The following is a 144,179-nucleotide window of genomic DNA, read 5'->3' on the forward strand; positions in this document are numbered from 1 at the left end:
AAGAAAGCTCTATTTGTGGGGAAAAAAAAGGACGTCAATTTTGTTTGGGTGCAACATCCCACGACCGCACAATTGTCAGTTAAAGCAACGCAGTGCTGAATCGCAAAAGAGGTTAAATAGGGAGCATATTGAGGTGAACACATTGCAGCATTAGCATTGCCTTGCATTGCAACTACCCCCATTCACTTCTACTAAAATGCATCACAACTGTGCCATAAACGCACCGTAATTGGTCCCTTTGGCATTTGCAGCATGATTAAGGTTTGGTTGCAAAGCTACAGAAGTGATCATCTCCAATTTAAAAAAAAACAACACATCTCACGCGTTGTTTGAGGAGTGTCACCTGTCGCGACTTGAACACCCGTGGAGCACATCCCAAATGCTCATTAACACTATAAATGTGTTAATGCATGTTAAAGACTGCTTAAGAAATCATCATCTGTGTGAAAGATGCTTTTATTAAAAATGATGTGAGCAGACTGCAGTTCCTCTTTTAAAGCAGTTGTATACCTGCTGACGTTTTTTTTTTTCCTGACCTGCAAAGGAAAAGGTATAATGAGCTAGTATGCACCGCATACTAGCTCATTATGAAATACTTACCTTAGAACGAGGCCCCGACATCTGGCCTGATCCACGCTGAGGGAGCTGGCATGTTCCCTCTGCATTTCTTCCGGGTATCGTGGCTCCGGCGCTGTGAGTGGCCGGAGCCGCAATATTGTCACTCCCGCGCATGCGCGCAGGAGATTTCTTTCCGGCAGGGTCTGGCGTCTGCCGGACTTTCAGCCAAGAATCCCCTGTGCGCATTGCGAGGGGAATATCTTCTAAACTGTACAGGTTTAGGAGATATTTTTTGTACCTACAGGTAAGCCTTATTATAGGCTTTCCTGTAGGTAAAAGTCATAAAAATGACTATACAACCACTTTAAGGTGGCCACACATGGATCCAAATTTAGCAGGGGATTGGCCAAATTTCGATAAATTTATGGGCAGGCTGATTGTACTGATTGAATGCTTTACAGCCAGCCTGTCAAGTTTTTCCCAAACCATCAGTGTTGCCAGCTATAGCCAGCAACACCGATCAATGTGCTCTGACGGCAGGGAGGGCCTGGGCCCCCCACCCTCAGAATGCCCCCCACCCTCCCCACCCTCAGAATACAATAGCTCAGCAAGAGGAATTCCCCCATCCACCTCGAATGTGTGGATGGGGGAATTGGATCCTTTTTTTTCTTTTTTCACCTCGCTGGTTGAGCAGAAAAAAAGCACTTTGTATATGGACAGCTTTAAAATGGATTTCCAATTATACTGTTTGCATCCATTTCAGTGATTCCATAGAAGGCAACTGCCTTATGCCTTGTACACACGGTCAGACATTCCGACAACAAAATCCATCTGATTTTTTCCGACGGATTTTGTGCCAAACTTGTCTTGCATACACACGGACAAAGTTGTCGGAAAATCCAATCGTTCTTAACGAGGTGATGTACAACACATACGTCGGGACTATAAACAGGCTAGTAGCCAATAGCTGTGGTCTCTTCATTTATTCTGAGCATGCGTGCCACTTTGTCCGTCGGAATTGTCTACACGCGATCGGAATTTAAACGATCGGATTTTGTTGTCGGAAAATGTTAGATCCAGCTCTCACTTTGTGTTTCGGAAATTCCAATCAAAAAGCCCAATGGAGCCCACACACGATTGGATTTTCCGACAACACGATCCTATCGCAGATTTTCCGTCGGAAATTCCGACCGTGTGTACAGGGCGTTATTGTTTTTTTTTCCTTCCAAGGATGTCTAACAATGATCAATTGGCCCAGCAGTTAGAGATTTGTGTACTGCTTGTTGCTTGTTCACATAGTCTTTGTTACTTTAGGTTTAATGGTCTTTTACATATGTAAATGTCCTTCTTTCTGCCTCTTGAATCGTACCAGTTATAAAAGAAACAGGGAGGTTCAGGAAGCTGAGGGTACCAGGGCCAAGCGAGAGCTCGGCAGTATTTACAATCCGTGGCATTCAGGAAATGCTGTGAAACGTCTGGCATGCTCTGGGTGTGGTCATAGAGAATAATGGGCATCTCCATCTGGGACATGTGCCAAGCTAAAGACAGAGATGATGATCATTATTCTTTATAGCCAGCCTTGGCATTAGTGTGACACATCAGATCACCGCCAGAACACCTCCAAAACTCTGCTTGGGCCTGGGCATACCATAATAGTAAAAAAACAGGGCATCTGATGCCGCAGCTTGTAGTTTGCCAGCCTTTGAGCAGGCTGTAATTTTTTTCCCCTCCATAATACATTTACCCTTTAATGTAACGTCAAAGAGCTATAACATAGTCGTTTTATTGTATTTAGGCCCCTTTCACACAGGGCTGTCCGTTTTTACTCCTCCGTTTTCTCAGTGGGGATCGATCTGTTGCTCCCTGTTGAGCCGGTGGATGACAAGTCAGTCTCTGCACTCTGTGGGGGGATCAGATGATTACAGACCGCCTGTCTGTTTTCATCCGATCTGATCCGCCAGACGGATGGAAGATAGGGTTTGCATCCGTCTGGATTTTGCGGAGCGGACCGTATCGGAACGGATTTTAGCGGACATGTCACCGCTGACATCCGACGCTCCATAGAGCTATATGGAGCGACCGTTAAGATCCACCTGAAAAAAATGACAGGCGGATCTGGACGGTCTGTGAAAGGGGCCTAAGATGCATTCTGAATTAGTAAACTATTTAAAGTGATTGTAAAGGTAAATAAAATAAAAAATAACAAACATGTTATAGTTACCTCCACTGTGCAGCTGGTTTTGCACAGAGTGGCCCCGATCATCCTCTTCTGGGGTCCCCCGGCAACTCTCACGGCTCCTCTCCGCATCAGATAACCCCCCGGGAGAAGCGCTCTCCCATGGGATTATCTTGCAGGTACGCTCCTGAGTCCAGCATTCGGCGTCCATAGAGGCTGAATGCAGGACTCAGCAGCGCCCTCCCCCGGCACCAGCAGATTGACAGCAGAGGGAGCCAATGGCTGCGCTGCTATCAATCTGTCCAATCAAGAGCCAAGAAACCCGGGCAGAGAGACAGCGTGTCCCCACTGGTTCAAGTTCAAGTTCCAGGGCTCATGTAAGTAAAACGGGGGGGCTGGGGGGCCGGTTGCTTTAAGGTGAAAAAACACAAAGGTTTACAACCCTTTTAAAACTGACCTCTAAGCAGATATAAAAAATGCAAATTAATGCAACTTTGTAATCATTTAATACACCATTGAATGCACTTCAAGCAGTGCAAGTATCCAAACTGAACCTGGTATCAGACTCTTGAAGTTCCTGTACAGCAGGGCTCGGGTGTAAGACGAAGAAGCAGTACAAGCAGCCAATCGGTTCATGTGCTGACAAGGAGCATGCCAAGAGGAAGCAGACTTCGCTCATCGCTGTTCTACTTTTCCTTTCACTGTCAAGTCAGAGGCTGGGGTGTGTCCAGGACAACCTGGGCTCAGAGGAAGAGGGTTTTGCTGGTCATCAGACTGAGGACATCAAAGGGCAGTCAAAAAGTACTCTGGGGAAAATCTCTTCATTGAAAGTCAATATTACAACAATATTTTTTATTTTTTTATCTTTTAATGGGTTACGGTATTTATTTATATCTTATTTTTGGCTGTAGTTCAGCTTTAAAGCACAAACGGTTTAATTTAAATGTATTCCTCAATAGCCACAAGAAATATAAATCCACTTTATGTGCAGTAAATGCCTTTGCAAATCCAGGTATTGCCTTATAAAAGTAGCTGTTACATTATCACTGTGATGCACATAGCCTGTGCAAAGAGCAGTACCATGGGAGGGACCCAGTAGGCTCCACCTACTATAGGCTACCGGCAGAAAACTACAGGAAGAGGCGGAGACAAGACCAGTTACCCTGCACAAGGACAGAGAGAGCAGCAGTGAGCAGTCTTTATTAGGAAGCTTCTGCACAGAGGTAAAGTTTCACACTGAATTACTGCACAGATCTGGAATGCACAAAGCACTAGACATGTGCAGTTCATTTAGCTCCGAATTTTAAATTTTCATTTTTGGAAATTCAAATGTATCCGAATTTCCCAATAGTAACAAATTTAAAAGGAATCCGAAAAACAAATCAAAATTTTGGACAAAATTTGAATTCAAATAGTTTTCAAATCAAAATCGAATAATTTTCTAATCGAATTCAAATTGTTTTCAAATCGAATTCGGATTTCCAAAGAGAATAAAATTGTATAGAAAACAAAGAAATAGAATAGAAAAAGAATAGAATAGAATAAAACATAAAATAATTTAATATAATGGAGTTAAAAAGAACAGAATAGAAAATCAAGGAATAGAAAAAAAAAAAAAAAAAAAAAAGGAATAGCATAGAAAATAAAAGAATAAAGTAAAACAGAACAAAATATAATCAAATATAAAAGCGCAAAATAGAATAGAAAAATAAAGGAATAAAATAAAATAAAAATAGAATAGAAAAAAATTGAATATAACCATCTTCTAAAGTAGAATTTCAAATAGAATAGATTCAAATTAGAATAGAATAGAAAATAAAATAATGTAACCATTTCACTAAATTTGAATTAAATAAACTTGAATTTGAATAGAATAGAGAAAATGGATTAGAATAGAATATAAAATAAAAGAATAGTGCAAAACAGAACAAAATAGAATAGAAAATAAAATAAAACAAAATAAAATAGAATAGAAAATAAAGGGGAAAAGGGATAGAATAGAATAAAAAATTGAATAGAATGAAATAGAATATAACTACCTTCTGAAATCGGGATTTCAAACAGAATGAATTAAAATACGAATAGAGTAGAAAAATAAGGAATGTAACCATTTCACTAAATAAATCTGAATTTGAATAGAACAGAAAAGAATACATTAGAATAGAATAGACAAATAAAAGAAAATAATTAAATAAACTTGAATTTTAATAGAATAGAGAAAAATGGATTAGAATAGAATATAAAAGAATAGTGTAAAACAGAACAAAATAGAATAGAAAATAAAAGAACAAAATGAAATAGAATAAAAAATAAAGGGAAAAAAAGGATAGAATAGAATAAAAAATAGAATAGAATGAAATAGAAAGACTATAACCACTTTCTGAAATTCGAATTTCAAACGGAATGAATTAAAATATGAATAGAATAAAAAAATAAGGAATATAACCCTTTCACTAAATTTGAATTAAATAAATCTGAATTTGAATAGAACAGAAAAGAATAAATTAGAATAGAACAGACAAATAAAATAATAGAATTGACTAGAATAGAAAAGAAAAGAATAGAATATAAAAAAATAGAATAGAGAGAATATAGCCATTTTAAATTGGAATTTGAATAGAATAGAAAATAATAGAATAGAATAGAAAGAAAATAATAGAATATAAAAAAATAGAATAAACAACAGAATAGAATAAAAAGAATATAACAATATAAACAATTTCCAGTAAATTTGAATTTGCACAGAATAGAAAAGAATATAATATAATAGAAAAGAAAATAATCAAATAGAAAGTAAAAGAATAGAATAGAAAAAACAGGATAGAAGGAGATAAAAAAAATATAACCATCTTCCTAAATTCGTATTTCGAATAGAATAAATTTGATTTCAAATGGAATTCGATTCGAATTTGAATACAATTCGAATGGAATTCTAAAAATTTGAATCGATTTTGAATAAACAAAACGAATTAAACAAATTAAACGAAACAAATTTACGAAAGATACGAAAACCCAATTTTTTCGTTCTACAAAGCACAGCAAGATTGAAATAACAATGCACACGCCTCTTGTATTAAGACAATATTTGCTTATCCCAGAGTTCATTTTAAAACAAATGACATATTCATTTCAGCCTATAGGAACTTTGTGTCACTGCAGATTAATAAACAGGCTGTACAGTAGAAGAACTCGGATATAAGCTGTACTATTTCTGCTGACTTCCATGTCTTTATCTGCATCCTTAAATTTTCATGATATCCTCAAACGACTTATATTACCAAGCTTGTCTTATCATAACCGTACACACTCTGACATTGCCACCCAGTCATACTCAGGAAAATCCCCTTAATGTAATATAGCTTTGAAGTGGCATTAGCACTTCATTACTGTTTATCATATTATATCCATTCTGGAGAGAAAATGTGATGTGAATGTGTGATAGCTGTACATTCTCCCATCAACCTTTCCACATGAAAAGTTAGAAATAACCTCTAGCGCAGAACATAGGGCCATGATCCGTTCACAAATATAATGAGAATCCAAAAACCAAATTTACTTTCGTCAGATCATGTCAGTGTGCAAGATGGCCATATCCAGGCCAAACTGTCTGCGTCTGGAGAAAGAACAACTGCAAGACGGATATGGCTGTCACAAGGAACTTTTTGGATTGAAAGTTTTTAGTATTTCTGTAAAGCAGAGATGAATAGAGATAACCAGACATGCAATAAGCAAGGTACTGTATGTATTCTTCTGTTGCTGCTTTATGCATTTACATACTTCCTTAGACCCCGTCTGTCTGGACAGTATGCTCTCCTGCTGACTTTGCACCATCCACAGGCAGCTTAAAGTGGAGGGACACTCCAAAAAAAAAAAAAAAGAAAAAAATTGGCTAAAAACAATTGGAGGAAATTTTTTTATTTATTTTTTAACTTACCAGAAATGCCTGTTGCTAGGCAGATCGTCCTAACCTGCCTCTTCCTATTCCACAGTGATCTTCGGTCTTCTCCCCCTCACGTCGTCTTCTAGTGAATGGGCCGCAGTGTGTTCTGGGAACTGTGTGTGTCCCAGAACACAGCACGCCCCATTCACAAAACGCTGCGCGACTCGCGCATGCGCAGTAGGAGATGGGCAGTGAAGCCGCAAGGCTCCACTGCCTGTTTCCCTTAGTTGGAATGCCGAGGAATAGTCAGCCTCGAGGCGGCCGACATTACGGGCACCCAGGACAGGTAAGTGTGCTTAATAAGTGAGAAGCTACAGTGTTTGTAGCTGCTGACTTTTACATTTTTTTTTCCCGGATGGGCCTCCACTTTAACTCTTCAATAAGACACAGAAGTTTAATCCAATGCAAATTGTCTTCAGCTAATGAGAATGTTTTTTCAGGTCTTTTGAAGTGTAAGAAGACAATGACTTTCCTGAGCCCTGACTCTGTGAATAACTAAAGCCTAGTACACATGTGCCGAATGCCGGACATCTGGTTCAATAAAAAGGATGGCTGGGAGCGCTGCTGGAGGTGACTATCCCCCTGCCAGAACACAATAGCTCAGCGGGGGGTGGGGGAGATTGCTGTACTAACATTGTATTGCTAGTACAGTGGCTGCGACCTGTACTATCAGTTTTTTTTCTCATTTAATCTGCTGTGTACCAGGCTTAACACTGACTGAGGGAACATGGAAGAAGTGGAGAGTCTAGCTAGGACTAAACTAACTAACTAACTAACTAACTAACTAACTAACTATCTAACACTAAATGGGGGAAGACAGCAGTGTTCATTTCATCAACAAAAATATTTTGACAAAATTTAACACTATTTTAGTTGACTAAAATATGATTAAAATGACAATTCAGATGACTAAAATATGACTAAAACAATTCAGATGACTAAAATAAGACTAAAACAATTCAGATGAATAAAATATGACTAAAACAATTCAGATGAATAAAATATGACTAAAACTAAAATGGCATTTTAGTCCAAAGACTACAACTTAAACTGAATTGAAATTTGATGTCAAAATGATCACTTGACTACCACATAAGAATAAGTATCTACTAAGCTGCTGAAAGAAAAAAAGAAAAGGGCTTTTCTTTTTTTTTTTCCTTAATATTTGATGCTAGTAATATATTCAGAGATAATATGTGCATTGGTATTACAGACAATAGAGTTTACAGTTTTTTTTTAAATATTTTAAAGTTGCACTTCTGTTTATCAAAAGCAATATTTTTGTTTGTTTATGAAACTTGGTTTTATTTATAAAGACGTTCTATATCACAACGGCTAAATCTGTGTCTGTAATACATGTTCAAACCTTAATAGGGTTGTAAAGATTTGTGTTTTTCCACCTTATGCATGAAAAAACACCTGGCAGTCACCGTCCCCCCAGCCCCCCCGTTTTACTTACCTGAACCCCTTCATTCAATCGACGGGGACACACTGTCTCTCTCTCTCTCCACGGACTCCTAGCTCTTGATTGGATAGATTGATAGTAGCGCAGCCATTGGCTCCCGCTGCTGTCAATCAAATCCAATGATGTGGGCGCTGGGGGGCATTCAGCCTCTATTGACGCCGAATGCTGGACTCGGAAGCCTGCTCGGAAGGTAGTCCCCCAGGAGAGCGCTTCTCCCAGGGGGTTGTCTAATGCGGGGAGGAACAGAGAGAGCCGCCGAGGGACCCCAGAAGAGGAGGCTCGGGCCACTCTATCCAAAATGAGCTGCACAGTGGAGATAAGTATATGTTAGTTATTTAAAAAATAAATAAAATGACCCTTATTACAATCACTTTCATACCATAAAAAAGAACATCTTATTAGATTTTTACTCCAGCATGTATTTAATGAACTTGACTAAATTACGACTAAAGCTAAAACAATTCCGATGACTAAAACGACTAAAACGGAAACAATTCAGGTGCTTAAAATACAACTAAAATTAAAACAATTCAGATGACTAACATATGACTAAAACTACAATGGCATTTTAGTTAAAAGATTATGACTAAAACTAAATAGAAATTTGATGCCAAAGTTAAAGAGGAGCTCCAGGCTCCTTCAGAAAAAATTCTGAATTCTGAGTCAGCAGTCAGCAGAGCACTTACCTGTCCAGGCATCCAGCGGTGTCCTCACCCGAGCCGACTATTCATTTGGTTAGCGGCTGCTGGCACCGCCATCTTGATTAAGGTAAAGTGGTAGTGAAGCCTTGCAGTATCACAGCCAGTTTCCTACTGCACATGTGCGAAGCACGCTGCTCCTTGTGATTGGCCGCAGACTTCTGGGACCCTGCTGCAGGAGAAAAAAGCTCAGTTCGCCACTGTCAAGACCAGGTAATAAGCCCCCCCCCCCCCCCCTCTGGCAAAAGATGGCAAATTGGCAGCGGAGGGGTGTGGGGTGGCGCAAAAGAACGAAGCTTCCCCTTTTGGGAGGAGCTCTGCTTTAACAATGGAAAGAGGAAGATACCAAATCGCATTAGTAAACAAATGACAGTGACCCAAGACTGCCACTAGACATCAGCATATCACAGAAAAATGATAAGCGCTTATTAGTGGACATAATAAAATACATGAATGTGGGGCAGAACACGTATGTTGATTAAAGAGAGGCCGTGGGCATTTCCATTTTAGGGTGAAAAGGGCACAATTAGGGGCCATGCATATATACAATACATATAAAAGACAACCTATTGTGTATGTCTAGCCAAAGCTGTTTTTCCTAGTTTAGGCTTGAGTGAGGAAGTGTTTGGATCGTCACTGGGTTTCTACTGCTATCCAGGACTTTATCAGATAAATTTACCTTTATTTCCTGTCCTACTGACAATGTTTGCCAAACTTTTGCCAAAAATTCTTAAATAGCAACACAGATATGGAAATACATTTTTTTTAGTAGGCAAAGGTTGGAACCCCCTGTCAGGTTTTTATTTATGTCTGTGTCCCTATTGCAGATTTTCCCTTAATTCCAGCCTGGTAAAATGTTGTCAGCCGGACAGGGAGTCAATGTAAATCTCTTTAATTGAGCCATGGATAGAATTTATTATCCTTCCCAATTCTATCCAAAGTTACAAAATAATTTTGACTTTACATACACCTTAAAGTATGTAAATTTTTAAGCCTAAACATAATTAGCCTTAAAAATGTCCCCTCTCACCGTCCTAACACCCAGCTTGCCAACCAGTGTAAAAAAAAAGATGTATACACTTACGTATTATCAGCCCCCTCCGGTCTGGTCACATGATCTGGCTCCCCTGCGACAGCCAGGAGCAGCTGCAGGGGAGAGGAGGGAACGCCAAGAATGGCTGGGACATGGAAGCCTATGGGTGACATCGCCACTCCCAGATATTCCCAACCTCTGACGAGTGCTCTCTCCTCTCCCCTGCAGCTGCCGCTGGCTGACACAGTGGATCACATGACCGTGCTGAAAAAGGTAAGTATACAGATCTTTCATTCACAGATTAGTCAGAATATGAGTTATAAGGGGAGGGACATTATTTTAGCCTAGTTAGGCTGAGGCTGGAATTCTACTTTCAGCAACTGGATATAAACCATGCTTGTGTTTTTATTACATTATTTTCTCATGTATTAAAACCCATTACATTATTAAAAAGCTCTAAACCCACACAAGGTCCTGTGCATTTACATACACTTTATAACCAGAAATCAATTTTTCCTGTGATTTCTCTCGAACAAAAAACTGTCTCTCATATAATAACCTGATATAACACCCATCTCCCTTTGCAGAGACACTGTCATTTTGCCCTGCGTGATCATGGTAACAGTGTCTTTTTAGGAGTCAAGTCATATAATATGCACTTTGAAGCCATGAAATGGTGATGTTCCCTATATATGCCTATAATAATTATAAATAATAATATTATTAAAATGATTTTTAATGATATAATCAATAATGTCATATTAATTAGTTAACATCATATATAACAGTAACTAATACAAATGAATATTTATTGAATTAAAAATTGAATGGAATCATATTTGAATAATATAATATTCAATAATAATAATAAAAGTTAGCAAGATTACTATATGAGAGGGCGTGTAAAGATGGCGATGTGAGCGGCTGCTTTAGAGCTCCGCTGGGCTTCTGGCTATTACCCAGATTCTGAGGGCGTATCATCATAATTATCGACCCTGCAACACCTGGATGAGGCGCAGATCATCCTGCACATCTGGCGGTAGGGGAAAAAAGATTTGTTTCCCAATGATTGCGGAGGAGCCGCTGTCTCCCTCCTCTGCCCACGTGGAGACACGTGCCCCCACAAGGCCTCCCAAATGGCTCAGATGGAGTCGGCCGAACAGCAGCCACCTTGGCTGGTGGAGGAAATGGCGACTATAGCCACATGTCAGTCCAAGCTAACGGCTAAAATCGAGGCTGTCCAACTCGATGTAGGCCTCCTGCGACAGGATATGGACAAACTACGGTCAAGAGTGACAGAGAAAGAGGGTTAGTACCACAGAGGATGAAGTGCTGGAACACTCTGCTGCACTCCACACCCTCCAGACCAAAGTCAAGGCCCTGGAATACAGGGCGGAAGATGCCGAAAACAGGAATAGGAGGAATAACCTACGCATCATGGGTCTGGCTGATGGAGCAGAGGGGAACCATCCAACTAACTTTGTGGAAGACATGCTGCGTTCCCTTCTACCCAATGCATACCTATCACCTCCACTACACGGTGGAAAGAGCGCAACTCATCCCACCTAAACCAGGGACCCCGGGAAACCCGCCGAGGACCTTCATACTTTGAGTACTGACTTTCCGGGATAGAGATGAAATCCTCCGTGCCTCCCGAGCTCTTGGCGACCTCAGCTACCAGAACAACAAATTACTCATATTCCCCGATTACTCCGTGGAGACACAGAAGCTCTGTAAATCTTTCGACCAGGTAAAGGCTGCGGTAAAGGCTGCGCTGAGAGCTCGAAGCATCCGCTATAGCGTGTTGTTTCCAGCACGCCTTAGGGTTCAAGATGGGGAATCAACCCAGTTCTTTAACACGAGAAGCTTCTGTTTGGCTGGAATCCCTGCCAAATATTGCCTGGGGCATTTCGGATGATGCACCCTGTTTTTGAGCCTGGACCTCTCTGTTGCCCCAACGGACAGGTTGTGGAGACTCCAGATTCTGGGCCTCAGACACAGTGGTGGACACTCAATTTACGGTTGAGTTGGCGGGCTACTGGGCAGTTAACCCTGGATCGGCGGATGCTATGACTGTGTGAGATGCCTTCAAGGCCAACACAAGTGGGCAGTACCAGACCATCATCGCCATGATTCGTAGGGAATGCAGGGCAGACTTGACAAGGGCCAAGAGGAAGGTGACTACCCAGGAGGCATTGTATGTTAGATCTCGCCACCCTCTCCACTATGCCCAGTTGCAGCTCCTGAGTCCTGACTAAAGAGGTTCTCCATCTTCGCACCTCTCTCACTCAGAAAAAACTACTTTCTCAATCCCAAAGGATTTTTAAGCAGAGAGAGAGAGGTCAGGAAGATTGTTGACCTGGCTCTCCAAGGAACAGTCGGGGGGTATTAGTGTACCTCATCCTTGGCCCTACTGGCAACCTTATTCACTCCCCTGATGGGATAAAATGGTGCTTTGTATCTTTTTACCAAACCCTTTATAGCTTTAGGGCAGATTACAGGGAGGAAGACCTGACGGCATACTTAGCAGACATTGACATACCGGTTTTCACGTCGACTTATCCTAATAGACTTGACACTCCCATCTCACTTGGAAGAAATCCTGAAGGCACTTAAAACCTTGCAATCTGGTAAGACTCCTGGGCCTTATGGCATTCCTGTCGAGTTATACAAACGGTACGCTGATGAACTTGCCACCAGAGTGCACACCCTGTTTGCTGAATCAGCAAAGATGGAGCCACTCCCCAACACTGTGAGAGAAGCAGTTATAGTGGTGATCCCCAAGACAGGGAAGGACCCCTCATTATGCTCTTTGTACCACCCATGTTGGCTAAAATTCTGGCCAACAGATTGAACACAGTTATAACCGCACTGATACACCCAGACCAGGTGGGATTCATGCCAGGTGGGAACAGATATCAATATCAGATGACACTTCACCCACATGGACAGGGCACAGGCTGGTACGGCAGGAGTGGTGGCCTCACTGGACGCAGAGAAGGCTTTCGACTTTAGGGTTGAAATGGCGGACTACAGGGCCTATTACACCCCACAGAAACTGGCCTATATTTACCCTCAACAGGACCCCACTTGTCAAAGATGCAACCAAGAGACAGGCACGTTCTGGCATATGGTCTGGTCCTGTCCCAAACTTTGCCCGTATTGGACAGCTGTTGTCTCCACACTGAGTGAGATATGTGGGACAAGGGTGCAGATGGATCCCCAGGTTCTACTACTAAGGCCGCGTACACACGGGCGGATTGTCTGCCCAACTAAGTTCGTCAGACAATCCGACAGACAGTCCGTCCAACATTTGAATGAACGGACTTGACCACACACGATGAACAGACAGTCCGCTGAAAGCTTGCGCGATGACGTGTACAGCACGTACGACGGGACTAGAAAAACGACGTCCAATACACTGCAATGCAACCTTCGGCCGTGTAAATCCTTTCTGAGCATGCGCCATACTTAGTCCATCCAACTTGCCTACACACGAGCGGACTGTCCGTTGAAACCAAGTTTGGATGGACAAAACCAAGTTTGGACGGACAAAATTACGGAAATTCCGAAAGACTTAGTCCGTCAGACTGTCCGCTGAAAAAGTCCGCTGAAGCCCACACACGAGCGGATTGTCCGCTGAAACATGGTTCAGCGGACTAAGTTGGGCAGACAATCCGCCCGCGTGTACGCGGCCTTAGACATATGGAAGATATAGAAGGGGATAGATATTGCAAACTGTGTTTGACCTTCTCCCTATACTATGCTAGATGGGAATACTGCTAAAATGGAAGTTGGTGGAACCCCCCCACTCATGCCTCCTGGCAGAGCTTGATTAACTCGGTGTTGCCCCTGTACAGACTCACATATGAAAGCAGACAATGCCCGGCGAAATTTGATAAGGTATGGTCCACAGGGATAGATACATGTGGCTAACTTCTTAGGTCCTCTCTTGTGCACTGATGGATAGCCCGTTCTCCGCTACCCCCCTTTCCCTTCCCTTCCATTACCCCTCCCCCATCCCCTACACCATCCGTTCTTATCTGTTAGTCTAAGAGTATGTGAAGTGACACAGTGATGCTGGATGGGACTGCTTACAAAAGATAAGTAGGGATTTGTCACTCCTGGGCTAGATGACGTGGGATGGGAGGAACACTCCCTTTAGGAAATTGCTTTATTGTTGCCTCTGACCTGTATGCTGCTGTACTCCTAAAAGTTAAATGTATTGTGATGCTGAATTGTCTAATAAACTTTTCTGTTAAAAAAAAAAGATTACTATATGAGAGACTATTTGACAGAAAATGTGAAGATTTAAATGTATATTTCTGGTTTTAAGGTAATTGTATGTAGATACATAGGGGTCTGTTTTTGTTTTTCAAATATATTAATCATACAATAGGTTTTTAAATATTAGAGAATAAAGTTAAATATATATTTTTTAACTATTGTGTTCTCTGTACCCAGGGTATATATATATATATATATATATATATATATATATATATATATATATTTTTTTTTTTAAGATGCAATTCTATGTATGTTGGCCTACACATTATATACGGTACTTACTCAATATGCACCCTTTACAGTTGCCTAGCAACAGGTACATGAAGGAACAAAGCAAAATGCACTGACATTTCTGATGTACAGTGGTGCCCCAGTGATTCTCCTGCCTCTCCTGCCTCGTAATACGCAGGAGAAAATTACTGGCTGAACCTTGACTGCGTCCTATCAGACTCAGTCACTGTCATTGTATTCAGGCTGCCATGGATGCCTGAATACACTAGCTGGCCTTGGAGATCCAGGATGTTAGTGTGAATCAGTACTGTGTATGGCAGCCCTACATTTTCCCCACTCCTGACAGCTTGGTCCTCTATGGCTGGTTTGAACCCACCCCCCCAATTGTAAATTGTAATGGAGCACAATGAAATGCTTAAAGCTTAGAGCAGGCCACACATTGTACAATTGCTTGAGTTCCCCCCCCGCTGCACTGTTATGTTCTGACAGTGGGAGGTTTCTCAACCCGTCAGAATACAATGATCACTGCTGTTGGCTATAGTCGTTGGCAGTGATTAAATGAAAAAAATAATCCGACAGGCTGCTTTTAATGAAGAAGGTCAATAGATCGACTTCAAGACCACCAACCTGCCTGTAGATAGATCAAATTTGTCTGGTCCCTGCTGAACCAGATACATTTTTAATCCATCTATGGCTGGCTTAACCCCTTAAGCCCCGGACCAATTGTCAGCCTAAGGACCAGAGGTCTTTTTACAATTTCGCACTGCACTGCGTTAACTGGTAATTGCGCGGTCATGCAATGTTGTACCCTAACGAAATTTGCGTCCTTTTCTTCCCACAAATAGAGCTTTCTTTTGATGGTATTTGATTGCCTCTGCGATTTTTATTTTTTAAGATATAAAAGGAAAAAGACTGAAAATTTTGAGAAAAAAAGTATTTTCTACTTTTTGTTATAAGAAAAATCGAATAAACTCAATTTTAGTCATACATTTAGGCCAAAATGTATTCAGCCACATGTCTTTAGTAAAAAAAATGTCAATAAGCGTATATTCATTGGTTTGCGCAAAAGTTATAGTCTACAAATTAGAGTACATTTTCTGGAAGTTATAAAGCTTTTAATTTATGACTGCCTATCTCATTTCTTGAGGTGCTAAAATGGCAGGGCAGTACAAACCCCCCCCAAATGACCGCATTTTGGAAAGTAGACACACCAAGGAAATTGCTGAGGGGCATGTTGAGCCCATTGAATATTTTTTTTTGTCCCAAGTGATTGAATAATGACCAAAAAAAAAAAGGTCCGCCCCAGGTCCATAACAGACCCTTATCCGAGCAGAAAAGGGGGTGGGGTCGAGCGAGCCCCCCCCCTTCTGAGCTGTACCAGGCCACGTGCCCTCAACATGGGGGGGTGCCTTGGGGAAGGGGGGGCCATGCGGCCTCCCCACCCCAAAGCACCTTGTCTTCATGTTGATGAGGACAAGGGCCTCTTCCCGACAACCCTGGCCGTTGGTTGTCGGGGTCTGCGGGCGGGGGGCTTATCGGAATCCGTGAGCCCCCTTTAATAAGGGGGCCCCCGGATCCCAGCCCCTCACCCTATGTGAATGAGTATGGGGTACAATGTACCCCTACCCATTCACCTGTGAAAAAAAGTAAAAAAAAAAACACAATACACAAGGGTTAAAATAGTTTATTGCACAGCTCCGGGGGTCTTCCGTCTTCAGAGGTCTTCTCGCCAGACTCCTCCACTATCTTCTGCTCTTTTGCTAGCTCTTTCACTAGCGGAGGAGCCCGGCTTTCTTCTTCGCCGCCCTCTTCTTCCGACTTCGGGGGTCTTGTCCCCCTCTTTGGGGGTCTTGTCCCCCTCTTCGGTTCTTCTTGCCAGGCCACCGCGCCTTCTTCTAGCTCTTTTACAAACGGGGGCCCGGGCTTCTGTCGCCACTGTCGCCGTTGCCGTCTTTTGTTCTTCTGTTGTTCTCTTCTGGAGATGTTGCCTCGTCGCTGTCTCCGATCACAATGACAGGCACGCCGCGTGCGGCGACTTATATAGGGACATCACCGGATGATGTCCTCGCCCATTATGATGTCACAGTCCCAGAGGACAGAGGACAAGGCACCCCTCCATGTTGAGGGCACCCCCCTTTTCCTGGCCGGCCGGGTAGCGTGCTCGGATAAGGGTCTGTTATGGACCTAGGGGGGACCCCCACGCCGATTTTTCGGCGTAGGGATTGCCCTTTAAATCCATACCAGGTGACGGGGCCAGCGACGCCTCCTTCGCTGGCCTCGGCTACCTGGAGACGTGCTCAAAATTAGCAGACTTTTCTCCGGGCGGGAAAAGTCAATTTATTTCAAAAGTACGGTGGACTGGCACAACACGGCCATACTGTCCGCTGAAATGCGAGTCCGGCGGACAGATTGGAGTGCTATTTTATTAGTCTGCCGGGCTTTTGGGTAAAAAAAAGTCCACCAGAGCCTACACACGGGCTGACTTTTCCACCAGATTGTTTGATCGTGTGTATGAGGCATAAGGGTGCACATTTTTGATTTCACTCCTCACTACCTATCAAAGTTTCGAAGGCCATAAAATGCCAAAATAGCACAACCCCCCCAGCAAATGACCCCATTTTGGAAAGTAGACACCCCAAGCTATTTACTGAGAGGCATGTTGAGTCCATGGAATATTTTATATTTTGCCACAAGTTGCGGGAATATTACAAACTTTTTTCTTTTTTGCACAAAGTTGTCACTAAATGATATATTGCTCACACGTGCTATGGGCATATGTGAAATTATACCCCAAAATACATTCTGCTGCTTCTCCTGAGTACTGGGGATACCACATGTGGGGGACTTTTTGGGAGCCTAGCCGCGTACGGGACCCCAAAAACCAAGCACCGCCTTCAGGATTTAAATATAAAACGCTACCAAAAAAAATTGTTAGAGATCACAGGGATCAGGCCTGACTCTGCGAACGCTGCAGTTATGTGTTTAGTGTTTTGTAAGTGACAGTGATCGATCGATACTGCACTTGGGTGGGCTGGGCGGAGGGGCAAAATGCAGGTGCTAGCAGGTATCTGGGCTGATCCCGCTAACAATGCGTTTTTTTGGAACCCTAAACTGCTGGGGACGCTAGTATAGATCTGATCAGATCAAATATTGATCTGTTCAGATACTATACCACTACGGGAGGTGTATGCTTTGCGCATGGGTGTTAGTGGTACTGGCACTAACCTAGCGCTGCCTGGGGCGACGTAGACCCTATCTGACCCTAAAACCTAATTGATATCACCTGCCGGGTGATCAGGGGTTTAAACCTTTATTGGGTAATAAATGGTGGGTGCCCTAATGCTATAAAAAGCAAACTAACTAACCAGCGTCACCCGTAACACTTATACGGTGATCACTGGTGAAAGGGTTAAATAGCGGCAATCAGGGGGTTAAAACCTTTATTAGGTAGTATATGGGTGTCCCTGACGCTATATACAAACCTGACGGGGGACCTAAATAACTAAATAACTAACTGGCTATCCAGCGTCACCAGTGACACTTATACGGTGATCACTGGTGAAAGGGTTAACTTTAGGGGCAATCAGGGGGTTAAAATCTTTATTAGGTAGTATATGGGGGTACCTAACACTATAAAAACCTGGCGGTGAACCTAAAAAATAACTAGCTACCTAGCGGCACCAGTGACACTAATGCAGAGATCAGAAAAACGATCGCTTAGTGACACTGGCAAAAGGGGGTGAAAGGGTTACCTGGGGGCAATCAGGGGGTTAAAACCTTTATTGGGTAGTATATGGGGGTCCCTGACACTATATAAAAACCTGACGGGAACCTAAATAACTAAATAACTAACTGGCTAACCAGCGTCACCAGTGACACTTATATGGTGATCACTGGTGAAAGGGTTAACTCTAGGGGCAATCAGGGGATTAAAACCTTTATTAGGTAGTATATGGGGGTATCTAACACTATAAAAACCCTTGCGGTGAACCTAAAAAATAACTTGCTACTTAGCGGCACCAATGACACTAATGCAGCGATCAGAAAAACAATTGCTTAGTGACACTGGCAAAAAGGGGTGAAAGGGTTAACTCTAGGGGCAATCAGGGGTTAAAACCTTTATTAGGGGGGTAGGGGGCTACTCTGGACCTAACACTAACTGCCCTGACACTTTTTACAGTCACAACTGACACTAAATGCAGTGATCAGTAAATAAATGATCACTGCAATCAGTGACACTGTGACTGAGAGGGGAGGTTGATCGGGGGGGGGGGGGGTGATCAGGGGGTGACTGGGGGTGATTTGTGTGCCTATGTGTACCTACATGTCCGTGTAGTGTTGGTGCACTTACTATGTCTTCTCTCCTCGCCTTCCAGTCAAAAAGACCGCCCCGAGGAGAGTGACATCACTTCCTCCTGCCTGTGTTTACACTACACAAGCAGGGGAAGATTCTCATTCGCCAGAAGTGATCGAGAGGGGATGGCCAGAAACCAACGGCCATCCCCTCATCCCGGATCGCTCCTGAAGCGAAACGGACCACCACAGCCAGTGGGAGGGGGTCAGATCGGACCCCCCACCCGCTGGAAGGCAGGCACGTACGGCTACGTGCTTGTGCCTGTACATGCCATTCTGCCGACGTATAATTACATGCGGCAGTCCTTAAGTGGTTAAAGTGGTTCTAAAGGCTCAAGGTTTTTTTTTAGCTTGTCTGTTTTTTTTTAACCTTCTCTGTGCAGCAGTCCCCCCTAATACTTACCTGATCCCCATCTTGAACTAGTGATGTGCATGAAGGCCAAGAGAAGAGAGAGGAGGCAGGGTCGAGCCGCTCCTCTGTGTGTGAATGGACACTCAGAGCCGCAGCTTGGAGGTGAGCCTGCTTTTGTGACCCCAAAGCAAGCTGCTTGCTCTGGGGGTACTCAGCATGAGGGAGGGGCCAGAAGCACCGGTGAGGGACCTGAGAAAAGGAGGATTGGGGCTGCTCTGTGCAAAACCACTAAAACATGTTTGTTATTTTTTTTTATCTTATTTTTTTAAAGAAAGCCTTTAATATCACTTAGTTTATTTATTTATTTATTTTTTAGTTCAGCACAAGGGATGATACTTACATTCTATGATAATTGTCCTTTGTGCTGGTAGGTGTCTTATGCCACGTACACACGATCGGACATTCCAACAACAAAATCCATGGGATTTGTTCTGACAGATGTTGGCTCAAACTTGTCTTGCATACACACTGTCACACAATGTTGTCGGAAATTCCAAACGTCAAGAACGCGGTGACGTACGATGAGCCGAGTAAATGGAAGTTCAATAGCCAGTGTGGCTCTTCTGCTTGATTCCAAGCATGTGCAGAACTTTGTGCGTCGTAATTGTGTACACACGATCATAAATCCAGATGTCAAATTTTGTGTGTCGGAAAATGTCTGATGGGGCCTACACAAGGTCAGAATTTCTGACAAAAAGCTCCCATTGAACATTTTCCGTCAGAAAATCTGACCGCGTGTGTGCGGCATAAATTGCAGAGGTAATCTTCAAGTGATTTAGAGTTAATTAAACCAGTGGATCTGCCATAAGCACCCATCAACAGTGCTGACTATGCTGCCCTTTCCATCCTGTCCTCCATTCATAGAAGCTATACTATAACTTTCATCAATGGAAAATGATCTATGAATGGAGGTGGCAGATCTTGCATTCATCTGCCTGTACTCCATTCATAGATCACTTTTTGGGGAATTTATAGTACAGCTGTGGGGCTATTGTAGGGTTGCCACCTGTCCGGGATTCACTCGGACAGTCCGGGTTTTGAATTGTGTTTTGAATCGTGTGTCCAGGTTTCAGATTGCCTGAAATCCAGACACTATATTCATAATGGACTGTGGCTCCCCAAGTAACCAAGTACCACAACCGCTGAGTGAATAGGGGTGCGCACAGTCCCCATCCCCATACACAGACAGGAGAGGAGAAAGGGCTTGATCTGCTCCTCCTTCTCCCAAACCTACCACTCTGTCTACACACCCACACTTCAATCTCCGGCATTCTGTGCCTCAGTAAATGGATGTGTGGGCTGGAAATTTGAAGCTCAGGAACCGGCAGATACATCATGGATGAAAGGTGTTGACACCTTTCATCCATGACGGGGGCCCCCGACACCTTAGCCTCCATCAACGGGTGACTGAGCTCACCATCCAATGTCTGTGACTGAAGTCTGCCTCACTTCTCTCTTCTGCCTTTGAGAAAGTGAGTACACTAACTTAAGAGGGACTTAAATGTTAGGGGTGCCCTGTGGACTCTGATGTAAGGGGGGCTTTGGGAATCCGAATTTAAGGGGGAATGCTGGGAACTCTGATGTAAGTGGGGGGGATTTGGTGAACAGAAACTACCTTCCATCAGAGTTTTCCTTCACATAAGAGCCGACAGCGTTCCCTCTTAAAAGAATATTTGCCGTACGCCACTAAAGTGTTCAGGTTTGGCCTGAAGAAAAGGTAGCGATCCCTAGGCTATGGGGGAAATTTCAACTAAGACAGCAGCGACAGGCACAAAGGACACTTCTCATTGAATGTAAGTACAATCCCTTGTGCTGATTTGTAAGAAAAAAAAAGTTCAACCAAACTTTCAAGTGCTACTTTAAAAGTTGAAAAGGAAAATGTGCTGAATGTATGTTCTACTGTAGATGTTATTGTTAAATAATTCAGCAGCCAACTCTGTTTTTCTCTTTTTTTCTTTATACATTTATTTAGCGAGCTGCTTGGTCTGGTATCAGCAGCACAATGTATTAGTGTTACCATTCAATAATTCAACAGAAAACTTGATTTTTATCTTTTATTTTAATATTCTACATAAATTTAGTGAGCTTGAAGGCCTGTTACCTGTCATTATTTAAGCAGTGAAAAATCAAATCCTCCTGGGATGTTTCACAGAGGCTTTATAAAAGTTTATCACTGGTCCCCCCGGAGGACCCAGTGGTGCCACACAAGGTTAACCCCTATAAAAAAAAAGTCAGACAACCCTAATCTATATTGTCAGAGGGCGATTCTCAGCACTTATGCCGCGTACACACGAGCGGAAATGTCCGACAGAAAAAGTCAGATGGAAGCTTTTCATCATATATTCCGATTGTGTGGAGGCCTCATCTGATTTTTTTTTAACGAAAATTCTGATGGAGCTAGAAATAGATCATGTTTTTAATATTTCCGACTGAACCAATTCCTATTGGGAAAACCGCTCATCTGTATGCTGTTCCGACGAACCAAAAACTACACATGCTCTGAAGCAAGTACAAGGCGGAGGCTATTGGCTACTGGCTATTGAACTTCCATTTTCTAGTCCCGTTGTATGTGTTGTACGTCACTGCATTCTTAACTATCGTATTTTGGTGTGATCATGTGTACGCAAGACAGTTTCAGTGGAACTCTGTCGGAAAAACCTTCAGAGTTTATTCCGAAGGGGAAAACCGGTCGTATGTACGCGGCATTAGTTGCAGATGTTGCCTGTGTTGTCTGTCAACAGTGTGGGGAGAATAGGCTTCTCTGAAGAGAAAAGTTTTCAGGGATTGTCTAAAAGTAGTTAGAGTTGGAGATAGTCAGACAGATTGGGGTAGGAAACTTCAAAGGATGGTAGAGGAATGAATTAATGATTTATATAGCGCTACAACTGCAAACTGAATCGCCTCAAGGCACTTGATCCGTCCTGTGCTTCCTGTTCCTTAGAAGAGGTGGGTCTTAATTTTTTTGTCTGAAGGCCTGATGCTTTTCTTCCATGCAGATATTAGTGGGTAGGGCGTTCCATAGCCATGGTCCTTGGACTGCGAATCTTCATTCTCCCTTTGCTTTGTAGTGGGATTTGGGGATGAGGAGGAGGTTTTGGTTAGTTGATCGGAGGTTACGATTTGGTGTGTAGTGTTTTATTTTGTCGCATAGGTATTGAGGAGCGTTTCCTTGTGTGCATTTGTGGGTGAGGCAGAGGGTCTTGAAAGTGATCCGATCCTTTACGGTTAGCCAGTGTAGGGTCCTAATGGATGGGGAGATGGATTCTGAGTTTTTTTCCTGTGACTAGTCTTGCTGCCATGTTTTGGACGACTTGTAGGCGTGCAATCTGGTATTTGGGTAGACCTATGTAGAGGGAGTTTGCGTAGTCGAGTCGGGAATTGATGATTGTTCCAACTACTACTGCTTTCTCTTTTTCTGGAATGAAGGGGATAAGTCTACACAGCAGGCAGAGAAGATGGTGAGATCCACTGCCTACTGATCCTATTTGTGCATCCATTGACATTTCTGAGTCAAAGATGAAACACCTATTTTTCTTTAGCCCCTTCCCGACCAGCCGCCGCAGTTTTACTGCGGCAGGCTGGCTCCCCTGGGCGAAACGACGTTACCTCCCGTCGGTTCGCCTTTTGACCACTAGGGGGTGTGGCGCCGGAGCCGATGTGCATGCCAGGCACTCACGATCGCTCCACACGGAGACAGAATGGAGATCTGTCAATGTAAACAGACAGATCTCTGTGCTGTCAGGGGTGAGAAGAGTGATCTGTTGTTCATACTAAGCATGAACAACGATCGCTCTCCTCACTCAGGCAGTCCCATCCCCCCCACAGTTAGAATCACTCCCTAGGACACACAATTAACCTCTTGATCACCCCCTACTGTTAACCCCTTCCCTGCCAGTGACATTTATGCAGTAATCAGTGCATTTTTATAGCACTGATTCGTGTATAAATGCCAGTGGTCCCAAAAATGTGCCAAAAGTGTCCGATCTGTCCACCATAATGTCACAGTCCCGATAAAAATCACTGATCACCGCCATTACTAGTAAAAAAAAAATGAATAATAAAAATACCATAAATCTTTCCCCTATTTTGTAGATGCTACCTTTGCATAAACCAATCAATATACCCTTATTGCGAATACATATCGATATAAACTGACGAAAAAATTTGCTTTTTAAAAAAAATTATTGGGGATACTTATTATAGCAAAAAGTACAAAATATTGTGTTTTTTTCAAAATTGTCACTCTTTTTTTGTCTATAGCGCAAAAATTAAAAACCGCAGAGGTGATCAAATACCACCAAAAGAAAGCTCTATTTGTGGGAAAAAAAGGACGTCAATTTTGTTTGGGTGCAACGTCCGTTAAATCGACGCAGTGCCGTATCGCAAAAAAAGGCCAGGTCATTGAGCAGCCAAATTTTTCCCAGGGCTGAAGTGGCTAACCGGGCAATTTTGCAATTAACTCACCTCCTGTTCTAGGGTGACAACTGTACTAAGCAGCATTATCACCCTAGAACACATAATACCCCCCTCCCCCAATCTCTGTAGCAGAGGGAGGTGTTTTGTAGTCCATGGAGCTAACATGGAACAATGTTAACTGATAACAGTTTAGAGGCAGAGCATATCAGAAATTATCAGCTCACAGGATTTTTGACTGGATGAACAGCTGTTTTTTTTGCACTTGTATAGTTTTAATAAAACCCAATGGTATATTTAATAAAAGAAAAAGAAGCAAGTATGAGAAATGTATTCATAGAGTTCACCTACACATTAAAGTGATTCTAAAGGCTCAAGGTTTTCTACCTTCATGCATTCTACCTTCATGCAATGTGTGCAGCAGCCCCCCAAGGCCCGGATTTACTCCCTTTGCCACCCCAAGGCCTGGTCCTTCAATGCCGCCCCCCCCCCCCCCCCCACACACCACCATTCTCGTCCTTTATCGATGACTGCTACAATAGATCAATTAAAAACATATCTCCACACATGAGAACGCTGAAAATAACTGGCTTTAATTGACTCTCGTGACTTGTCTCTTCTCCTCGCGTCACTGGTCACGTTACTGGTCACAGTCTCAGAGACCCCCGCTCCCGGCCACGCAGTCGGCGCAGAGGAGGGTAATGCTCCACTGCCACTGTACCCTCAAACGCTGTCACTATGCCCATCAAACGCTGCCACTATGCCCATCAAACGCTGCCACTGTGCCATCAAACGCTGCCACTGTGCCCATCAAACGCTGCCACTGCGCCCTCAAACGCTGCCACTGTGTGATCAAACGCTGCTACTGTGCCCTCAAATGCTGCCACTGTGCCAAACGCTGCCACTGTGACCTTTGAAAGCTGCCACTGTGCTCTCAAACGATGCCACTGTGCCATTAAATGCTGCCACTGTGCCCTCAAACGCTGCCACTGTGCCATCAAAAGCTGCCACTGTGATATCAAATGCTGCCACTGTACCCATTAAATGCTGCCACTGTGCCCATCAAATGCTGCCATACTGCCATAAAACGCTGCCAGTGTGCCCATCATATGCTGCCAGTGTGCCCATCAAATGCAGCCAGTGTGCCCATTAAATTGTAAAACTTTCTACTTTTCCAGTTCTACACATGGGGTGCAGGAGCCAGGGAAGGAGAAAGAATACCTACCTTGTCCTCTTCTCACCACTATTTTCAACACTTCGGTAGATGCTTTCTCCTTGGCACTGATTTAACTATACTATCATTACCCAGCATTTGAATGTGTCCCATTATTCCATCCAGACACTGGCCTGCTGTTATATACGCTCTCCCCAGTTGCCGCGGGAGACTCTGACCGGGTACCTGTGGGGCCCTGTTCTTGTGCCAGGGTATGTTTAAGCAGTTTTGATCTGCAATGCTTTATCTTCCTCACTACTAATTGATAATTTATATGTCTTATTGTTATGGAATTTTTATACATATATCTTTTTTCAGATGCATTTCCTGATGAAGCGGTTAATCCACAAAACTAGTAGAAATACCACACCATCTGTAAATTTTATGGAATTATCCTGATGTTGTTGTATTAATAAAATGCTGTTAAAATTTAAATCTGTTTATTAAAATCCTTCTGTAATTGTTTAAACTGTACCGAGATAGTCCGCTTTCTCCCCCTTTTTTTGATGGGTCTTGGTTGGGGTCCAGACTCTCAAACCTCTAGTGCATCCAATCAGATTCAGTCACTGTTTGGGTAATCTGACAGCTACAGGTGCTAGCTGTTGGAATACAGTAGCAGGCAGGGGAGATTCCTTTATCCAAGGTGTTAGCATGGAAGGGTAAATTGATCTAGGTATGGCTGCCTTCAAATATCCCCACTCCTGACAGCTGGGCCCACTGGTTTGTTATGTCTAGGGCTGCATTTCTTTTTTTCCAGTCATGACACCCTTTAAAAATGATTTATTATGGTGTAAACACATACAGTTCTGTAGCCAGTTCTTCGCCCCAAAGTTTTGGGAGTCCTTATCAAATCTTTTGCAGCCTCCAAAACAGCAACACAGCTCATCAGACAGGTGTAAACCACCTACTCCTCCTCACCACCACCTCTTCACTACTTCCTGTCTTTTATGAGCTGTTTTCCTGGAGGTCTTTAACCCCCTGTGTGCTGAATCCCTGTGGTCAGGGAGAGAGACTCTTTCCCACATGAATATCACTTCAGAGCCCCCCAAATTCCGGGTCCCAACTAACTCTCTCAGTATAGAGAGGACCATGAGTCAGTCCTCTCCTGATGACTACACACGGAATTCCTCACCCATTCTGGGTGACCCCCTGAAGTCTACCGTGACTCCCTTAAAGGGACCACAATCCGAATACTGGGGCTATATGGCACACGTCCAGGACCCAACCTTGGCGTCCTGTACAATGGAGAACTACATTGGATTTCTCTTGTTAGCCTAATGCCCCGTACACACGATCGGACTTTCCGACAACAAAACCGTGGAATTTTGTTTGAAGGTTGTTGGCTCTAACTTGTCTTGCATACACACGGTCACACAAATGTTGGCCAACAATTGTGAATGTGGGAACGTGGTGACATCCAAGACGCATGACGAGCCGAGAAAAGGAAGTTCAATAGCCAGAGCGGCTCCTTCTGCTTGATTCCGAGCATGCGTGAACTTTTGTGCATCGGACTTGTGTACACACGATTGGAAATTCCGAGAACAACGTTTTTTGTTGGGGGGGAAAATTTGAGAACCTGCTAGCCAACATTTGTTGGCAGAAAGTCCAACAACAAATGTTCGATGGAGCATATACACGGTCGAACTTTCAGCTAATAAATTCACATCCAACATTTGTTGTCGGAAAATCCGATTGCGTATACGGGGCATTAGTCACAATGGTCACTGAGACAAATAGAAGGCATGAGGCTAGGCACCAACTTTCTAGATTAAAATTCTATGTGTATAATTGGGCACCCTCGTTTTTGGGGCTCCTAAGGCACTCTAGAAGAAAAGGTAACCAATATATATTTATATGAAGGTGCCTGTTCACAAATGTTAGTTGTGGTTTTATAAGACTAATTATAGCAGCTGGTAGGTTAAAACATACAATATTTTTTATATATGACAAAAATGTTGAAACCATAAAACCATAAAACAGAGAATTTCAGTTAATTGGTGCTGATTAACAAGTAAAAACTGATTCAACTTTTTTTGGCTCTGATAAAGTGATGGGCACCTAAACACAGAGAAACAGGTATTTAGCCATTCCAAACCAGTAAAGGAAATCTCTACCTTTTAACCATATTTTCTGTAATCCCTATAGAGTTCCAAATTGTTTTATTATAATGAAAAAAATATATATAACTATTATCTATCCCATGTGAAGCTTCAAAGGCCTGTGCTGTCTCTGCCTATCTAGAAATGTTAATATCTGGCCTTCCCATAAGTAGGCTTCAAAACGATTCAAGTCTGCATATATTCTCATAGAATAAAACTGTTTCATGGTAGAGAAAAAAGAGAGAAGGTGGGAAAGGTGATGTGGTTTATGGCCTCCGGAAATAAGTTCTTTGTTAGAAGCTTGACTGAGATGAATTAATAAAAAATGGAATCAGAATAGCAACTACTATTGAAATTAAATCAATCATTCTATCAGAGAGGGCACTCTATCAAAAAAGAAGTAAGTCATACAATGGTAATACACACTGGGCACACGAAAAGCTGTGTGTGGCGGCCATGTTGTTTAGGTCTCAGGTCACCCATGCCATTTTGTCAGAATATGACACAGAGCAACAGTGACCCCCATTCAGTTTATACAATCAACAAACTTTTAGCTGAATGCCAAAAACCCTTATTGGTACTTTGACAGGATTAGCAGAATCTGACCCCAATACACGTCTCGCAAGCTTTACTAATTGGAAAAGCAAGCAGATATCATTTCCACTAATTCCTAGTGGTAAATACTGTAGCTGGAGCCATTAGAGAATACACATTTCTGTCTATCTCATTCTGACCCATTCAAACCTCAGTGTATTTCATAACTCCTAAGATAATAAGAGTATGTCCAGGATAAGGACATATTTACCAATTTAAAATAATCAGCAGCATTTTAATGCAGAGTTCCACCAAAAAGTGGAACTTCCGCTTTAAGGCCTCCTCCCCGGCTCCTGTTTGTGAAACTGGGCTTTTGGGGAGGTACCCAATTTTGGCAGGTACCTGCTCCCACTTCCATTCCGATCACCTTTGGGGATCAGAAGCTTAAGTTCTCCTTCCCGAAGTGTTCTTGGACACATGACAGATCCTAGAAGACTTTGAGACCAGTCACAGAGCGCAGTGCCACTCATGCATGCACAGTGGGCACCTGGCTGTGAAGCCGCAAGCTGTCACAGCCAGATGCCCATAGTAGAGATGCCAGCGCAGTTGAAGGAGGACACGGGGAGAACATGGCTGCAGTGAGTGCACCGCTGGATCATGGGACAGGTGAGTCTGTGTTTATTAAAAGTCAGCAGCTACAGTTTTTGTAGCTGCTGACTTTTAATATACAAATAACTGGAACTCCGCTTTAAGCTCAAACGGCACTATATGTAGAACACATAACCACTCCTAAGTGAACTAGACATCCAACACCCCTCATATTTATGTTAATTCAAAAGGTAGTTTAATGCTGGACATTAATATACAAGTTAGCAGATTGTAACCTGTAGGTATGCAAAGATATTAGCGCACCTATAGAAAACTGGATCTATGGCATGATCATAAACATGGTGACATCCCATTGGCCACACCTCCAACCTGGTGATTGGCCAAATCATTTCTGTTAACACCCCCCTCAAGGTCCAGAAACGAGGGACTGCAACCACACTTAAATGCTCTCCTTTACCATTAAAGCAAGGAACACCTGTACCATCTTGCTTCAGGACTTGATAAGTATTTCTCATTCTTCAACCGGTTTTGGTTTTGCATTGTTGTCTCTATTTCCTTTGTAATACTTTTTTCTGTAAATATTTTGTTTGCACCATTTTTTTTTGTTTAACTGTCAAATTAAATTAAACAATATTTCAAAATCGTTAATATTGTCTCTAATGCACTAATGCAGAACTTAAAGAGGCTGTCAGCCCAAAAATAAAAACCAGCAGCTACACATACTGCAGCTGCTGGCTATTAATATTATGAGGCTTACCTGTCCTGGAGTCCAGCGATGTCGGCACCGCTGCTGCCGCCACCATTGCAGGTAAGACTGCCCAGCAGTGTAGCCTTTCAGCTTCCCATCAGGAATCCTACTGCGCATGCGCGTGGCCTGCTCCTCTCTCCTACAGGGGGAGGAGGAGGGAGCAACCAGCTGTGACGTCAATACCTGCGGCTGAGGCTCCCGGAAGTGGAAAAGGATATCTGTCAGGTATTCCTCCCCCCCCCCCCCCCCCCGAAAGCTGCCAATTGTGGCACCGGAGGGGGGGAGGAATCAGATGAGTGGAAGTTCCACTTTTGCGTGGAACTCCGCTTTAAAGAAACCCTGTCTCTTGAAAAGTACTACTTTAGTGTAAGTCTCTCAACATACCTGTCTGTGGTGATTTATTTAAAGTCATACTTGTCATTTCTGTTATTCTGAAGCCATCTGGTAGAAGCTTGTTGTTTAAAGGGTTAACTGTGTAGTTAACCATACCCAGTGACAATCACTCTCAGTCACTTGGATTATGATTCTGCGAGCTGGAAAATCTTTGTGCAAGGAGAGGATGAGATTGTCATTGTGGTGTATAAGTGACAGCACGTGGTGAGTTTGGCCAGCAATTTGATGGTGAAGGTGACAGTGATCTGATACTGCGTCCGTCACAAGCCATGAGTGTCTTTATACTGCCTTTGTATTGAAAATCTTAGATAAAAGTTGTGATAGTTATGATATGTACATTGCCATTGTTGACATCCTTCTGAAAATGCTAACTCTCTGGCTGGCCCTGACATGAAAAATGAACAAAGCATATCCTTCTATACTGTGTAATTTGTTCAAAGCACTAAATGTCATTTCTGTCTGCAGTCTTGTTCCTCTGCTATGTGTATGAGTTATTTCTGACAGATTGTGCCAACTCCAAGGGATGGAGTGGGTGGGGGAGCCTGTGATTGACAGCCTCAGCTGTTTCTGTTTTTCCATGAGATTGTGTAGAAGAGGGTGTATCCCTTCCCTACACTCAGGTCTCAGATTACACTTAGCTCTCTGAGCTTTACAGTATGTGACATTATTTCAACGCCCCTGCCTCTGGATTCTCAGAAAAGTTGTGTAAATTCTAGACTTAGTATAAATTCTGGACTTTGCATGGTGTATCACCTAAAGCTAGTCATTTCATTGGGTATATGTAAGGGTTTAATCACCCTATGATTGCAAAATTATATTCAGGGCAGAGCCAGCCCTCCTGTACCGGGGTGAGCTCCATCAGTTCAGCAGGGGGCTGGGGTGCGGAGAAGGGACTCTTTAAATACTTTTGGATGCATGCACAATAATCCCACCAGCCATGGTGCCATGGTTCACAGTAAATACATAAAAGTTACCCAGGTCCCGTTAGATCAGCAGCAGGGGCCAGGAAGAGGGAGGAGGCTATTTAATCATTTTTGGATGCAAGAGGAATAATTATCTGTGCTGTGGCTCCCGAGAATTAAATGAAAGTTCGGTCCTCTTCTTCTATATCAATCTGATGCATCAGGCCAGAAATTTAATTTAATTGTCTGAGCCACAGCATAGAGGATTGCGTTGCCTGATCCTGAAAATAAGTAAACAGTCCCCTCTCTATCCCTAGCCTCTGCTGCTTAACTGATGAGGCCCCAAGAACTTTTATTTAATTTCAGGGAGCTGCAGCTGATGCGATTACTATGCATGCACAATAAGCCATTTCATGTCCCTTTCCTGTGTGGGGGGTCAGCCCTGATAGGAAGGGCTGTATGGGGGGGTGCCCTGCCAGGCAGGCTGTATGGAACCCCACAATTTCTAATAGTGGCCTTGGTCACATTGGTAAAACTTTGACCAAAGTAAGTATGCATTTAGTGCCCATCAATGTCACCTATCAGTGCTAATCAGTGCCACCAATAGTGCCCATCAGTACTGCATATTAGTGCCTTCTTAACAGTGCCAGTTAATCAGTGCTGCCCCATCAGTCCTGCCTATCAGTGCCCATCAGTGCAGCCTCATCAGCATACATCAGTGAAGGAAAAAAATAAGTTATTTACAAAAAATGTTGGTCTTTTTTAAATTCTTTTAGGAAAAAAATAAAAAACCCAGTGGTGAATAAATATCACAACTTATATCTAAGATTTAAAGCTCTATCTGTCTCAAAAAAAAAAATATATATATATATTTTTATGGTACAGCGTTGCATGACTGTGCAATTGTCATTTAAAGTGTGACAGCGCTGAAAGCTGGTAAAGGGGTAAAAGTACCCAGTAGACAAGAGGTAAAGTACACTAATTTAAAAACATGTTGTGTAGCACTAAATTGCAATTGCATTTGTTGATTCTGCTCATGTATTTCTCATGCAGCTTCCTGTGATGTGACAACCCTGCTCCCCAAACAGAGCAGCGTTGTCACCTCCATGTAGGCTGTGCCTGCTTGATCTACAGTGAATTGAAGAGATGTTGCTGGGGGTGTGACTATCAGCATTGTCAGTCAATCAGCACCTGGCCACTCCTAATCCTCCCCCTTGCTTTCTGGAGTGACAGCATGGTCTCTGCTGATGAAACCCTCCCATTGAAAGCTGCAGTGTCTGGAAGGTGAGTGCATGAGGCCCAGAGAAGCATTTGGCTCAGGGGAGGGAAAGAAAGTTTTATTTTTTTTACTTTCTGAGGCTTGTACATCATACAGGATTTGGGACCTATTTAGATTGTCACATGTATATAAGGCATATGTGTACTTGAATTACTTTCTAGGCCACTAACCTGTAACAAATATTAAGCTAACAAGTTCCCACTCCACTTTTATGTTTGGATCCTAAATATTATTGCAGCAAGATACAGCCAGCTAATAAGCATTTTTAGACAGCGGTCAATCGCAGACACGTATTTCTCTAGTAAGTTTGGTAATTGTTCAACTGAAAAAGCGTCCCTAATAAGCTTAGACTGTGTGGCTCAATCTTTTCACCCTTATAACTGGAAATTAAATGTTTGCGTAAATAAATTCCCCAGTGTTTATGGGAATCTACTGCAGAAATCACAAAAGACGTCAATGGCACTTGGGAAATGTTTTTTTTTCTTCGTTCTGTTGGAAAAGGCTTGAATTTACTGTGTGCAGATATGTTTAATGGGAGTGATTTTCCCATAGAACCTCATCTGCTGTCAATCTTTGTGTCTGCCACGGACCCAGTCACGATTACATAGCAGTGCCCCTGTCACCAGCATCCTCCCTGCTTGAGGCACATACGCCTGTGCAGGGGGCCCAGCAGCTGCAGTATCTCTTCCTTGTTGTCTGTAAACTTAAACTTTTCTTTAGCATGAGTTAAACTGGGTTAGAAGGGAGTCCAAACATTGCTTTCATTTTGAGTCACATACATATAATTATATGTAATATATCAATTTCACCAAAAACCGCACTGCAGCCTAGAAAAGTACTGCAGCAAGTATTGCTTGATAAAAAATGTATAACATACTCTCTTAACCCATTGCTGGTATCACTACGGACCGTGTTGCAATTCTAAAAGCTTTGGAGATTTACAAAACACATTGAACAGCATCCCATCCCTACAAATTCGACATAAAGAGAACCCAAACTTCACCTTTCTAGAAGCACAATGATTCATATTATTATCCTACAGGATTTATATAACGCCAACAGATAACGCAGCATTTTACAAAATAAAAGGAGATAGTAGAGTTACAATACAATTTAAGACAAAAAGGGTAAAGAGGGCAGTTTTACAAACTTCTGTTATCTCCCCCAATGGAACATGTACCACTTGACATACAAAAATGGGAAAGAGCTGAGGACAGCACAGTGGCTAAGTGGTTAGCACATCTGGCCATTGGTTTAAATCTCAACCATGACACTACCTGCCTGGAGTTTGCATGTTCTCTCTGTGCTTGCATGGGTTTCCTCCCACACTTCAAAGACATGCTAGTAGGTTAATTGGATCCTGTCTAAATTGTCCTTATTATATGTGAATTAGGGACCTCAGATTGTAAGCTCCTTGAGGACAGGGAGTTGTGTTATGGTTGCCACCTTATCCCTTTAAACCCAAACACATATTAATTACACAGGTTCTGTGGCTGATTAAGGTGGTAATTAAACTCACTTGGTGCCTTATCTGCATTTAATTAGCCTCAGAACCTGTGTAATGCATATGTCTTTAGGTTTAAAAGGATGAGGTGGCAACTCTAACTTGTGTGAATGTACAATATACGTAAAGAACTGTTTAAATTGACAGTGCTTTTAAGCACCTGAAATAAATAAGTGACCGTCATCTGGAGGTCCAGATGTAGAGCTAGCCAGCATTGAGCAAGGCTCAGCAGGTAATATTGGTGGTGGTGGGGTGACTAGATTATAAAAACCCAAGGTAAGTAAAAGTAAGCTGGCAAATCCAAATTGAAATACACATTAAAAGTTCTCTTATAAGTGCTTAGGACATATAGTTGCTTATAGTGGCACAATTGGTAAAATTAATTGTAGAACAACTAGCTTGCATGAAAGTGGAAAAAAAACATTTACTGGATCACAAGTTGAAAGATAAACAACCTTACAAGTGGGATGGATGGGAACTCTTTGTTCCCTTCAGGTGGGATGAATGGAAAATTCTTTCAGAAATGCAATATACGTGTAGCTGTGAGATCCTCTCATAGAAAAAAATGCCCCTGGCTGGAAGAGCCTACTTGCCGCTAGATGGAGATGCACCGGAGATCATGTGGCTGGTGGAGAAGAGTGCTGAAGTTAGTGGCTGGGGTGTCTGCTCTGAAGTACAAGAAGGCTGTAACGATGCTGCTCGTGGCACAGATGGGGATTGGGTACAGGAAGAAGACATTGCCCAGAACACAGCCACTGAAGAACCAGCTGAAGTGACGTCTCAACCTCACGCCAGGACTAGCTGCACGCAGGGTTTACCGGAACTTGGACAAGCTGAACTCACTGGTAATGTACGAGGAGGATTTTAATTTTGTGGGAATTTCAGAGACTTAGTTTGACAGTTTATACGATTGGCTGTCAACCGTTCAGGGGTATTCCCTATATCGTAGGGACAGGGAGGGTAGGAAAGGGGGAGGGGTATGTCTATATATCAAAAAGGATTTGCAAGTGAAGGCGAGGGATGACATCCTCACTAATGGTACATCTTCTACATGCAGCTCAGGCATGTATCCCAGCCCTATGGAAGCAATCTCTTATTTCCCTAATTTCACTCTAATATCCCTAAACGGTTTTTATATGCTCCTCAAACTATATAGGTATATTGCATCCAATGATGGTTGACCTCTTGGTTGGTCATACTTGATCTGGTCTTTGGCAGGATGGCAACGGCTTTTTACAAAACATCCTTGATTGGCATTTACTGATCACCACCACCTCCTTTTGGACCTTTCTTCATTTATCTTCTCCCTCTTCATCTTTCTCTAGGTTTTCAGGGGCTTATCCCACTATCCTGTGTATTTCTTGTTCCTTTTCTTCTGCCCCCTTTATCCACTTGACCCATTTAGGTTGAATTAAGAAAATTTAAAAGGCAATGGGATGCAGTCCTTGGTTTAAAATATGTGCTGGTGTCAGGAAGTCTTCTGGCAGTTGTGGGACTTTTTCATTAGCACTATGATATGTGTACTTATTTTCTTACTTATCTATAAAGTTGAGTTATATTGACCAAGTTTCAATGCAGAGTAGACCTTTTACTAAGCTGTGCCTGAGTGGCTATGATGTGGGTGTTTACAATCTAAATGGTATTTTAAATAAAAGGTAAAGTAGCTGTAAGCGTATATTTTTTATTATGCTAAACTGCAGATAATTCAACATATAATTTGAGGGACATGTCTGAATTACAAAGGGGCCCTATATCAGCTAGCATGATATGATGTGGCCATAAATACACAAGGCTTCTGATTATTTTTATAGGACCGATTGTTATATTATTATTTTTATAGGACCAATCTGACCCATCTCTTTCTCATCTGAGGTACATATCCAGTTTTTTTTTTTTTTTAATACACAGGGCTTTTCTTTGTATGTAATTTGTCCTCTTCTACCCACAGAGAAAATGTACAATTTTCCAAATGGGTGTTTCTATGCTCATGTGATTTGAATGTAAACGGAATCAGGTAATACAGCCTATGTACTAATATCTCTGATTTTTTACTTCGGCTTTCATCTTTTGCACAGCTATTCCACTACCTAAACACTAAAGGTTGCTAGTGTCCTTACTTTATGAATAGCATATGGGGACATGAAAATAAATACAGGCCAAGGATATTCCCTGATTCTAAGAACCACACTATGTAGTTCTTCGAGGAGGGGTGGCTGTCACAGTATCACGTAACAAGATCTTGTGGCCACTCCAGGAAAATTCAAAGGGAAAGGTTGATGAATATGACTGCAACAGATTAAAGCCCAAATCTAGGCATCTTGTTTTTTTTGGTGCCCCTGGAAAGTATAGCGACTCCCTGCCACGTCAGTGTCTATGACAGGCATCAGTTTTGGTGTTGTGTCTCCATTCGCCTCTCTGTGCTTTGCCAAGCAGGACTTACAGCTGACAGTCAAGATTTGCCTTTGTAAATCTGTACAGCTACACTTACTATCAATAATGTGAACCAGTTCTCTGTGTGTACAAGACACATTTGCTTTCATTGGCATTCTCAGTTCTACCAGTACAACAGACACCCAAGTGTCAAGCAGGTCAAGCAACAACAGCCTCCATATTTCGGCCACTATGATTTACTTTCTCTGTTGTCACTGTTACTCTGGCTAACTTTTTCTTCTGTCACTGCCACAAGTCTTGTTTACTTTTTGTTGTGTCACTTACCTTACACTGATATTCAATGCGCAGTACCTTTAAAAATAATGAAGTACCGACAACTGGTTGTGACTTATGCCGCGTACACACGGTCGAACTGTTTGACGTACTTAGTCCGTCATACAATCCGACGGACAATCCGGCGTACTTTCCACTGAACGGACTTGACCACACACGGATACACAAACAGTCCGACGAAAGCTTGCGCGATGACGTACAGCACGTACGACGGGACTAGAAATAGGAAGTCCAAGACACAGCAAAGCCCTGTAAATCCTTTCTGGGCATGCGCCATTCTTAGTCCGTCGGACTAGCATACTGACGACCGTATTGTCCGCTGAAACCAAAGTACGACGGACAGATTTTTGGAAAAACCGAAATTCTTAGTACTCCAGACTGCACGCTGAAAAAGTCCGCTGAAGCCCACACACGAGCGGATTGTCCGCTGAAATGTGTTTCAACGGACTAAGTACGTCAAACAGTTCGACCGTGTGTACGCAGCTTTAGCAAACCATTTTCCTTTAGCAATGGAGGCACACAGCAGTCTACTGAAATTCTTGTACAAATCCAGAAGGATTATTGTTTCTGTTGTACTGCAATCATTATGAGACATTTTGGAGGTGATATCTGTTCTGAGATTCCTGGTGTTCAGAACTTCCAGCAGAAAGACTATGCTCTCAGCAGTTCCCTTTGTCGATGACATACATGCTTCATTGTTGACGACTGTCGGAATTAAAGTGGCTATACATGGGTAGGCTATGCCCACAAAAGACCGATGAGAGTTTTTCGTCCGAAAATGCGACCGTGTGTATGCTCCATCGGTCTTTTGCTGGAGGAATTCCAACCAGCAAAGGATTGAGAGCATGCTCTAAATTTTTCGGTCGGGAAAAGTTCCTATCCGAAAATGTGACCGTCTGTGGCAATTCCGACGTGCAAAATTCCTACGCATGCTCGGAAGCATTGAACTTCGTTTTCTCGGCTCGTCGTAGTGTTGTATGTCACCGCGTTCTTGGCGGTCGTAATTTCAGCAAACTTTTGCATGACCGTGTGTATGCAAGGCAAACTTTCATATCTTTTTCTGACGAGAAATCCGATTGTGTGTACGTGGCATAACACTTTATATTATTTGTCAAAGTTTATTCATTGTGATAGCCCAATCTGACCAACTGGCTATTCGATATTGGTTCCAAATGTCTATTGCTTTTAGCAGTCTTGCCAAAACATTATACAATAGGTATATTGTTGCTGCTCTTGTTCATCTTTCTGCTGTTTGACATTGAAGGAGATATTTATAGGTCTTGGTGGTCCATGTGGGCTTATGGTTAGCCAAGAAATTGTATTGATGGGCTTTGGGCTTGTGTTGATTGGCAATTGTAGCTGGTCCATTCTTGTTGAAATTGAGATCGGTTTGAAACACTTCCTAGAATATTCAAAATTTATTGACAATTAATCTACCTGCATTAGGCTCTTTTTGCATTCCCCAAACTTATTTTTGTGCCGAGAGCACTTTGCCTTCTAATTCCACAATCACTAGTGTTGATGACCCTGGTGACACATTTGGTTTCTACACAGTTTTGCATTAAAGATACATTAAACTTTTGAGGCCAGGTTCACACCTATGCGTATTAGATGTGGGTTTCCAATTCGCATAGCAGGAGAATGTGACTGGCTCCCTATGGAGCCGGTTCACATATGTCCGTTGCGGCTGTGGAGCACACTGCATAAAAACGCTGTGCATCTTTGGCTCCTTTTCAGGGCCGAATTCAGGCATAGATTCGGCCCTGATTCGTCCCTGAAACGGGGGGGGGGAACAGGAACGCACAGCGATCTTGTACAATCTGCAGCGGGTTATAGTGTGAACCCGGCCTCAGAGACATGAGATGGTGGTCAGAAGATGCACCTACTCCATGAATAAGCATGCACACTTGTTTTATCTGAACAAGCATGTTTATATATTTAGCATAGACCACTAGTACTATCCTTATCTCTGGAGGACAACATTTTCAGTCCTGCATGGATTGTCTCCAGTGGCCACATACTGCTGATACGCATACAATCATTCAACAATAGTCTGGCAATAATCATCTAATGTCAATAAGTAGCCTTGTTCAGTAAAATTTTAGCAATGGTCTCCCAAAACATGTTCAGATAAATAGCAGTTTCAACTTAAAATTGAACTGTAGGCAGAAGTAAAAGGCACAAAATAATGCACCTCTGTAAAATCATTAAATGTATTTTAAATGCCATCGGTGTAAGTAATTTTGTCCTGGTATCAGTCTTCTTCTTTCTGCTGTCCCTGTAGAGTGGGCAAGAGGAAAAATCACAAGTGGCTAATCAGTTAACATGCTGGCAAGAGGCATGCTGGTAGGATGAGAAAGCAGAGTAACAAATAGATGAGCCCAACACTGTGCTGCTTCTCCTTTCACTGGGATGGGACTAGGACCACCTTGTTAGGGGACTTGTGATTCAGCAAATATTGGCGCCAGGATGTACCAGAACTTATCCTGCCTCTTTTTGTATAGAGCACCCATTTCCCTGCCTTTGTAACCACCATTTTGGACATACATCTCCTGGCCAGAGGCCCGCTCACACATTCGTGGCCTGAACCCTACACTTGTAATAAAGGAATGTCCACACATTAATGTGTTTTCTGCACTTTACTGCAACTTCACATCTTTACATTACTTCCCCTGACATATCACATTTGACCACCTTGCAGATGTTTCTGCATGTAGAGCAACTAGCATGAATATACATCTCCCAGCAGTCATTTCAGTGCAGAGCACAAGTACACGTCTTTTAACCATCTTCCCTCCTGACTCTCCTCTTTGGGAGTATCAGAATTGGGACCAATTCCCCATGTATGCTAAATCTACCTCCTGAGGCTATCCATTACTGAGTCACAGGACCTGTAGATGAAAGTCAAGGGAACAAGGTGCTCTCATTAGTATACTGCTCTCTTCCAAATGTCAAGTCTATAGCTCCCTGATGACTTGCAGAAGAAGGTTAGGGGTAGAGAGGGTGACTCCAGTTTTTCCTCACATGATATGTACCGCCTTGCCTGGGAAAATAGCCCTGCACAGGGCTCTTTAGATTAGCTCAGTACAGGATTATATATTGACAGCTCTGTGGTGTCCTTTTCCCATACCCCGGTCTCTCTGAACCCTACCCACAGCTGGCACTTGTTTAGGCACTAACTTCACCCATTACATCACTAGAGGGAGTTCTCTAAAAGGGGAGCTAACACCTACTTACAACCTTCCTCTTACTATGCCATAATGGCAAAAGAGCCATCTAGCAGCAGGCAAGCTAACTGCACCTGCCAACAACTTGGACTCACACAGGAAGTGGGTTGAATAATACTGGATATCAGACTAAGGACATGGCAGAATAAATTACTGTGCTGGAAATCTCTTCATTGAAGGTAAATATTGCAGAAAAAGCGAGTTCTGTCATTTTTTTTTTTTTGGTCTATATTCATATTTAGCATGTTATTTTTGGCGGTAGTTCTGCTTTAAAGTGCCAAAAGTAGCAAGTACAGTTTTTAAAAATGATACCAATGACATAATGTGTGGAAGTTAATAAGCTTTTGTTTGAAAGACTAAATAAACTGGCACCAATGTCTGTTAACCCTATCACTGGCTAATTCCCATTTGCCCCATCATGGGTTTCCATACAGAGACAGTATAGGGTAATATATTCAGAGATAGGTGTCAAACTGTCTGAGGGCAATGTTGATCAGAGCAGTCTGCTGAGAGCCAACCCTGCCAGTGATCGGCTTATGTGTAGGGGACCACCTGCCATGTACACTGACAACTCCAACACCACCGAGACATGATACAAAGGAGCTGCTAAATGAGAGCAAAACAAATTAATGGAAATAGGCTAATTAGCGTTATTAATTAAACAGCGAGCGGTCTCTTGCTTTTCTGCAGTAATCATTAGTGTGGTGGCTCACAGACTGTTTTTGACTCTTCAGTTTTCATGTACAGCTACAGCAAGACCTTCTGCTATGTGAGCGAGGAGATGTATTCCAAGACAACCCAGTAAGCACTGACAGGTATGCTTATACATTAACTTTCCATTACGTCTGTGCATTGCAGTTCCAAAGAAATGTGTCATTTTCATCTTATTCAAATACTGATAACATTACTGGAGTGGGAGAATCGAAGTTAAAATTGCATTGTAATGACACCTGGTTCAGCAGGTACAGGACAATTTTTGTGAGTGTTTGGCCGTCCCTGCTCAACAGAGTTTGATCATTTGACATAATCTGACATGTTGCAGAATATGAGAATAGTTTATGACACAGTTCAAACCAAAGATGGCCATACACTGTTATTTTTTCTTTTTCTTTTTTTTTTTTTGCCAAAACCCAAATTCCTCTACACAAATGAGATGAATGGAGGGGTACCATCAGAATACATTGATGAGTGGATGTAGCTGATTGGCTGCAGCCACAGATCCAGAAACATTTTGCAACATGTCCCATCGACAGAAGTCGGTCAAATGTTCAACTTCTGTTGATCAGGGACAGCCAAACACTCATCAAATATTGGCTGGTACCTGCTGAACTGGTTGAATTTCAATCAATGCATGACCAGCTCAAGGCTGACAGTTGACCTACTATTGTGGTGGGGCATTAAGGAGCCACTGACTGACTCACATCCAAGCTTGTAGCTTCAGGGACTTAGTATGGTGACTACATTTTTATTTTTTAGGGCTCATTCACACAGCCCTAAAAAAGAAAAATGTAGTCACCATACTAAGACTCTGAAGCTACAAGCTTGGATGTGTGTCAGTCAGTGGCTCCTGAGCCATAAAAAACAAAAAATGTAGTCGCCATACTAAGACTCTAAATCTACAAGCTTGTATGTGTGTCAGCCAGTGGCTCCTTAATGCCCCACCGCAATAGTAGGTCAATGGTCAGCCTTAAACCATCACATCACATTCTTTCATTTTGCACATAACTTTATTGAAATGTCTTGGGTGATATTTCAAGTTCTACTCACTATAGCAGATTGCAATGCAGTGGCTTGCATTGCAAAATTATGCACTAAAAATAAAAAAATAAATATTGAATGCATCATGAACTGACGCCATAGGAAACAAAGCATTTTGCCTTGTCAGTACATAGAGGTTTATCTGGAAATAGCTGCCAACGTAGCCCCAGTTCATCTGGTGTAAACAAGCCCGTAAAGTATATTTAAAGGCAATTTTTTTTTTTAAGTTGTGGATGGAGTGGAGAAGGGCTAGAACACCTGTCAGTTTTTATTGCTGTCTGTGCCCCCGTTGGGCAGATTAATCCTCTCTATAGCCTCATAGACACTATTAGATTTTCTGCAGATTTTTGTCCATGTAGTAGAAGGGCCTGCCTGATTGCATACAAATTGAAACTCTTAAGGTTTGACCTCATATTATATGGTTTTGGTAAATCTGCAGACAAAAATCTGAAGAAAATCTAATAGTGTGTATGAGGTCTACGAGCCCTTTCACACCGCCCATAGCGTGGGCGGTAAAACGCTGCTATTTTTAGTGGCGTTTTACCGCCAGATTTGCGGTGCATTTCGGCCGCTAGCGGGGCGCTTTTACCCCCCGCTAGCGGCCGAGAAATAGCAAATAGCATATAAATATATCTTTGATGATTATTTTTTACATAAATAGAGCTTTCTTTTAATGGTATTTTATCACCACTGGGTTTTTTTATTTTTTATTATATAAACGAAAAAAAGACAGTAAAATGTTAAAAAAACAAAACAATATTTTTTACTCTCGCTATAAAACATATCCAATAAAAAAAATGAAAACACAAAAATTCTTGATAAATGTAGGCCAACATGTTTTCTTCTACATGTTTTTGTTAAAAAAATCCAAATAAGTATATACTAATTGGGTTGCGTGGAAATTATAGCATCTAGAAACAATGGTATATATACTGGAATTTGTTTCTATAGTATTAATGGTGTCAATCAGTGACTTGGGACTGTTATAGTGTGGCGGACAATCTGACACTAACTGATGCTGGTTGGGAACTGACTTAAACTACATTCACAGATTTGCTACAATTCTGCCCACGATTCCAAAGCGCCAAGGTGTGAATGACAAATCGCAGAATGCACATATGAGATGGCATTCATTTGAATAGCACCTAAGCACCGCTCTGCAGCGATAATTCATGCTGCAATCGCGGTAACCTGCACCGTGTGAAGCTTGTCGCCCAAAAAACGTTCAGGAGCTACTTTTGGGCGACATGCATCACATGATGGGGGCAAATGAATGGCATCTCAAATGTGATTTCTGCAATTTGTCATTCACATATCAGCAATTTGAAATCACAGGCTGAATCGCGGCAAATCTGCCAACCAACGATTCAAAACACTGAGGTGTGAATGCAGTTTTAGCAACACTGACATCTCCACTACACTAATACAGTGATCAGTGCTAATAATATATACTGTCACTGTACTAATGACACTGACTGGGAAGGGGTTAACATTTAGGAACATTTACCAACACAGAGCTTTCTCCTGTCAGTCGCTCAATCGATCAGTGGGTGCTGGCCATACATCATTTGTTGGGACCCGTTAAAGGGGTGTTCCAGCCTTAAAAAAATAAAAATAAAAAAATCAGCAGCTACAAACACTGTAGCAGCTGACTTTTAATAAGGACACTTACCTGTCCAGGCAGCCCACGATGTCGGCACCCCCAAGGCCAATACGTCCCTCGTATCGTGTCCCGTCGCCTCCATCCTCACTAAGTGAAACAGGCAGTGGAGCCTTGTGGCTTCACTGCCTGGTTCTTACTGCGCATGCGCGAGTCGCGCAGGCCTTTGTGAATGGCCCAGTTGTGTTCTGGGACACACACATGTCCCAGAAGGCAACGGGGCCACTCGCCGAAGAGGAGGAAGCGCCGCAGAATAGGAAGAAGCAGATTAGGAAGACTGCCTAGCAACATGGGGTTTCTAGTAAGTTACAATTTTTTTTTCAAATGTTTTTTTTTTTAATTTTAAGAATATTAATGCTATTTTTATTTTTAGGTTGGCCCTCCACTTTAATCGGCATGTGCTGTAGCACAGCCAGGGCAGCGGTAATGCACCCCATACCCAAAAGAACAATAGCAAGCAATAGCAGTTGGTCCTCTCTGCCACAGTATATTTGCAGTATGCAGTTGGAAAATGGTTAAATGGAGATCCAAAGCAAAGAAAACTATTTACATTTTTAAACATATGCCCTAATAGCCACAAAGGATATAAATTCACTTTGTCTTCACAAAATGCCTTTAGTAGTCCAGATATAACATACTAACAGTGACATCAGCACTAGGCTGCGTAAAGCTTGTTTAGACAGCAGAACTGTGGGAGGGACCCATCACAACAGGCTTGTTGTCAGGTTAGTCCCCTTTAATTGTTACCACTCCTGTAGTAATGTGATGGGTGCCCCTTAATATGCCATCTGTGGATGGGGCCCAGTGCACTTGGGTTATGGGGGCAGGACACCACTCATCTGCAGAGACATAGTGCTGAGCTGGAGCTGCTCTAAAGAGCCCTCTGCAGGGCTGAGCTGGCAGTGTGCTGAAAGAGGACCCGTAGGAGCAGACAGAGAAACTATGAACCCCCTTGACCCTCACCTAGCAGGTTCGGTGACTGGGTTTAGAGTGGCCACTGGGCTTATGGAGGATCTCTTTTGTGTGTAAAGGACACCCTGTGTGAGTAACACCTGTTGTTAAGAAGACCGTAACATCTGACCAAGATGGCTTTACTGTTCAGAAGGCCTTTAAGTGTTCTGTACTTGAGTCACCTCTGTATAACAAGTGATGAGAAAGAACAGAGTGCTCTAGACTGTGAACTCTGAAATGTCAATGTACTGCAAGGTTTATGCAGTAAACAGTTAAAATGCAACTGGGCTGGACATTTTATTTATTCTGGATAACAGGCCTCAAATCGGGAATATATATGTGTTGGCTGACCCAAGTTTAGTCTGCAATAAAGCATAAAAAAACAATACCCTAGATTGATCATTGAGCCAGAGAGAATGAAGGTTGCCTCTACACTAATCAGGTAAAAGAACCCGCGGCAATCAGTGGCCCTTTTGGAGATAGCATTACATTATTACAACATTTTGTAAATTGAAACAAGGTTTGTTTAGGCAGTAGTAAACAATGAAAAGATTACATGTATCAACCTGTTGAGCAGTAGTAAACAATGATAAGATTACTTGTATCAACCTCTAGGACAGTAGTACACAATGATAAGATTACTTTTATCAACCTGATCTCTTTTACGTTTATGTATATCTCTAAAAGAATACCCTGAAAAAATGATACATTCCCTTTAACCTAAATACCACACAAACCAACCTAAATACATATATAAACTGTAATTACCACTGGCAGCATAACCCTGCATTGAGATTATAGTGCTTGTTTGGATGAATTGCTCCCCTAGGAGGGCCTCCTCACTTGAAAACATCTAAAACCAGACGCAATGCTGGAGGTTTTAGACATGCTGGGCCAGTTTCAGAGATTATTATAACTTTTCTCTGATAATAATAAACAACAACGCAGAAGCCGCGTCCAACTTTTAAGACCGATGGAGATTCTATTTCAAAACTCAACTGGAGGCATGAAGCATGCACTTGTACAAGGGCACATCGCTGTCATCATAGGTACAGAAATCCCATATACCATGAATGACCTCAGCTCAGCAAACATACAGTTTTACAGCATAACGAAGGAAAGCCCCAGCTTACATAGGATCACTTTAATTGACAATGTTTCCAACGCGTCAGCTGTGCATAATTTATACTTCTTCCGTGTTCTGTATTTTGATGTACAGATGATTGCAGCATTTAAGAGCTGGCGTCACCAGGGTTACATGTCAATGGTAACAACACAATGGCCTTATGGGTTCATGTGAAAGTACATCAAACTCGCAACTGCCTATTCTAAGTGCTGTGACTCTGCTTTGGCAGGGAGTCAGAACCACACTAGATTAACCCTGTTCCCAGAAGCCGAGATAACTTTCAACAGGAAGCATGAAAAGAAGGCAGGATGATGAGGAACAGTACATTAAGTGAAGAGTTTACTTTCTAAGTTTATGTCATGAACAATGTCTTAATTGTACTTCTTGTTTTCAAGGAAAATCTCATTATCGGCACATTTTAGTTGCTAGTTGTGGGAGTTGCTCCATGCCTTCTGTTCTAGAACCAGTAAAAGCCTGCAGGTGTTGAAGCCCAAGGTCATGGCTCTGTATAGATAAATGGCTACATCTTTTGACACTGCAGTTCTCAAGGACCAGAGAAACTGCACTTAGCATTATCTCTCCACCCCACCCCTCCAATTAGACATATTTTTTTCCATAATAACTTTAAGATAAAATAATACACATGCCCGCAGCCTCTTGAGCCTCCTGAGGTCACGTAAAGTTAGATCACATAAAATTTTTACATGCTTAATATTAATACAGGTGAAGAAGTTATATCTGCAACCAAGAAGTCTCTGTGAGATGTTAAACTGAGAATGATGAGTTAAGTACAGCCATAGCCTGGAGAGAAGAGTTATGTGATTTTTACTGGTGCAAGGCCAGGTTGGCTCAGAAGTAGGTGGTTATGGGGGGAAAAGGACACCCCAGCCTGAAGGAGAGGGAATTCATGCATCATGTGTCAGATGGTCCAAATCCCAGTGGGCCCCCGGTGATTGGTTGGACTCCTGGGGCTTCTATCTGGACCACGGAAAGTATAGGCCTATGTGAGAGTACCATGAGTGTTAGTGGGTTAATGTGAATTGTGACCGGGGGATGTGGTGGGAAGGTCTAGGACCTGTGTTCATGCATGTGGCCAGAGTGTGGGTTTAGGCAGAGAGCAAGCCTGATGAGACCCTGTATGTAGGTGGGGCTCATCTGCATATGATGATCATGTGGTAAGAAGCTGGGTACTCCTCTTACGGTCTGATTAGTGATCATAAATATGTTCTTTTTTATTATTCAGCTTAACATTTCTCTCAGTATCCATTCTATCTCATTGTTCACCATCAAATTTGTACTAAACATTTTTACCTAGAACACCTTGCTGTATTTTATTATAGCACAGGTCAGTCAATGATTCTTTGCAATAAAGTGCAGAAAGACTCACATTATTACTTATTATTAGCCTCATACTCATTCTTCCCCCTTGCCACTTACATACACTTCCAGGTAGGGGGTGCTTTCTAAAACTCTTCTCAAGCCACCAGAGCACAGTTTTCAGGATTACGTGTCCTATCACACATTACGCTAGCACATATTCGTTCCCCTTCATAGACAGGAGCAGGCTGGCACTGGCGATAGCAGACAGGTGAACCAAAGGCAGGTAGCAGGCAGAGAGAGCAGGCCGATGCTTGCAGCTTGGAACTCCAGTAGGGACTGGAACAAAGACAGGGTCAGACGAGATGGGTCATACACAGGCAGACAGATCAGGTACTGATGCTGAAGCAGGAGCGAAGTCACGGTACAGTCCAAGTCAGTAACAAATCAGTAAAGTAGCGGTAATAGGCACAGGCAGAATTGAAGGTCAGGGACATGCCAGGGTTGGTACATTTGAAGTTCAGGAGTAGTCAAGGTAAGCCGGGTCAATAGCTGGGAGTAATAGGTTGCAGGTTAGCACTGGAACACTGTAAACAAGACAGCACTGATCCTGAGCACTGTCCCAGTTTAAATTGTTAATTTGACACCAGCACCTGTCACGAGGTGCACGTGTGCATGCCAATCATCTTGCCATCGTTAATTCCAGTGGCCTTAGGCTTGGTGTGTCTAACAAGTTTGCCCAAAATGTTTCACATTTATCTGGGCGGCCCCTACATTACTAAATATATTGTTCAAATCTAAGAGCGTCTCCAACATTCCTAATCCATTTCTTTAAATGTAAGCTTTCATTTTTGTAATTGACTCCCTTCTAAATGCCTGAGGCCTCACTTCCTCCAGGATACCCAATATATAGCATTTTGGACCAAGTGGAATAGCAGTCTGAAACACAATGTTAAGCATATGTAAGGCAAAGTGGATCTGCCTCAATCTCCATACTATATAGCCTACATAGAGTATAATGAGTACTCAATAAAATATACAGTTGTGAGAGATTTGAGGAACATTAAGGGAGCTGACTAAAACAAATTGAAGAGCCTCCTCCATTGATCCCGTTACAGGGTCTATATCCTTTTTTCTTACTGCATTATAACCTTTAATCATTTAGAAATTCCTTCTGTGCATGGCATTGAGATATGAACCCCTTAAAGATTTAATTGGATTGGATTAAATTAAATAATGGGGTTGGTGATATACTCCACTCACTCAAATCTTTTTGTGCCCTAACTGCATGGAGTAATTCCACATATTAGAGGTACATACTCGGGGCAAGTTAAAGTTAGTCTGAAGGTCTGAAACGGGCAAAAAGATACCAACCCGCAAGATACAGAGACAATGTGTAACCCCACATTCCCTCCAGCGATCACCATATTGTAATTTTTCCACCTCTGCAAACATGTTATTTAGCCAGATAGGGCTATAACAAGCGAACTTTGTAACTTTGTTGAAGATGTTTTGCTCTGTTCCAAATTTTTTGAATGAGGTTATATGTTGGAAATTGTTTGATTTCCCAAATGCCAGTGACTCAAGTCCCAAGGGGACAGATTACTAGAGTATATAAAAAAAAAAAGTATTGAAGTTGTGGTGCTAAGAGGAGGGTCGTCTGGGTCTGTGGGCTGGGCTTTGGAGCCTACCAGATGATGCAGCTGTGCAGCCATGTAATAGAGCCATAAGTTAAGAAGAGCAAGACCACCACTATTTTTAGGTTGCTGTGATTGCTATAATTGAATCCTAGGTGGATGGGATATGCTTTCCACAGCAGTGTTTGCAAAAAATATAGTTCACCATCCTAAATATTTTCTTTTTTATCAATTAACTTTTTATTCTTTCAAACAGTGCATTACACTTCATGCATTACTGCGTCACAATAAATCAGCAAGAAAATGAATGAGTAGTCTTTAGGGACCTCCCACCCAATGGCCCATCCCAGGGAGCCCCCCGGGGCTGGCACAGACCAGGCCAGGGGGGGCTCCCCCGCGAACATCCGGGCCGACCCTGGAGATAGAAAAATGGCGTTGCCCATCGTAGGGTCCAATAGGGTAGCCCAGTACTTGGATATAAACATCTACAAACGATATTAACCACTCATTCCAAGCGTTATCCTCAAAGCAGAATTCTAGAGGAGCAACAAAGCACATGAAAGCACAAGCCAGACAGAATAGAGGAAAGAGAGGCAAACAAAAAGGAATAATGAATCTGAGCGGTAGGGAGAGAAGAAAAGAGAGAACAAAGGCGGGGAGGATAGGAGATAGGAAGGATAAGGAAAGAGAGAAAGAACATATCGAAAGAGAAAAAGAAAAAAGGGGGGAGGAGAGAGTGGGGGGGAGGGTAGGGGAAGGGAAGATGGGGCAATCACCGTGTGTGGTCCCTGCGTTCGATCACATCCGGTCCTCCCGGGAGTTCCATGGGCTCCAGACCACATCATGGGCCTCGAGCCGGTCCTGTATCCTGGCGGTCATCCTCTCCATCAACTCCACGTCCTTGATTCTAGCATGGAGTGCACGGAGAGCGGGGGGCAGCACCTTTTTCCAATGTAGGGCTATTAGACATCTCGCCGCTGTCAGAATGTGTCGTGACAATTTCTTACGGGACTTCGTCAGCTTAGGGAAGGGGATGCCCAACAAGAAGGTCTTAGGATCCAGGACCACTCGCCGATCCAAGAGATCAGACAAGAGGTGCTGGACCCCCTCCCAGAAAGGAACTATAAGGGGACACTGCCAAAAAATATGGAACAGCGTACCACTGTGGGCCATGCACCGCCAGCATCTGTCAGAAGTGGTGGGGTAAATGGCATGAAGAACGTCTGGGGTCATGTACCAGAAAAATAAAATTTTGTACGCGTTCTCCCTGAAGAGCGTGCATAGAGAGCTTTTTGAGGCCTGGGACCATATCGTCTGCCATTGCTCCTCCGTGATCTCCTCACCCAACTGCTCCACCCACTTGAGCATATAAGCGTGTTTGTCTTTTAGAGCTATAGGGGGGCATTGAGTATTTTATATATAGCAGATATCAATCCCCTTTGGGCCGTGCCCTCGAGGATTATGGTCTCAAAAGCGGAGGGCGGGGAGAAGCGCAGGTCAGAGGATATGGTCTGGGCGTAGTGTCGTATCTGCAGGTAGCTGTAGAAGCTCTGTCTCGGGAGGTCGAATTTGGACTGAAGGTCAGCATATGACAGCAATCTCCGCGATCTGGGGTCCACTAAGGTCCCCAGATGGAAAAGGTTCCGGGATGACCATGGATGGGACATCGCATACGTCAGGCTATCTGGCATCTTAGGGTGATACAGGAAGGACGTCAGGAGCAACTTATCCGAAGACAAGACATATATCTTAGATAGCTTGCGCCATAGGCCCTGTAAATGAGACATAGGACCCAGCAATTGGGCCCGGGGAACCAGTGCTTCTGCACTCCAGAGCATACTATTAGGGTGAGCTGGAGCCAACCAAAGCTTTTCGATTTCCGTCCATCTGTTGTACGACCTCTGGGTGAACCAGGAGGTCACTGCACGGAGCTGGGCCGCCTGGTAATATTTAACGAGGTCCGGAAACGCCAGACCCCCGTCTGAGCGGGAGGCTGTCATTACCGAGCAGGGGATTCTGTGGCGTTTGCAGTTCCATGGGAAATCCAGCAGGTCCGCTTGTAATTTTTCCAGGTGGTGGTAAGGTACGGGAATAGGAAGGGTCTGGAAAAGGTAGAGGAGTTTCGGGAGAATCGTCATTTTCACCGAAGCTATCCTACCGAAAAGGGAGATCTGGTGCTTTCGCCATTGGGAGAGTAACTGCCTGATAGGTCCATACAGGGGCGGGAAGTTTGCCTGATACAGAGAGTCAAATGTCGGGGTGATATGTATCCCCAAGTATTTCAAGGAGGTTTTCCAGTGGTATGGAAAAGTGGCTCGGAGATGTTCAACCTCCAGGGGCGGTATATTTACCGGGGGGGCTTCCGATTTCGATGCGTTAATTTTATAACCCGATAGGGCGCTGTAGCGATCTAGTTCCTTATGTAAATTAGGCAGGGATATCCTGGGCTGGGTCAAGGTGAGGATAACATCGTCCGCGAACAATGAGACCTTAAATTCCCTGTCCCTAACCGGGACGCCCCTGATATCCGGATTCCGCCTAATGGACACCGCCAGGGGTTCTACACAGAGAACAAATAATAAGGGTGACAGGGGACATGCCTGGCGCGTGCCATTGGAGACCGAAAATGTCGAGGAGGTAGCGAAGGGGGTCTTAACTTGGGAGAACGGGTTGGAGTAAAGGTGCCGTATAGCCTGCAGGAACGGTCCCCTCATCCCCATGTGCTGCAACGTGGCGAACAGGAAGGGCCACCCCAATCTATCAAATGCTTTTTCCGCATCCAGACTCAGGAGCAAGGACGGGATGCCCCCCCCTATTCGCCACGTCGACTAAGTCTATGACCTTCCTGGTATTGTTGCTAGCTTGACGAAGAGGGACGAATCCCACCTGATCTTTATGAATGAGGGAAGGGAGGACCATGTTGAGCAGCAGGGAGAGAAGTTTCGTAAAGATCTTCAGGTCCGCATTCAGGAGCGCAATGGGCCTATAATTGGCACATGGGATGGGGTCTTTATCGGGCTTGGGTATCAGGGTGAGGAAGGAGCGTTGCATATCGGGAGGAACCGGGGTGTTCAACAGAAACGCATTGAACAGTCTGCCCATGTATGGGAGCAGTAGGGGCAGGAACGTTTTATAATATTCGTAGGGTAGGCCGTCTGGACCCGGAGATTTATGAGCCGGTAACGACTTGATGGTCAATTCTATTTCCTCCTCTGTAATGGGCTTATTCAGGGAGGCTAGATCCTGGTCTCGGATGCGGGGGATCCCGCTGTCCGTCAGGTATTGGTGCATGCGTTGGGAGAGCCCCGCTGACAGGGGGGCACTGGGTATGTCACTGCTGTTGTACAGCTCCTCATAGAAGCTCGCAAACGTGTCTACGATCTCCTTAGGGTGGGAAACGACAGTGTTGGTTTTAGTTTTAATCTGGTGTGGGGCGGACAGGAGGGTTTTATCTTTAAGTTTCCTCGCCAAAAGTGAGTGCGCCCTGTTGCCCCTGTCATAAAACGTCTGCCTAATCCTCAAGAGGGTCTTTTCCACCCGGCGAAGCGCCAGGTGCTTAAGCGCCATGCGAAGCTTAGTGATCTTCCGGAGAATTCGCAGTGACGGGGAGGTTTACATAACCCTTTCTAACTGCCCGAGCTCCCTTTCCGTTTGCAATTTTGTGGCCTCGGCATCTTTCTTCAAAGCAGAAGAAAGGGCCATGCACTTACCGCGAAAGACCGCCCTATGGGCCTCCCACAGATTAGGGAGAGCAACGTCCGGGGTTCCATTTTCAGCGAAATAGTATTTCAAAGTTGAGACCAGTTCCGCCTGTGATGGGGAATGTTGCAGGAGAAAGGTGTTAAGCTTCCAATTGTAGGGTCTAACCGCGGGGACTTCTAGGTCCAGTGTTAGTAGGATCGGGGCATGATCCGACCACGAGATTGGTAGAATAAGGGCCCGCCGGGTCACTCTCAGTGTGGCATTGTTGGTAAAAAAGTAGTCTATGCAGGAGTGCAGCTGGTGTGGGGCCGAGTAGTACGTGTACTGCCGATCCACCGGGTGAAGGGCCCGCCAGATATCAAAGAGAGCGTGTCTGCGGGTCAATTGGCGAAAAAGTTTTGAGTCCCTAAGCGCTTTAGCTGAGGGCGGCCGGGGCGTCGTCGCCAAACGGTTCGCAGTAGCGGAGTGGGCCAGATTAAAATCACCCCCCACCACTAAGTAACCATGATCCGTTTTGAACAAGCGTGACAAGAGTTTGGAGAGAAAGCTATGCTGGCGGACATTCGGGGCGTACAGGGTACACAGGGTGATCGGCTGGGATCTCCACTTGCCCTTGAGAATCAGGAAGCCTCCCCCGGGGTCACTGTAGTGATCGAGGTAGGTGAAAGGGGCTCCATGACGAATCAGGATGGCCACGCCTGCTTTCTTGTGAGATCCCGAGGATAGGTAAGCTAAAGGAAAATATCTAGAGGCAAAAGCGAAGGACCGCCCCTTATCAAAATGTGTCTCCTGGACAAGGACAATATCTGCTCCTGACTGCCTAAATTCCCTCAGTGCCAGATGCCGTTTCCAGTTGGAGTTTAGTCCATGGACATTTAGGGATAAAATCTTAGCCATCAGTCATGTCAGGGGTGGGAGAATGTAAGCGAGGTCTTACCCGGTTTCCACCGTTCAGGACGACCGCCAGGAGCCAGGAGCTTGCTTGTTCCGGAGGAGGGACTCGACAGGGAGTTCCACGACACCCACCGACCTCGACACGGTGGGATGACAGGGAGGGGAAGGGGAGAGGAAGAAGCAGAAAAAGAGAGAAAAGGAAGAGGTTAGAGCAGCAAACAAAAAAACACATGCCAAATAGACAACTGTTGTACAATATAAAATTGAGCCATAGGAGACCATGAACAGGCAAATCGCTCAGGTCTGAACGGATTCCCAGGGGGCCACCAGAACCCGAACCTGTGGGCCGGGCCCGGCGGCCGCATGGGAGTCCAGCTCCCCCCGTCAGGAGTTGCAAATAAAGCGGGTGGTTATAGGTGGGGGGAAGCCGAGGAAATGCCCTTGCGATATTAATCACCAGACATTTCCTAGGGTCCCGGATGCAACACCAATGCATCCGGGTAGGAGGAGGGTGACACAGAGAAAAAAGACAGGAACTCATGGGGCAGAATAAGAGGGCAAGTTCGTAACGTCCGGACATCGGTCCACCGGCCAACCAACAAACAAAACGGGCCGTAATCCCTTGCGCCACAAGGGCCTATGGGATCAAAAAAAGAAAAAAAGGTATGCAAAAATTGCCTCTATGCAGTACTTCAGCCATTTCCTTGTCGGGCCAATTTTTTAAGTGCCTCCCGGTTGCGAGGACGTTGTTGGGAGGGGACCCTCTGCCACAGAGTTGGAGAGGGTGGCTGGGTAGCCACAAGATCCCAGTTCGGCAGCTGGGGAGGGTGGACGCCCAGATCCTCACAGAAGGCGTGTAGATCTTCAGGGTACAGCAAGGATGCCGTCTTGCCTTGATGCTTAGCTGTATGAGCGAACGGTTAGCCCCAGCGGTAAGGAATGTGAGCGTCCTGCAAGGTGCGGAGTAGCGGTTGAAGGAGTCTACGTTTCTGCAGCGTAAGCCAGGATAGGTCCGGGAAGAGCTGCACTTGGGTGTTGCGAAAGGTCACCACCCGCGCCAGGCGGGCCTGTCTCATAATGTCCTCTTTGATATGGAGCGAAGTTATTCTACAGATGACATCCCTGGGGTTGGAAGTTACATTTTTGGAGCGCAAGGCCCTGTGTGCTTTGTCCATTTTAATAAACTTGGAGGGGGGTTCCCCAAGAAGGTCATTAAATATTTCCTGCAGGATAATTTGGAGGTCTTCCGGCCCGTCCGCCTCTGGAATCCCCCTCGCCCTTATGTTATGCCTACGTCCCCTGTTATCCAAGTCCTCCACATGATGCTGCATGTCCCTCAGGAGCATGCGATGATCGGCCCCTTGTGCTTGGGTCCTGTGGATTGCTATTTTGGTCTCCTGTATCTCCTCTTCGGCCATCTCCACCCGGTCCGCTAGATGCTTGAGGCCGGAGTGTAACATTTGTATTTCTGATCTACAGGTTGATTTAACATCTTCGATCAATTGCTTAAAATCCTCCTTAGTGGGGATTGCTTGTAGGTATTGCTGCCACTGCGGGTGCAGGGGCGGTGGGGGGGGCCCTCCAGGGTCACCCCCGGCTGAGTACAAAAGGGGTGGCGGCGGAGGTCCGAGGCTTCCATAATCTTTCTCCCGTGGAGCTGGGGGAGGCTCAGTGGGTGAGTCCCACACCCCGCTCCAGGGAGGCGTTGGGGCCGGGGGGTTGGACGGCTCTGTCTCTCCCCTCGATGTGGGGGTAAGTCCCGCCCTAAGCACGGCAGGAGCCGTTGAGCCGCTCCAGTGTCGCTGTGGGCCGGGAGCCCATGATGAGGACAGTCTCTGGGTCTTGGATGGTGGAGACCACTCCCCCACGTCCCCGCTGAGGCCAGGGCAATGGTTCTCCTGGGGGGGGGGGGAGGGCAGGGAATTCATTATCCTCTAGGGAGGGGGGGGACCCCAGTGAGCTGGCAGGGAGAAGGGGGTCCAACGTCGCCCGGAGCACCCTAGGGAGGGCTAGCGTGCATTGTGTGTCCGTTGGGGGGGAGGGGATCCGTTCCCCAAGTACTCCGGGCTCTGACCAGGCGCGATGCGGCCTCTAGCCACCCCCCAGTCATCCCCTCTGTCATGCTCCCAGTCCAGTACATTACCTGGGGGGGACTGCCGGCCCCACTGCCGTGGTCTCTGGTCCCTCAGATCCGTGCGCTGCTCCGATGCCCGTGGGGGGCTGGATGCACGTGCGTCCGGCGGGAAGGGCAGCATAGTAGGCCTCGGGCCTAAGCGGGCGGCCTGGTGCGGGGGCAGGAGCGGGGGTTCACTCACCACAGCGGAGGTCCGAGTGGCAGCGCTGGATGGGAGAGGCGTCCCGTCCTCCTCGGAGCCCACGCGGCGGCCGCTCTGCTCACTGGAGACCGGGGATGAGGCCTGTAGCGTCTCCTCAGTCGCGGCTGGCACCATCTTGGGAGGCCCTCCGGCCGGAGTATCCGGTGGTGAAAAGTATGCCCGGAGGCCGGCCGCGGGCCCCGGGGGGACGGCGGAGGGTCCCTTGGTAGCAGCAGAGCGGGTGGCCCTCAATCTGCCCATCGGATGGCGGCGGTTTATCCCCCTATGTGCCGCTGGAGCTAGGCTGGTGGGAGAGCGAGGCTATCAAGCGTCCATGCGGGTCCACTTCCGGTCACGCCCCTTTCCCTAAATATTTTCAATCATAAGAATACGGTAATTTTTTTTTTATAACATTAGTTTTGCCAGCAACTGAGTTTCATCTTATTCCAAATTTGTATTTAATTCTGAAACCAAGTAATCTGTATCCCCAAATATTTAAACGTCTCCATCCAGTAGTATCAAGGCAGTCAAGGCTAATTATAAGTCCTGAATATATACCATACATCCAAAATGTGTCCATTACTGCTTGTAAGGAGGATGTAGTATCCCCAAGAAGTAGCAAAGCATCATCTTCATATACCATTATTTTTTTTGTCTGTCTTATACTTACCTGCGCCTGAATTCAACCCAGTGCCATGCACGATAGTAGTGGCTCTCTCTGATCTCTTCCTACTCACTAGGCAGATTGATAGGAGCAGGAGCCATTGCCTGCCATTGCTGTCAATCAAATTCTGTGACAAGGGAATGGGGCGGGGCCAAGCCACCCTGTCTGTGATTATAGATGCAGACAGGGTGGCTCGGGAGCGAGCCCGCGTGAGTTCCCCCATAGAAAGCGTCTTTCTCCGAAGAGTGGGAACCAGAAATGTCAGCATGGGACACCGAAAGAGAAGAATCGAGGCTGCCCTGTGCAAAACCATTGCACAGAGCAGGTAAGTATACAATATTAATTATTTTAATAAAAAAAATGAAGCTTTAATATCACCTTAAAGTTTCATCCAGATCTATTTGAATGGAATTACAGATGTATAAAACTGTTTTTTACCAAATGTAAACCACACTCATAGTTAGAAATTAATTTTTTGGAGAAAAATTTTCTATCCTGGTCCTTCGAAAATTTTAAAACAAAATTCTACTGGTGAATGGAAACTTTAGTTTGGAGCAGGACTTTTATCTTGTATCCCAATGTAGTATATGTCACCCTGCTGAGCTAATACAGCCACTAGGAACATTGACAGCTTAGGGATGGAAGTGTTTATGAGTTGTGGTTGGGTGAATGTAAATGAGGATGACTTGTCTGGAGAAAAGCAAGAGAAGAGCCCCTTCTGACAATAAAGAATGTACTGCTCACCTTTTCTACCTAAGTTGTATAGTGTTGGTAAAACAGATTTATTTCAATCTGCTGCGGTCATATAATGCATAAGTAACGAATTCCCTGTGTCATTGAACAGCTGCTGCAGGAGAGAGAAGGGAGCATGGTCAATGGATGGGCAATGGAAGCCAGTGGAACAAAATCAAGGCTCCCAGAATTCAGCCCCATATTTGATCACTCCATAACACTGGGGAGCCGGAGCCTCTGCATCATGTGAATGCACCGGAGCGGATTGAAATATGGTATTTACACAGGCTTTTTCTACCAGAACTAAAGGAGTAGAAGTGGGAGGGAAGAAGAATTTTTTTTTTTTTTTTTTGTAACCTTTACTTCCACTTTAAATTAGTAGCAATAACAAGTGTACATAAACTGATGCAACAGATCAAACAGTACATAAGTCAGTATAATAGAGTAAGTACAGTAATTACTAAGCATATAATTGATCTGAATGGAAAGTATGCAGTGCAACATATTTTTAAGTTTCCTATTAACAGAAATAGGCAATAAGCAATGAAAAGAAAGGGAATGATCCCAACTGAACATTAAACGATTATGGTTTCATAAAGCATTTTTAGCATATATGTTTTGCTATTTGAAAAAATCAATGAATAGCATACATATGTTCTATCTAATATACTGGTCCTTGAGTTTCTGTGGTGACAGCAAAAATGAAAGGTGCTATGGGATGTATGTTGGCTGATGTAGGATGTATGCATGAATCTCACTGCTGGAACTCATTGAGGTCCATATGTATTTGTGGCACTAACCCAGTTTGCCAATATTCTTTTTTCAAATTTAGTAGAGGCTTCATATGTCAGTTTATACAGAGGCAGCATCTGATTTACCATCCCTATTCATATAAACAGCTTTATGAGCTCAGTAGTTTTCCATGGCAAAGCTGTAGTCTTTATACCTATTTTTTTTAATGTCCTACAGAATAAATGTATGTAACTCTGCAGGTTTCTTTTCATTTTTACTAAATAATATAGTCTCAAATAATTTCAAAGAGTCGCTTATTTTAATTATATATAATTACTGGCAAATGTTCATCAAAATTTACTAACTCCTTCAATTTCTACCACTGCATGTAGAAATATCATTATCCAGTGAGGCATTTGAGAATGTATAGCTCCAAACTTTCCCTCATTTGGAGGGACTGTCCATCTTTTGAACTAAAATCCCTCTCTCTAGTTATCATTAAAACACTATACAACCTTAAACAGGTCATCGAAACAGCCAGTACAAAAGAAACTAGAGGCTGAAAAACAACCTGTTAGATTTCCAATCACTTTTGTGCATGTTAATTCTTCATGGGCAACATAAATAAGGGTGTGACAGTGGTATGGCCTTTGCCTCTATACTCTTTGCCAGCCTTTTTCCAACCCTGGGGTACCTTGAGGCTTCTTTGGGAGTGCCTTGGCAAAATGCCTAAAAATGTATCAAATATCATATACAACCAGCAGGTGAATTAAGCTTGCCTTTTAGTTACACAAAGCCAAGGGTTTTCATTATGCATCATTATGACTTTCTAGACACTGGCATTCTAACAACCAATGCCATCAGTTAATAAGGAGGATATGTGTTGCCTCCACAGCATCCAGTGTGCCAAAGTGTATTTGCTTTGGAAAAGTAAATCACCTCTAACGTAGGGGTCCTAGGTGTGGATGTTGCTGCATTACGTAAAGCTATTAGAATAGTTTGTTTACATATTAGAATGGGGTGCTTCAAGACTGTCCATAATTTTAAAGGGTGCTTTGACTGAAAAAAGGTTGCAAAACACTGCTCTGTGCTAAAAGGTGCCCCCCTTATCAGAAGGTTGGGCGAAATTTAAAATGTCATAGATTTGAGGGCCCATTTTAGCTAAATCATTGCAAACTGGTAAATGTATGTGGTTAATATCTGGTATTGATGGCTTATAGTATATAAATAATTATTATTATATTATTGACATGCCTTTATTTTTGTTTTCTCCACACTTACAGACAGACCAAGCTGTCCAGGACAAATTGCAAGAAATGCAACAAACCATATAACAACCCCAGTGGTACTTACAACAGTCAGTTCAAATCAGAATTAAACCCATCGATTCAAGTGTTTCCCAAAAACCTTAGGTACAAAAAAGGTTGGGGAACATGCAGGATTTTTAATGCACAACAGAATGTCTTATCTGTCTGCCTGCCGCTGTACACTAAGTGATGTCACTTCAGCCCAGTCAATTAAAATGGCCTAAGAACGATACTCGGAAGCCATTCAGCCGGAGGACAGATGCTGGCAGGTAGCTCTGGGACATAGCAGCGCTATGGTGAAGATACAGTAAGTATAGTTCCGCTTTAAGCCATGCCTTTAATGATAACTGATACAGTTACTAGTGTGCTTAGCTCTAAACTTAAATGTCAAGCTATCAAACAGCTATCAAACAGTTTGTGTCATAGCTTAATATACAGTATGTGCAGAATCATGGCAACTGCTGATTAAACAGAGGCTTAGATGGCAGCTTCCTTCACTTTAAGGCTGGGTTCATACTGGAACACACTGTGGCTCCCAGCAGGAGTCTGGTGCATCTCCATTCACCATTTCAGGTCCGATTTCAGCCAGAATTTTGGGCCCAGCCTCAAGGAGATGATGGTTTAGTTTTGCTTTAACTTCATATGGTTTAAACCTTTTTAACAGAGCAAAATAAACCTGTTGCTGTCACTGTGGGAAAAGTGTTGGCTGGCCTGGAACTAGGCTTTAATATGCTTGTCACTTACTAAATTCAATAATACCTTGTCCACAAGCTGATAAAACTGCAGCGATTTCACTACAGAAAAAACAGCTTTGCCACCCAGAAAGTAGAGAAATAATGGATCTACAGGCAGGATCTACAAGTAATAAAAATATATTACAGGATTCAGAGAAGACTGCTGTATTAATGCAAGTGGCATTCAGAGAAGACTGCTGTGTTAATGCAAGTGGCATTCAGAGAAGACTGCTGTGTTAATGCAAGTGGCAACTGCGACATATACTGTATGTAATTTTATTTTATATTGCCCATAGTTACACTTTAAATAATTTGCAGGTTCTATCAGAGGTACAGTATATATGGGGTGAGCAAATGACCATGTTGCATGGAAGACTAATTGGAGAAGTTGGCTTTATCATATTGGGATACAAACATGATATACATATGCCAAATTACTTTATTCTTCCAGACCTGCCACTGTCCTGAATAGCATAATAAAAATGGGTGAACCAAGGTCAAAAAGTAGTTTGGTCTATTATTATTATTAAAACTGTGCCCAAAGTGTAAAAAATCCTGCGACAGGATTCAACATCTGTACAGAACTGTGGATGATCAGGAAGCTGTGCCCTTCCTGTGGGACTTCGTTCAATATCTACTTCTTTGGACAGACATAATGTTCTGTCAGTTAAAAATAACTCAGATGTAAAGACATCACAGGTTAACAGGCCCACTGAGGAGATAACAACAGTGGGGTCTTGAAAACTGCCCTTTCTCAGAGGAAGTGGTGCGATGAAAGAGAGATTTTAAGCAGCTCTTGGGAGCCCGTAAACTTCTATTTAATGAAGGATACAAAGATTCAGTAAATGTAGGAATCATTGAGTAAACTGCTTACTACCCACAAAGCTGGAAAAGGTGGCTCACCATTCAGTCTGACTATTATGAAGACGGACACTGTGGCTGCACTGAGCTCATGTTCTTATCCCCAAAACTGTGCTGTCCGCATTACTATTTATTCTTCCTATATGTCTGTTCTGCAGATACCTCCTTCCTCAAGCTCTGTCAGATTGGATGGAGAGCGTCTGTGAACAGCAATTTTCAAGTCTTGCCTCAGATTCTTAGTTGGATTTGGGTCTGGACTTTGACTGGGCCATTCTAACACATGAATATGCTTTGATCTAAACCATTCCATTGTAGCTCTGGCTGTATGTTTAGGGTCATTGTCCTGCTGGAAGGTGAACCTCCACCCCAGTCTCAAGTCTTTTGCAGAATCTAACAGGTATTCTTCTAAAATTGCCCTGTATTTGGCTCCATCCATCTTCCCATTAACTCTGACCAGCTTCCCCGTCCCTGCTGAAGAAAAGCATCCCCACAACATGAGGCTGCCACCACCATGTTTCACGGTGGGGATGGTGTGTTCAGGGTGATGTGCAGTGTTAAGCCGCGTACACACGGGCGGATTGTATGGCCTACTTAGTCCGCCGAAACACATTTCAGCGGACAGTCCGCTCGTGTGTGGGCTTCAGCGGACTTTTTCAGCGTGCAGTCTGGCGTACTAAGTATTTCGGAATTTCCGTAATACTGTCCGTCATACTTTGGTTTCAGCGGACAATCCGCTCGTGAGTAGGCTAGTTCGACGGACTAAGAATGGCGCATGCTCAGAAAGGATTTACACGGCGGAAGGTTGCATTGCTGTGTATTGGACTTCCTATTTCTAGTCCCGTCGTACGTGCTGTACACGTCATCGCGCAAGCTTTCGACGGACTGTTTGTGCATCCGTGTGTGGTCAAGTCCGTTCATTCGAAAGTATGACGGACTGTCCGTCGGATTGTATGACGGACTAAGTAGGCCATACAATAGGCCCGTGTGTACGCGGCTTTAGTGTTCCACCACACATAACGTTTTGCTTTTAGGCCAAAAAGTTTAATTTTGGTCTCATCTGACCAGACACCTTCTTCCACATATTTGCTATGTCCCCCACAGCTTTTCACAAACTGCAAATAGGACTTCATAGGGATTTCTTTCATCAATGGCTTTCTTCTTGCCGCTCTTCCATAAAGGCCAGATTTGTGAAGTGCATGATTAATAGTTGTCCTGTGGACAGATTCTCCCACCTGAGCCGTGGATTTCTGCAGCTCCTCCAGAGTTACCATGGGCCTCTTGGTTGCTTCTATGATTAATGCCCAGCCTGTCAGTTTAGGTGCACATCCATGTGTTGGTAGGATGGGTTTGCAGTTGTGCCATACTCTTTCCATTTTCAGATGATGGATTAAACAGTGCTTCGTAAGATGTTGAAAGCTTGGGATATTTTTTATAACATAACCCTGTTTTAAACTTCTCCACAACTTTATCCCTGACCTATCTGGTGTGTTCCTTGGCCTTCATGATGTTGTTTGTTTAGTAAGGTTCTCTAAAAGAGGGCTTCACAGAACAGCTGTATTTATACTGAGATAAAATGGCACACAGGTGGACTCTATTTACTAATTAGGTGCCTTCTGAAGGCAGTTGGTTCCACTAGATTTTAGTTAGGGGTATCGGAGTAAAGGGGGCGGAATACAAATGCACGCCACACTTTTCAGATATTTATTTGTAAAAAAATGTGAAAACTATTTATCATTTTGCTTCCATTTCACCACTTTGTGTTGGTCTATCACATAAAATCAAGGCACTGTGTGTATATATATATATATATATATATATATATATATATATATATATATATATATATATATATATATATATATATATATATATTTATATATATATATATTTTTTTTTTAAATAAGGTAAACAGCACTTTCCTGTTAAACTTATTGAAGTTATTATATGTTAACACAAAACTCTCTCTTCCACCCGAAAGAATATAAAAATATATATATATATATATATATTTTTTTACAACACTTTACAATATCTGCAAACATTACTGTGCTGAATTGGCATTCAACAAATCAGTGGATAAGGTGCTACTAATACCTAAGTAGATCTTTTGTACTATTATTGTATGTTGCTCTATTATTTCCAAAGCTTTCCTTTTGATCTTTTGGAGAACAGCCAAATATTGTTCCTTTGTTACATTCAAGTCCGAATGCAGCCACCTAAAGCTTACTCATCAAAGAGAACTCTGCCTGAAATCTACAACAGTGTTACAGTTCTCTTATACTTTTATACCTTTTTTATGACTTTCCCCTTCCTCTGATGAGGGAGGCCCTGCTAACCGACTTGTAGAATTGTATTGTAAATGCACCGTCTCCCTTTATTCTGTAATATGCTATGCGAGTTGGTGGCAATAAATATATCCTGTATTATAATAACAATAATGCAGTAATATATCTATATACATACTGTTATTTCAGTTTCTTTATAACAGTCTAGTCTGTATTACAGTAAATGTATGACATATATTTCGCTAGTCTTGTGACTAAGTCGTCCACCAAGTCGCACACTGGTGGGACCATTGTTTAATTGCTCCCCAGATGATGAGCAACTACAGACGTCAGGAATGACTAAGCTGTAATTGTCTAAGGCCACCTCTGTATAAACCCAAACAATGAAAGTGCAGTGTCTCGCTTGCTCTCTTTGATGTTAAAGGGGATGTAACTGGGCAGAAGTAAATGGGGACTGTTTAAGATAATACCTTGCAATGATCCAGTACATTGGGCACATTCAGATAAAAAAAAGTCCATAATGGCAAGAGGCTGGATTAGGATAGAGGATGTCGAGCCGTGCCGTAATATTTTTTCTCTCCACCGAGCCAACGTTTGGAAGACATGTATGTACAGTATATGTGGAAAAGGGATTATGTTTTTGCTATATCTATAGCATAGAATGACACCTATCAAGAGTCTGATAAGGCTGCACACCCCAAAACAAATCTTGCAAAAAACACATTGAGGTTTCCCCATGGGGTTTTTTTAGCAGCAAAAGTAAGTAATTTCATAAAAATAGATTTTATTGACAAAAATCTTTGGACATGGGTTACACAATACAAAAGTTTAAAACATGAGCTCCGGTTTACATAATACGAGACAACTTGGATTGGATAGCAGATTGAAGAGTAAATGGTATCATAAAAAGTTTTTGCTAACTAAATTTTGTTATAAAGAAAAGGAAACACTCCCTGAATGATCCAAGAGATATTCCAACATGCTGGAAAATATCAAGAATAGTATAATGATCCCTTCTGATGCACAAATGAGCTTATTATAGATCAGAGAAGTAAACACATATAAAGCAAAACCTTGGTTTGAGAGTGTTTTACAAGACAAGCAACATTTTTTAAATAAAATTTGACTTGCTATACAAGCAATGTCTTGATGTACAAGTTGTGTCATGTCACAACTGAGTATAAAAGAGAAGAGAGGCACCTCTGAGTGTAGCAATATGGTTGCATTTAATGAAGGTACAACATTTAGCAACATATTGCCACACTTAGAGGTGCCTCTCTTCTTTTTTATACTCTGTATACTCTGGATTTTGCTTCTAATCCCCGTTGTGGAGGCTTCCATTTGTGGGTGGACATTTTATGGTTATACAACCTGGTCACATTGCTATAATCTTTTTATATGGACTATAAACTGAAGGACCTATGAATACATTTTTGTAGAACAAATCATTTGAGTTTCCATTATTTCTTATGGGGAAATTTGCTTTGATATAAAAGTGCTTTGGATTACAAGCACATTGCGCTTTGTGAATCCCGCAGTTCTCTGGAACCAGTGATGTCTCCCAGAAGACTGTGGAGAGGAATAGGGTAAGACGATCAGAGCGTAAGTGGGGGTGGGTACCTGTCAAAGCTAGGTACCCACTTCCCCTTCAACAAATGACCTGCCAAATATGGCAGGGGGGGGGGCTTAAAGTGAAACTTCACCTTTTGGGTGAAGCTCTGCTTTAAAAACCTCATTCATGAAATCTGAACAAAGCACATATATCTGTAGTGTTTGCTTGTCTATCCCTAAAGCTTTAAGTGCAATTTCTCACTGGTGCTTCGTTCCTCTGTTATCAGCATGAGTCATTTCTAAGAAGTTTTCCCGACACATGAGATACCTTCGTGATGGGGGAGGGAGCTCATCACACAGCCTGTCTATTCAGAACACAACTCTGCATGTGCCTTCATTCCTGTGCAGTGTGTTGGGGGGGGGGGGGGGGGTGTCCCTTTCCTCCAATCAGCTCTCACACACTGTAACTGCAGCTCTCCACCCCCTCCTCTCTGCTCTTTACAGATGCAGAAGGATTTTATTACAAATTTGCTCATATTGATGATATGTACGCCAAACATAGTTCAGCAAAATCCCATTGCCTTTTGTTGAGAAGTACACATGGCAGTTCAGAGGATATTTTTGACTTGCTTTTGCGTTTCTGTAGGCTCTTTTTATGGTGCATTTGAACTGCAGAGGGAGCAGGTCAAACCCTGCCTTTTCTTAAATGGAAAACAGTGTTTGATAAGAATGCCCAGCGATGTGAAGCCTAAAGCAGTTTAGCTAAGGACAATAACAAATGAATGCCATAAGCTCTAAAATATTTTTTAACAAAACTGTTCAAGGTTTTGTTGTTCAGTGATATTGTGTTCGTGCCACTGCAATACCAGCAATTTAATCCGCCGTCTCTGAACTGATTTTGGTCTTGTAACTGACAGGAGATTATTTTGCCTTGGTACAAGGGACACATGCAATCATGAAAGATGCAAACTCACAATGCCACAATTGTCAGCAGCTATTTTGGATTCCTAACCCTCACAATGCCCTAACTGTTTGCAACAATCCTAAGAACCTTAAAGAGGAACTGCATTATTTTTAATATTCTTAGACAAACAGAATGGAACTGCTTGAAACCCTTTTTAAAAGCCAAATTACGGCTATATACAAAAAAAGTTTTAAATTCTACACTGGGGTGGGGGCATCGCCAGTAAAGCTCCACTAGTTTTAGCAGCGCTTTACCGTAGTTTTAGCTGTGCTTTTCAGCCACTAGCAGGGTGCTTTTAACCCTCGCTTGCAACCGAAAAAGGGTTAAAAGCACACGCAAAGCGCTGCTGCCGAAGCGCTTTTCAGGCCCTTTGGCAGTGCTGGCCATTGATTTTAATGGCAGGGGGGGTTTGGGAGTGCCAAATACAATGCTCCCACACCACCCCAAAGATGCTGCTTGCAGTTTTTTTTTTCTCGTCTTGCAAGTGCACCACCCCAGTGTAAGAAAGGCACTCAGGCTCTCACACTGGGGCTTTTTTAAGGTGTTTTTCAGGCGCTTTACAGGAGCTATTTTTAGCCCAAGAGCGCCTGAAAAATGCCCCATTGTATAAGGGGTCTTAAAGTTTGTTTTATAAAACAGCCACAGCCTGTTTAGGCAAATTAAGGATTTTTGTGGGAACACTGGTCTATCTGCAGAGGTCCAACTAACCAGCTAGTGAGTCGAAACTCAAGCCTATCAATCAGCAGACAGTATGAGCTTTACTGATTGCAGATGCCTCTATTTGAAAGAGATACTCTTTACCTCTTTTTCCAGTGACACTTTTTTCCCATTATTTACTATACCAGTGACAAAGGTCACCAAAGCTAATAGAAAAGATGAATCTGGGGTGTGGGGACAGCAGGAAAAAACTGATTGGGATTTTAACACTTCTGCATTCTGTCCAAAACTAAAACAAAAAGTTTTAGCTTGAGATACACTTCAAGGCTAAGTTCACCTTTATAAAAAAATTAAATAAATGCATATAGTTTTTACAGGAAAAATGTATTTTTTTAAAATACATACATACATACATACTATCAGATTTTCTGCTGAATTTTGTCTTCAGATTTACCAAAACCATGGAGTGCAAGGGCCTGCCTGATTGCATACACATTGAAACTCCTAAGGTTTGACCTCATATATTATATGGTTTTGGTAAATCTGAAGGAAAAAATCTGCAGAAAATCTGATAGTGTGTATGGGGCTTAAGAGCCTGCAAGCAATGGTAGGTGCCTGCAGCCTCTTCCTTCATCTTTATGTTAGTACAAAGGAATAGACTTTCATTTGGAAAGGTGGAGGAAGTGTCAATGGAGTGTGGTAATTACTGAACGTATGTTCCACTGAGATCTACAAGTCCATTTGCCGTGGTTGCATGCAGGACTTGTAGTTCATTCACAAATCTCTGTGAACGAATGACGTGGCTGAATGAATGGATCCCCACACAGCCCTGCTGATTCCAAAAGGACAGCATTTGCAAGGAAGAAGATTCCCTGCTCACTGTCACAGGAACAGGGGGCATTCTGGGGGTTCTACTTGCCACCAAGTAAAGCCAGCCATAGATAGAGCGATTTTCTTTCATGCGGAGCCACTGTGCTCTCCCTGCCGGGTGAACACAGTGATTAATGCTAGCGGCTATATTAGCCGCTAGCAATAATCGCACATAAAAGCTGATAGGATGGTTGTACCCAAGTTGATCGATCGATCAACTTGAGTACATTCAGTCTGCCCATACATGGTTCGAATCTCGACCGATCCCTGCTGAACCGGTCGAGATTCAAACCGTATATGGTTAGCTTTACATGTTACACCATAAATACGAGTGTAATATGCAACGTGGTTTAAAAGAAGGAGTTGGCCTTCAAATTGTCCAGGTCAATGACTTAGAAAGTGCTCAAGCGATTGGATCAGCTTGGCAGCAACCGCCAACATATTTCTCTTAGTCCAGTTTTCTTTAAAAATAGAGTATGAACTATAGCCTCATACCACATAGATCAAGTGGTTGGAAAATAATGAGGTAATTTCCAATACTTTCTGTTGATGTTGCAGAGATTGACCACCTAATTTCCTTACTGCCTGTCGGAGAACTCTCGGACATACACTGAACATTGTGAGCGTGTTAAGGGGAGAATGGGTCTCCTAAGAACCCAGTGGTTAAGAACTAATAATTAGAATCTTGTGCAATGGCTGTTGAAACATTTTAGAAATAAAGTTTTGTTAGATTCATCTACTCGGCACTGGAGGATTTGAGACAGTCTCCAATAGAACTTAATACGCTTTTAAGGTTTCACTACACTGCTCAATGCATTGATGCAGTTCTCTATGTGCACATTGCTGTACACGTAGATATCCCTTAACAATACACAACAAAGAAGATTTTTTAACATAGCCTTCTAGGCACACAACGCCCAGGGATCACTTTACACTTCTAGGCAAAGGTTACTTATTTGGAAAATATATTAACATTTGAGAAATGCAGTTGCCAGTTTATATTCTAATGGCTTTTTGCAAGTGGACAAAGTGAGAAATGCTTTGTACAAGAAGAAGGAAGGAAAGAAAATTATTAAATGTATCTTATCAAAATCATTTTGATTTTATATAATCATTAATTAAGCCTACAGGGCAAAAACACAAAGAGACCGATTTACAAAGGGGAGCTTAGAAAAGAGGCAAGCATAGAGGTGGAGAAGAAAAGAATAGGTGAAAGTTGCCAGTTCAAGCTATCCAGGTTTCTGCTTTGAAATACAAGCAATGTTCTGTTAGCCATTTGATACCATGGACTTCTATCCAGTACCAGTCACACACTAGCTAAAAACGAATTTCTTCTAACCAGTCCAGTACATGTTCCACTACTACTGCCATTCATAAGTAAATTAAAAAGTACATATATTTATTACTAGAATAGTTCTGGAAATCTAAAGAAACAATGATGTACCGTATATACTCGAGTATAGGCCGACCCGAATATAAGCCGAGGCCCCCAATTTACCCCCAAAAAAACTGGCAAACTTATTGACTCGTGTATAAGCCGAGGGTGAGACATGCCTGTCCATCCCTGTGTGTGTGTCCGTCCATCCCTGTGTGTCCGTCCATCCCTGTGTGTCCGTCCATCCATCCCTGTGTGTGTGTGTGTCCATCCATCCATCCATCCCTGTGTGTGTGTGTCTCCATCCATCCATCCATCCATCCCTGTGTGTGTGTGTGTCTCCATCCGTGTGTGTGTGTGTGTGTGTGTGTGTGTGTGTGTGTGTGTCCAGCCTACCTGTGTCCCGAGCCTTTGTCCCGAGCCTCCGTCCCGTGCCTTGCCGCCGTGCCTTGCCGCCGTGCCTTGCCTCCGTCCCGTCCCGTCCCGTGCCGTGCCTTGCCTTGCCTCCGTCCCGTGCCCTCTTCGTCGGCGCCTCGGCAGCCATTGTAAAATTCAAAAGCTGCGCCGCCGCCTTCGCCTGTGATAGGCGGAACACTGAATTTCCCAGCAGCCTGTGTTCCGCCTATCACGGACATCGTATCATCCTCGTCCGTAGTACGAGGATGATACGATGTCCGTGATAGGCGGAACACAGGCTGCTGGGAAATTCAGTGTTCCGCCTATCACAGGCGAAGGCGGAGCCGGAGGCGCGGCTTTTGAATTATAGAATGGCCGCTGTCTGTCTGCTCGACACGCTGATCGAGCGGGCAGACAGCGATGACTCGAGTATAAGCCGAGGGGGGCACTTTCAGCCTCAAAAAAGAGGCTGAAAATCTCGGCTTATACTCGAGTATATACGGTATATGTCTTGGCATAAAGTGTATATTTATTCTAATATAGATGTGGAGTAGAGGGCAGTTAACGATAAATGTCAGGTTCCTCCATGGGGACTTCTAACATTTAACATACTTATTTGCATTTTAAAATAACAGTCATTGTGCTCACTATGACTCATAGGCCAGTTACTTACAGTTTATTTTTATTTTTTTGTTAGATCTATTTCTACATGTAATTTGCTTACTGTAAATTTTGTGTGTCATATATATATATATATATATATATATATATATACTATATTACTATATCGAGTCTCAAATTTTTATATATATATATATATATATATATACAAACATATACACAATATCAGGGCTCAAAATGTGAAGTCCTGAGCTACTAGCTAGGCCTTAGGGGTTACTTGCCACCAGTTGCCCCACCCATTCCCTAACCTGCTCCACCACTAATTCCGCCCCTAAACTCTCCCTCATAAATGAACTCATGAAATCCCACTCTTAAATGTTTTATGCAGCCTCACCAGTTCCCATTAATTCAGCCTCACTTGTGCCCATCCCCCCTCCTCCGAGGCAGCCCACGCTCGCCAACCCTCATTTTCCGCTATGTGTAGGCGAGTGAAAAATTTGAGGGCTGCCCTATATTGTCAAAAGTATTGGGACACCTGCCCTTACATGCGCATGACCTTTAATGGCATCCCAGTTTTAGCCCATAGGGTTCAATATTGAGTTGGCCCACCCTTTGCAGCTATAACAGCTTCAACTCTTCTTGGAAGGCTGTCCACAAAGTTTAGAAGTGTGTCTACGGGAATGTTTGACCATTCTCCCAGTAGCACATTTGTGAGGTCAAGAAACGATGTTGGGCGAGAAGGCCTGGCTTGCAGTTTCCACTCTAATTTGTCCTAAAGGTGTTCTGTTGGGTTGAGGTGAGGACTCTGTGCAGGCCAGTCAAGTTCCTCCACTGTAAACATGCTCAACCATGTCTTTATGGACCTTGTTTGTGTATTGGTGCGCAGTCGTGTTGGAACAGGAAGGGGCCATCCTCAAACTGTTCCCACAAAGTTGGGAGCATGAAATTGTTCAAAATGTCTTGGTATGCTGATGCCTTAAGATTTCCTTTCACTGCAACTAAGAGACCAAGCCCAACCTCCCACCATAACCCCCCCTCCAAAGAAGCTCATGTACCAAATTGCTGCTCAAAATCGCATTTGGGGCGCCATTAAGAAACAATAGCATTGCAAACATGTCCCGTGGTTTGTCATGATTCTGGAATCGTGGGCAGAATCGTGCAATTCCAGTATGCTCAGGTGTGAATGGAGCCTAAAAAAAAAATGCAAGAAAAGCTCAAGAAAAATGCATCCCTTTAAATTTTATGTATGTCTTCACATTGGGGCATTGCACTTCCAATGCAGTATAATGCACCTCTCTATTGCCCCAAAAACGCACCCATGTTGCACTTTTGTAATTTTTAAGTCACATGACCTATGAAATTCGCAGTAAAATTGCAGCATAATCACACATGTGTTCGGTTACCATTATCGGCACCTTTTTTCCTATCGGCAGATAATGATATCCCTATTTTCGGCTGATAATTTACGGTGGCCAATATATAATTGTATCCCTATTATACAGTATATATATATACAGTATATATACTGTGTGTGTGTGTGTGTATATATATATATATATATATATATATATATATATATATATATAAGGGCAACTTTACCACCACCACTCACAGTTGCTGCTCCTCCTCTACGATGAATGATACCCAGCTTCATCCATTTACTGTAAACCCTGGCTATCATGCCTCTATGAACATGCTCCCTGGGGCCACCTCATCATGTTTGTTGGGGCTCACAGTATTCTTGGACAACACTTTCTTTACACATCATTACGACAGTGCTACATTGTCTAGACAGAATGACTATTCAAAGCCTCTGTCACCACATAAGTGTAAGGACCCTTGAAGTCACTTTGCCGGCCTATAGGCTGGCAGAAAAAAAGGTATGTATAAAGTGAAAAGAAAAAACAGTAGGGGGAGCTTGATGGGGGAGGGGAGGGGGGGTATTAGTTGCAAAAAGTAGAGTGGGCTTCAAGTTTTATGTTTAGATTTGAATGCACTGTTCTTTTTCCCTTTTAGTGCAATTCTATGAACTTGTTTAAATTGAAGTGGTAAAAAAAACTTGGGTATACCAACTGAACTGACTAACCTCAGGCAATACACAGTGATTATAAACATACAGTGTAGCACTAAGGCCGCGTACACACGCGGGGACTGTTCGCTCAACTTTGTCCGTCAAACAGTTTCAGCAAACAGTCCGCTCAAAATTAGCATGGACGGACTTGCCCACACACGACGAACGAACAGTTTGCTGAAACCGTGCGCGATGACGTGAACGGCACGTACGACGGGACTAGAAAACGACGTCCTATACACTGCAATGCAAACTTCGGCGTTTAAATCCTTTCTGAGCATGCGCGGAACTTAGTTTGACGAACAAGCCTACACACGAGGGGACTGTTCGCTGAAACAAAGTTTCAGCGGACAGTTTTTCGGAATTTCCGAAAAACTTTGTTCAGCAGACTGTTCGCTGAAACTGTCCGCTGAAAGCCCACACACGAGCGGACTGTCCGCTGAAACACTGTTCAGCGGACAAAGTTGGGCGAACAGTCCCCGCGTGTGTACGCGGCCTTAGAGGAAAAAAAACAAAAAACAATGAACTGTGATATCCAATATATATAACTTAGAGACAAAGATAAGCGAATTAATGAATAGTCCAATATTCCCTGAGGTGGGGAAATAATTAATGAAAATTCAGAAAAATATGTCCATCTCGAGCTTAATGGCGAATGGCGAATCCTCAATTGAACAAGGACAGCACAAACAGTGTGCATACAGCTGTGCAGTTGCGGATGTGCAAAAATCCTCTGTCAAAGGGAATAAAGATGGGTACTCTTATCAGGTATGGTGGACCCACTTACCAGACAGTAGGGGGTCAATCGAGCTTGTGTGGGCCGAGGACCACAAGGTTAGGATTGGCAGGGAAGCGATCACTCCAAGCAGGGCGGTTCCACTCCTCATCTGCGATGGTCCAGTAAGAGATCCCGAATCTTTGTGACTCTCCAACGCGATATAGAACTTCCACCCAATGGGGGGAGCCATCTGAAGGTAGTTGATGTGTGGTAAATGGACTCAATCAGATCAGGATGTAAAATAAGAAAAAATGGAGGGACTCCATATGGTGTAGGTCAAAAAAACCCGGAAGGTATTTATTTTAAAAATAGTAGTACATCAAAAGTAAATGAGTACAAGTACAAGAACTGGTGATCACAGGTTGGAATATATAAAAAAGTATAAAAACCAATGTGGGAAGGAAGCGTAGCAGGCCTGATGTATTTCATCCTAAAGGACTTCAACTGGGGCACAGTGATGTAACAAATTCTCCTACATAAGCTGTACCTATTTATCTGCAGCCTCTCTCTTCTACAGCCTTCTGCAGTAGACAGATCAACAGGTGTTTCTAAAGCTGGCCATACACTATACAATTTTCTTATTCAATTTTCTTTAGATTTACCTTCAACTGTGTAGTACAAGGGCCTTCCTGATTGCCCACAAACTGAAAGTGTTTAAATTTGACCTCATATTATATGGTTTTGGTAAATCTAAAGAAAATCTATAGAAGAAAATTGTATAATGTATGGCCAGCCTAAACTTGCAGGAGAGAGGCGGGGGTGGGAATTTGACCTCACACACATTGCACAACACAGAGCCGAGTGTAATTTGACACCTGAGTGGAGGGGGTGGACACACCCCCCAAATACATGATTTCTTAGGTAAACATGCACAGCCGAGGCTATTAATCCCCTGCATTCTGTGTGCTGAAGGGGATGGGACAGGACCATGTCCATGGATTGTCTTGTATCAAACTGTCAGAAGTGTCTCATGCAGTTAGCAGAGAAGAGAGCGGGCATGAACCACACTAAGTGATATAGATTAGGGCAAGTACACACTATAGAAAGATATCTTGTACTGTGATCACTTTTTATTTCAGAGGTTTACAACCACTTTAAAGTAAAGATGTCATGAGTGTAATAAATATCTGGGCTGCCATGCTTCTGAAAATGTTAGTTGCCTGACTATTATACTGACCCTCAGCCCTGACTTTGCAGCTCAACTAGACAATGTAAGCAGATCACAAAAGTCTGAAGTCCTGTATCTATATACTTGTTTTAGGCCAGTTATAAACTTTTATCTCTAGACCATCTTTATTATGAATTATCTGGCTTTAAAGCACAAGGAAGACCGCCAACTGCCATGGTAATCTCCTAAACGAAAAAAGTACCTGCAAAACTTATCACTAGCCTCAAGCACTGTCAGATGTGGAATAACAGTTGTGTCTAGCGCTGTACAAGTTGAGACTTTTGAGAAAATCAAAATTTGCATACGATTTTTGGGGTGCTCCAGGCAAAAAAAGAAAACGAAAGGTACAACGTGGTACTGGAGGGTGCCTTTGTTCATCTCTAGTGTCCCAGTTTTTAAGGACCATGTGACAGATGTGTTTTAAAGAAGACATGGAAGAGGAGACATTGAGAATGTTGTAATAATAATAATAATAATAATAATTTATATAAATCAGGCTACATATGTGTAGATTAGCCCCATATCCTGAAGGAGTACACTGGGTAGCGTCTCTTACTCAGACACCAATAAGCAGTCACCTGTATAGGCCACGACAATCAGCAATAAGTTATGGAATTCCTGTATTGAAACAAACAAATAGATAACAGGTGTTCCAGCATCACCAACTGTTTGTGTGCAAATGTATTTTGTCATTTGCATAATTTAATGAGCTCTTTAGCTAGTGTATGTAATGTAATAAATAAACATCTCCATAATGCAAAGCTGTATATCACCGCTTACTTGTCACTAGGAAAAAATACTTCTAGTATGGCCTACAGCAAGCAATACAATTAGAAGTTTTATGTTATTTGTTTCAAGGGTTTTATTGCAAATATTTTTATTATTATTGTCTTTAAATTTTATTTATAAGCTCCTGACGTATCAGCCAGCATTATACTTTATGAAAAAGGACAATTATCCAGAACAGTCATATGCATATCTGGGAACTTTCCAAATTCAAGGAGCCTGAGTTTGAGGAGGGGTGAGGGGCCAATAGCGGCAAAATGGATGCAATTGTGACAGAAATAGAGCAGCTAAATACAGTACATTCTGTACAGTGCAGCATTGTTTGTTGGTTAGGGTTGTCGGGGGGGGGGGGGTGCTGGTTGGGTTGTCGGGGGGTGATGCAGTGTAAGCGCGGGGAAGGAGGAAAGGGGATCAGGGAGGCATGCAGTGTGAGCGCAGAGGAGGTTGTTGGTGAGGCGCGTAGGGGTTTTGCAGTGTGAGAAGCCAGGATGTTGTTGGTTTGTTATGAAGATGGCTGGGTGATATTCAGTGTGAGTGGGGGCATGTTGTTGGTGAGGTGGCCTGGGAGACATGTAGTGTGACCAAGGTGGATATTATTGGTGAGGTATCGGGGGAGGAATGCAGTATAAGTGGGGTGGATATCATTGGTGAGGGGTCAGGAAGGCATGTAGGGTGTGAGGGGTTGGCTGCTATTGGTGAAACGTTTGGGGGTTATGCAGTATGAGAGGCCGAGATGTTGTTGGTTTGTTAGTGAAGTGGCAGGGGGATATTCAATATGAGTGTGGGGGGGGGGGGGGGGTGTTGTTGTGTTGTTGGTGAGATGACGAGGATGAAACTTTGTTGATAAGGTGGCCAGTGTGAGGGGAGAGGGGATGTTGTTGGTGACTTGACCAGGGAGGGATACAGTGTAAGTGGTGGGGATGTTGTTGGTGAGGAGGCTGGAGGTTATGCAATTTGAGCTGAGAGGGAGATGATATTGTTGGTGAGGAGAAGTGGATGCAGTGTGAGTAGGGGATGTTGTTGGTAAGATGGCCAAAGAGAGATACAATGTGAGTAGGGTTAGGGATGTTGTTGGTGGGATGACCGGGAAGAGATGCAGTGTAAGTAGAGATGTTGTTGGTGATGTGACCAGGGAGGGATTCAGTGTGAGTAGAGAGTGAGATGTTGGTGGGATGACTCGGAAGAGATGCAGTGTGAGTAGAGATGTTGTTGGTGATGTGACCAAGGAGGGATGCAGTATGAGTAGGGAGTGAGATGTTGTTGGTGGAATGACCAGGAAGAGATGCAGTGTGAGTACAGTTGTTGTTGGTGATGTGACCAGGGAGGGATGCAGTGTGCGTAGGGAGTGAGAAGTGGTTGGTGGGATGACTGGGAAGATATGCAGTGTGAGTACAGTTGTTGTTGGTGATGTGACCAGGGAGGGATGCAGTGTGCGTAGGGAGTGAGATGTGGTTGGTGGGATGACCGGGAAGAGATGCAGTGTGAGTAGAGATGTTGTTGGTGATGTGACCAGGGAGAGATGCAGTGTGAGTATAGATGTTGTTGGTGATGTGACCAGGGAGGGATGCAGTGTGAGTAGGGAGTGAGATGACCGGGAAGAGATGCAGTGTGAGTAGAGATGTTGTTGGTGATGTGACCAGGGAGGGATGCAGTGTGAGTAGGGAGTGAGATGACCGGGAAGAGATGCAGTGTGAGTAGAGATGTTGTTGGTGATGTGACCAGGGAGGAATGCAGTGTGAGTAGGAAGTGAGATGTTGTTGGTGGGATGACCGGGAAGAGATGCAGTGTGAGTAGAGATGTTGTTGGTGATGAGACCAGGGAGAGATGCAGTGTGAGTAGGGATTGTGTTGTTAAAATGACCGGGGAGGAATACAATGTGAATAGGGATGTTGCTGGTGAGATGACCTTGGATGGATGCAGTGTGAGTAGGGGATATTGTTGGTGAGAAGGCCAGGGAGAGATACAATGTAAATAAGGATTAGGATGTTGTTGGTGCGATGACCAGGGATGCAACGCAAGTAGGGGTATTGTTGGTGAGTTACCTGGAGAGGAATGCAATGTGAATAGGGATGTTGTTGGTAAGATAACCCTGGAGGGTTGCAATGTGAATAGGGATGTTGTTGGTAAGATAACCCTGGAGGGTTGCAATGTGAATAGGGATGTTGTTGGTAAGATGACCCTGGAGCCTTTGAAAATGTGTTTGCAATAACTCCATCAGTATCACCAGCAAAACATCTTCATTTTTATCCCATTAACTGCTTGCCGACCAGCCTCCGCCATTTTACTGAGGCAGGTCGGCACAATCCCGTGAACCGTTGTAGCTATATGTCAGCTCGCTGGATCGGGATAGCAGATGCGCACGTGCCGCCTGAGGCGCACACTTGCTGCACTGTGGGGGTGCCGATGATCTTGGTCGATGGTCGTGATGACCCTCGGCCACAAGTGATTGCGAGCACAAGAGACAGAACACGGAAGAGTGTGTGTAAACACACAAATCCCAGTTCTGTTCTGAGAGGAGTGACAGATCGAGTGTTTCTGTTAGCTAGGAATCACGACCCATCACTTCCTCTAGTCAGTCCCTTCCCCCTTCAGTTAGAAACACACACTAGGGAAAACAGTTAACCCCTTGATCGCCCCCCAGTGTTAACCCCTTCCTTGACAGTGACATTTTTACAGTAATCAATGAATTTTTATAGCACTGATCAAAAGTGTCTGATGCGTCCACCATAATGTGGCAGTCCCAATAAAAATTGCAGATTGCCGCCATTACTGGTAAAAAAATGCTATAAATCTATCCCCTCTATTGTAGACGCTATTACTTTAGCATAAACTGAGAAAAAAAATGGGGGTAGCAAAAAGTACAAAATATTGTGTTTTTTCAAAATTTTGTTTATAGCACAAAAAATAAAAACCGCAGAGGCGATCAAATACCACCAAAACAAAAGCTCTATTTGTAGGAAAAAAGGACACCAATTTTGATTGGGGTGTAGTGTCGCGTGACCGCACAATTGTCAGTTAAACTGACGCAGTGCCGAATTGCAAAAAATGCAGTGGTTAAAGAAGAAGAGAATGTGCGCTGCATTTCGAGATTTAATAATTTGCCACGTCACGAATGTTAATTCTCCATTACGAATGCTAGTTTACAAGACCGACGCGCGTCTGGCTCATCCTTGGTTTTCGAACATGTGTGTGTGTACTTTGGACTTTTGTCCGAGGGACTTGTGTACACACGCTCGGAAAATACAACAACAGACATTTGTCCACAGAAAATTTGAAAACCTGCTATCCAACATTTGTCCACGGAAAATCCGACAACGGTTGTCTGATGGAGCGTACAAACGGTAACACCAACAGCCTGTCACCGCACAATTCCTGCCGGAAAATCCGATCGTGGGTACGCGGCTTTACATTTATTGTGTCTCTGGGAGAAAAAGTGAAGAGAAATCTCCCCCACAGCAAAAAAAAAAAAAAACTGATGGAGGTTTTTTCATCCCCTACCCTATACAAAACTACTTAAAAAATATTTGGACTTTACATGAACTTTAAGTACCAGCAATCGTCCAGAGATGAGGATTAGTGTCAATTATAAATAGGTAGACTGAAATGCCTCTTCAGCTTTTTATTCTGCTTTGTAATTTCTCTTCCTGTCCTCCACTCTTGTCACCTCTTTACACTTTCACTCCCAGTACCTTTTTTTTATACCCTACCCGTTAATGCGGAAATCCTTTCTGTGGGCAACACTGCATGTCAAATATACACTGCATACTGCAGACTGGCAATGTCCAAAGAAGAACAAAGACCATCATAAAAACGCTTTTGGTGCATTTTCTTGTCTTTAGAAAATAATAGATTAGAAAAATCCCTGTTTTTCTTGAGGTATTACCTAAAACAATAAAATGCAACACAGCTAATTAATTTCATGGAAGAGAGATGAGTCTGCCATCATTGTCCTCCTAAAACTGCTGGTCTAAACTATCCTATGCTCAGGGCTGGATTAACGTAGGGGCTATTGGAGCTGCAGCTCCAGGCCCTTACCTTTAATATAGGCCCAGCCACCCAAAAAGGACATGGAAAGCAATGGGTCAACGGGAAGAGATCTCCCCTGACGGGCTCTGCATTCCACATGCACCGCCTGGGCAGGGTGGTGAGATTGATGATGTGCACTGCATGAGCAGTCCTAACAGAAGCCTTGGGCACGCCAATGCAGGGCTCTTACAGAAGTCTGGGTCTTCCATAGTGTTAGGCCTGCGCAGCTGCACTCTTTCAGCTCAGAGTGCACGCCAATGCATGGCCCTTACAGAAACTTGGCAAATCAAATGCCAGGCTTCCCTAGTGTTATGCCTGTGCGGCTGCGCACTTTTGAGTTTGGGCGCATGCCAGTACAGGCTCTTGGAAAGCAGAAGGGTGCCCAATAAAAGGCCCACCAAAATCCTCAGCACCAAGCACATGATGCTCTTAACCCGGCCCTGCCTATGGTCATCAAAAAAAAGTCAGATTAAAGTCATAGGTTCTTATCTGTATACTTGCTCTGGATTACAGACCAAAATAATGAAGTCATGGTTACCAGGAAACTTACATTTTTGTTAGGAAATGTAAGTAAAAGTCATGGTAGGTGCATTGAAATGCGAAACATAAGTAAAAAAGGTGCTGTGTAAATAATACTTAGGGCCCAAGGGCTACTTAATGTGTTTTTAACAATGCTTAAGTGTGATTGGTCAAGTAAGGAAATTGCATACTGGGGATACAGTATACTCCAGGCTACGGACACATTTAAACACAATAGGTAGGTAAGTGCAGGTATAACTTCAATGCTATCTTTACATAGGACACTTCACACATTACATCAGATTAGATTGTTACTTCAGTCATACGGATTCTTATGCCTCGTACACACGATTCTGATTCCATGGATTTTTTCCAACGGATGTTGGCTCAAACTTGTCTTGCATACACACGGTCACACAAATCTTGTTGGAAATTCTGAATGTCAAGAACACGGTGACGTGTGCTATTGAAGTTCAATAGCCAGTGCGGCTCTTCTGCTTGATTCCGAGCATGTGTGGAACTTTGTACGTCAGAATTGTGTACACACAATCGGAATTTCCGACAACAGATTTTGTTGTCGATAAATTTGAGATCCAGATCTCAAATTTTGATTGTCGAAAAAGTCCAACGGAAAATGTCCAATGGAGCCTTCACACGGTCAAAATTTCCGACAACAAGCTCCCATCAAACATTTCCCATCGGAAAATCCGACCCTGTGTACAAGGCGTTAGAAAACATTTACACCCCTCTGCTTGATGCATCTTTGGTGGGATTTCCATCAAAATGCAAATTTCATAAGAATATAAAACACACCTAAAACATGACAAAAACATTCTCTCATGCAGAGGTTTTGAATAAAGTCTTTAGAGTGATCAGAGGTAAAAACATGTGTTTTAACTTTTCTTTCAAAAGTTGAAATGACACGTATGAAACTAAATAAGCATGTGAGCAAACACCAGTTATCTGATCTTTTGAATGAGATTTTCCGTTGCATCCGCTTCTTTTTCAGAATGGAGCCAAGCGTATTATTTGAGTTTACTCCGTTGGAAATATCGGAATAAGGCAGTCAGAACATATAAATGTTGCTGCCTCTAGCCTGTTAGTTTACCTAATGTACTCCCTACTCCTGTAATACATCTGTACAGTATCTCACAAAAGTGAGTACACCCCTCACATTTTTATAAATATTTTATTATATCTCTAAATGTGACAACACTGAAGAAATGACACTTTGCTACAATGTAAAGCAGTTAGTGTAGAGCTTGTATAACAGTGTAAATTTGCTGTCCCCTCAAAATAACTCAACACACAGCCATTAATGTCTAAACCACTGGCAATGAAAGTGAGTACACCACTAAGTGAAAATGGCCAAATTGGGCCCAAAGTGTCAATATTTTGTGTGTCCACCATTATTTTCCAGTACTGCCTTAACACTCGTGGGCATGGATTTCACCAGAGCTTCACTGGTTGCAACTGAAGACCTCTTACACTACTCCATGACGACATTACAGAGCTGGTGGATTTTAGAGATCATGTGTTCCTCCATCTTCCGTTTGAGAATACCCCAAATATGCTCAATAAGGTTTAGGTCTGGAGACATGCTTGGCCAGTCCATCATCTTTACTCTCAGCTTCTTTAGCAAGGCAGTGGTCGTATTGGAGGTGTGTTTGGTGTCATTATCATGTTGGAATACTACCCTGCGGCCCAGCCTCTGAAGGGAGGGGATCATGCTCTGCTTCAGTATGTCACAGTACATGTTGGCATTGATGGTTCCCTCAATAATGAACTGTATCTCCCCAGTGCCAGCAGCACTAATGCAGCCCCAGACCATGACACTCCCACCACCATGCTTGACTGTAGGCAAGACACACTTGTCTTTGTACTCCTCACCTGATTGCCACCATCTGAACCAAATAAGTTTATCTTGGTCTCATCAGACCAAAGAACATGGTTTCAGTAATCCATGTCCTTAGTCTGCTTGTCTTCAGCAAACAGTTTTGGGGCTTTCTTGTGCATCATCTTTAGAAGAGGCTTCCTTCCGGGACGACAGCCATGCAGACCAATTTGAGGCAGTGTGCGGTGTATGGTCAGAGCACTGACAGGCTGACCCCCCACCCCTTCAACCTCTGCAGCAATGCTGGCAGTACTCATACATCTATTTTCCAAAGACAACCTCTGGGTATGACACTAAGCGTGTGCACTCAACTTCTTTGGTTGACCATGGCGAGGCCTGTTCTGAGTGGAACCTGTCCTGTTAAACTGCTGTATGGTCTTGGCCACCATGCTACAGCTCAGTTTCAGGGTCTTGGCAATCTTCTTATAGCCTAGGCCATCTTTATGTAGAGCAACAATTATTTTTTTCAAATCCTCAAAGAGAATGTTTTGCCATGAGGTGCCATGTTGAGCTTCCAGTGACCAGTATGAGAGAGTGAGAGCGATAACACCAAATTTAACACACCTGCACCCTAGTCACACCTGAGACCTTTTAACACTAGCGAGTCACATGACACCGGGGAGGGAAAATGGCTAATTGGGCCCAGCCAGTTACTTTCAGCATCCCCAGGGCCCTCCAGGTATCAGATATGAAAACCGACATTGAGCTAACCTGGACCAATATAAGTTTTTAATATAAGCAGTGTAAGTACCTGAATTTGATCTGGTATCAGCCAATTGCTTTCCTACATAATGTTGATAGAAGGAGAAAGCAAAGTGAGCAGAGATGAGCTCCTCTGTGTGCTACTTCTCCTTTCACTGACAAGTTACAGAGTAGGATGGGAAGAAGAGCTGTATGTGAAAATGCACCAAAGAGAGATCAGATACTATGTCCCAACATACAGGATTGGCTGTGTAAATCTCAGAGCTTGAAATATTACATATATATGAAATATACACTCACTAGCCACTTTATTAGGTGCACCTTGCTAGTACCAGGTTGGACCCCCGTTTGTCTTTAGAACTGCCTTCATTTTTTGTGACATAGATTCAACAAGGTTTTGGAAACATTCCTCAGATTTTGGTCCATAGTGACTTGATAGCATGACGCAGTTGCTGCAGATTTGTTGGCTGCACATCCATGATGCAAATATCCTGTTCCACCACATCCCAAAGGTACTCTGTTGGATTGAGATCTGGTGAGTGAGGAGGCCATTGGAGTACAGTGACCTCATTGTCCTGTTCAAGAAACCAGTGGTGAGATGATTTGAGCTTTGTGACATGGTGCATTATCCTGCTGGAAGGAGCCATCAGAAGATGGGTACATTGTAGACATAAAGGGATGGACATGGTCAGCAACAATACTCAGGTAGGTCGTGGTGTTTAAACAATGCTCAATTTGTACTAAGAGCCCCAAAGTTTGCTATGAAAACATCCCCCACACCATTACACCACCAGCCTGGACCATTGATACAAGACAGGATGGATCCATGCTTTCATGCTGTTTACGCCAAATTCTGACCTTACCATCTGAATGTTGCAGCTGAAATCGAGGCCCATGAGACCAGGCAAAATTATTTCCAATCCTTTGTTATCCAGGTTTGGTGAGCCTGTGTGAATTATAGCCTCAGTTTCCTGTTCTTAGCTGACAGGAATGGCAACTAGTGTGGCCCTCTGCTGCTGTAGTCCATCTGTTTCAAGGTTTGAGGTGATATGTGTTCATAGATGGTATTCTGCACACCTTGGTTGTAACGAGTGGTTATTTGAGTTACTGTTGTCTTTCTATCATCTTGAACCAGTCTGCTCATTATCCTCGGACATCAACAAGGCATTTTCATCCACACAACTGCAACTCACTGGCTATTTTGTCTTTTTTGGACAATTCTCTTTAAACCCGAGAGATGGTTGTGCGCGAAAATCCCAGTAGATCAACAGTTTTTGAAATACTCAGACCAGCCCATCTGGCACCAACAACCATGCCATGTTCAAAGTCACTTAAATCCCCTTTCTTCTCTATTCTGATGATCGCTTTGAAACTCAGCAAGTCGTCTTCACCACATCTCGATGCCTAAATGCATTGAGTTGCTGCCATGTGATTGGCATATTTAAATATATTGATTATGAAATATTTTTTATTATTTAACAATGATTGATTTCATGAATGCTGTATTTGTTGTCCTTGTAAAACAAACACAATTTAACACACAGCAGTGCCTGGAGCTATCAATCCTGGTCAACCCACGTTTCCTGACCTGTCACAATGTACTTAGAGAGTAAATGAAGAGGATCAAATGCAAAAGTCAAAAAAAAAAAACCCTTTTCTCCTATGCTTGCTTGAATGAGATCTGTAAGCAAATACAAAGACCTGTCATGCCTGATTTGGTCCAACCTAATGCCTAATCACTAAACCGGTAACTGACCAAGCGTTTATACTGCAAAGAACAACACGTCTGCTACCAGTAATCTATTATTTTCTTTAGGGAACAGATTGCTGCATGAGGCACCACATAACAAAATGGAGCTGATGGGATACATCCACTTTAATATTGTTCACAAACATGTGGCATGCAGATATCACCCATACATATGTCATCATTACCATGTCACTTTTTCTACCAGCATGCCCATATGCCAGCTAGACTTTCTGTACATATAAATGCACTGTCAAATGTTGTCTATGAAATGATATATTAAAAAAAGAGTGGAACATTCTGTATCATATATTAACACATACAAAATACAGTCTGAAATGAAATCTGTCTCACTGGAGGTAAATCTAGACATTGGCAAAACACTAAATAGCATGATATAGCCATTAAGAAATGTCACAATCACCTGAAGTGTATATCATTTAAAGTTTAACTCCAGGGAGATATTTAAAAAATATCAGTGAATGCCATATGCATTTATTAAGTAAATCATTAGATATATAGTGCCTTGCAAAAATATTCACCCCCTTGGCATTTTTCATGTTTTGTTGCCTCACAATCTGGAATTAACATGGATTGTTTGAGGATTTGCATCATTTAATTTATAGAAAATGCCCACAACTTTGAAGATTTTTTTTATTGTGAAGCAAATAACAAACAGGACAACATAACAGAAAAAGTCAATGTGCATAACTATTCACCCCCCTATAGTCAATACTTTGTAGAGCCACCTTTTGCGGCTATCACAGCTCCAAGTCACTTTGGATGAGTCTCTATGAGCTTGCCACATCTTACCACTGGGATTTTTGCCCATTTCTCCTTGCAAAACTGCTCCAGCTCCTTCAAGTTGGATGGTTTGCGCTTGTGAACAACAATCTTTAAGTCTGAAAACAGGTCTTCTATTGGATTGAGGTCTGGGCTTTGACTAGGCAATTCCAACACATTTACATGTTTCCCCATAAACCACTCAAGTGTTGCTTTAGCAGTGTTCTTGGGGTCATTGTTCTGCTGGAAGGTGAGCCTCAAATCACACAGAGTGGTACAGGTTTTGCTCAAGAATATCCCTGTATTTAGCCCCATCCATCTTCCCCTCAACTCTGACTAGTTTTCCAGTCCTGACTGCTGAAAAACATCCCCACAGCATGATGCTGTCACCACCATGTTTCACTGTGGGGATGGTGTTCTTTGGGTCATGTGATGTGTTTTCATAGCGTTTTCTTTGATGGCCAAAAAGTTAAATTTTAGTCTCATCAGATCAGAGCACCTTCCTCCATACATTTTGTGAGTCTCCCACATCTCTTTTCGCAAACTCACAATGTGCCATTTTGTTTTTTGCTGAAAGTAATAGCTTCTGACCACTCTGCCATAAAGCCCAACGCTATGGAACGTACAGCTTATTCTCGTCCTATGTACAGATACTCCCGTCTCTGCTGTGGAACTCTGCAGAGTTTTTCTCCGGAGTTACCTTAGGTCTCTGTGCTGTCTCTCTGATTAATGACCTACTTGTGAGTTTTGGTGTGCGGCCATCTTTTGGCAGGTTTGCTGTTGTGCCATGTTCATTCCATTTGGTTATGATAGATTTGGTGGTGCTCCTAGGGATCATCAAAGATTTGGATATTTTTTTTATAACCTAACCCTGACTTGTACTTTTCAACAACATTGTCCCTTACTTGTTTGGAGAGTTCCTTGGTCTTCATGGCAGTGTTTGGTTAGTGGTCCCTCTTGCTTAGGTGTTGCAGCCTCTGGGGCCTTTCAAAAAGGTGTGTATATGTAATGACAGATCATGTACTTAGATTGCACACAGGTGGACATCATTTCATTTATTATGTGACTTCTGAAGGTAATTGGTTGCACCAGAACTTTTTATGGTCTTCATCTTCATAACAAAGGGGGTAAATACATACGTACATGTCAATTATCAGTTTTTTATTTCTGAAAAATAGTTTTATTTATATATTTTTCTAATTTTACTTCACCAACTTAGACTATTGTGTTCTGATCCATCACATATAATTCAGATTAAAAAAACAAACTAAAGGCTGTAATGTAACAAAATAGGTAAAAAACAAAGGGGGTGAATACTTTTGCAGGGCACTATATTTTAAATGTCTACAATTTATTTAATATCAATTGTTTGTAAGCTCCTGTACAGCTTATGAGTTATTACCAAAACAAAAACTTGAGGTATAGAACTCATAAAACAACGTTAAAGTCAATTCACTAAAGGAAGTAAATAAATAAGTGCATGAGGTAAATAAGTAGTAGTCCAGGCATGAGGTATTTAAGGAATGTAAAAATATAATAGCCATTAGCCAGTTTTGAGTAGTTTCTGCCATATTTGCATCAATTTCTCAACAGTAATGCATAGAAACCTAAATATGGAAAAACACAGAATCATCTGGGCTGATTTGCTTAACCACTTGGCAGCTACAGTGTGGGCTTAAAAGGGCAGGAGGGCACCCAAGGACATCCTCCCATGCTCACACTGCAGGCGGCGTGCCCTGTGATCGCAGAGTCCTTGGCTGATCACAGATTGGGCCAATCACGACCCTTTACCATGTGATCAGCTGTCAGCCAATGACAGCTGATCACATGATGTAAACAGAAGTTGATTATCAGGTTTTTTTACCCTTGCGCTGGCAGCGTGAGGAGAAAAGAATAAAGCTGATTACCAGCTTCTGTAAAAGGGACATCAGTCCCACCAGTGCTGCTAATTATTGCCCACAATTCAGTGCCCTTCAGTGCTGCCTATCAGTGCCCATCAGTGCCACCTATTAATGCTCATCATTGCCACCTATCAGTACAGCTTCATCAGTGCCTCCTGATCAGTGCCCACCTGCGACTCCTTATCAGTGCCCATTAGTACCAGCTATCAGTGTCCATCAGTGCCGCATTATCAGTGCCTATCAGTGCCCATTAGTGCAGCCTATCAGTGCCCATCAGTGCAGACTCATCAGCATACGTCAATGAAGGAGAAAAATTACCTGTTTGGAAAATGTTATAAGAAACTGTGAAAACAGTTTTTTTTAATGAAATTTTTTAATTTTGTTTGTTTAGCAAAAAATAAAAAACACGGTGGTGATTAAATACCACCAAAAGAAAGCTCTATTTGTGTGAAAAATAAAATTATAAAAATTTCATATGGGTATAGTGTAGCTTGACTACACAATTGTCATTCAAAGCGTGACAGTGCCGAAAGCTGACATTTGGCCTGGTCAGGAAGGGGGTAGAGTGCCTTGAATACGTATTCATACCCCTTTAAATATTACACATTTGTCATGTTACAAACAAAAACTTAACTGTATTTTATTGTGATTTTTTGTGATAGACCAACACAAAGTAATACATAATTATTAAGTGGAAGGAAAATGATAAATGGTTTTCAAAATGTTTTACAAATAAAAAGTGTGGCATGCATTTGTATTCAGCCCCCTTTACCCTGATACCCCTAACTAAAATCAAGTGGAACCAATTGCCTTCAGAACTCACCTAACTATTTAATAGAGTCCACCTGTGTGTCATTTAATCTCAGAGTTGATGGGAAGATGGATGGAGCCAAATACAGGGCAATCTTATGCCACGTACACACGACCAGACTTTTTTGACAGCATAGGTCCGACCAGGGGCGGATCCAGGGGGGGGGGCAACAGGTCAATTGCCCCCCCCGAGATAGTAGCAGTGAGATTGAGTCGTTGCAGCTCTGTTCGTTTGTGTGCCGCTGCCTGTGTCTCTCTCTGTCACATAACCCGATCAGATCATCAGCGGGCAGCGGCGCAGAGAGAGAGAGACTTGTACTAGTTACGCCCAGCCAGCACTGCAGCCTCGCATCCTCATTGGCCAGCGCCAGTAACAGATTCAGATAGGAGGAGGAGGAACAGCGGTGGGTGGAGCCTCTCTCCTGCACTCGTTGCTAACGCCTGGGCCGCTTGGCGTCTAGCAACGAGTGACGTCACGGTCACGCCGGTCACCTGGGGGAGGGAGACAAACACAGCGGAGCAGAGCTGCCTGCTGGAGCCTGGAGAACAGATCAGGCATCCGCAGCAGCGCAGCCAGGGAGAGCTCAGCCTCAGAGCAAGAGCAGACTGACTGAGGCAATGTTATGCCAGTGACTGTGATAATCAATCACAGTCACTGCATTTGAGCTGTTTAACTTCAGCTAAAAAACGAAGTCTTCCTTTCTGCAGAGTGGCACTTGCAAGTTGCAGCAATCTTAGTTCTGGAGTCCGCCCCTGACGTTGTGGTCCCACCCCCCCAGCTCCCCCTCCATCTTGTCCACGCTACAGGCCTCCGCTCTGCCACCCCTGAGTTAGTTTTAGCTCCACCCACCTCCTCCATCTTCTCCACCGGTTTGTGCAGTGCAGTACAGAGTGAATTCTACAGAGGATATTGAGAAGATTACTGCTGGATCCATCCATCCCATCCATCTCCACTCCATTGTTCCTGCATGGGAACGGTACCCATCCCCTCACCAGACTACCAAAAGAATTGCCTAAACGTGAGTATAAATGACTGTTATGTGACAAATCGCAAAATACATGTGTGCCATTATGTATGATTATTTCTTGTGATCCTGCGCTGCGTTACTTTGGCTGATAATTGCGCGGTTGTGCAGTGCAATCAATGCTGTACCGAAATTAAATTGATATCCTTTTTTTCCCACAAATAGAGCTTTCTTTGCTGGCATTTGATCATCTCTGCGTTTTTTTTTATTTTTTGCGATATAAACAGAAAAAGAGCAAGAATTTAAGTTATATGTGGTTAAACCTATCTTGTCTGTTTGTAATGTAATAATCTAATCTGGAATGATAAAAGTATAACTGTTTTAAACAAGTTTAGGACTGTACGATACGTTCGAGTTCTGTAAGCAACACCTTCGTTTCTGGCAGTGCCCCTCCCGAGACTTGACTCTGGATCCGCCCTTGGGTCCGACGGAACGAATCCGTTGGACATTCCAAACGGGGGCTCCATCGGACCTTTACATGCCAAAAATCCAACGGACTTTAGAAATAGAACATGTTTTAAATTTTCCCGCCGGAACTCTGCCGGACTCCTAGCGGGAAACCCGTTTGTCTGTATGCTGGTCCGACAGACCAAATATGACGCGCAGGCAACTACAGCACCTGGCCGCGAGAATGTTTCCAGCGCAATCCTATCACGCTGGTTCTCGGTGACAGGGTACTGGGTACTGTACATCCCGCGCTCGCTGCAACAGAAAAAACACATTTTCCTATCGCAGCAAGTCCTAGATCCCGGCCCCCCACCCTATGTGAATATGTATAGTGTACATCGAACCCCTACCCATTCACCTGGGGGGAAAAAGTGTCAATAAAAAAACACACTACACAGGTTTTTTAAATCGTTTATTAGGCAGGTCTTCTTCCAACTTTGGGGGTCTTCTCGCTGGGCACCTCCGATATCTTCTGCTCTTTTGCCGCTCTTTTGCTAGCGGTGGTGCCCAGCCTATGTCGTCATCATCATCCTGGGGTCTTCTTCTGACTTCGGTGGTCTTATTCCGACTTCTTTGCGCTTTCTGGTTCTTCTCCCTGGGCTCCTCGACTATCTTCCGCTCTTTTGCCGCTCTTTTGCTAGTGGAGGAGCCCGGCTTTCTCCTTCATCGTCGCCATCTTCTTCCTTCTTCTGTTCTTCCGATGTTGACACAACACTCTCTCCCACTGTAATGCTGTGGACACGCTGCGTATTGACTTATATAGGCATAAGGGACGGGGGTCACCGGGTGATGTCACATGATGACCCCACCCCTTATGACGTCACAGTTCCATGGCCTTTTGGGACTGTGACGTCATAAGGGGCAGGGTCATCGTGTGACATCACTATGCCTATATAAGTTGATACGCAGCGTGTCCACAGCATTACAGCGGGAGAGAGCATTGTGTCAACATCAGAAGAACAGAAGAAGAAAGAAGAAGACAGCGACGATGAAGGAGAAAGCCGGGCTCCTCCACTAGCAAAAGAGCAGCAAAAGAGCAGGAGATAGCGGAGGAGCCCAGCGAGAAGACCCCCGAAGTCGGAAGAAGACCCCATGAGCTGCCTAATAAACTATTTTAAAAACCTGTGTAGTATGTTTTTTTTATTAACAATTTTCCCACAGGTGAATGGGTAGGAGTTCGATGTACCCCATAAATATTCACATAGGGTGGGGAGCTGGGCTGCATGCTCGGATAAGGGTCTGGTATCGATTTTGGGGGGACCCCCATGCCGTTTTTTTCAGTGTAGGGGCTTCCCCTTAAAATCCATACCAGGCGATGGGGCTAGCAAGGTGTCAATCTCGCCAATAAAAGTGGCGAGGTTGACTTCCTTTTCTAGTCCCGTTGTAACTCATCACGTTCAAAATGAACAGACTTTAGTCCGTATGTGGGCAAGTCCGTTCATTTGGAAGTCCTCCGGAACTCCGTCGGAATTCCGCCGGGAAGTCCGGTCATGTGTGGGCAAGTCCGTTCGTTCGTAAAGTCCGCCGGAACTCTAAATTCAGGCGGAAGTCCGTCGGACCCTAGTCTGCTGGAAAGTCCGGTCATGTGTACAGGGCATTAAAAGAAAACCTGTAAAGCCCCATACACACTCTCAGATTTTATGCTGATTTTTTCTTTCAGATTTTCCAAAAGCATATAATAGGTCAAACCTTAGGAGTTTCAATTTGTATGCAATCAGGCAGGCCCTTGCACTACATGGTTTTGGTAAATCTGAAGACAAAATTCAGCAGAAAATCTGATAGTGTGTATGGAGCTTTAGAGTCTGCAAAAGACTTGAGACTGGGGTGGAGGTTCACCTTCCAGCAGTACAATGACCCTAAACCTACAGCCAGAGCTACAATGGAATCGTTTAGATCAAAGCATATTCTTGTGTTAGTCCTTGTACACACGGTCGGAGAATCTGTCGGAATGAGTCTTATCAGACCGCGTCGTCAGATAATCCGACTGTGTGTGGTATGCATCGGACTGATTCCGTCCGAATCTCCGTCCGACCCAATTTTCCAACATGTTGGAAATATTTCCTGACCAACTGGGCCGGACGGACCTAATCCGATCATGTGTAGAGCATTTTGATCGGACCAAGTGCCACGCATGCTCAGATCAAATTCCTACATCAAAGCTATTGGCTACTAGCCTGAATGTAGTCTCATCGTAATGAAATTACGTCATCACGTTCTGAAAGATGGGCTTTTTCGCCAACTTGGCCCAACCGTGTGTATGCAACAGTTTCGGACACAATCCGTCGGACTAAATCCGAGGGGCAAAATCCGACGGATTTGGCTGGCAAAATCTCCGACCGTGTGTACGTGGGCTTAGAATGGCCCAGTCAAAGTCCAGACCTAAATCCAATTGAGAATCTGTGGCAAGACTTGAAAATTGCTGTTCACAGACGCTCTCCATCCAATCTGACAGAACTTGAGCTATTTTGCAAAGAACAATGGGTAAAAATTGTCACTCTCTAGATGTGCAAAGCTGGTAGAGACATCCCCAAAAAGACTTGCAGCTGTAATTGCAGTGAAAGTAGGTTCTACAAATTATTGACTCAGGGGGGCTGAATACAAATGCACGCCACACTTTTCACATATTTATTTGTAAAAAAAATTGTAAACCATTTATCATTTTCCTTCCACGTCACAATTATGTGCTACTTTGTGTTGATCTACCACATAAAATCCCAATAAAATACATTTTTGGTTGGAACATGACAAAATGTGGAAAATGTCAAGAGGTGTGAATACTTTTTAAGGGTACTATATATGTGCCCAGTAAGCAAGTGGTCACATTGTAACTAAAGGCAAACCTTTTTGTTTTTTACTTTTGGATAGCATGGAGAGGGATTAGATCCCCTGTCTTTTTTGCTGTTGGTGCCTCCATTGGGGAGATTCAATTTCTCTATTTATCCTGTTTACTATTATCATTGAAAGAAAATGCCAAATTATGGGTGTTCCACAAAAAAGTAATAGAGTAATCTTCCAATGGGGACACTAGTTCAGGTGACCTGGGGGTCCCCAAAGGATTTTTTTAATTTGTAAGGTTTTCCTCTCACTTCCTGTTTTGGCTATGTGACAGAAGTGAAGGAAAATTTCCCCAATGACAAAGATGTATTTTTTATTGGTGGAAGAAGGGTATTTATATACAGGATGTGTGGGATTTTTTTAATACTATTTTCTTTCAATATTTGACATTTATAAAGATATTTTGTATTTTTTTTAATTTAACTTGTTTTTGATACGCCATGTGTGTCCCATGAAAGCAGTTCCCTTTGCCTGGTATTCCAGTGAAATTTTATTTTTTGTATTAATACATATGCTGTAGGGACAGCATATACTTAGACAGCATATACTTAGTGAGTTGGCATATTTCTACAGTTTAAACCCATTTTACCTCTTTGTTAGCACTAAAAACTTACAAGGGGTTCTAATCCTTCTCCATTGTATCCATCCCAATGGATAACACATTATGAGATAAAATACCAAATGGTTTCATGAGTAAAATGCCTTATATTGTGATTTATTTTAGCTCAGTTATTAGGAGGAAAATAACTCTTTTGTGAATTAAGCCCACAGACAAGAGAAAGTAGCGATATGACCCTATCTCTCTGTTGCTATTCCTTCATTATCCATTCACAGGCCAGGGGTAGGAAGATGACCTAGCTGTGTTGCTTAACCACTTGCTTACTGGGCACTTAAACCCCCCTCCTGCCCAGACCAATTTTTTGCTTTCAGCGCTGTCACACTTTTCAAATGAAAATGTTCTCATTTTTTTTCACACACATGGAGCTTTCTTTTGGTGGTATCCACTTGGGTTTTTATTTTTTGCTAAATAAACGAAAAATTTTTTTTTTGCAAATGAGCAATTTATCTCCTTCATTGATATTCTCTGATGAGGCCGCACTGATGGGCACTGATGAGGCGACACTGATAAGCACAGATAAGGCAACACTGATGGGCACTGATAAGACGGCACTGGTGGGCACTGATGGGCCCTGATGAGTGGCACTGTTGGGTGGCACTGATGGGCACGGATAGGTAGAATTGATGGGCACTGGTAGGTGGTATTGATAGGCAGCACTGGTGATGAGGCACTGATTGGTGACATTTATAGGTGGCACTGTGGACACTGATAGGAGACAGTGTGAGCACTGATGGGTGGTACTGTGGACACTGGTAGGCAGCACTGCTGTGCACTGGTAGGTGGCACAGGTGGGCACAGAAGCCTCTGCAGAGGCTCTCCACGAGGCTCTCCATGATCGGGACTGATGTCCCTCTCAGCCGTATGGAGAGGTGATCGGCTTTTTTTTCTTTCCACGCAGCATGAGGAGAAAATATAGCCAATTACCGGCTCTGTTTACATCACATGATCAGCTGTCATTGGCTGTCATCGGGATTGACCCCTTACTCCGATCTGTGATCAGCCGAGTCTCATAAACTCGCTGATCACAGAGCGTGCAGTGCATGCCCTGCAGGGAGTGTGCAGGCTGTTTGAGCAAGGGAATACATCTATGGACACCCTCCCGGCAAAGTAGGTCCGTGCTGTAGCCGTCATTCGGCTATAGAGTGCACGGGAAAAGGTTAAATGCAGCAGCAAAATTAGGTCTCTGTTGATCAGGGCTGAATGGACAGAAGTACAAATCCGTTGGTAGTTAAGACAGATGTTAAATATGTATTTTAACAGTATAGTTAGCTGTTTGCCTGAAGTTTAGCCTAAAGCAAACCTGTGAAGACAGAAATATCGGAGCTGCCACTGCTGACCTATTGTTTAGATTTGCAGACTGCAGGGCTGTTCTCATCCATTCTTCTCTACCTAGTGAGTCTAGAATAAACACATAGGGCAGGAGTTCAGATGTTTAGACATATAATTGTGCAGCACTACTCCCAGAGGAGTTGCTGGATTGTTTGAGTCCCCTTGCCCTGTTCCAGTGATGACCTGCCCTGTACCTGTACACTTGAAACGTTTAAATTGGCTTTATTAACAGTAAAATCTCTGTAGGAATAAAAGGTGGGTTAAAAAAGGCATTTGGTGGGCACTGATAAGCTGAATCTGGTTGGCACTGGCAGGCTGCAATTGGTGGGCACTGGTAGGCTACATTTGATGGGCACTGGTAGGCTGAATTTGGTAGTCACTGGCAGGCTGCATTTGGTGGGCACTGGTAGGTTGCATTTGATGGGCACTGCTAGGCTGCATTTGTTGGGCTCTGGTAGGCTGCAAATGGTAGATACTGGTAGGCTGCATTTGGTAGACACTGGTAGGCTGCATTTGGTGGGCACCAATAAGTTGCATTTGGTGGGCACTGATAAGCTGCATTTGGCGGGCACTGGCAGGCTGCAATTGGTGGGCACTGGCAGGCTGCAACTGGTGGGCACTGGCAGGCTGCAACTGGCGGGCACTGGTAGGCTGCACTTGGTGGGACCTGGAAGGCTGCAATTGCTGGGCACTGGTAGACTGCATTTGGTAGGCTGAATTTGGTGGGCACTGATAAGCTGCATTTTAAGGGGCACTGACAAACTGCATTTGGTGGGCACTGATAAGCCTGCATTTTCTGGGTCAAGTCGCTGTAGTGTGAACCGGCACCTAAAGTATGTACATTTTTGACCTTTTAATGGTTTCTTTGCTTTTGAAATAATCCATTGGGCATTTAACAGGGCCGTAGATAATAATTTTTTCCTGGGTGGGGGGGTACAGGGCTTTCAAACTTAAAGGCATCATTTACACTTTTATGCTGGGGGAGGTACGGTAAAAACATGTGACAGCAGAGTGGGGGCATGAGGCTTTGCAATGCAGCGCAGCAAAAATGATCCCCATTCAACTGAATAGAACGCAATGAACACAGTTGTGGTTCGGTAGTGTACTCATTAGTACAGCAAGCTCCTCCCAAGCTCCCTAGTTTTTTTTTGTTTAGCCCGCTGGGTTTAACTAAGAAAAAATGACCATGTGAACCAGGCTTTAGATCTCATTCATACGTTCTAAATGGACATGGAATGGCAAATATACCATGAATATGCCAGATGTTCCAATTTTTTCAGCTGCTCAGCCTGTTCACCTGAGTGATGGGTTGAAAAGAGACACATGTTAACATGTATCTGTACATCCAGCGGTCCCCATGTTTAAGCTTCGGGGGACAAAGAAAAACACATTGGGGTGTGGCCTGGAGGGAACCTGGGCTGAGGTAGTCTCTCCCATCACTACTACATTACCATAGGACTCTGTGGATGTGCGGCAACAGGGATTTTTTTCCTCTCTTCTCTTCAGTGACTACAGGAGCTGGGATGAGCTCTATCCCTCACCGGCACTCCTGGGTCACAATGGTTACCTGCTGTTAGGTATGGTTTCTGACCCTGGATGCAGAGAAATTTTATCCAAGGGCAAAAATGGATCCCTACCTGCAGGTAACCACTGGATGTGCAGGTATATGTGGATACATGTTTACTGCAGATTTGGCTCTTTTCAGCCCATCAGATATTGGAACATCTGAGACCCCAGGTACAGGTAATTGCAGTATACTTGCTGCACCATGGTCATGTAGGATGTATGAATGAGACCCAAGACTGGATTTTAGCTAACCTTACTGTACAAGTTGTGCAAGGAGCAACATATTGTGGTAGGCAGTAAATTCTGTGATTTATTTAAACCTTAAAAAATTGTGTCCTAAGAAATTCTCTGAAATGTTTTAAGAGATGGGAAAAAAAAATATGTGCACTGCCTACCACAGGGTGGTGCCCTTTGCACCTGGTCAATATGGTTGCCTTTTATTCGGTCTTAATGTGGTAAACCCAGCTTTTGAACTTGTACCTACAAGTAAGCCTATAATAACGCTTACCTGTAGGTACAGTGAATATCTCCTCGACTTGTGGTGTTTAGGAGTTAATCACATGGAAAGCAGCCAGTGATGTCAACGGTGCATGCGCTCTGAAGGGATGGCATACCGCTTTGTTGTACTTCTCCTGGGGAGGAGTCCAGTTTGTTCTGCACTTTTGTGACCCATTTTTAGCCGACAGCCAGCTATAGCCCGCTGTCAGCTGACATTGCTCAGCAGATCCAGACTGTGGAAATTCACCCAGGTGCCTGGACCAGCAGCTTGCTCAGCCTTTCAGTGAGCTGCAGAGACCCTAAGCCAGCCGCTCCTGCCCTCTCCACAGCCTGGAATTCCGGTGAGCTTGGGGAAAGGTGGGGGGTAGAGCCAGGGACTGACAGTCACCACTTTTTGCTCACTGAAGGTCGAGAACTGAGTGAACAGTGGTCTTCGATCGCTCTGTTGTTGGTCTTAGAAACAGCTGGAGACAGATGCAACATTGGATCGATGCTCCACCCACCTAGGTAAGTATAATTTACAACAACAAAAAATCTCTTTTAAAGGAAAATAAATCCCCCTCTCCCTCCTAAGAACCCTCTCTCCCCAAGCAAAGATTCCTACTGTAAAATATCTCCCTTCCTCAAATATCCCCCCCAAAAATAAACCCCTGTCTCTAAACCAACCCCCCAAAACAAAAATATCTACCTCAGTCAACATCCTCTCCCCCAGCAAAGATTCCTAATTATGAAGACAATCTCCATTCATCCAATCAAACTCCCTCCCAGAAGCAAATCCTGGCCATTAACCACCCCCTGTAAACTACTCTACAAGAAACTCCTCCCTCCTCCAAAAGCAAACCCACCCCCTTTCCTTAACCCCCCCCACCAAAAGAAACTCCCCCAGGCTGGAGTTCTCACTTCCTCCTTCCCAAAACCCCGCTGTGTCATATGATACCTCGAGGAGGAGTCTAGGAGTTCCCTCAACCATGCACTGTCAATTGCTGGCATCTGAGACCTTGCAGTAATTTCATGCTTTTCAGAGGGACCCCTTATTAAACTAAGAGGATAGGGGTACAATAGAAGGGGGGCTGGCTACTGCACTCTGAAATTCTGATTGCTTCTACTGTGCTGATGCTGAGGCTAAACAGCAGGGAAACTGTCTGGCCATTTTTCCAGCATGAGCTGGGTGGGGGTTTGAACACCCCTGACCCCCCCCCCCCTCCTTATCTATGTCCCTGGCTTTTAAAGTAAATCAAACTAAGCCTTTGTTCCTGTATATAGTTTGGAACTTAATAAACTTTTAACCTAAAAAAATTTTTTTTAACTTTTATGTTTTATCCTTTTAGATTTTAAAGTACCCTTGAGGGGACAGTTACTGCTGATGACCCCCAAGCAATGTGCCAGTGTGTAAAAGCAACCCACATCTTTCCTGGTAATCACTGATTTAGCATGTCATGGAAGAGTTACAAATTATACAGAATGCAAAGCGCCATGCTGAAGGTCTATAGTGGCAGGCTTTCTAGTGGAGTTTGTGAGTTATCAAGCTGGATTGTGTATAGGTCAATACTGCAAATCTCCCACTGCTGTAATAGCTTTTACAGAAAGTAACACGCTGACTGTATATTTCCTTTAAAAATTGGCTATGACTCAAGGCCACGGGTATAAAAACTTAGCATTTACTCAAATTATATAAAATGTATTGGCTGTGTGTATGTATTTACTTCAAGGGAGGATTAGTGTTTATTGATTGGCAGACGGTATGAGCAATGATTTTTTTTAGATACAGTCATCAGAAGTAAATAAAAATAAGTAATCCCTCCTTTACTAAATATACATGAATTGAGCAACTCCCCTGACTATCCGCTGAAAGTACTGAGTCAGTTGGACCCTAAACCAAACCAGGCTATCCACTAAGAACTTATTCTGATCTTGACTAGTACTTACTGTAGCTCCTGTGATCAGAACTCCTCCTATGTGTAAACTTTGGCACACACTGTGATTTCAGCCTCAGTACTAAGGGGTTCCTCACAGTCTACTCTTATACTGTCAATAACTGGCTAGTCTGACTGTCCACTGAAAGTACTGAGTCTGTCTGACCCTGAACCAACCCAGGCTATCCGCTAGGAATTCATACTGGTCTTGACTAGTATTTAGTGTATCTCCTGTGATTAGAACTCCTCCTAAAACATAAAAGTATAAAAGTATAAACTCGGGTTTAACCTGTCATGACAGCCCCAATATCAAAGGGTTCCTCACAGTGTAAGCTAATACTGCCAATAACTAACATATCTCTAGTTCCTGCCTGGACCAAAGGTAATACTATACTACCTCCAAAACTAGGGTCAACTTCTCCTGGTAAAAGAGTCACTTCTGAAAATAAGCTCTGCCTAAAACATAGGATTTCTAGGAGCCTAACAATTGCCACCTGCCTGTCAATAATCTCAAAAAACACCCTCCCCACAAAACCATTCTTTCCCTCAAAAAAATAATAAGGTGCTCCCAAAAAATACTTTACATGTTTCTCTTAAATTATGAGCTTCATCAGGAGTGAAAAGCTAACTGTGCACCAAATAATATGTGAAAGAAATAAAAAGAAAATGGAGGGGACAAAACTATCCCCACATGGTTGCAAAACCAGTCATTGATAGATTATGAGGAACCCCTTAGTCCTGAGGCTGATATCACAGTAGGTGCCCTAGTTTACACATGGGAGGGGTTCGGATCACAGGAGCTACAGTAAATACTAGTCAATACCAGAATGAGTTCTTAGTGGATAGCCTGGTTTGGTATAGGGTCCAACTGACTCAGTACCTTCAGCGGACAGCCAGACTTGCCAGAATCACTAGATATTGAGGATTTGCTCAAGTCATGTATATTTAGTAAAGGAGGGATTTCTTATTTTACTTTACTTCTGGTGACTGTATCTACAAAAATCATTGCTCATGCCATCTGCCAATCAATAAACACTAATCTTCCCTTAAAGTAAACACATATACACAGTCCGTACATTTTATATAATTTTGACAAAAGCTACGTTTTAATACCCGCGGCCTTGGTGCGTGGAGTAATGCATCCTTGATCAGTAAAAAGTATTTGATTTCCAGTATAGTGAGTAGAAATAACTCTAACTTTAAATTTACATTTCACTTTTGTATATCAGCTGGTTATTGAAGAAAGACTTGGCAGCCCCCAGGTTCAAAAATGAATTAGAAGACGCTATTTGATGTGAGCCAAACCCACACACATCGGTTGTGGTGCATTTCAATAACACGTGTTACTGCAACACACCATGCAAACATTGGAAACTTGTGGTGACATGCAGTTTCAATGACACCCTAACACACTTAGCACACCTCCAACATACATGCATTGCCGTACATGATAATGAACAGAGCACTGTGGTGTTCTGAGTTGAAAAATGTGGTGCTTGTCCAGCTTAATGCATATGTGTTAGTACATCGCAACAGACTGGCTGGTGTAACTTGTATTTCTCCCCAAAAAAATAAAAACAAACAAAAAAACAAACTGAGCGAGTGACATAACTATGTAGATACTCTGTGTACAATGTTTGGTTAATTAACATGCACTGAAAACTGGTATAACCTTTCTTGATGGATGGTTAATTCTGAAATATAGGCTGCTTGTATTCTCAGCATGAAGGAAAAATAACTCGCCTTGCTGAACAGTGGGACCAATTTACAAGAATGGAAAAAAGAAATAGTAGAGGTGATGCCCACAGCAACCAGTGAGACTCCAGCTGTCATTATTCTACTCCAGGGTAAAGAAGTATAGAGAACATTTGACTGGTTGCCATGGGCAACCTCTCCATGCTTCCTTTGCCCCAGTTATTAATTAATAAACCATCGTGTTTACTGCATGCTGCCTTCTCTCTCCTATAAATAAGAATAGATCAAGTGTTTTCCCAGAGGCTTCCAGAAAAAAATCAGTGATACCAGCCACCAAAACAGGATTATATGTTCTCGCTGCAACAAAAATGCAAATGTTATGAGTTGGCAGCAAATATCTGCGCTTTTGCAGCTGCCGGCATTATGGAGTGACTGGTGCTGCTAGAATATAAAGTAGAAGATTAGGGTAACTGGAACAAATTAATAAAGTGATTAGAGAAGCTAGTATCTAATGTACTGACACATGCAGCTGTGACCATAAAACAGACAGCACAGTGTCTTGTTCTCCATGTAATACTTCATGCATGTGATGTTATGAATCTTTCGGTATATAGAGTGTACTAATGTAGTATAGGTGCTCTAGGTCAGTGGTTCTCTGCTTATTAGCAAGTTACATCTGGAAAAGGCGTATGGGTCTCTGCAGAGACCGGGGCCTTGCAATATATACCTTGGGTCCTGACTCATGCAGCGAACCAATAGATTACACACACTGAGTTTTGAGTGCCGTTGCACTCAATGGTTCCACTTGTTTGGATTATCTTTCTGGAGCAGTACAGAGATGTCAACCTTGCAGTATTGAGTCACTTTGGACTTTTCACTGCATACTTGGATCCTTGCTGGTACTAGGCTGGTGGGACTGGGGAGGGAGGGAAGGGCATTTGGTACTATGCAAAGTGATGCCTAATATATATCCTGATGTACATGTCTTTCATGTGGGATGATCTCTGCAATACCTGTAGTGTCTTGGAACGTTAGAGGGTTGGGTGACCCCCTCAATCGGGCTATGGTATTGACATCTCTATGCAAATATCCCCCTGCTATCTGTGCTTTGCAGGAGACTCATCTCACACCTGATTTCCTGCCTTGCCTGAATTATAGGTGGGTGGGTAAGATCTATCACTCCACTCACACCTTCTTTTCGCAGGGGGGGAGTGTTTTGATACATGGGTCACTTGGCTTCCAGGAACTTGACTGTGTGCTGGACGAGGAGGGGAGATATGTAATTTTGTACTGCCGCCTATTTTCCTTGAAATGTGTACTTGCATTTGTTTATATTCCACCTCCATATAACCATCAGGTGTTGAGGGTGGTACTAGAGTACCAACTGGGTCATCCAGATGTGCTGAGGTATATCCTGGATGACTTTAATTGCTACCTAGACTCCTTATTACACAAGCACCCCCATGTGGTGCAGGGGAGAGGAGTGTGCCCCACAGCCTTGAAAAAATTGATTGATGAAGTGGGTTGGTGTAATCCATGGAGGAGTAAAAACCCTGGGGAAAGACAGTTTTCATGCTTTTCGAAGTCCCACTTGTCATTATTCCTCATAGATTTGTGCCTTTGCTCGGACACTGCGGCCCGATCTGTGTCAGAGATTAAATATGCACTTAGGGGGATTTCAGACCACTCCCCATTGGTTCTCACTCTTGAGGTATGCTCCCCCTTCACATTGTCTAGGGCCCCATGGAAATTGAATGCCTTTTGGCTCAGTCTTTTTGTGGCTCAGGCCCAGATAGGGAGAAAATTGCAGATTTTTGGCAGTATCATGTGGGATACCCAGACACAGGGGTGGTTTGGGAAACCTTCAAGGCAAGGCATGTTTATTAGGGAAATTAAAGATTTTAAGAGGACATCTAATGCATAAAGGGAGGGGGTAGAACGTTTAGTTCATGACCTGGAAGCTGAGTTTATTTCTAATCCCACGGAGGACCGAAGGGAGGCATGGCTGTCAGCTCAGGATGCTCTCTGTTGTCTCACTTCCTCTATGGCGGAACAGAAACTATTGTTTAGTAAACTAGCATTCTATGAGGAGGGAGGGCATACCGGTCGCCGTTTTGCAAAAATTTCCCACTCACAGCAGACATCTCTATCCATTTGAGCTCTACAGACTTCCACTGGTGTAGCCACAAACTCACCTAATGAAATTATGTCAGTGCTTGTGTCCTATTACTATACCGATCTCAGCACACTTACACAGAAGATTCTTTACACACATATCTTGGGGAAGTGGAGCTAACAACTCTGTTGGATAGTGCTAGGCTACAACTAGATGCCCCTCTGACACTGACAACTTCAAATGGCGACCGGGATGTTCCCTAACTCCAGAGCACCGGGGGAGGATTTTATTCCGACAGAGGTGTATAAGCAACATGACGAGACCCTATTGCCTAATTCAGGGATATGCAATTAGCGGACCTCCAGCTGTTGCAAAACTACAAGTCCCATCATGCCTCTGCCTCTGGGTGTCATGCTTCTGGCTGTCAAAGTCTTGCTATGCCTCATGGGACTTGTAGTTTTGCAACAGCTGGAGGTCCGCTAATTGCATATCCCTGGCCTAATTGTTAGAGGTGTTCAACGAGGCCAAAAAAATGGTTGCTTCCCACCCGTTATGACTAATGCCATTATAGTCTTACTCCTAAAGGCCAAAAAGAACCCCTTGGACCCTGGCTACTATAGGCCAATATGCCTTCTTCAAACAGATGTGAAAATATTGGCGAAGATGTTTGTCATAAGATTGAACAGGTAATATCCTTCATAATTCATTCTGATCAAGCAGGGTTTATGCCTCAGAAATCTAAGGCTATAAATCTATAAAGGCTAGTTATCAACATACAGTCCAGATCTGATAACATGGGGGATAGAGCTTTTCTCTCTATTGATGCCCATAAGGTCTTTGATAGTATTGAATGGTCATATCTCTGGGCTATGCTTCACAAATTTGGGCTAGGGAAGGAATATATCACATGGGTTAAATTATGATATAGTTCTCCAAAGGCAGCAATCTGAGAGTCAGGGAGAGTATCTCTGTACTATAGCATATTTAGAGGCACGAGACAGGGATGCCCTCTATCCCCTCTTTTGTTTGTGCTCACTATTGAGCCATTGGCAGCCTGTATTTGCTCTAATTCAGGAGTTCAGGGGTTTCGGTATGGAGAGCTGCACGAAAATTTTATGCTGTATGCAGATGACACCATGCTCCTATTGGGAGACACATCGTCTTCCCTGAGGGAGAACATGGGAGTCATTCAATGGTTTGGCCACAACTCAGGTTCAACTGGACCAAGTTGTCCCTCATGATGTTAGATAAGAAAGCAGACCCACAATCAGTATCACTAATGGATATTATCCCTTTATCTTCTGAGTTCAGATTGGGTCAAGGTGTGGTCCCGATTGAAAATATCCCTGGTAGGTAGGATAAACTTGATCAAAATGATCCTAATGCCACAGATCCTATACATACTTCACAATTCTCTGATAGTTGTTCCACTGAAGCAGTTTTGCATCATTAATTCAATCTTCCGGTCTCTCATCTGGCACAATAAAACTGGAACAGCTGCAGCGACCCAAGGAGGCAGGTGGGTTGGTTCTTCCAAAACACATGGCTTTACTATCTGGCCTCACAATTACAACACATAGCCAGAGTTCTAGGCCCAGGTAAAGAGCCGGTATTGAACTTGGTAGAATCAACGGCGCAACTTCTCCAGATTGCCACAGGGGGGGAGGTTGCAGAGGGCCTGGAAGCATTGCAGTTTGCTAAATCAAATAAGCTGTACCCCACTTACAATTTGATGCAGAAAGTATGGAATAAGGTCAGGGCAGTACAACAAGTTGAGGGATACACCAGGTTCAACCCAATATAGGGGAGTAAGCAGTACATGGAGTTGGAGAAACTACAATATAGCACAAAATGGAAACAATATGGGATTACTCTTATGACTCAAATATTTAGGGATGGCAAGCTACGCCCCTTCCATGCTCTACAGCTAGAATTTGCACTCCCCTCATCCATGTTATTTTATTATTTCCAGCTTCAGCATTCCATTAAGGCCCAACTGGAGATTGACTCTTGGACACAGAGTCCCACGCCAATTTTCAATTACATGCTGGAGGTGACCTCTTACAAGGGGTTTATCTCCTGCAGCTACTCTATGTTACTCAATAAATCCCTCCCTGACAGCACCACAGCAGTGATATCCAGATGGGAAAGAGATGTTGGAGTATTTGAGGAGGACCAATGGGAGGACGCTCTTGCAGCAGTTCCTCTGTGTTCTTTGAATGTGGCCCAAGGTTATCCCAATAATATGTGCTTTTACGTGTCCACTAGACTGGTGAGAATGGGGGTGTGTGATGATCCATCTTGTATTAGATGCATGAGGAATCATGGCGACTTGATCCATGTGTTGTGGAGGTGCCCCAAACTGCACATATATTGGAAGGGATTGGAGGTGGTAGGGATTATTAACAGAGTATTTCAGATTCATCTCGTAGAACACCCTAATTTATGCCTGTTGGGAATTATAGATGAAGTTCTGCTGGAGGAGACCCCTAGACTAGCCATAGCTGGGGCTCTTTTCCAGACCAGGAAATTATTTTGAGGCACTGAAAATCGACAGATTCCCCCCATGGTGAAGGAGTGGTTGACGCAAATGGGTGACACTATAAGGCTGGAAAAATGTATCTACCAGCACTGGGGTAGTGCAAGAAAATTTGAAAACATTTGGACACCATGGCTAGTTATTCTGTGTTTAGCCCCTGTAGACCTAATTATGGACCACTTACTTCTGTAAATTGGCTGCGGTAGTGAATGGGCTGGGTCCTCCCACCTGCGGCCTTGGTTGTTTCAGTTACTCTGTGACTGAGTGTATTCCATTGTTACAACTGAATCTTATGCGGATGTAATGTCATTATGTGCCGATGGTGTCATGTACTAAATGTAAAGTGATTCAGCATAATATGTATAGATATGTAATTCTGTACTGTTTCTCTGTTATTGATATCTCAATAAAGTTCCTTTTGATAAAAAAAAAAAAAAAAGAATAACAAAAGGTAGGAATCTGCAACAAAGTTTTTTATAAACCTTGCAATGTAAATAGATCACCCAGAGGGGAATGTTTTTTTCTCAACAAAAGTGGAGTTATGCTTTAACCACTTGACCACTGGGCACTTAAACACCCTTAATAACCAGACCAATTTTCAGCTTTCGGTGCTCTCGCATTTTGAATGACAATTACTCAGTCATGCAACACTGGACCTATATGAAATTTTTGTCCTTTTTTTCACACAAATGGAGCTTTCTTTTGGTGGTATTTAATCACCGCTGGGTTTTTTATTTTTTGTGCTATAAAAGAAAAAATACCGAAAATTCTGTAAAAAAATGAATTTTTCTTTGTTTCTGTTAGAAAATTTAGCAGATTAGTAATTTTTTCTTCATAAATTTTGGCCAAAATTTATACCACTACATATCTTTGGTAAAAATAAGTACAAATTGGTGGATATTATTTGGTCTTTGTGAAAGTTATAGAGTCCACAAGCTATGGTGCCAATATCTGAAAATTGATCACACCTGAAGCCTATTTCAATTCTTGAGACCCTAACATGCCAGAAAAGTACAAATACCCCCCAAATGACCCCTTTTTGGAAAGAAGACATTCCAAGGTATTTAGTAAGAGGCATGATGAGTTTTTTGAAGTTGTCATTTTTTCCCACAATTCTTTGCAAAATCAAGATTCTTTTTACTTTTTTTTTTTTTCACAAAATTGTCATATTATCAGGTTATTTCTCACACACAGCATATGCATACCACAAATTACACCCCAAAACACATTCTGCTATTACTCCCGAGTATGGCAATACCACATGTGTGAGACTTTTACACAGTATGGCCACATACAGAGGCCCAACATGCAGGGAGCGCCATCAGGCGTTCTGGAGCACCCAGGACAATTCTGACATTTCTCTCCTACATGTAAAAATCATCATTTATTTGCTAGAAAATTACATAGAACTCCAAAACATTATATATGTTTTTTTAGCAAACACCCTGGAGAATACAATGGTGGTCTTTGCAACTTTTTATCTCGCACGGTATTTGCGCAGTAATTTTTCGAATGCTTTTTTTTGGAAAAAAAACAGTTTTGTGCTTAAACAAAAAAAAAAGACACAGTAAAGTTAGCCCAATTTTTACATAATGTGAAAGATGAAGTTACGCTGAGTAAATAGATACCTAATATGTCACTCTTCAAAATTGCACACGCTCGTGGAATGGCGCCAAACGTCGCTACTTAAAAATCCCCATAGGCGACGATTTAAATTTTTTTTTACTGGTTATATGTTTTGAGTTACAGAGGAGGTCTAGGGCTAGAATTATTGCTGTCGCTCTAACGTTCGCAGCGATACCTCACATGTGTGGTTTGAACACCGTTTTCATATGTGGGCGGGACTTACATATGCGTTCGCTTCTGCATGCGAGCACATGGGGACAGGGGCGCTTTAAAAAAAACATTTTTTTTATTGTTCATTTTACTTTATTTATTTTAGTTTGACATTTTTTTCCCCAAAAATAATTTTTTTGATCACTTTTATTCCTATTACAAGGAATGTAAACATCCCTTGTAATAGGAATATGGCATGACAGGTCCTCTTTACAGTGAGATGTGGGGTCAATAAGACCCCGCATCTCACCTCTAAGCTGGGAAGCCTGAAAAAAAAAAAGATTCTGGCTTTGATCGTATTAGCGATTCGGTAGAAGCACCGGAGGGCGGAGGGCGGCGGGAGGGGGGGGGGGATGTCTATGGCTGGGTATTGCAGGGTATCACCGACTATGGCTGGGTATCTCAGAGTATGGCTGGGTATCTCAGAGTATGGCGTTGCAGAGTACTGCGTTGCAGAGCATTGCAGGGTATTGGCGGGTGTTGCAGAGCATTGCAGAGTGTTGCAGGGTATTGGAGAGCATTGCAGAGTGTTGCAGGGTATTGGCGGGTGTTGCAGAGTGTTGCAGAGTGTTGCAGAGTGTTGCAGGGTATTGCAGAGTGTTGCAGGGTATTGCAGAGTGTTGCAGGGTGTTGCAGGGTGTTGCAGATTGTTGCAGAGTGTTGCAGAGTGTTGCAGAGTGTTGCAGAGTATTGCAGAGTGTTGCGGAGTATTGCAGAGTGTTGCGGAGTGTTGCAGGGTATTGCGGAGTGTTGCAAGGTGTTGCGGAGTGTTGCAGGGCATTGCGGAGTGTTGCAAGGTATTGCGGAGTGTTGCAGGGCATTGCGGAGTGTTGCAGGGCATTGCAGAGTGTTGCAGGGCATTGCAGAGTGTTGCAGGGCATTGCAGAGTAATGCAGAGTAATGGCAGGGTATTGCAGAGTAATGCAGGGAATCGAGGGGTTAATTTTCGGTGAGCAGCGATGTGGGCACTGAAGATGCAGCCCACATCGCTGCTGACACCGATCTCTTCCCCCTCCGCTGTACCGATCGGTACAGAGAGGGGGAGGGAGGAACCGGCGTCATAACATGACGCCGGCTTGTTTACAAGTGATCACTCCGTCATTTGACGGAGCGATCACGTGATAAACAGCCGCGACGAGCGGGCGTTTACCGTGATTCGTGATGCGCCGGGTCCACTGGACCCAGCGGTCACGGATGCTCTCGTGTGCGTGCCCCAGGGGGCACGCGAGAGCAGAATTCTGGGAGGCCGTTAATTAACGGCCTCTCAGAGTTAAACAACCGCCCTGAAGCCGTTAATCGGCAATGGGCGGTTGTTAAGTGGTTAATCATACTACACTATTATACAGGTCTTAGCAAACTTAGCACAATGGCTTGGTGGTCTGCTCAGATGTCTCCTAAGCACTCAAGTTATGAGTTCAAATATCAGTCAACCCACCAGCTGTGTTTATTTTTCTAGTGTACAAGTGAATTAAAATAAACAAACAAAACATGTAAATTGACCGTTAACTAGTGTGTGATTTTTAGAATTCCACGCCATAATATTATTGAATACTTACATACCCTTACATGCATTTGAAGTGTTAATATAATAGAATCAACCAAACTAAAGTGCATTGGCTATTTGGCCTTGGCCTATTTTCAGCATATGCTGCTGTGGCTAATTGACATTCACCTTTTTTTCAGCAATGCAATCTTTTAGAATACCTCTGTGGGATTTTAACCCATGAGTCCTTCAAGACCTGAGACAGAGCCATGTGGTCTGCTTGTGTTGTGGTTATATTGCCAGAAATGGCTTGCAGCCACAGAAAACTATTCATATGTAGTTTTTTTGATGTTTAAATATGTCATTATTGCTGCAGCAGGTTCAAGACTTGGGACAAATGCAACACTGTACAGGCAGACAAAGGGGACCCCCAGACACTCTTTTGAATCTAAATGTTCCTCACTGTGCTATATGTTTTCTGCTGCACCATTGGCATAGTTACATCTTCTTAGTCCTCTCCACAAAATGATCAGAAATTTGTGCTTAAAGTAGAACTATAGGCAACACTTTTTTTTCATTTTGGATAGAGTAAGCCCTGTCAGTTTTTTTTTACCATCCCTGTCTCATTGCAGATATTTCCCTTCACTTCCTGCCCCATAGCCAAACAGGCCCTCAGAACTCAGAACTAGTGTCCCCACTCAAAAATTTCAGGGCGGGTCTTAAACAGCAAGGCATGTGGCCTTAACAGGAAGGGGTGGGTCATATTTAAATGAGGGGGTGCACGAGTTTAGTCAGGCCTAGGGCAGCACAAAACCTAAATACACTACTAACTAAGGGGACTGACAAGCGGCACTGGTGGGACTGACATGTGGCACTGGTGGTCCCTGGCATTCGGCACTGTTGTTCACTGACATTCGGCACTGATGGTCCCTGACCTGAGGCATTGGTGATCCCTAACATTTGGCACTGGTGGTCCCAGACATTTGGCTCTGGTGGTCCCTGACATTTGGCTCTGGTTTTCCCTGACATCCAGCACTGGTGGTCACTGACATTCAGCACTGGTGGTCCCTGACATCTGGCACTGGTGGTCCCTGACATTTGGCTCTGGTGGTCCCTGACATTTCGCACTGTTTTTCACGAACATCCGGCACTGGTGGTTCCTGACATTCGGCTCTGGGGATCCCTGACATTTGGCTCTGGTTGTCCCTGACATTTGACTCTGGTGGTCCCTGACATTTGGCACTGGTGGACACTGACACGTTGCACTGGTTTGCATTTATAAGGCTATCATACTGTTTCTTATGTATGGCTTGCTGGCTGCAGAATGAGGGGTGGGATTTATGTTGAAGCGGGTGAGTTCACATTTACATGTACAAGCCTAGTGTACTTCCCACATTCACTCCCATCCCAAGGATTCATGGGAAATGTAGGCTGATTACAATTAGAGAGAGAGAGAAGAGGATATGATGCAATCACTGTTCTAAGAGATCCTCCTTGACAGAAAAGATGAAGCATTTTTTCAAACACAAAACTGACTTCCTGAAAATTCAATCACACATCTCTCTTAAACGGTGAGAAATTTCACAAATGTAATAACTGTTTAGTGTTTTGTGTGTGTGTGTGTGTGTGTGTGGGGGGGGGGGGGGTGCACTAATGGAGGATTTTTTGAAAATCCCAGAGTTCTGCTTTACAGTATTTATTTGGAGAAGTTACAATTGTACCGTTATAATGAATGGCTGAAACATGCATTGGGCTATATAGTGCACATTTTCACTCTCGATAACGTGTTTTAGCCCATCACCAATTTAGGTATTTACTATAGCGACCTGTAAAAACGCATAGGAGTTAAAATGAGAGTAGTTTGTATGTCTGAGCATGCTCAGTGCTGGCACCTAGCTGCACAGAGATAGGGAATTCATCTCTCCTCAGACTTTTAAAGATATTTGAGTGTATATATCACTATTTCAAGCAGATTATCTTTAAACAATATATCACATATTTCAGTACCATTTAGGCGATCATATCATGCTCTAAACATTATTTCCATGTGCACTACTCCAGGTTCTAGCAGATTATGGATTTGGGTGCTATCTGTTTTCTGGGAGCTATAGTAAATCTGATTTTGGAAGTATCTTTTCACCAGCACTATAGTGAATACCGTTTTAGAGCTAATTAGCGCAATCACAATAATGTAAGCATGCGGCGCTATAGTAGATGACCCTCATTATGGCATGCATTCATAGAAATCCATTTAAATCAGTTTTTTCTTGCACAAAACAAGAACACATAAAGAAAACAACAAGCGATCACTATGCCACTGGCATACACTCTCATGCACTTTGCTACTTTTCAAGTGTTCATATGGCTTATCTTCCTGGTTCATTTGGTATAGACTTTAGCACCCGACCTTTGGTTTGGCTCTTATTCTTGAAGTATATAAAAACCTTTATCTTTTAGCACATATTGAGAACATTATGTAGACAGGATGAATCAAAACTGAAAGCAGAACAGCTGGTAGGTTATGCCTTCTCTGGCACTTTCCTTCCCTGTTTTCTTTTCTCCTTGACTGTGTCAGCATTAGGAGGATATAATATCCATGCATCAATGGAAAAAAAGAAAGAAAAGCCAATCACAGACAGGGAGAGGGCAGGCAGCTTGTAAAAGGTGACATCACCACCCAAGGGATCTGGGAGCTTGCTAATTCTGGTCCTGTAGGATACATGGTGCATGCACGAGGCTGCCATCGAATAAAGATTTTTCAATTATGTCATCTGTACCTTGAGAGCTCACTGGATGACGCAATACTTCTGCATACAATTTCTGTTAATGGGGCACTAAATTTAGTGCTCTTTATTAACCAGTTGCCGACCGCCGCACGACGATGTACGTCGACAGCATGGCACGGGCAGGCATATTGGCGTACATGTACGTCCCTGCCTTGCCCCGGGTCGGGGGCCCGATCGGGCCCCCGCCCGGTGCCTGCGGCGGTCGGTATTCGTTCGGGACCGATCCGGGATGAGGGGGCGGCCATTCATTCATGGCCACCCCCTCGCGATCGCTCCCGACGAATAGAAAGTCTTCGTGACATCACTTCCTCTCCTGTAATGTAAACACAGGAGAGGAAATGATGTAATCTCTCCTCGTGTCGGTCTTTTTCGTTCCGGCACGGAGGAGAGAGGATCGGTGAGTTGCACCAACACACTACACTAACAGTAGAACACGCCAGGCACACTTTTCACCCCCCCGATCACCCCCCAATCACCCCCCAATCACCCCTGCCCCCCCCAGTCACAGTGACACCAAGTGCATTTTTTTTTTTTTTTTTTTTTTTTTTTTTTTTTTGCATTGGTGTCATTTGTGACTGTAATAACTGTTAGGGCAGTTAGGGTTAGCCCCCTTTAGCTCTAGGGTGCCCCCCTAACCCCCCCAATAAAGGTTTAACCCCGTGATCACCCCCCGTCGCCAGTGTCACTAATAAGCGATTTTTTTCTGATCGCTGTATTAGTGTCACAGGTGACGCTAGTTAGGCAGGTAAGTATTTGGGTTCGCCGCAGCTTTTTATAGCGTCAGGGACCCCCATATACTACCGCATAGCCCCCTGATTGCCCCCCAGTTAACCCTTTCACCAGTGATCACCATATAACTGTTACAGGTGACGCTGGTTGGTTAGTTATTTTTTTTTTGTTTCAGGGCACCCGCCATTTATTACCTAATAAAGGTTTAACCCCCTGATCACCCGGCGGGTGATATAAGTTTGAGGGTCAGATAAGGCCTGCGTCGCCCCAGCGTCAGGTTAGTGCCAGTACCGCTAACACCCACGCGCAAAGCATACACCTCCCTTAGTAATATAGTATCTGATCAGATCTATATTAGCATTGCCTGCATTTTAGGTTTCCCAAAACGCATTGTTAGCGGGATCAGCCCAGATACCCGCTAGCACCTGCGTTTAGCCCCTCCGCCAAGCCCAGCCCAGCCCACCCAAGTGCAGTATCGATCGATCACTGTCACTTACAAAACACAACACACATAACTGCAGCGTTCGCAGAGTCAGGCTTGATCCCTGCGATCGCTAACAGTTTTTTTTGTAGCGTTTTGAAACAGTCGCTGACAGGCTAGGTGCTTTTTTACCTGTGAGTCTCACTAGTGTACCCCTAAATTTAGAGCCCAAAATGGCAAAGCGAAGGTACACTAGTGAAGAGGCCTACACGTTTCTGAGCATGACAGATAGTGAAGAGGACGTCACTCATCTGTCAGATTCAGGCTCAGAATACGATCCTGTAGAGGACAGCGGCTCCATGACAGATAGCTCTGACGACGGAGATGAGGCCTCTGTTAGGGACAGGTGTGCCCGATCCCGAATGTATTCTGTTGTTGAGGTGCATAAACCGCAGGCCACTCGTATGGAGCAGAGACGTACTAGAGCCGCTCATCCTTCTGGTGAACTGGCAAGCACCAGCGGCCTAGTACACCCTGGACCTACATCCAGCACTGCAGTAACACGTGGTGACGTGGCGAGTCCCATAAGTGCAGTTCAAGCTGGCGAGGTGGCAAGCACAAGTAGTGTCCCGCTGCCACCAAGAAGACAAAGACAGGCCCGTCGTACCCATAGTGCCCTTCCTGCAGAATTCGCCAATCCTATTTGGGTGCCCACCACTTCTGCAGAACCCGTACTTCCCCCATTCACTGGCCAACCTGGCATTAAGGTGGAAACAGTTGATTTTACGACACTTGACTTTTACTCACTGTTTTTCACCGAAGATCTCTTTAGATCTATTGTGGACCAAACCAATTTGTACGCTGCTCAACACATCGCCACTATTCCCCAGTCCGCCCTTGCCAAACAATGGAAACCAGTTACGGTTTCTGAATTTAAAATCTTTCTGGGCCTCTCCCTCAACATGGGCATAACCAAAAAGAGTGAGTTGCGGTCATATTGGTCCACTGACCCAATTCACCATATGCGCGTGTTCTCTGCTTCCATGTCCAGGGCACGATACGAGATGATTTTGCGGTTCATGCACTTCAGCGACAATGAACTCTGTCGTCCTCGTGGAGACCCTGAGTACGATCGGCTCTACAAAATTCGGCCCCTCATAAACCACTTCAACCAACGTTTTGCAGACTTGTTTACTCCCGATCAAGTTGTCTGCGTTGATGAGTCCCTGATTAAGTTTTCTGGTCGCTTGTCATTCAAACAATACGTCCCCAACAAGCGTTCCAGATACGGGGTCAAGATGTATAAGCTCTGTGACAGGGCCACAGGCTATACACGTAGTTTTATGGTTTATGAGGGTAAAGATAGTCACGTAGAGCCGGAGAACTGCCCTGACTACATAGGAAGCGCTGGCAAGATAGTGTGGGACATGGTGTCACCCTTATTCGGAAAGGGGTACCACTTGTACGTGGACAATTATTACACAAGCGTGCCACTGTTTAGTCACTTGTTTGATCAGCAGATTGGAGCATGTGGCACCGTGCGACCTAATCGCCGGGGCTTTCCCCAGCGGCTTGTAGAGTCCCGTCTTAGGCTGGGGGAGAGAGCCTGCTTGCGCAGTAATAATTTGCTCGCTATGAAGTGGAGGGATAATAAGAATGTTTTCGTTCTTACCTCCCTTCATGCAGACACGACGGTCCAAATTCCTACGGCGACTGGTATTGTGGAGAAACCCCTCTGTGTCCACAAATATAACCTTAACATGGGAGGGGTGGACCTCAATGACCAGTTGTTGGCGCCGTATCTAGTTGCCCGTAAGTCCAGACGCTGGTACAAAAAAGTGTCTGTTTATTTATTCCAATTGGCTATACTGAATGCTTATGTACTACACAAAGCTTCAGGACGGACTGGATCCTTCCTCAAATTCCAGGAGGATATCGTCAGAGCCCTTCTGTATCCAGGCGGTGCTCCACCTCACCTTCCCCTACCAGATGCAGTAAGCCGGCTGCATGAGAGGCATTATTCTTATGTCATCCCGAGTACCCCTACCCAACGAGCCCCCCAAAGAAAATGTCGTGTCTGCAGAAAGCGCGGATTTAGGCGTGACACCCGTTCTTATTGTCCCCGCTGTCCTGACCAGCCTGGTCTTTGTCAGGGTGAGTGTTTTGAACGCTACCATTCACTAGTTGAGTATTAGCGTAGGGTACAGCATTGCACAGGCTAGGCACACGTTCACAGGGTCTCCCAAGATGCCATTGCATTTTGAGAGACCCAAACCGCTGGAACCGTTACAACAGAAAAAGTGTTAAAAAAAAAAAAAAAAGTGTTAAAAAAAAAAAAGTAAAAAAACAAAAAACAAAAAAAATATAAAATAAAAAAACCAAAAATAGTTGTCGTTTTATTGTTCTCTCTCTCTCTATTCTCTCTCTATTGTTCTGCTCCTTTGTACTGTATTCTATTCTGCAATGTTTTATTGTTAACCATTTTTTGTTTTCAGGTACGCCATTCAGCTGTAGCGTGGATTTATTTATCTTGACAGCAACAGCGTTTGCTCCCACGATATGTAAAGCCACGACTCCATCGCTGTCGGAGGTGATTTCACCACCACAGTTAAAAAAGAGCATATATGCCGAAGCATGGGGGCATAAGGGGTGGAGGAGCGATTTTGCTCCTAATGCCGCGTACATACAGTCAAAATTCCGACGGAGGGCTTGCCCGTGGAAAAGTTTGAATGTATGTACGCGGCATAACTTTTTTGCGGGAGGATGCCCCCATGCTTCGGCATATATATATTTTAGGCACAGATTGTGTTAAATGTGTTATTTTTTGCGATTTTTTTTTTGTATTTGCTTTGCAGGTATGGTAAGTCCTACTGTTATACTGTAATGTTACTTTGTTTTATTGTTAACCATCATTTGCTTAGCAGGTACGCCATTCTGCTGCAGAGCGGATTTATTTATCTTGACAGCAACAGCGTTTGCTCCCATGATACATAAAGCCGCGATTCCAGCACTGTCGGGGGTGATTTCACCACCACAGTTAAAAAAGAGCATATATGCCGAAGCATGGGGGCATAAGGGGTGGAGGAGCGATCTGCTCCTACCTTTTGCGGGAGGATGCCCCCATGCTTCGGCATATATAAATGGTGCATGTATGCCCACCATTAGAAAGTGGGTGGATGAAGGGTGGTATCTAATGGTGGGCATACCCACCGATCAATATTTTTTTTTCGTTCAGCCCACAGGCTGCATGAAAAAAAAATTACAATATATGCCCAACCAGTTCCAGCAACATACTGGTATGTTGCGGGACTTTGAGTGCTTATACCAGAATGATGCCTGCAGGTTTAGGTATCATCTTGGTATCATTCTTTTCAGCCAGCGGTCGGCTTTTATGTAAAAGCAATCCTAGCGGCTAATTAGCCTCTAGACTACTTTTACAAGCAGTGGGAGGGAATGTCCCCCCCCCCCCGCACCATCTTCCATGGTTTTCTCAGGCTCTCCTGTCCCAACAGGAAACCTGAGAATGCAGCCGGTGGTTCCGCCAGCTGACCATAGAGCTGATCAGAGATCAGAATGGCTCCAATCATCTCTATGGCCTAAGACACCGGAAGCTACGAACATTTCATGACTTAGATTTTGCGGGATGTAAACAGCGCCATTGGGAAATTGGGAAAGCATTTTATCACACCGATCTTGGTGTGGTCAGATGCTTTGAGGACAGAGGAGAGATCTAGGGTCTGATAGACCCTAATTTTTTTAAAAAAGAGTACCTGTCACTACCTATTGCAATCATAGGGGATATTTACATTCCCTGAGATAACAATAAAAATCATAAAAAAATATATATAAATGAAAGGAACAGTTTAAAAAAAAATAAAAAAAGCAAAATAAATAATAAAAAAAAAAAAAATAAAAAAAAACACCCCTGTCCCCCCCTGCTAAGGCGCAACGCGGAACGCAAGCGTTGGTCTGGTGGCATATGTAAACAGCAATTGCACCATGCATGTGAGGTATCACCACGAAGGTCAGATCGAGGGTACTAATTTTAGCAGTAGACCTCCTCCGTAAATCTAAAGTGGTCACCTGTAAAGGCATTTAAAGGCTTTTAAAAATGTACGTAGTTTGTCGCTGCTGCACGTTTCTGCGCAATTTTAAAGCATGTCATGTTTGGTATCCATGTACTCGGCCTAAGATCATATTTTTTATTTCATCAAACATTTGGGCAATATAGTGATTTTTAGTGCATTAAAATAAAAAAAAGTGTGTTTTTTCCCCAAAAAATGCGTTTGAAAAATCGCTGCGCAAATACCGTGTGAAAAAAAAAAATGAAACACCCACCATTTTAATCGGTAGGGCTTTTGCTTTAAAAAAACACTTCATGTTTGGGGGTTCAAAGTAATTTTCTTGCAAAAAAAAATATTTTTTCATGTAAACAAAAAGTGTCAGAAAGGGCTTTTTCTTCAAGTGGTTAGAAGAGTGGGTGATGTGTGACATAAGCTTCTAAATGTTGTGCATAAAATGCCAGGACAGTTCAAAACCTCCCCAAATGACCCCATTTTAGAAAGTAGACACCCCAAGCTATTTGCTGAGAGGCAGGTCGAGTCCATGGAATATTTTATATTTTGACAAAAGTTGTGGAAAAAATACATTATTATTATTTTTTTTTTTTTTTTTGCACAAAGTTGTCAGTAAATGATATATTGCTCAAACATGCCATGGTTATATGTAAAATTACACCCCAAAATACATTCTGTTGCTTCTCCTGAGTACGGGGATACCACAAGTGTGAGACCTTTTGGGAGCCTAGCCGCGTACGGTACCCCAAAATCCAAGCACCACCTTCAGGATTTCTAAGGGTGTAAATTTTAGATTTCATTCCTCACTGCCTATCACAGTTTCGGAGGCCATGGAATGCCCAGATAGCACAAAATCCCCCCAAGTGACCCCATTTTGGAAAGGAGACACCCCAAGCTATTTGCCGAGAGGTATGGTTAGTATTTTGCAGACCTTCATTTTTGTCACAAAGTTTTGAAAATTGAAAAAAAGAAAAAAAATATACATTATTTTTTTTTTTCTTCATTTTCAAAAACAAATGAGAGCTGCAAAATACTCACCATGCCTCTCGGCAAATAGCTTGGGGTGTCTACTTTCCAAAATGGGGTCATTTTGGGGGGTTTTGTGCTATTTTGGCATTTTACGGCCTTCAAAACTGTGATAGGTAGTGAGGTGTAAAATCAAAAATTTACACCCTTAGAAATCCTGAAGGCGGTTCTTGGTTTTCGGGGCCCCGTACGCGACTAGGCTCCCAAAAAGTCCCACACATGTGGTATCCCCGTACTCAGGAGAAGCAGCAGAATTTATTTTGGGGTATCATTTCACATATGTCCCTGGCATGTGTGAGCAATATATCATTTAGTGACAACTTTGTGAAAAAAAAATAAAAAAAAATAAAAGTTTGTAATTTTCCCGCAACTTGTGGCAAAATATAAAATATTCCATGGACTCAACATGCCTCTCAGCAAATAGCTTGGGGTGTCTACTTTCTAAAATGGGGTCATTTGTGGGGGTTTTGTGCCATCTTGGCATTTTATGGCCTTCAAAACTGTAATAGGTAGTGAGGCGTGAAATCAAAAATGTACGCCCTTAGAAAGCCTGAAGGCGGTTCTTGGCTTTCGGGGCCCCGTACGCAGCTAGGCTCCCCAAAAATCCCACACATGTGGTATCCCCGTACTCAGGAGAAGCAGCAGAATTTATTTTGGGGTGTCATTTTACATATGCCCATGGCATGCGTGAGCAATATATCATTTAGTGACAACTTTGTGAAAAAAAAAATAAAAAAAAAAAAGTTTGTAATTTTCCCGCAACTTGCGGCAAAATATAAAATATTCCATGGACTCAACATGCCTCTCACCAAATAGCTTGGGGTGTCTACTTTCTAAAATGGGGTCATTTGTGGGGGTTTTGTGCCATCTTGGCATTTTATGGCCTTCAAAACTGTGATAGGTAGTGAGGCGTGAAATCAAAGATTTACGCCCTTAGAAAGCCTGAAGGCGGTTCTTGGCTTTTGGGGCCCCGTACGCAGCTAGGCTCCCAAAAAGTCCCACATATGTGGTATCCCCGTACTCAGGAGAAGCAGCAGAATTTATTTTGGGGTGTCATTTCACATATGCCCATGGCATGCGTGAGCAATATATCATTTAGTGACAACTTTGTGAAAAAAAAATAAAAATAAAAAAAGTTTGTAATTTTCCCGCAACTTGCGGCAAAATATAAAATATTCCATGGACTCAACATGCCTCTCACCAAATAGCTTGGGGTGTCTACTTTCTAAAATGGGGTCATTTGTGGGGGTTTTGTGCCATCTTGGCATTTTATGGCCTTCAAAACTGTAATAGGTAGTGAGGCGTGAAATTAAAAATTTACGCCCTTAGAAAGCCTGAAGGCGGTGCTTGGTTTTCGGGGCCCCGTACGCGGCTAGGCTCCCAAAAAGTCCCACATATGTGGTATCCCCGTACTCAGGAGAAGCAGCAGAATTTATTTTGGGGTGTCATTTCACATATGCCCATGGCATGTGTGAGCAATATATCATTTAGTGACAACTTTGTGAAAAATTTATAAAGTTTGTCATTTTCCCGCAACTTGTGGCAAAATATAAATTATTCCATGGACTCAACATGCCTCTCAGCAAATAGCTTGGGGTGTCTACTTTCTAAAATGGGGTCATTTGTGGGGGTTTTGTGCCATCTTGGCATTTTATGGCCTTCAAAACTGTGATAGGTAGTGAGGAGTAAAATGACATATGTATGCCCTTAGAAATCCTGAAGGCGGTGCTTGGCTTTCGGGGCCCCGTACGCGGCTAGGCTTCCAAAAAGTCGACCACATGTGGTATCCCCGTACTCAGGAGAAGCAGCAGAATGTATTTTGGGGTAAAATTCCACATATAACCATGGCATGTGTGAGCAATATATCATTTAGTGACAACTTTGTGTAAAAAAAAAAAAAAATTTTTTTTTTTGTCATTATTCAATCGCTTGCGGCAAAAAAATAAAATATTCAATGGGCTCAACATGCCTCTTATCAATTTCCTTAGGGTGTCTACTTTCCAAAATGGGGTCATTTGGGGGGGTTTTCTACTGCCCTGCCATTTTAGCACCTCAAGAAATGAGATAGGCAGTCATAAACTAAAAGCTGCGTAAATTCCAGAAAATGTACCTTAGTTTGTAGATGTGACAACTTTTGCGCAAACCAATAAATATACAGTTATTGACTTTTTTTTTACCAAAGACATGTGGCTGAATACATTTTGGCCTAAATGTATGACTAAAATTGAGTTTATTGGATTTTTCTAATAACAAAAAGTAGAAAATATCATTTTTTTTCAAAATTTGCGGTCTTTTTACGCTTATATCGCAAAAAATAAAAATCGCAGAGGCAATCAAATACCATCAAAAGAAAGCTCTATTTGTGGGAAGAAAAGGACGCAAATTTTGTTTGGGTACAACATTGCATGACCGCGCAATTACCAGTTAAAGCAGCGCAGTGCCAAAGTGTAAAAAGACCTCTGGTCATTTACCAGCAAAATGGTCCGGTCTGAAAGTGGTTAAGAAAAGACATAATTCATGGGAATGGTGAAATATACATGGCAGATGCTCAATTGCTTTTATTATGTAGTGGTGTTACTTGTAACTTGTAGAGAGCAAAGAGTAATATGCAAAACAGTTCCATGCAACTCTGTATGTGAGAAAAATATTACAAATATGGAATATTATACAATAAAACAGGATGCAATAGAATCGAATCAAACATGAAAAAAATGACATCTAAATAAACATAGCAAACACAAATTGACTGCATTTTAGGCCTACTCACTGTCCATTCTTGTTTTGTTCACTAGCATGTCTCATTTTGAAATTCCTGCCATTAACATAGTCTCTGGAAGGTCCCTGATCCTGAGCCTCTAAATCAGCCTTTCTCATACTTTTTAGGAACTCTTGAAATAATATTCAGGTCTCCAGGAACTCCTGCTAAAACCAATTCATTGGTAGGTCAGTGGGAAAAATCTCCTTATATTGGTGGTTAGTAGGAAGAATGTCCCACTTATAGTGGTGGTCAAAATGCCACCCTTATAGACAGCTGAAAAGATCATTGGTGCCAGGTCGCTGGCTCTGCCAAGTGGTGTTGGACCTGGAAACTGAAAGCACCATTAAGCCTGGGTTCACACTAGCGCGATCTGAGACATTGCATGTGATTCGAAACCCGCACTGCAGGTCCCGATCGCATTCAATATCTGAGCAATGCGTGTTCAGCCATACAGTTGTATGGCTGAACACGCATTGGATTCACACAGAGAAAAGTGCAGGGACTTGTTTTTCCCCACATTACAATCATGGGTGTTCTCACCTATGCGATCCGATTCCTGTGCGAGTTCACAGTTCGCACTGCGATCTGTGACCTAAACTGGGGGTGTCATTAATGACACCCGCAGCGGTTCGCACAAGGCAGTGTGAACTGCCTGTGGGAGGGGAGCGATGTGGGAACCGGTGCTGGAATCACGCTATTTCCTGCATCACACTAGTGTGAACCTAGGGTTAATGGTAGGGCCGTCAGTCACAGCTCAAGGAACCCCTAGCAACCCCTGGAGGAACCCCAGAATTTCATGGAACCCTGGTTGAGAATGGCTTCTCTAAGTATTTAGGCCACTGAACCAGGTCCATCATTTTGAATAGGCCCTCAACACATCTCAATACCTGAAAAATTGCACCTATACAATCATTGCCAAAGCAGTGCACCACAACCTAATGCTTAGAGCATGTACCTCTGTACATTGTAGTGCACTGTATGTGTATATGAGGAGCAGGGAAATTTTTAGGGCAGGGCAAAAGGGGCAGCTGCCCTGGCCCCGGTCAATGTTGTGGGGCCCAAAGCAGGTGCCTCATACTTGCCAACTATCCTGGTTTAAATTCCCTCGTCCCTTGAGGTTTTAGTCCTGTGCTGTGTCCCGATATCTCAGTGTGAAGTGTTGCTACTAATGCTGCCCAGCTCTGCCCTATTGTTGTGTACAGATGACTCACCTGCAGATCCCGTGTTTACATGTAAATTACTGCCATTCATATATAAATAGCGGCGGCATTCCTATGTAAATAGCTGCAGGCGGCAGACTTGATATGCATGTCATGCCCCCTGAGGTCATATCCACAGTAATCTCTAACAACCAATCAACAAGCAGAAATCAGGTGCTGTAACTTCTGGTAAGTAATCAGTGAGCCGTAATGTGTGCTGTAACCTCTAGCAACCAATCCGTGAGCGGTAATGATACACTGTAACCTCTGGCAACCAATCACAATAGCTGCCTGATCTGATTCAGTAAATGGATTTTGAGTCTAGCTGCTATTTATCGTGTGTCTCAGAGCAGGTGGCGAGCAAAAATGCATGGGGGGGGGGGCCAAGAAAAGTTTTGCCCAGGGTCCAATCAATATTAAAGACGGCCCTGATGAGGAGGCAAATAAGAGAAGCCTTTTGCAACAAAGAAAATAAGCTGCTCAACACATTGCATTCGTACTGCTTTTTCCTTTTTCTTGCTGTGCGTGTGGATGTGGGATGAATCCTTACAAGCTGTGGCACCTGAGGCCAGTTCCCACACTCAATGTAAACCTTGCAAAAGTACTTTGAGCAGAGCAATGACAACTGGAAAGACAAGTTCATTGTTAGCGTTTACACACTTTAATCCAAAGTGAATGCGAGGACACAAAATGCACAATTACAGTTATACAACAGTACTATCTGTTTATGCTTGGTGGGGGAAGTCACCAATAAAACAGCAAACTTCCATCTCAGGGGGGGGGGGGAATCATGAGTTGGCCAGGAGTCAGGATGAGGAAAGACAGTAGCACCAAGGTGAAAAAGACAACTAAGCAGGCCCGGACTGGGACAAAAAATAGGCCCGGGCATTTTAGATTGAGCAGCCAACCTTTCCAGGGACCGCGGGGGGGGGGGGGGGGGTGGGTGTTCGGTAGACATTAGCGGGGGTGGCTGGTGTTGGTCCTCCACACTGTAATGTGCAGGGATACTGTGATATAAAGGGAACTGCACTAAAAAGGGGCACTGCAATGATTACAGTGCCCTTTTACGGGGCAGTCCCCTTTATATTATAGTGTCCCAGTCCTATTGTGGCCATGCCAGTACTGTCTGTCTCCTATTGTGTCCATGGCCCAGTTACACTGACCTGCTCTCTGGTGCTGCGGGTACAGGGTGGCTCCCTCTGGCGCTGCGGGTACAGGGTGGCTCTCTCTGGCAGTGCAGTGCAGCGTGGCTCTCTCTGGTGGTGCGGTGCAGAGTCGCTCTCTCTGGAGGTGCGGTGCAGCGTCCCTCTCTCTGGTGGTGCGGTGCAGCGTCCCTGTCTCTGGTGGTGCGGTGAAGCGTCCCTCTCTCTGGTGGTGCGGTGAAGCGTCCATCTCTCTGGGGGTGCGGTGCAGCGTCCCTCTCTCTGGTGGTGCGGTGCAGCGTCGCTCTCTCTGGTGGTGCGGTGCAGCGTCGCTCCCTCTGGTGGTGCGGTGCAGCGTCACTCTCTCTGGTGGTGCGGTGCAGCGTCCCTCTCTCTGGTGGTGTGGTGCAGCATCACTCACTCTCTCTGGTGGTGCGGTGCAGCGTCACTCTCTCTGGTGGTGCGGTGCAGCGTCACTCTCTCTGGTGGTGCGGTGCAGCGTCACTCACTCTCTCTGGTGGTGCGGTGCAGCGTCACTCTCTCTGGTGGTGCGGTGTAGTGTCACTCTCTCTGGTGGTGCGGTGCAGCGTCACTCACTCTCTCTGGTGGTGCGGTGCAGCGTCACTCTCTCTGGTGGTGCGGTGCAGCGTCACACTCTCTGGTGGTCCGGTGCAGCGTGGCTGGTTGTGCTGGGGCTATTAGTTCCCCCAGCACAGTCCTCTGTTTCATTTGCCATGTCTCCTGTAGTAGCTGTAACAAGCACTCCTCAGCTTGTTTCTGGGTTTTCTCTTTCACCCCAGCAGAGTGCATGCTGGGGACTGTAGTCTGCTCCCTGCTGAGACCAATGGTGCCATGTATCTCTGGGACTACATTTCCCATGATGCCCCTCTAGTTTCTTCTGATTGGCCCTCTCTGTTGGCCAATGGGGAGGGAAAACGACCAAACAGGAACGCCTTCTCTTCCCCTGCTGCCGACGTGAGAAGGGGAGGGGGAGCGAGGGGGGGAATAGTGACAGCAGCAGCTTTCCCCACCGTGCGGACGCCCATGGCTGGAGGAGGAGAGCGGAACTGTCAGCGCGGCGCTGAGGCTGAGCTGTGTGTGAGAGAGACACACAGCACAGCCCATGCAGCCGCCAGTTCCGCATGACACAGGCACGACCGTATGGCGGTAGGCGAACGGCGGCCGTGGCCTGTGTTGCCCATGATCAGGCCGCGGCCGCCGCTTACCTCCCGCTCAGCGGCCTGATCATCAACAGGCCACGGGTGGCCCCGGCCCACTGGGCAAATGCCCTGTCTGCCCTATGGCCAGTCCGGGCCTGCAACTAAGTGTCTAGGGGTGGGGAGTCTGGTCCTGTTACACCACAAAACTCCAATGTAGGGAAAAATTCATAATGACATGTGTAAAACCACCGACTGTTTACTCTACACTGAATGGAGGCTTAACACTGAAGAAAGGTGAGCTCAGATCCAGTGTGATAATTTTGGTGGAGGGTGGGAAGAACTTTAACACGTGACAGAATACTCACGGAGAGAGGTGTGTACATGCCATAGATCCACGCCATAGATGGGCAGTGGAAATGGCTGCTGGACATTGTAAAAATGTAAAATCTGACCTTAAAGTGGAAGTAAACCCTGATGGGTTTACTTCCTCTTTGTCTCCCTGCAAAGGTAAAGCATAATGGGCTACTATGCATCACATAGTAGCCCATTATGTGTCACTTACCTGACACAGGAGCCAGCAATGTCACCGCTGTCCCCTGTAGTCTGGAGCGTCCATCGTCTTCCGGGTATCGCTACTCCGGCCACTGACAGTGCCGGAGCAGCGATGATGTCACTCCCGCGCATGCGCACGGGAGCCGCCACTAATGGCATATCGCCATTAGCAGTGGCATGCTGCTAACGGCAATAGTGCACCTGCGTGCTGCTGTCTACGGCGCATGCACCGTAGACAGCTGTCACTGTCTTTTAGTAAATATCTCCTAAACCGTGTAGGTCTTCTGAACCCATGTGATATGTGCTTGGTGTATACATGGTGTATACATATATCAAGCTGTTATACAAACTTTTTTTGTTTGTAAGTATGTAAATTATATTACTGTGTTGAACTATGTAAGACTATGTCCATAATATGGCCATTACTAGAACCTACCCCGGAATGATGTTCATCAACATTTTATGGGTTGACAACAATATGTATTTTTCATTCAAAATAAGAATCTTATTGAAACTCAATTTTAAAACCAAAAAATGGTGGAATACAATTACCTCTTTATTAAGAAAATACATAATTCATGGGAATAGTGAAATATACATGGCAGATGTTCAGTTGCTTTTATTATATAGTGGTGTTGCTTGTAACAAATAACAGCAAATAATACTCTGCTAAACAGTTCCATGAAACATTTAAGGACTCCCAGTAACTCCAGCTCTGTTCTTGGCTAGTTAAAGGAATGGTCTCTGTATGTGTAAAAAAAAAAAAAAAATAATATTACATTTATGGAATATTAAGCAATAAAACAGGATGCAAATACAATCCAATCAAACATGAAAACAAGACATCTAAATAAACATAGGAAACACAAATTGACTGCATTTTAGGCCTACTGTCCATTCTTATTTTGTTCACCAGCATGTCCCATTTTGAAATTCCTGCCATTAACCTAGTCTTCAGAAGGTCCCTGATCCTTAGCATCTACATCAGCCTTTCTCAGACTTTTTAGGAACCCTTGAAATAATATTCAGGTCTCCAGGAACTCCTGCTAAAATCAATTCATTGGTGGGTCAGTGGAAATATTCTCCTAATATTGGTGGTCGGTAGGAAGAATAAGAATGTCCCACTTATAGTGATGGTCAGAATGCCACCCTTATAGACACCTGAAAAGATCATTGGTGGCAAGCCACTGGCTCTGCCAAATGGTGTTGGCCCCGGAAACTGAAGGCACTATCAAATATTTTAGGGCAGTCAGTCACAGCTCGGGGAACCCCTAGCAACCTTTGGAGGAACCCCAGGATTCCATGGAACCCTAGTTGAGAATGGCTTCTCTAGATAATCAGGCCACTGAACCAGGTCCATCATTTTGAATAGGCCCTCAAGGCATCTCAATGTCTGGAAAATTGCACCTATACAATTTTTGCCAATGCAGTGCACCACAACCTAATGCTTAGAGCATGTACATCTGTGCATTGTACATGGACTCAGTGAACATTAGCCCACCCAGATCCATCCACACACTTTATACATTCAGCCTTCCCACACTTGATTCAAAACTGTCTATGGCTGACCTAAGAACAAGGGTGGCATCAAACCCTCCATCTAGAAATCACATGAAAAGGGGGAATTGGCAGGGGCTAGCTAAACTCTAGCAGTTTGCGATCTCCAGTGAGTGCATGGGAGATTTTTTTTATTTTTTATTTCTTATGTACTTATGTTTTTAGTAAATTTGATTATAAGATTTACTACATGTTAAAACTCTGAAAATGTTATGACAAATTATAACATTTCGATTTACTTCATTTCAGAATTCTAAACTGCACTGATGAATTTAATGAGCAAAAGTATCTTATGAACCTATGTGCTTGATGTATATCAAGCTGGTATACAAACTTTTTTTGTTTGTAAGTATGTAAATGATATTGCTGTGTGGAACTTTGTAAGACTATGTCCATAATATGGCCATTACACGAACCTACCCCGGAATGATGTCCAGCGACATTTCATGGGTTGGCAACAATATATATATTTTTTGTTCAAAATAAGAACCTTATTGAAACTTCATTTCAAAACCAATAAATACAAGGTAGGACATGGTGGAATACAACTGCCTTTCCCTTTTTCAAAACTTCGAAAAATTCTGATGAAAGGAAAATCAAATAGGAATAAATCACCATAATGAATAGCTGCCCGGTTCCAGTTTCCTGAGAAGCCGTATCCTTTCATATAAGGGCTCCCTGCATCAATAACCTTTATACACCTGAAGTTTTCTTTAGACTAATAATATAGTCTAGATCAAATTTCTGAGAATCACTGCAGGGTATTGAATCAGTGTGCTGACTCACCGTTGGCAGCCATTGGTGTTACTTAATATCTAAATGGGACAGGTTTAGTGTGTGTCTCGTTCAGTGATCTGTGAAATGAATGATTATCACATACTGAAAGCTCTCCTCCTCACTTCCCCTTGTATTATTTTCACGTTTAGTGTTTTTGTATTTTTGTTTAACAATATCTTCTTATATATATAAAAAAAGTGTTCAAATATATAAAAGTCATATATATCATGTATACTAAATTATAAAATCATTTGTGAAAAAAACAAAAAAAACAAATGTGTCAAAATATATCTAAAACAACATTATTATGTGCTGCAGTGGGAAACGTGTCCCATACACATAAACAAAGCAATGGGATAAAAAAAATTCAGGAAACAGAACAAACTTCTCCCGCAAGCTACATGTGTGTCTCCTTCTCCTCCATGAAAGCAATTCAACATACTTACCAGACAGAAAGTAACCTCTAATACGTAAGGTCTGAAAGAGCTTGCTTGTATCTTGGTTTGATCATCTCCAGTTGTCAAAATCTTTCAATATTCTGTAAGTGATCTCATGAGACAAACGCTCTCCTAGTTTGACTCCACATTTATTTAACAACAATAAATTGAATACAATGGCATGAGAAGTTATTTAAGTAGCACCAATATCTGGCACTGAAATACCAAGTAGGAGAAAGCTTTTCTTGTTAATTAAATTCTGTTCTACCTTCTGGGTTACTATCGATGGAGACCAAGAATGTACTGACATCAATCCTGTTCAGTGCCAGCATAGGCCTCTCAAGAGCTGACAGGGTGGAAATTGGTCTACATTCAAATCGTTTTCTTGTATAGTTAACCTATTTATAGACACCTTACCTAATAAATTGCATATATCCATGAATAAGCATGTAAAATGTTTGCATATAATGTTTGCAAGACCCTGTCAATGTGTAAATGGTGGAGAATATGACACAGGATTTGCATTAAGGGTTATTGCAAGGTTCTGAACTATCACTTCTGAATAGAGAAAGCTATGTTTTTAGTTTTCTCTGGATTCTGTAGTTCTGGATCGGGACTTTTAATCCTGTGTCTGGATTTTACTAGGTGTCTGCAGTCTGTCTGAGGACACAGGTGTGCAGGGTCCTTATATACTCAGATATGAAGATAGCTCAGAGCTCCCAGTTTGGAGACACTTCCAGTGTGGGAGACAGGAGGTCTCTCCCAAGGTTCAGGGCAGACAGAGGGTCTCACTCAGGGGGCAGAGGAGCCCCAGCCAGGAGCCAAGAGACAGGGGTCTCATCCAGGGATCAGAGGAGCCCCAGCAAGCAGCCAGGAAACAGGAGGCCTCATTCAATGAGTCAGGTCGACTCCTATTCCAGGGGAGTTAGGTGATCCAGGAGAGCTAGAAAATACAGTCAAAGGGACTGGTAAGAAGAGCAGCGATGCTGCCAACAAGGGAGCCAGGTGGCTCGGTATTTTTGTTTATATCGATGTGGAAGAACTGCTGTGTGGGCAACCGATGCGAATGTGAATGTTCCGTTTTATTTAAAAGTAAGTGGGCCGCCAAGCCCTAAAATACAGTTTTGGACTGGCGTAACTCATTGAAAAAGCACCTACCAAATGAATATTATCTCCCCATACCACAATATGCAAATATTATGTTTAAAATAATAAGAAACATATCAAAGATTCTAAAAACTGATTATATTAAGAATTATCAATAAAACAATTGATATCAGTATCCACCCTTAAACCTTTTGGATATAAAGTGTCCCTTATAAACATTTACATTTTTCTGTATCTCTTTTCATTGTGCTTTATCTCCATCTCTCTTTCCATGTTACTTCCTCATCATTTTGAGAAATCTTGTATCACCTTGTTAGTGTAGGATGCTAGGTAAATCTAGTTGTTGGCTTCTTCTTCTTTTCTAATCAAGGAAGCAGTAGTTCTTTGGCCTGGTCTGCTCAGGGGTTTAACAAGCTGGGAGTTTGATTGCTTGCCTCTACTTCTGGAAGAAGCTTCCACAACTTAGGGTGGGAGATTAAAAACAACCAGCCTGAATATTTATCAGGTTCCAGCCAATGCTCGGAGTGGAGCGTCCAGAAGGAGGATGGAATGGTGATAAATGGTCTGAGACACGGGACATGTGACCGTGTACTGCTCTGAAACCTGCACTGGCAATTGGCAGTTGTGCATCAGTACAAGGTAATTAGATGTCAAAAAGACTCACCCCATGGTCTTCAATTACCACATTGCAGTCATCTCCCTGACTCAGCCAGCAGATAAAAGTCTCATTCCTTTCTGCAATTGTGCTGCAAGTTTGAAATTGACTTACTAAGCCATTGCTAGACTTACCAAGCTTCACAAGTTTATTGCACAATTGTAGCAAGTCTGCATTGCATGACTTTCTTTGCAAATCTGCTGCAAGTTCTGGTTCAGTTATGTTGTGCCATAGTCATCCCACCACAGGGGTCACTGTGACTGAATTTTCCTACTGTAGTCTTGTAGCGCTCTTGCCGTAGACTCACCATTGCAACTTTGCTCTTGCTAGAGGCTTGCCAAGCAAATTTGCTACAAATTGGAAAAGTGTCAACTAGAACTTGTGCTTAAAATGCTCTGCAAGTCTACAGCAAGTTAATAAGACTTACAATTCCACACTGCCACAAATTTGTGGCAATTTATCCTTGCTATTTGGGTTGTAACAGTGTCAGCCATTTCAGAGATGTAACCACCATTTTAAAGATGTGTTTATATAATTTTAATAGAGCTTTGTGTCTGGGTAAGCATGTTTTAAAAGTAGAAATATTACTCATCATCTTACGACCGCCCAGGTCTTATGACTTGAGGGTATGTCTATTAGGGGGGGGGGGTTTCCAGAGACATTGAGACTATGGAAATTCTTTCAATTCATGTTGCCAGGGCATGAGTGTTTATGTTACTAGGAGAATATTAACTTATGATTGGATAGTTATGTTGTTTAACCAATATGATGACCAATAATGTTGCACATGCTTATTATCATGATCGCAGAGTACAAAAAAACAATATGGTCTTGGATGCGGTTGGAAGTCTTTCTGACTTCCCATATGTGTGTATGTTAAAATAGACTTTTATCTGATTTGGATCTACTTTAAAAGTATCCCTATTCAGGGTTGTAACTTTAGCCAAAAGGTGAACAGAGATTAATACAGGTACCAATTAAAAATTGATTATTTAGGAACCTCTACATGATTGCTATGAAAGCACTTAGTGTTCTAAAGGAATTGCCTATGTGACTGGGATTAGAAAGACTGGGGCCCCATTAATGATTTTTCTGTAGGGCTCCATCACATGAGCTACATTCACAGTCTGGCTAAGGCTGGCCATACATTCTTAAGCCAGCCATAGACCGTTCGAACCAGCCAAGAACCAAACAAGATTTGAACCATGTATGGGCAGGCTGAATGCACCCTACTTGATCAATCGATCAACTTGGGTACAACCAGTTTGCCAGATTTTGCGTTATTATTACGACTGTTATAGCCCCTAGCAATATTCACTGTCTTATTCTGGCAGGGATGGCTTCCCCCACCCCTCCTCTTGGAGAATACAATGGCTCAGCAGGAAGGATTTCCCTGTCAACTCTATCTGTGTTGATGGGGGATCTAGCAAAATTCACTCCATCATGGGCCAGCCTTAGATTTCTCTTTTTCAGACACCCTGGCTCAACAAGATAACTTCATCTACTTCCCCCTCCTTGCTAAACAGCTTGGATGGATGAGTCTTCTATTGCCAGCTACTGTGTCCACATCCTAAGTCAGAACAGAAGATGCACCTGATTGGCTGCAATCACCGTTCGACTGAGAATTTATGCTCTGATCAAAGGATGTTGGATGGAGTTGTATGAGTAGGACTGCCCATGGATACAATTTTGCTGGTTCATCACGTGCATGCTAGCTTAGGTTAGTGAAACAACTGCAATGTGACAATTCAATTTAAGATATATGCCTTGTTTTTCATTCTGTTTGGTGGGGCACCTTCTATGGATGAGTTTTAAGCTAAATTCACTTTCAAGTGTTAGCTAAAGATCATAGATAAAGTCTTGGGCACCTGAAGTTTCTGTACACACTTGTGCCATGAAGATCATTTCTAAAGTATACACAGACTTCACAGTCCACCAATGTCTGATGCTGCAATTCCACTTCATCTGCATTCCTCCCTAGGGCACCACACCCTACCCAGGGCAGCATTTAACCTGGCATCTGTGATTTAAGACATGAGCTATATAAGCTTTCGCAACATAAGCTTCATTTGCTTTTTATTCACTCATGCAGGCTCCGTGTTTACAAGCCCTAATAATCTGTAGTGCTGACCAGTGAGCTTGCATGCAAGGTGACAAGTCCCTTCTCGGCAGCTCGTTTGTCAAAGCAACAAACGTAAAATCCATTCATGCTGTAAAATCTTTCTCAATAAAAATGTATTGAAGCACAAGCCACTGTGAGCCAGGTATAAACACTTAGGCATATTGTTCTCTGGCCAAGCATTGTGCTATAAACATTAAAGAGTAAAGTGTGAAATTACTTGGTTACCTAAAGCAGAATTCCTCTAAGTGCTATTTCTGTCTGAGACGGAGCCATATAACATAACCCAATTAGAATTTTAGAAAAGCTACAACTATTTATGTGAAAAAAAAATATTGTTTTATTGTTTCTCGTTGGGTCTCATGCAGTGAACTTACAATGTATAATCAAACTTCTAGCTCTGCCCAACTCTAGTAATTCTCATATTCACACCATTTCATGGTCCTCCTTGGTCCTCTATGCTTTCCTCTGTTAACATGTCCTACTTTACAAGTTGTTTGGATTGGCAGAATACCACATTCAGGCGCCCACCTCGCATTGGCAGGGGCAAATGGAAAAAGAAGTGCCTTCAAATACTTTATTAAAGCTGAACTCAAGGATAAGCATATATTGTCTAAATACAAGAGCCATGTGTAATCATAATTGAATATTGGGGTGCTTTGTAGTTGTATTCAAGATCTGTGCAATAATTAAGTATGAAATGTTGCCTTTGGGAGCTTCCTGTAAAAAAGATCAGTCACTGCTGCCTTTTCTTCTTGTGCAGGGTGACTGGTCTTGTATCTGCCTCCTTTTGTAGTTTCCTGTGGTGGGTGGAGCCTATTTGATCCCTCCTACAGCACTGCTTTCTGTACAGGCTATTTTCTGCACAGTGATGATGTCACTGCTACTTTTACAATGTAATAACTAGGTTATAAAAACACAGGGTGCGACATAGAGCTGCAGAGCAGAAAACTGCAGTCATGCTGCATTCTACTGTGAACAGATCCAAACACACCTGCCTAATGAAGGGGCCCTGTGTGGTTCCAAAACGTTGCCCTCCCAGGTAGCAAGCAATTGTGCTGCAAGTTTGAAAATGACTTGCTAAGCTATTGCTAGACTTGCCAGGCTCCACACATTTGTTGCACAATTGCAGCAAATCTGAATTGCATGACTCCAGATCAACTTTGCAAACATTCTGTAAGTCTGCTTCAAGTTCTGGTTTAGTTATGTTGTTTGATAGTCATCCCACCACAGGGGTCACTGTGGCTGAATTGTCATGCTGTAGGCTTGCAGAGGTCTTGCTGCAGACTCACCATTTCCATTTTGCTCTTGCTAGAGAGACTTTTAACACAAATTTTTACACACATTGTCAACACTAAACTTGTGCTTCAAGTGCTCTGCAATTGTACAACTTGCCAGTGAAAATGTCCAGCAAGTTAAAGTGGTTGTAAACCCTTACAACACACTTTGACCTACAGGTAAGCCTAGATTAAGGCTTACCTGTAGGTCCAAGAAATATCTCCTAAACCTACACGGTTTAAGAGATATTTGCCGAAAGACAGGCACCGCTGTCTACGCCGCATGCGCCGTAGACATCGGCGCACAGGCGGACTGAGTGAACCGCGGTCAACGGCTATATGACGCGAGTGGCGGCTCCCGTGCGCATGCGCGGAGTGACTTCATCGTGGCTTCGCCGAATGACAGCGGCGGAGCTGCGAGACCCACCAAGAAGATGGATACGGTGGACTAGAGGGGACAGTGGTGACTTCGCTAGCTCCTGTGTCAGGTAAGTGACACATAATGGACTACTATGCGATGTATAGTAGTCCATTATGCTTTACCTTTGCAGGTAATGAAAGAGGAAGTAAACTCATCAGGGTTTACTTCCTCTTTAACAGACTTACAATTCAACACTGCCACAAAATTGTGGCAAGTTAATCTTACTATCTGGGTTATGTGTACCATGTGACCGAGAATCAAGCTTTATACCCTTGTTAAGAAGTCCTTGGTGGATGTGCTGGTAACATCTCTTCGCCTAATGTGAACAGGGAACATAGAAAACAATTGTTTTCTTTTTGCCCTTACAAAGACTGGTGGATTTCCAGTGCACAAAAATACAATTTTTCACACAATTGTGAATGGGCCCAAACCATTGTCAGCAGAATAGGAAGTGAAGGCCCCGGAAAGCATTAAAATGTAACACAAAAAAATAATAATTTGGAATGGATAGGCACTTTCAATTTTATGCCTGTGTTTTCCAATTCAGCATGCCACAGCTGAGTAGGCCCAGACCAGCAGTAAAAAATTGCTCATCTCCCATGATGCAAAGTGAGCTTTCCATTGTCTACAGCCACAACTTAGCCTCTGATGATAGAAATGCTGCTGTTGCTTTTGATTTTGCAGCTCTCAGTTTTGGTTGATGTGCTGCTACCGTCTGTCAGCATGATAAAGCTGAGCTGCTTACATACTTAAAAGATGATTTATAAAAAAAAATGGAGAAAAGTTGAGCTGTTGTGAAAGCAATCAATCACATTTCATGTTTCAAATGAAACAATTAATCTCGTTTAACTCAATGTAATAACTCCAGCTTTGCTGCAGTCTTCTTTTTACCCATTTCAAGTTTGTAAGTGTTGGACTGCACATTAGTTGCTCTCTCGTTTGAACTCCAGGCATACCACCCCGTGGACTCCCCCTTGTCTCTCACTCCTCTTTCTTTTTTCTTCTGCTTCTTCCCCTCTTTCTCTATCCTACACACCTATCCCATTCTTCATCTGGTCCTCCTCCTTCTCACGTTTTCTTTCTACTTTCTCATTTCTATGTCTCTCTGGCCCACAGGCTAGGTCCTGCTGAGATTGGACACATGGTGAGAAAAGGTTTACGGGTATATACTGCCTTTCTTTAAGTATGCTCAATAATTTCTTTATTTTTTTTCTCAGTTTTCCTTTTTTAAAATGCTATGTTTTCCATTATCTCTTGACACTTGTGCCATATAACGCTCTGCAAAATCACTTACACACAAGTGAAATCTAGCGTGCTACCACACCATCAGGATTTGTGGACCTCATAAGATCGCCCCTGAATTTTCAGGAACTTGTGCAAACCCTTGTGTCTCGGACTAATATATTTGACACCTGAAATTTTTGTGAATATGTATACATGATGTGTCCAACACTGTTTGTTTTTCATTTTTTTTTGTTTCAAATCTTCTTTTTATTATTATTTTAGAAAAATTCAATCATAATACATACTAGTTCATTTACACCAATATACATAAACCATACTCAATATATTCCATATTTATTAACATCAACATACCCCCAAACACACCCACAAAAAAAAAAAAAAAAAAAAAAAAAAACAACCCCACCTTAACCTTCTCTCTCCTCTTCCCTCTCCCCCCTCTCCACATTATAAATATTCCTTATTATTCATTTTTTTTTGTATTTCATTTTTTGTTCACTGTTATTATTCTGTTGATCTGTATGTTCAATAAAACCCTTTGTACAAGAACTCCAGGCATACAGCTAAAAACGCAAATGTACATATATCAATGTTTTAGCTCGTGAAGGATTCCAAAAAAAATCCTCTGCTCAAGTGATATGCTTTGAGGCTAATTTGTATCAACTCTTCATCAGCACCAATATGCCTGGGTGCCACTTCAGGACAATAGGTATCTTTATATGTACTGAAAAACAACAAAAAAAGAGAGGGCTCACGGACCTAGCGCATTGCCTTAATAAAATGTATTGAGAAAAAAAAGCAACATACAGTATGTTATACTCACGAACACATGACATAAAGGGCATGTAATAAAGAGCAAGGGGGAAAAACAAGGAACACCGCTTAGGTGGGTGAATCCAGATGAATGAATGAATGAGTGAGTGAATTGAAGGACTCGTCTCAAGGGTACCAAATTTTTTTTTATTTTGTTTATTGACTGACTTTCTTTGTTTGCCATTTGGCTTTGGCACATTGTTGAATCATTTGCACATGAAGGTAGTGACGATAAAAATATTTATTTAACTATATAAAGAAGATCTACAGGTGGAGCCACAGTGTAGCTTTATATGTGCAGCGATATACTCCTTCCACTGCTCCAATTAGTTAAAGGGGTTCTAAACCTTCGTGTTTTTTTCACCTTAATGCATCCTATGTATTAACGTGAAAAACACCTGTCAGTGACCGCCTCCCCCGTTTTATTTACCTGAACCTTTGAACTTGACCCGGCAAGGACAGGCTGTCTCTCTGCCCGGGGTTCTCTGTTCTTGACTGGATAGATTGATAAAAGCTCAGCCATTGGCTCCCACTGCTGTCAATCAAATCCAATGATGCGAGCGCCAGGGGGCAGGCTGAGTCCTGCATTTGGCCTCTATAGATGCCGAATGCTGGACTTCGGCTCTGTGACTGGACGGAGTCATGCGATGCCACTCCCATATTATAATTGTATGGAGTTTCCCATTAGGAGAAATAGTCAAACCTGTTAATTGGCCGTATTTTGTGATTTCGAGAGATGCTCTTTTTTGCTTTTTTTTTTTTTTTTAACAAACTATTTCATACTATCATACAAGGTGTCAACAAATATTTAGCTCTGCCATTCCTGAGTATGTCCAATATTTTTTGACTATTTTAAGAAAATGAGCCACTCAGTACCTTCTCAAGGCCCTGAAAACACAGAAAATATCTATGTTATGGCTCAGCTCTGGGGAATATCTACTGTATATACTGGGCAGGATTTACCCATAAAGGGCACTTTACATTAAAAAATGTAAAGTCTTTTCTCTACTACAGATTCTTTATACAGCGTTTAGGTTACATTTGCAGGGAGTGCAACATCTGCTTTAAATACAGCAGGACTCTACCTGTAGGCCATCAAGACAAAGAGGGTTCATTTTCCTATGTGTCCCCATCAGTAGAAACAGTTATTGCATGTAATCATATTTAGACACTGTCTCAATATTGTAAGCCAGGTTAGGAGAAATAAATAAAAAATAAATTATTTGAAAAAAGAGGGGATCCCTGCAGATAATCTGGTCCTGCTTATGCACTATTTAAGTATACATATGCAGACCTCCCCAATTTATTGTTTAGAATCGGTAATCTTTGCAATATAACAGAAAAATGTAAAGGAATGTCCAGATGAGTACTGTGTGCAGGCTGTAATACACAGGTCATCACTAACTCTGTATAGGAAGAGCGGAACTAGTCTCCCAAAAGGACAGTTGAACCCTGGTATCAGTTAAAAATCTAAATTATGTTTCAAATCCCCCCAAAAAAACAGTTGACCCACTAGCTTATAGAGATACAAGTTATTTGTTTAACTGAAAACTATAGTCCGTCTATTTTAAATATTCCTTACATGTGAGGAGTATGCAACTGAATGTACAGCTGTCAGCTACAGATGCTCTATCCAGTCCCATCCCTTAGTATTCATTTACTAGCTGAGCAAAACACTACATCCATCCCACACTCCAAATCCAAAATATATCTGGGTGTCTAAAAAGAGAAATGCCGCTGACGAAGGAGAATGTTCACCCAGTCTGACTGGTTATAGTCATTGAACTTGCTTGATTTGAGCCTTGCTCATTGTGAACGTGCATGTTTGTACAATGACTGTTTATTTTCTGCAATTAGTGTCTGTCGGTTCCTTCAGACATACAGAGATAAAAGGAGGAAACTACTTTGTTTTAGGTAAAAAGAATTTTCCCATATTAAGACTAATGAGCTTGTTAAATAAAAAGCAAAGTTCTTTGTGAAAAGTGTGACAATCCATAGCAACCTACCAAACGTCATTATCCTGTACTCCTAATTAGTTGCTATAGATACTAGATGTGAACATGCTCATGTGTGCCAGTTAATAACCAATAAGACAAACCCAACTAGTTCTAATTTCTTCAGTTCAGTCCTCAATCAATAATAAAAAAAAAACATCAGATGCTCACTCCCAGCATTACAGGAGTGCAAATAATTTTCATGTCCTAGCAACAAGGCAGGATATGGGGATTGCTAACTGGGCAACAAGGCGTACCATGGAGTTTGCGAACTGGTAACTGAGCTCACAGGAAGTGGGATGAATGGCGTAGGGCAGGGGTAGGCAACCTCGAAATATCCACAACTAGCATTACCTTCACCTTTCCTTCTCTCTACGATAGGTATGTATTAATATATACCTGTGCAAAGGTAGGGTAGTTATACAGAGAAATGTTACTCTGTTTATCAATAGTAGTAGCATCATTGTAGTTGTTGTTGTTATAACATCACTCTCACTATTATTGAGTGATTGTTTTTACAATATTATTATTATTATCATTGAGTATAAATGAGGAATTGAGATTAAATTTAAATACTGGTTATTTTATAGATGCAATTTGAGGAACCCAAACTAAACCTATGAGAGGAGTTCACTTGTCAACTGTCTGTTTAATGGACCACATGTTTCACCACAATAGCAGAAATTACCTAAATGTTTAAACCAAATTTATGGCTGCAATACAGAAGGTAAATATTGAATTTTGAGTTAAGGATATGTGTCTAGAATCAAGATAGGTGTGACTCAATCCCCAATGGAACTCTTTGGGAGGATGGTATACACAGCCCATTTCTAAATACAAATAAATACATTGATAATTAAGTAAATGGAAAAAATTTGGGTAGTAATTTTAGCACCCACGGATTATGAAAATTAGCAAATATACATATACATACACCAGTGTTATCCCATTCAATGTATTTTAACAGTTTTAATGAGGGCTCAAGCAGACCTTTGTTTGACCCTGTCAAACTTAATTAATGTACTGTGCATAACTTTCCCATATTACACATATTTTTTTCTAAACCACCTATATAAGATGTTCTTATCTTATCTCTGTGATTTATATGCATTTCAAGGACTCTAAACAATTCTATATAAATTGAATCTATTCTAATGAACTTTCATCCAGTAAAAATATCAGCATGAAGCAGAGAGGTCATCTAAATATCAAAAATTAAGACTTTCTATATCTGCGGAATAATATACATTATATATATTATATCTTTTCATGTGACAACACTGAAGAAATGACACTTTGCAACAATGTAAAGTAGTGAGTGTACAGCTTGTATAACAGTGTAAATTTGCTATTCCCTCAAAATAACTCAACACAGCCATTAATGTCTATACCGCTGGCAACAAGAGTGAGTACACCCCTAAGTGAAAATGTCCAAATTGGGCTCAAAGTGTCAATATTTTGTGTGGCCACCATAATTTCCCAGCACTGCCTTAACTCTCTTGGGCATGGAGTTCACCAGAGCTCCACAGGTTGCCACCGGAGTCCTCTTCCACTCCTCCATGAGGCCATCACGAGCTGGTGGATGTTAGAGACCTTGCGCTCCTCCGCCTTCCATTTGAGGACGCCCCACAGATTCTCAATAGGGTTTAGGTCTGGAGACATGCTTGGCCAGTTCATCACCTTTACCCTCAGATTCTTTAGCAAGGCAGTGGTTGTCTTGGAGATGTGTTTGGGGTTGTTATCATGTTGGAATACTGACCTGTGGCCCAGTTTCCGAAGGGAGTGGATCAAGCTTTGCTTCAGTATGTCACAGTACATGTTGGTATTCATGGTTCCCTCAATGAACTGCAGTACCCAGTGCCACCAGTACTCATGCAAATATCATGTCAAATCTCATGCCAAATCGCAGCCTATTGCCGGCAACAGCACTGACCCAATCAGTGCAACGCCAACTTTGCGGTGCTGCACTGATTTCCAAAAATAGTTCATGCACTACTTTTGGTGACTTCAATAGACATCTGTGCATGAACACACACAGATCTCTTTCAAGTCACCCCCGAACTCACACTAAAATGTGAGTTTGAAATTGTGCAAGTTCAGCTGAACTCAAACGATTTCAAAATCACATTTCAGTGTGAACCCAGCGCAATTTTATAGGTCAAATTGCATGTCAAATCTGAGCCTATTGCCAGCAATAGGAGCGTTCCAATCAGTGTGACGTTGACTTTGTGGCACCACACAGATTTCCAAAAGTAGTTCTTGCACTACTTTTGACGACTTCGGGGTCAATTTCAAAAGACATCGGTGCATGAACCCGCACAGATGTCTTTCAAGTCGGTCACAAAGTCAGACTGAAATGCAGCTTTGAACTCGATTTCAAAGCCATGTTCAGTGTGAATGAGGGCTTAAAGGTGATAGATCTGTCATATACCTTTTTAAACCTGCCTCAGGTGGCTACCCAGGATTGGGAAAATAGACACTCAACTGCCACAAATTATTTTGCTAAATAGGAGGTTGAAGAAGTTGAAAAGATAACATGTTTTTCAATATATGTCGTCCAATGTTGAACCTAATTTGCCTAATAAATCAGTTTTGCAGTTCAAAATCAGTTGTATTTACCTGTCAGTATTAGAAATGCAAACAACTTTATAAAAATCCTCAAATGGGCTCTGCATTTGCCCTAAAAAATTCAAGCTGTCTCTGACCAGCATCAGTAAACAAATCATGACAACCGTTGTTTAAAAAGCAGCTAAGTGTAACAGTTCCAACAGTGAGCTGAGGTTTAAACATACTCCCAGCCGAGCCCTGCTGGTAGAGGCTGAATATAGCTCATTGGAGTGCAGTCTATATGGCACATCTGCTGCTCAGCTGTGTCAGTGTGAAGGGAGTGCCAAAGAGCAGAGCCAGATGGCAATGTGCATGTGGCTACATAGCAGAGACGTGCCAGGCAGAATGCTATAAGGTGATGCCGCTAGGTGCATCTTCCAGCAGAGAGATAAAGGAATAATAAGGACAAAGAAAATTCATTGTCTTCACAGGACACCGTAACGCATTTTGTGCCAATTCTTACAGAGAAAGAAGAGGGTGGGGCATATGTGACGTCCAAATGGCATATTTCACTCTCCAGCTGGGAGTTCAGCAGCTGTCACTTACTTTAGACCAAGAGAGATGCAGGAACCCTCTGCTATCAAAATAAAAAGCGGTCAAGTAGAATTAACAAAGTAAATTTTTTTGTGTGTGCTTGGTTTTTTTGTCCACGAATCTACAGTTGGCAGAAGAGGTCATAAAAGATACATACTGAATATTTGTTTAGATGACTTTTCAGTTTACTTTTTAATCAGCCCTGCACTCAGGATTAATCAGTTCATCTACTTAACTAAGGCGAATATGGCTATCCCCGTGTACATAAATGATTACAAACTTTACATAATTTATTAGTAAAACCTTGGACTGCGAGCATGATTCGTTCCAGAAACATACTTGTAATCCAAAGCACTTGTATATCAAAGAGAATTTCCCCAGAAATAATCGAAACTCAGATGATTCGTTCCACAACCATTTATTCATAAGTCCTTCAGTTTATAGTCCATATAAAAAGATTATAGCAATGTGATAGGTTGTGTAACCATAAAATGTCCATCCACAAATGGAAGCCTCCACAAAGGGGATTAGAAGCAAAATTCAGCAGGAGCTACAGAGTATAAAAGAGAAGAGAGGCGCCTCTAAGTGTAGCAATATGGTTACATTTAATGAAGGTACAACATTTAGCAACTCACATGGTTGATGATTAACCGCTTGCCGACTGCCTCATGCCGATATACGTCGGCAGAAGGGCTCCTACAGGCAAACTAATGTATCTGTACATGGCCCTCTAAGAGGCTGGCGCGTGGGTGCACGCGCCGGCGGCAAGCTCTGTGAGTCAGGTTGCGGGGACCCGCGGACTCGATCACCACGGGGATACCTGCGATCGCCTCATGGGAAGGAAGAACGGGGAGATGCTAATGTAAACAAGCATCTCCCCGTTCTGCTTAGTGACAGTATCATTGATCTCTGCTCCCTGTGATCAGGAGCAGAGATCAGTGACATGCCACACGTAGCCACGCCCCCTCCGTTACAAACACTCCCCAGGGCACACTTAACCCATACGGGGTAAAGCTGTCCACATAGACCATCCTCTGCACCGCCGGCTCTCACCACTGTCAGTCTGCAATTGTGACCGGAAAGACTACCCTGCAGTAGAGCAATCAGAAAGCGAGGCTTGAAGCTCTTGTGGAGTGCAGTGTGGAAGATTATGTAGATAGCATTGCAGAGGATGGTCTATGTGGACAGCTTTACCTAGGATGCCTGCATACTTAGCCCCTGTACACACGGTCGGACATTCCGATGGACAATGTCCGATAGGGCCGTGTTGTCGGATAGTCCGACAGTGTGTGGGCTCCATCGGACTGTTTCCGTCGGAGTATCCGACAGACCAAGTTTTTCAGCTGGGCTATAAAATTTTCCGACAACATAATCCGATCGGACTTTGTCCGATCATGTGTAGAGAATTCCGATCGGACAAAGTGCCATGCATGCTCAGATCAAATTCCTAGACCAAAGCTATTGGCTACTAGCCTGAACGTAGTCCCATCGTAATGAAATAACGTCATCATGTTCTGAACGATCGGATTTTCTGACAACTTTGTCCGACCGTGTGTATGCAACAGTTTCGGACAAAATCCGTCGGACAAAATCCAACGGATTTGGTTATCAGAATGTCCGACCGTGTGTACAAGGGCTTAGATGTACCTGTTTTAATCATCAACTATGTGAGTTGCTAAATGTTGTACCTTCATTGAATGTAACCATATTGCTACACTTAGAGGTGCCTCTGTTCTGTTTTATACTCAGTTGTGTGATGAAGTTACTTGTATATCAAATTATCGCTTGTACTGTATATAAAGTCAAAGTGTATTAAAAAATGTAGCTTGTCTTGCAAAACCAAGTTACACTTAAACCAAAGTTTTACTGCACTTATATACAGTAACTCCATCATTTTACCCAGAGATTTACATACTCTACATTCACATCAGTCCCTGTCCCAAGGAGCTTACAATCTAAAATTCCTATCTCATATGCATATATACTCACTAGGGCTAATTTGGAAAAGAACCAGTTACCCTACCTACATGCCTATGGAGTATGGGAGGAAACTGGAATACCCATAGCAAATCCACACAAACACTAGGACATTGTTTCTCAAACTTTTTTGTCTTGCGGCGCATCAAAAATTTCACCTGAAAAGATTTAACATTTTTTGTTGTGAAGAACTTATTTATTTTTATATATATATATATTGAATTTTGAACTTAATGTGAAGGATGTGCCTGCTTTCGAGAGCAAATCAAATTGAAGCGAGGCTCCAAAGTCAACAAACAAGTGTGCATTTCATCGTCAATATAATTAGAACGATCGAGTTCTCCTGAGATCTCGCACAAGTCTCTCATTAAGAAAGGAACCAATGAATGACAGAATGACAGACTGACAGAGATTGCATTTTTATATAGGTAACTTTTTTTAACTTTTGCAACATAGATTTACCATTACATTTTTCGATATGTTCAAGGATTCAAAACGCTAGTAATTTTAAATATTTTTCAAACCTCCCAGGGCACACCTGCAAATCTCATGCCGTGGCACACAGTTTGAGAATCACTGCACATGCAAACTCCATGCAGATAGGGTTCTGATTAGAATAGGAACTGCAAACCCCAATGCTGTAAGGCAAAAGTGCTAACACCTACATAAAAACATTTTTTTCAAACATATTTTCATACATTATTGAAAAGCTAAAAAAAAGTAACTATTGTGATCGTGACCTCTGTAATGCAATGATTATGAAAAGTGTTTAATAAAATGTGTAACAATTATAAATGTGCAAAATTAATAAAAAATCAGATTATACAAAAAAAAATATGGAACTTCCGCAGTTCCGCAGTTATACTGTGGCAGGTTGGCTCCCCTGCGCAAGCCGTCGTAGCTGTAAATCATCTCTTTAAGACGCTGTAGCAAGTATGTGCGTGTGCCGGCAGCATGTCCCCAGAACCGATGCACGTGCCCGGTGGCCTATATGACCGCCGGGCACCAGCGATCTCATGTGACAGAGAAAGAACCAGGATCTGTGTATGTAAACACACAAATCCCAGTTTTGTCAGGGGAGAGGAGAGAGATCGTGTGTTCCTACTAAGTAGGACAATGATCTCTCTCCTCCTCTAATCAGCCACATTCCCCCCCACAGTTAGAACACACACGAGGGAGCACAGTTAACCCCTTGATCTCCCCCTAGTGTTAACCCCTTCCCTGACAGTGCCATTTATACAGTAATCAGTGGCTATTTTTAGCTCTGATTGCTGTATAAATGTCACTGGTCCCCAAAAAGTGTCAAAAGTGTCTGATGTGTCCGTTGCAATGTTGCAGTCCCAATAGAAATCGTGGAACACTGCCATTACTAGTACAAAAAAAAAATTATAACAGAAATGCTATAAATCTATCCCCTATTTTATAGACGCTATAACTTTTGCGCAAAGCAATCAATATACGCGTATTGCAATGTTTTTTACCAAAAATATGTAGAAGAATACACACCTGCCTAAACTGATGAAGAAATTCATTTTTTGGATATTTATTATAGCAAAAAGTACAAAATATTGTGTTTTTTTCAAAATTGTCACAATTTTTTTATTTATAGCGCAAAAAATAAAAACTACAGAAGTGATCAAATACCACCAAAAGAAAGCTCTATTTACGGGGAAAAAAAGGACATAAATTCTGTTTGGGTACAATATCACACAACCGCGTAATTGACAGTTAAAACGTTGCAGTGCCGAATCGCAAAAAATGGGCTGGTCATTAAGGGGGCAAATCCTTCGGGGGCTGAAGTGTTAAAGTAGTATATCAACCCTCAGCAATTTTTAGTTTACACACACAAATACAAATACTGTAGCTACTAACTTTTACTATTAGGGCACTTACCTGTTCAGGGATCCCGCAGTGTCCTCACCCAAGTTGATTCTTGAATCAGCTCTCGAGTGCTGGTGCTGCCATCTTGGATAAGGGTGGTGGTAAATCGCTCTGTGCTTTCTCAATGGGCCGGTTGCAGCACCGAAGGAGGGGAGGAGGCAGACAAGCAGAGCTTCCCCTTCTGTGTGGAGTTCTACTATAAAATTCTTACCCTAGCACTTGCTGTTTACAGCTTCCCTGCTCTCTGTACTGTTTCCTTGAACTTCTGGTCTTCATAGGAAAGCGTTAACAGAGTTTTATTTTCTATTGGTTGAACTAGATAGACTTTTTGTTTTTTTTCAACCTGGAAAACAAACTATTTAACAGTGGACAGTGCAGTCTGGTGCCAGTCTGTTTAGAGAAGGGAGCCCCTTGCCACCCTAGGCTCCTGGGGCTGTGTGTTTCTATTGATGTACACAATGTAGGAGACACAACTCTAGTTCCTGCAGGCAAGGGTGGCTCAATAGGATGCTGCAAGAGAAAACAGCCACCCTGAAACACTAACCCTGGGGTAGCAGTCATGACACCAGTTTAAACTGGAACATAGGCAAGAATTAAAAGATAAAGAAGCTGAATACTCAGTAAGCGATTATATCAGCTGCTAAAAGTGCTTAAAAAAACTGGGGGCTTAATATCACTTTAACATTATATATAGATTCCTACTTTCAATCTCAACTGTTTTTTCTTAGGCTGATCTTTGCTAAACTAAAATGTGCCACTACCATTTTGACTCTGCAATACAGAGCAATGATATAATAAAGTAATACATTTAAAAATTGTATTCGTTGTCTTATTTCCACTATGTCTGTATGATCTTTAGAAGTATTGTATTTATTTTTACTAAGAATGTTCAAATGCGGCTTGTTAGTATGCGGTCTGCTTTCATTTACCTTCAACTGTTTATGAACTGTTCTTACAGACACACCAGTCAGCAGGCCTCATTCTGAAATGAGTTTCCAACAAAACCTGCCTGCCTTAGTACAAATACTTATTGGAATCTGGACATAATAAGCTTGTTGCCTATTCATCCCCATGTTGGTCTATTGAGTCCTTGTTGCAGACTTCTATAAAGAAATAGCACCGGGGTTGGATAATTTCATTTGATTGCTAAAGTTCCCCACCAAGATAAGCCAACACAGTGGGTGTCTTCCAACTCTTTTCCCTTCCATGTCCATTAGCATTAGAATACTGGCTCAAGCAATCAATGACAACAAAAAAACTTTTGAACATATTCCACTGGATTTTTACAGGCATAAGGAAACAATACAATTAAATTGTATGTATGGATCCAGCCTACTTACCAATAGTATAAATATGGGGGAAGGCTTGGTTTGGGGTTGTAGGACAGGCCACATTGGGAAGTCAGTACAAATAATTAGTAAGGCCTCATCTGGAATATGCAGTTCATAAGTAGTCCATATAGTGAACTTGGTGTTGGAGTTTTTCACTTTAAGGTCATCACAGAGGACAAGGGGGTACCAGTTTACATCTGGAGGAAAAGAGAATCTGCAAATATGGAAAGGTTTCTTCACAGTAATGCCCTGTACACATGGTCGGATCGTGTTGTCAGAAAATCCGATCGTGTGTGGGCTCCATCTGACTTTTTCCGTCAGAATTTCCAACACACAAAGTTTGAGAGCTGGAACTAAAATTTTCCAACAACAAAATCCAATCGTTTAAATTCTGATCGTGTGTAGACAATTTCGATGGACAAAGTGCCACGCATGCTCAGAATTACGAGATGAAAGCTGTTGGTTACTGGCCACATTATAGTTCCGACATAGTTTTGTACGTATCAGATTTTCCGGCAACTCTGTGCGACTGTATGTATGCAAGACAAGTTTGGGCCAAAATGAGGAATAGGCTCCCTAAAGAGCTGGTTCTTTGCAGCTCGGTAGATTGTTTTAAAAAAGGCCTGGATTATTTCCTAAATGTACATAATATGCAGTACCTTGAAAAAGTATTCACACCCCTTAAATTTTCCACATTTTGTCATGTTACAACCAAAAACATAAATGTATTTTATTGAGCTTTTATGTGATAGACCAACACAAAGGGGCATCTAAATGTGAAGAGAAAGGAAATTGAGAAATGGTTTTCAATTTCTTTTACAAATAAATATCTGAAAAGTGTGGCATGCATTTGAATTTAGCCTCCTTAAGGCCTCATGCACAGGAGACGCAGGTGAAAAAAAAGCTGAAACGCGCATTTAGAAACACGCATTTAGAAACGCGCATTTAGAAACGTGCGTTTTGCCGCGCTTGCATGCCGCGGTTTGACACGTTTAGACGCGTTTAGCCGCGTTTGTGTTTATAAAGATAACATCATGTAGACCCTCCCCAAGCTCTCAAAGCAGGTTTTTTTAAACTATTTCTGCTATTTTGATCAGAGTGAGCAGCAGCAGCATAGAGAGCAGTTGTACACTTGCATTTGCCTCTCTTTCTGTGGTATATATTTTGAAATGGATCCCATATTGAATATATGTCAGGAAATGCTCCTGATGTTGCTCTTGATGAGACAGCAACGTCGTCGCAAATATCGTGAGAGGTCCAGAGTCAGAGCTCGTCGATATTGGACCCATCCGTTGATGGGACAGCGAATGTCCATTGGATATTTCACAAACATGTATGTGCAGCTGAGTACCTACCCCGACAAGTTTTTTAATTTTAGCCGGATGTCCATTGTCACATTTGATCTGCTCTTAGAAAAAGTGCGACCTGGTCTGACATTCGTGGACACCAATATGAGAAACAGTGTGTCACCAGAGGAACGTCTGTTGGTAACAATCAGGTATGTGTATATATTAATAAAATATATTTATCTATAGATGTACAGATACATTTTTTTCTCTGTCCTTTATTTAAAAAAAAATAATGTCTATTTATAGCAAATTATCAAATTTTTTAAAATATCTAAAATTTTCTTGTGGCAATTTTTAACATGTTTTCATTATTTCTAATATAAAACAATATTAAAATAGTTAATTATTTATTTTTTAATCTTAATATATGTTTTTATTCATTTTTTCTAGTTTCAAATTGTTTTATTTAAAAGCAAATCTATTTTAATTAGATTTTTTTATAATTGTTTTAAATTTATTTTGCCAATTTTTTAATATATTTTTATCGTGAAATATGTACTGATTAATATATTTTAATTCTTTGCTGCTGTATATGGTAGTATAATATTTTTTAATGCCTTATTAAAATATCCAGAATCCTAACCCTAACCATTCATCCTAACCCTAACACTAACCACTAACCCTAACCCCTAACACTAACCCTACCCCTAACAGCTAACCCTAACCCTTACACTAACCCTAACCCTAAACAACCCTAACCCTAATCCAACCCTTAATCCTAAACAATAACCCTAACCCTAACGGATAACCACTTACCATAACACCCAACCCTAATGACCAAATTACATTGCCGCAGACGGTCACAGTTGACTTTGAGGCCATGAAAACTCTGCAAAAAAAAAAGCTGAAACGCGCGTTTAGAAACGTGCATTTAGAAACGCGCGTTTTGCCACATTTGCATGCTGCGTTTTGACGCATTTAGACGCGCTTAGCCGCGTTTGCGTTTATAAAGATAACATCATGTAGACCCTCCCCAAGCTCTCAAAGCAGTTTTTTTTTAACTATTTCTGCTATTTTGATCAGAGTGAGCAGCAGCAGCATAGAGAGCAGTTGTACACTTGCATTTGCCTCTCTTTCTGTGGTATATATTTTGAAATGGATCCCATATTGAATATATGTCAGGAAATGCTCCTGATGTTGCTCTTGATGAGACAGCAACGTCGTCGCAAATATCGTGAGAGGTCCAGAGTCAGAGCTCGTCGATATTGGACCCATCCGTTGATGGGACAGCGAATGTCCATTGGATATTTCACAAA

The sequence above is a fragment of the Lithobates pipiens genome, unplaced genomic scaffold (assembly GCF_037356315.1).
Source record: "Lithobates pipiens isolate NorthernLeopardFrog02 unplaced genomic scaffold, aLitPip1_a1.2 Scaffold_8, whole genome shotgun sequence".
Taxonomy (NCBI): domain Eukaryota; kingdom Metazoa; phylum Chordata; class Amphibia; order Anura; family Ranidae; genus Lithobates; species Lithobates pipiens.